A 144,179-nucleotide genomic window follows, 5' to 3' on the forward strand; every position below is an offset into this window, starting at 1 on the left:
TCTAATCACGCCGAAGTGAAAGACTTTACATTTACTGACATCTATTTGCGCACGTTCACAATTCCAGCCAGTTCAAATCATTCGACAAGTGCTGCTGATATGCAGAATACCCAACGTATTTGTATATCATCAACAAATGTTGCATATCAAATCTCTTCCAATGTCATTAATGTACAGATTGAATGACAATGGACTAAGGACTGATCCTTGAGTCACACTACCAGTTACCTTGAATCTTGCAGATTCACCGTCCCTTATACCACTTTTTGATATTTTTCAGTCAGTTATCCTCTTATCCATGCCAATAGTCCATAATCCAATCGCATATTATCTAATTTATTCAATAGTCTTCCATACTGTGTTCTGTCAAAAGCCTAGAAAAGTCTAAAAGTATTGGCGTATCCATTTTCTTTGTCTATCTTAATGGTATCATTATTATAGAATGTAAACAAGTTGATGAAACATAACCTTCCCCATGCTGTTCGTTACAGAGTAGCGACTCTCTGTCAACCCATTTCTGAATGCGAGCCATAATTAATTTTTCCAAAATTTTCACTATCATTCCTGAGATACTGTTTGGTCGATAGTTGGATAGTTAGGTAATCCTTGCGCCATCATTGTGCAATGGGATTAACATACATTCTTTTCTCTCCTGAGGAATCTTCTCTGTTCTGAGACTCAAATTATATGGCGTGGTCAAAGGAATAGCCTTTTGATTGGAACACTCTTTTAGCGTCCGATCTGATATCCCATCAGTTCCTATTGTAAAATTCTTATTCAGTTTATGCTACAGCTCTAGTACTTCCCCCTCATGCAGTGAAGAGGTAGCTGTGTGTTCAATGTTGCATATAACAGGTTGATAGCTTTTAGCAAAATGTCTACTCAGTTGAAAAATCACTTCTGCATCAGTCATCCGCATACCAACTGCGATAGAATTAACGATAGAATTCTTTTGGGTTCTCTTTAACTTGTAGAGACAGTTTCTTTTTTATACTCCGAATAAGTTCTCCGTAAAGCAGCAATGACTATTCTGGTCTGCTGCTTATAATTATCATAACTGACATCATTCTTATGCAGACGGTATTCCTTCTACATCATCTTTACTTATGAATCTCTTGCTTAATAGGATAACACATCTACTTCACTCCTACTAATTTTCGAACCCTAGGGACACATTCTGATATTGCATTATCTAAATATTTTTAAACACTTTCCAAGCACTGTCGATATCCTTCCCCATCCAATAACTGATTCCATAGCGCAAATATTATCTGGAAATTCGGAAAAATTGCCATCACAACGGTTTGGAAGTGTCCATTCCAAAGCTGATCGGGTTGAGACAATGTAGAGCTATCCAAATGTACGGAGATAATATTTGAGATGTGGATCCATCAGCGACATTAACTCAGTTAAGGGTATCAGCAGTTGATACAACTGCTGTAGCCAGTTGTATAAATCATCACACAATGCGCTATGCCGCGTAATAAAAAAAAAGCAATCGTACACAGAATTAACGCGTGCTAGTCAGTATTGCTGCTGATGAAAGGCTAGATGTTGCGGTCCATCCTCTAGACACGACCAGCAAAAAATTAAGAAGACCCAACAACTAGACTAAAAATATAATAAAAAACAGAAGAAAATAAGACAAAAGCCAAATTGGCAAGTAATGAAACAATTAATTTCTAATTACACCGTAGTCCACTTACTTTACTCAAAGAATCCAGCAACAGCAATCGGAGGAGAAGTATTATTTTTGAGTCGGTTCAACAAAAAGTTACAGCCGGATCAACCTGACTACACGAAGGTGATAAACAGAAAAATCAGGCTTGGTGAACCAAATTTAATTTTTTTTTTCTGAAATATTATTCTAACAGTCAGAAGAATGATTGTTCTTAAACTTCTTATCCCTTAGTTACTAACAAGTAAAAAATATTTATGCTTATCGTTCTAGAAGTAAATTATCAACTTTGGAGAATTGGACAAAGCGAAATACACATAAGATCCGAAAAAAATCTTAATCACGATACTTGGATCTTCTTCCAACTCTTATTTATATTTTTATGTTAGAAAAATCCATATTAGGAGTACACGAATTCTGGAAACACTGCTCTTGTTGGCCAATAATACTTTTTTATACAAATAGATAAATTATAGGCAAATCGTTTACCGAGGGTTATATTCTTATATATGCTGAAGTAAAAATACAAAGTCTTTAAGTTTCGTTTTATTTGGCTATAAATGATGGATCTTGAATATCATCATTACGTATAAACTGAAACGTTTCACAGCTGATGGCCATTGTCATGTGTTGATTACAATGGCCCTCACCACATCACCTTCTGCTTTGTGGTAATGATTGGAAAAGAGGAGTACTATTTAGACAATCCTGAGCTGTTGTTGCTATCAACAAGTTTAGTTTTTTCAGTAAATATTTTGATGCAGAACCACTGCAAGATATTCCATATCTCAGTGTAGACTCACCTAGGGATTGGTAGATGACTTTTCTAGTCTTTAGAGGTAATATATCTTGTAAATAGTGTACTTTATATAACAATATGCGCAATTTTGTATATTCAGTTAATGTATGTGTGTTCCATCGCATATTGTAATCCAAGTGCAGAAAATTAGAAACAAGAAAAATAATTTGATATTTGTAACTTCCTGAATTGTAGGGCAAAGATAGTTTTTTTTTTTTATTTGGACAGTGTGGGATATGTGGTGTATGACATTTCAATAATATATGTGTGGTAGATTTATAGCCATCCTAGGGTTTTTAAATATGATCGGTTGTGATTTATTGCTGCTTATTATAATATAATTACGCATCGGACCCTCAGTAATTATGTTGAGGCCTGTTGTTGCAAATAAAAGTATGTTATCTCTGACAAGAACGTTAATATGATCAATACAGGATTGTGCTATTTTCATTTCCCACTTCCTGTCTATTATGAGATAGCCATAATAGAGAGGAAGAGGAAGTGTACTCTCTAGTATGGTTAGCCAAAGTTGGATAATATATCTAAATAAGCTATAATAATGCTTCATTCGACGTTTATGGTATTAAATATTTCCTGCTATAATTATAGGCTGATTAAGGTTGTTGTTTAGTTTTGTTAGTCAGGATTCTAGCTACTCTAGGAATAGATTAGGTTTTTTAAATGCCACCATTTATAGGCCATCAGATTTTCATCTGCTGGTCTACAAATGGAGTTCAGTATTAAACTGTATCCGTTGATACATTTCTCTAGCTTTAAGGAAATGTTTTAGGCTGTCTGAAATTTAATTTTCATTTTTAATAATAATAATAAAAGCACACCAAAAGTTTATATTATTTTTCTAAATAATCGTTATAAATAATGCGAAATAGAAAGATCATGTTCTGGAATATCGTGTTTTAATCAATTATCCCACAGGAACATTGTTTTGAAGTGGAACATCAATTTAGTTTTCTTTATCCTCCATGAAACCAACTACTCCACTCAAGTTATGCGTCTTGTTAAAAATTATCAACTTCAGCGAACAGTTTCCTCATGTTTTGCATAAAAAAGTGAAATATGCTAATGAAGTAAATCATTATAACTTTCTTTCTTTCTTTCTTTCTGCTTTAGTATTCAGAAAACTTCCGCTGATCTCACTTAATTTGCATAAATGACACTCAAAACTATAATGGTATCTTTGTGGAATGAAAGAAACTAAAGAATGAAAGAAAAACGGTTCTAATGCACCCCATTTGTCGATCAGAAAGACGCTTTCTTTATTTTCTTCACATTTTCCCATAAGATTAATTACCATAAACACCAAGTCTGAATCAATTACATAACACATGGAATGAGACACAAGATATAGATATTACATTATTAACACGTAGGAAGACATTCTAATACAATGACAATGTTCATTTCTAGAAAGATTATATTACACGTGTAACAGATACATAAAATATTTCTATACAGTGTTACACGTCTAAAGAGACATTCTAGTGCGTGAACAACATCATTTTTATAATTAAATTAAACACTTTAACAACACTTTTAGCAACTGCTAATTATTTCTTGAAAACTAATATTCAAACCAAACAATTGGTTGAATAATTTTTGGTGTAAATTTGATACAAGTAAAAAATTGCAGATTTTAGATAACTTCTGTAAAATTTAAATAAAGAATTGAATTTTTCGTCAAAATTTTCATATATGATTTAATTTTCTATTTAAAAAGTTCATTAAATCACTGTTTCATCATTAGTGCTTTTAACACTTTTAGTAGTACTACTAACACACACACACACACACACACACACACACACACACACACACACACACACACACACACACACACACACACAACGAATTATAGAAAAGCATAAATTACAGGCTGTCAAAAGAGCTTCCAAGATCTTTCTTTGTAAACAACAACTGGATGTTAAGCAATTCCTATTCTGATTATTGGGAAAACTCCAGTAACATTTTTTAGGCGTTGATAGTTATAATTCGTGATTCTAATTCATGGTGCCGTGAGATCTAATCACAGTTTTGAACTCCTCCAAGAGTTTCTGATAATAGCAGACCGTTCGAAAATCTAACGTTGGCTGAGTTCGTGTTGCGGTCTTCTATGAGCGCATATGAACTTAATCCTTGCAATGCGTACGCCATGCGATAGCCCAAGATAATATCCAACTTGTGCAGTTGCTTTGGGGGTTAACAGTGATTTCAGACTAAGGAGATCTGTACACTCTTTTTTTTTTAATCGAAAATACCACACTGTCCCTAAATCTGAAACAGTATTATTAATATTGAAAATAATCATGTGGATCAAACAGGACTATCAATCGACTGAATTATGCTCATGTATATAGAGGGTGTCCCATAAGTTCCTAGATATTTCAATAATTCATAAAAATTAGAAAAATTGATATATTAGAGTGCGGTTTGTAGGAAAGTGAATCACTAGGAAGGGAATTATTTTTTGGTGGGGAGATTTATTTATTTTATTTAGCGTATGGCATAATAAAGACACATGACATCAGAATATATAAATACATATTTGTGCAGACAATAAAAATGAAACAAGTAATGTGCACATATACAAATATCAGGTAAAAAAAGTCTAAAATAGTCACAGACAGCTTACACAAGTCTAGTTCAGATAGCCAATCAACAGCTGAGGGATCTGCCTCAAAAAAGACTCTCAGGTCACCAGGGTAGGCTCTTATGTTGCAGTCCTCCACAATATGCCGGATAGTTTGGTTTATGACCCCACAGTCGCATTGGGGTGTAGGTGATCTTCCCCACTTGTGTAAGCGTTTTTTTCTTTTTTTTTTTTGGTGGGGAGAAAAAATTTACTTCACATTTTCACCGAGATAGCGGGGCGCTGTACCGTATGCATCGTTTGTAAATACTTACAAATTAGAGTTCTATAAAACGCAGGGTGTACTGATGACAGCTCATAATAAATGCTTGCAAATTCCCAGTCATTGGCGGTGAACAGAATTGTGTTTATGAAAAGAAAAAATTATTGCTGTGAGGCTTGCTTCGGTGGTGTGATGATTACGCATCGTGAAAGATGCAGAATAGTGACATTTTCGCTATGCCTGTGATTCTTGCAGCTTCCCATACAAACCGCACTTTAATATACACATTTTTCTAATTTTTATTAATTATTGAAATATCTAGGAACTTATGGGACACCCTGTACTACTCTCTGGAATATATCGATCACCGCTCTTTGTTCCATACCAATAGCTTTATATCTATCCATATTCGTCCCACTTGCATACTAGAGTCCTGTATGTTATCCTGTCATATATCTTAGCAAAATGCAGCCATCCCCTTTATCAAAATCTTCGTCAACCTAGTATAAACAAGTGGCAAAGTAGTAAGTCCTACCCTGCACAAACCATGCTGTCCTCATCATAGAGTATCATATTCTTATTCACCCATTTACCACTACCATCGAGATACTCATTGATCTCGGAGCTTACTTATGTAACGGGACTAGCGTGGTTTCCTTCCACTCCCTGGACTTTATCAAAGCTGCGAGTTGCGTTAAACGGCCTAGCTAGTTAGAAATGCTATTTCCTGTATCTTAGTACGCGAACTAATATCCCGTCTAATCCACGACAATGTGTCCACCTTAGTTATGGACAGATCTTCTGAACTTATGACAAGAACCAACACTCTCAAATCACGAGTCCCTCTCACCTGATGTTTCAAGTAATAATCTCTTAGAAGGTGAAAAATTCTATTTCCTTCTCACCATGTGATCTTTTCTCCTTTCAGTCCATTCAACTGCCTCAACCCGTAATATATACTAGGCCTGCACTCATTGTGCTAATATGCTAATTTTTGTTTTCCAAATAATTACTTCTATGGTAGATTGATGCAAATGAACTTCCATTCATACGCTTGCCTTCCTGATTTCTTTTATCCTTTTTTGGCTTCAACTCATCTGCTATCATTAGCAGTACCACCACTTTATTTCATTTTATCTATCCTCCCTGGAAATGCTATATCCATACATGCACTTTTTTTCATCATCTGCAGTCAGCCAAGTTTCACCAGTACCTATATCAAACGTTATAAGCGAGGTTGCGCTAACCATTGTATAACTGACATTATTTTATAACTAATACTTGTAGTATTACCATGCAAAAAACTGTGGCATCACTTTTACGCCAAAACTATCTTTACAACTTGTACTGAATACTAGGTTCGAATTTGTCACTTCAAAAAACTATCCCCACCGAACTGTTAAAGATCCCCAAAAATATTCTGGGCATCTACACTTGCTTTTAAAACATTCCTAATTTAGACAAATATGGTTAAGATGAATGAGGTAAAGAAAATTAACTTCTAAAGATTTGGGAGACGCCATCTATCTCTATTCTTAATCTACTAACTAGTCTTTTATTACTAGCAATTTTATTATAATTAATTTTATTAGTAATTTAACTGAGACATTAAAAATATATTTTTCAAATACAAATTTTAAAAATGTCTTTTATATTAATAAAATAAAATAATAATAAAATTCTACCATCCTCTTGGAGGGCACTATGTTTTCCAACCATCAACACAGAGAAGCAGACAACTTCTGCTATAAAAAATCTTAGACATCACGCTGTCATGCTAAAACAGTACTCAGTTATTTACTTTTCCGGAGAAGATAAACTATATCATAATTTATGTTGTTAATATTAGTCAAAACAGTGCGAAAGTGAACATTCTGTTAGGTACAATAGTTGAAAATTTATATTTATAATGTTACTTTATTTTATAGAGTAACCTTTGAGTATACCTGTGAGTAACCTGTGCTTCACAAATAGAACATTGCAACAAGGAATACAGGATATATATTCTATATCAACCACTTACAAATGAAAGATTTAGTACTATTTAAGCATGCTTTACTTAAAAAAAAAATAAATGAATACTCACCTAAGTATGTTTACTTTCTTTTGCAAGCTTAGCTACAGAGAGAATAAGAAACACGAGATTTGTTCAGAGATGAAGAAAACAGCTAAAATGGCTGTCGAGTTTTTATTCTAAAGGTTTCGCTTGCTTCCGGCTGCTTTCCACTCATTGTAAGAAGATCTTCAGAGGAAAATAGAAAAATCAACAGCTTAAGAAAACTTGTAGAAGCATAAGAAAGGAGTACGATGGAAGATTTGGTCTTTCACCTATAAACAGCTATCGAGAAATTTATCTCTCTTTTCTTTTTATTTTATTTTGTTTTAAATTATGGATTTTTGAAAGAAATGAAGAAATCATGAAAGAATTAAACCAAGAACCAGTAATTGAAAAAATTAAAAAATATAAACATAAATGGATGGAACACGTTCAAAGAATGAAAACAGAAAGATTACCAAAACAAGCCTTAAAGTACAAGCTATTAGGAAAAAGAAAACCAGGACGTCCTCTTAAACGATTCAACGATGACTTCTAAGACCGGAACAGGTCATGCTAGGCCTAAATCCTTGATATGCATGATGATGATGATGATGAGGAGGAGGAGGAATTTTTAGCTTTAACGGAAATAATATAATAATCCGAGATCCCGTAAGGTCTACAATATGAACGGATTGCCTTTTGCAACCATAATTTTAAAATAAGGCAGCTAGTTTTGTGCATAAATATATAGCCTTCGTTTTTAGCTCTCACGCTATGGAAATCTTTCTTCTTAACGATTTTGCGACTATTAGATCAATAATAAAAAACTGAGTTTTAATATTTACATAACCGGATCAACATCGAGTAAATTCACAAACTTAGCGTGGGGGGTGAGGTCCCAGTTACTTCTTGAGAGTCGAAATGTGAACACGGATTACAAATGAAAGCATATCTCAGATAAATCTATAGAACGGTGACAACCACGAAGAGGAAGTCGCCATCTGTTTTCTAGAATTAGTTTGAGATGATTGTTGGAAAAGTTAAAACCAATTATCTTACATGATCTTATTAATAACTTCAAAGCATCATATATGATGAGTCCCTAGTTTCTATTGAAAGAACTGCGTGAATAAATGGGCGCAGTGGGTTCCTGAATACGCTGTGTAAGGAAGAGTTTTTAGATAAAGTATAATAGCTGCATCATGAGACTTCTAGTAGACATATAAGAGTCCAGATTTTATTCTTTTGTTTTGTATACCAAATCGCTGAGAAATTCTTTTTTTCTTACTTCAAGTCACTCCCACTTATCTGACTACAGACTACGTGAAGAATTCGGTAAATATCCGTATATTTATGTAAAGACTTTCTGTGTTTGTTTTTTGAGATCTAAGTTGGCTTCAAGTAGTTTGGACAGGGTTGTATGCAACTCTTATGAAGAAGAGAGGTGATCTTGATAGCAAGATTGCGATAGATTGTAGTTGCATAACAGCATGACTTAGTTTCATAGCAGCAAGCTAATCACCGCTGATTTTTTATTCTTTGTACTTTCTAGTACATACAAAGAATCTTATATTTTGCTGCATAATATTGTTACATTTTGCATCCACCGATGTTTTCAGACTAAACTAAACATGACAATCAAGCATTGACATCGACAAACCACAAAATAGCAAGTACAGAGCGATGCTGCTTGCAGTGTGAGACTGTTCCTAAACATTTCTGTTATGTCGTTTAGGGTGAATATTTGTCGTGCAACTGCATTATCCCAGGCTCGCATTCCTGTTGTTGCATTTCAGCAGATTTATGGGGCAATATATATGTCTCCTATACCAGAAATATTAGTTTCCTCAGGAAATAAAAACTCCGAAGTGCCTATAAATGACTGAGACTCCAGGCGAACATTCTTTCTTCTCGATTTCTTTTTCCTAGACGAACGCCTTCCCCACCTACCACCCATACCATTGCATAACCCCCCCCCACCCACACACACACACTTAAATATTACCTAAGCAAAAAAACTGCTCATTCATCACAAAATGTCAGAATCACAGACACATCTCATAATTCAAGTATCCGCATTGTAAACTAGAAAGAATTCTTGCAGAAAACGAAAAGCAGGAAATGGAGCACACACACACACAGCCTCGCACGCATTTGTATTCGATTTACGTTACAACAACAACAACAATAAAAAACCATATACCTCTCTAAGAGACACAACAACGATCATTTCGGTTCTCCGCTTACACACGTAAAGTTTCTGATACTGTCAAAATTTGTACCGTGTCACTACCCCGTATAATCGTACTGTTTCCGACTTGTATTTATTATGGAAAGTTAGGAATCTATTTTGATTTCCTTTCATATTTCATATTGTGTTTCTTATAGTTCTTATAAGAACTGGGCGATGGACTGAGTCCTTGACTCTTTATCCCGTCATCTGAATGAAGAAAATCTCTGTGGATGGCGATGGACTGAGTCCTTGACTCTTTATCCCGTCATCTGAATGAAGAAAATCTGTGTGGATGGAGTGTTATCGAGCTAAAAAGCTCCAGTCATGGCTGGGTAACGGCAATAGCCGAGCCTCAGTTAAAACTTCATTGGCTACAGCATTGCCATTTGTTACCCTGGAACTGTATAGGTAAAGGGTAAAATCTCAAAAAATCAGACGATCTCTAGGCCACTCATTCGTGGGCGAAAGACCGTCTAAATCTCCGCGTTGGTTCTACTCAGTGAAACTCGACCACCGAACAGAACCGCTCATTCCGAAGAAAATAATTCACCAGTCAGAACCCTTCAGTGGGCCGTGCCGGAGAACACTTTCCGCGGTAACTCAAATTGCTCCCTTAGGGCAAAAACCCTAAGAGAGCGAACTCATTACCCAGGATAACAGCAACAGTCGAACCTCAGTTAAACTTCATTGGTTCAGCATTGCCATTTGTTACCCTGGAAGGTCCTAAAAAGGACTCCACCGTGTACCATATTGTGTTTCCTTATCCTTATAAGGACTGGCTTAAAGGGGCGAAGCAAGAATGCTTTTCATCTTCCCCATTATCTGTAGAGGACAGTGTAGGGATAAGGTGTTATTGAGCAATTAAAGCTCTGATCATGGCAGGAGGGTAAAAGCAATATATAGCCGAGCCTCAGTTAAAGCTTCACTGGCTTCAGCATTGCTATCCATTACCATCCAAGGGTATTGGATTGAATGAATCAGTCACCGCATCTCACGGTCGATTGATTTATTCCTCCAGCGAACTCATGATAGCCCCCCACAGCCTTATCAACATTACCTATGCAAGTTGCTACAAGGTGTTTTTATTTTGAATAAAAATCTCTGGCGGAGATATAGATGCAAAAAGTTTTTTTTATCTTGGGTAATATATATTAGGGTTACCAAGTAATTTTATAAATTTGTTTATTTTAATCCTAATCCAAGTAAGCAAACAATTACATTACCCAAAGTAAAAAATCGTTTTTACATCTATATCTCATCCAGAGATTTTTATTTAAAATAAAAACACCTTCTAGCAACTTGTATAGGTAAAGTTGATAAGGCTCTGTATTACTAAAATTTTGGTATATTTAGGATCTAACTGCCCACTGAGGAGACCTAAAAAATGTTGAAACCGGTCTGGGTAGTTACCCCACCCATAACGTATTGCAGTATACATCTCTTAGTGAGATGTGCTTTACATTATGGAAAATACTAAGAATAGTAATCAGATCTTTACCCACCTTTACTATGAGTTGCCCTGGTGTTGCACCACCTTTAGACTTGAACTACGTTCAGGCGCAAACTTAAAATTGTTTGCTTACTTGGGATTAGGAGTAAAATAAGCAAGTTTATAAAATTACTTGGTAACCCTAATATACATTACCCAAGGTAAAAAACGTTTTTACATATATATATATATATATATATATATAGACAAAGCGTCCCATGGTCGAGGTGTAAGGTTACATATCTCAATCACTTTTACGATTATAATCTGTGGAATTTTTTACTTGATCTCGGGGGCGGGAGTGCCCGTTTGCCCCCTATGTGGTCGCCCATGATCGACTGTATTATTCTACTAGAAATTATAGGCATTATATATAATAGTAATTATAATAATCTAGATATTTGTCGTATTTGAAGTGACTGCAATCATTCATAAAGTTATATATTTAGAAACATGTAAACAAAGACATATAAACAAATCAACATAATCTATTGTGCATATGTTTCTGTGTCTGCTCTAAGCAACTTCATTACAACTAATAATAACACTTCTGCTAATAAATGGGTACGATTGCCGATATCTCTTTCGGCTAACCATGTTAGTCCCTTTGAATGCCAACTCATCAAACATTATACGTTCCGGTTAATCCATCCCCAAGTGAATGAATAGGATGTTCTAGTGCTATTCATTCCCTGTTTGTAATTTTAACACTTTATCATTGTTTGTGGTGCTCATAACTTGAAGAATGATTAAACTTCTAATGTAGCCATCAGAAATGAATTCTAACAACTGCAATGAGATTTAAGATTTTGTTCAAACTGAATCTGAATCTACAAAGATTTCCTTCTATATATAACTTGATATAACATCGCGATGTTCTTTCGGTGCAATAATTATCTGCTACTTTCTTTTAATTTATTGTAATAGTCTATACTAATGTGTGTATGTGTGTGTGTGACGTCAGAGATCTCAGAACAGATGCCAACAGATGACAAAACGCAGTATGCATTTTCTAGCGCATCTGCTGTTCTAATTTTATGCTCATCGTTTGTCCGTAGATTTTTTGTGTCATATGCAGATTGACCTGGTAGTGTAGACAGATTTAAAATATATCGCACATTATGCACTAATAATAGTAATCGTCCAATTAAGTTTGCTAAAGTTAATAATGAAAGCTGCGGTTATCTAATGAAAAGTGTTGAATCCTCAACCAATCTTGTTTGAAAATGACTTATTTTATCACTATTTAATATCAGAGAGAGAGAGAGAGAGAGAGAGAGATTTACGTTAGTTTTAAAAGTTTGAAAAGTTAAATTTTTGATAGTAAATAAAAATTGCATTTTGATGAAACAAAACAGCGTCTTCTGTTAATTCTCGTCAAATTATCATCATTGGGGTGATATCGTGACGAAGGTTTTGCTTATAGGTTTTCATGTAATTTATGTATTTTCATCGATACATTCTTACTCGCTTCACTAAACTATTTACAGCAAAGTAAATTACTGACGGTACTATGAGGAAAAATTCCTTCCTGCTTATTTGTATATTTGTATAATGTTTTGTATAGTTATTTTCTAACTGGCTTGCAGTATTTTGTTTGTGCGCATAAATCTAAATTAAGCTGAGTGTGCCCATATCCGTCGTAAATTAAATAGAAATATGTAGAAAACAGAATATATAATATATATTAAAGATACCAAGCAATTTTATAAGCTAGGTTTTAATCCTTTTTCCAAAGTAAGCAAACAGACAAGTATGTCAAGTTTGCGCCTGCACGTGGTGCAAGACTGAGGCAACTCTTGCAAGTAGTGTCACATCGAGGCAACTCTTACAAGTAGTGCCACATCGAGGCAACTCTTACAAGTAGTGCCATACTGAGGCAACTCGTGGTAAAGGTAGAGTAAGACCCAATCACTTTCCTTAGTATTTTTCTCCTAATGCAAAGCATATCCCCTTGCTGAGATGTATCATGCTATGCATTAAAGGCAGGGGACATTACCCAGACCGTTTTCCCTTTGTTTAAGTGCGGGGATACAAGGTGCTTCCAAAAACTCATAAAATCCCCTGGATCACCGAATAATGAGCAACCCGCAAGATCAGAAACTCAGTTGGCTCTACACCGTGGCAAACTTCCCCACCACCGAGCAGAGCCGCTCATTTGCTCATCTGGAAGGGTAACAGCAACAGCCGTGCCTCAGTTAACTTCACGGGCTACGCATTGCCATTCATTACCCCACCACGCAGGCCCTGGATGACAGCAACAGCCGTGCCTCAGTTAAAACTTCACATGCTACAGCATTGCCATTCATCACCCAAGCTTCCAACCGGTTTCCCTTTGTTTAAGTGCGGGGATACCTTTCCAAAAACTCGTAAAATCCCCTGGATCACCCAATAATGAGCGACCTGCAGGATCAGAAAATCAGAAACTCAGTTGGTTCTACACTGTGGCAGGCTTCCCCACCACCGAGCAGAGCCGTTCATTTGCAAGGGTAACAAGGCTGCCATGCCTCAGTTAAAACTTCACGGGCTACAGTATTGCCATTTATTACCCAAGCTTCCAACCGGTTTCGACCTTTATTGAGGTCTTCTCATCAGTAGGGGCTACACCTAAAAATGCTAAGGTTGAAGTAATGCAAAGCATATATGAATTTTACCTAAACAAGTTGCCACAAGGTGCTTTGACCTCATTAAATAAAAATATCAGGATGAGAGATAGATGTAGAAAGTTTTTTACCTTGGGTATATAGTATATTAAAGATACCAAGCAATTTTATAAGCTAAGTTTTAATCCTTTTTACCAAGTAAGCAAACAGGCAAGTATGTCAAGTTTGCGTCTGCACGTAGTGCAAAACTGAGGCAACTCTTGCAAGTAGTTCTACATCGAGGCAACTCGTTGCCTCAGTCTTTTACTACGTGCAGGCGCAAACTTGACACACTTGTCTGTTTGCTTACTTGGTAAAAAGGATTAAAACCTACCTTATAAAATTGCTTGGTGTCTTTAATATACTATATACCCAAGGTAAAAAACTTTCTATATATATATATAAGTATAAAAACTTTCTATATATATATATATACTATATATATATATATATATATATATATATATATATAGTCTTGAAAATGTTTTGAAGACTTTTTTTCGACTGATTCCTGAAATCGGGGTTTTAATCCCGCATTTCAAGAAAATCGCCGTAGAACTCACACTATTTCAGACAATAACATATGACGTTATGGACTACAAGATGAGAGCAGTTGCTTGGAGTTGGAGTACACTCTGCCACCAAAACTTCACCCTACCGGCCAAGAGGTCTATAGACGTCAAGTTTATCATGGATGCGAAGTGTATATTAAAAATTTAATACCATTGATATTATATTGAAATATGTGATGGATACGAAGCATATGCCTATTCGTATTTGATCCATAATGGCCGGTGAGGTGGTTAAATTCATTGATAGTATGGAGATATATAGCTATTTGAGATTGGTTAAAGTTGGAGTGCCTGCCTCCGCTACAAGTTTTCAAAAGTTATTATTATATTTCTAATGCTAAACAGCTTTGCCTCATCCTTTTTGGTAGTAAAAGCATTAGCAGATAATTAAATAATGAACATACAGGGTGGCCATTAAATAACTTTTCCTCTTTGGAAGCATCGGTAGCTAAAACCAATAAACTGAATAAAACCAAATTTTATGATGAGACTTTTCAAGGTATGGGAAGATGATTTCCGCGTAAAAAAGATTTAGTACCAAAAGTCGCCGACAGGTGAAATGTTTGCGCTGGCGGAGCCAAAAACAAGCGGATAATTACATTAAAGGCAGTTAAATGGAATAATAATATTTTGACGGTGTAAGCGACAGCCGCGTCACTCATTCCAGCTTGATATGTGGCGCGTTACAATGATGATCATCATAATAATAATTAAACTAAAACAACAACTTGCGAGAGACACAGAAATTAATGTATTGATTGAACTCACAGGAAATAATGTTTTATTCATCAGAATCAGTGTCCCCTGGACCAGAACACGCTTTTCAATGTGCTGACCTTTCTTGTGTACAACAAATTGCATCAGGTGTGCGACATGCTCTACAGCAGAGCATATAAGCAGTCGGATTGGATGTTCATAACAGCCCGTTGTATGTTCTCTTTCAAGACATGCAAGTTGGGAACGCCACCAACATACACAACGGATTTCACATACCTCTCACAACCAAAAGTCACAACGGAGTGTTGTCCGGGGATCAAGGCGGCCATGCTGTCGGAAAGAACTGACTGATAATCCTCTCATTACTGTGATAGGCATAATAGGCGCTGTACTGAATTCAATGTGTGGTCGTGCTCCATCCTACATAAAAATTATAGAGTCCAAACATTGTCTTTGCTGTAATGCAGGAATGAAAAAATTTTCCAGCAATCATCGATAAATCTCTCCAGTAATGGAGCAGGTTACACGACATGTAGCGGTAATACGCTCAAAAAAGTATGATCCTATTATGAAATAGGCTGTGAAGCCACACTACAGGGTTACTTTTGCAGAATGCAGTGGTACTTGCTGGATCGCTTGGGGATGTTCTGATGCCAAAATTATGCAGTTGTGAGTTGACCGACCCATTCAGAGAAAAATCGGTCTCATCATCATCACACAATATTCTCCAAGGCCAGTCATTGTCGACCTCCATTCGGGCAAGAAACGTTAGCGCGAAGGTCATGCGCTTGTCATAATCTGTGATAGTTAGTGCTTGAACACGACTGAACTTATGGGGATAGAAGTGAAGCATTTTCCGTAAGATTTTCTAGACTGTACCATAAGCCATATCAAGTTTGCGAACTATGGCAGGAGCGCTTGGACTAGTACGACGATCCTGTGTTGTCGAAGACCGCAGTAGCAACGTCTGTTACTGTCTCTTCTTGCACTGCTTTTCGTCCTCTGCCAGGTCTAACTCCTAGTGATCCAGTTCCTTCAAACTAATCATAGCTCTCAGTGCTATAGCTGACATAGGGCCTGTACGCAGGTTATGAAACCTTCTAAATTCTCAAAGGGCCGCTACGGCATTGCACTGTTTAAGGTAAAAGAACTTAACAAGTAAAGCACGCGGAGGCAAGGTAGGACGCATATTGAGCACAATTCGTCAGTCATTCGAATAACTGCCTGAACGTTCCCAATCTCTTTTTAAGTGGAATTGGTGGTGCTTCTGTCACGTACGCACAGTAAAATTTGCATAATCCTTTTTACCTGCGTCTACTGCAAATATTTGACAGCTTTCGGCTCCCCCAGCGCCAAAATTTCCCCTATCGGCGACGTTTGGTACTAAATATTTTTTTCGCGGAATTCATCTTCCCATGCCTTCGAAAGTCTGAATATAAAATGTGGTCGCATACCGTGTATTAGTTTTAGCTACAGATACCTCCAAAGAGGGAAAGTTAATTCATGGCCACCTTTTATATTACCGAACAAAATCATACAGCAATCCGATTCCTATTCTTAAGGTGCCTAAAGTTTGCTACTATTTCAAAGAAGGTAATCATTTTTGAGTCAGTTAAACAGTTTTTTTTTATGTTATGGTTTTCATCTTATTCGCCTTTGGTCTCCTATTGCAAACATAGTAAATATTTTTTTTTGTTGGAAGTATATATAGCAAATACTTGCATAACACATAAAAAAAGAGAGAAAAGAAAAAAAAAGAGAAAAGGAAAAAAAATGTATTCGAATATTTAGAAGCTTCTAAGCACATGTATGTGGGAAGTGCTCAGCGCACACAATGTACTTGCAAATTAAGCCTTTTCAGACCGATTTTACAAGAAAGGTGATTTGATTAATCTGGATACGAATAAATGATCCTTAGTTATTATTATTATTATTATTATTATTATTATTATTATTATTATTATTATTATTATTATTATTATTATTATTATTATAATTATTATTATTATTATTTTTTTTTATATTTTCTTCATTTATGTGAATTCGACCCAAAGAAGGTTATTATCGGAAACTGCACAATTAATACATGGGAATGGGTGTGAGTAAGGGTTCACCTGCTGTAGTGAACAAAGAGAAGTTTTTCAAGTTACAGTGATAGCAGTCTCAATTGTACTCTTGTGTGACATGCCTCTGAAGTTTTTGTCATTCTGGCTGATTTGTGGAATAAAATTGAAGGCAAACACGACGTTGAATTTCATCACTGTACTGTACTGTACTGTACCTGTAACCAGTCCGAATGTCTTAGTTCCGTTATTTTTAAAACAATCATTTGAATACATTTAAAGTGCTTGCACTATACAGCTATGACATGGCATTACTACTTGGATAGCTTTTTTTCCCTACCTGGTATATTTTATGTTCGACCGTCTGTGTTTGAAAGCGGATATTTATATATCCATTACTCTGATCTGCAATTTGATATGCAGGTTCATTTAATTTAATTATTCTCTGAATGCCATTCGACTTGTATACTGTCCGCGTTGTCAGCATTATCAGTACGGTGATCTTTGTTGTCAGTAATGTTTGCAATATATTGACGTATACATTTGCATTAATGACATCTCAACATGCCACTTTAATTGCCTATTTAGAATCGCAAATTTACATTCACCAAACACTCCAATGTCGTTCTTTATGAGTTTGAATTTATCACCCCTAGATGGCGCATAGTACCATTTCCGTTAATCTTTGACTTGAAAGAGAAAAGAAAACCAAAATGTGTTAACACGTGAATTCAATATTCGATTGAATATTTAGGTTAGAATGTATGTAAAAAAGTATTTTACTTTATTAGTTGGTAAATGTCAATAACAGTACATTTCTGGTGATTACTGGAATTTAAAAAATAAAAAATAAATCCATTGACCTCACTTCGGCAGTGCATACTAATGGCCATTGAAAAACACTTAACACCGGTGCTTATTTAAGTAAATACATTAAGACTTTTTAATGTTTAATATTAACAATTAGTTGCACAAAAATGTCAGAACATTCTTCATCTATTTTACGATTTTTAAAGTCAATAAATAAAAGAAAGTAGAAAGAAATATAAACAAATGGAGAAGTAAAGAAGAAAGTACATTAAGTAGAATTGGAGAACTTCTATCTAAGGAGTTACATAGTCACCATTTCATAGCTACAATACTGACCTGCTTTTTTTCTGTATTTGAATTGGAAATTTCAGTCGAAGTGCTGCGACACGACTGGACTCTGATTGCATTCACTGATCAATGGGAAGTTTCATCACTCTCGTTGTTAGTTTGGTAAACTCACGAAACTTTAGTCCTCAGTAGTAAAAACTACTAACATTATCTAACCATCGATATCTTTCATTCTTTTTATATATAGGTTAAGAGAGGTCACTGATAAGACAAAAACTGTATGGTAAGGGATACAGAGGTTACTTGAAAAATTGGAAATCGAAGAAACAATAGCAGTCTTTTGCTAAATCGTTATTTTATGTCCAGCTGAAAGCATTATCATGTTCAAATATTGCCAGCTGCATTGACAAGTTTAGATATATTTTCTATATTTTCTTAGATATATTTTATATATATCTATAACATGCTTAGATATATTTTTTATATTTTCTGTTCTATGATATCGAAAAAATCCTCGGGAGAGCCGAGAATTCTTTTCTTTTTTCTTTTCTTTTTCTTTTTCATCTTTTTTTATAATCTGGAAACTCTCTCTTCTAGAGACACTAAGCTTGTTTCAAGCCATTTCAGGTTATAATAAGGGTTGAAGTGTTGGTCTCAAACAGCGCGCTGAAATTCTAAAGAAATTCAGAAACATATCCACTTGATATTTGATTATCAGCCTGTTAGTTGGAGAGGATATATATATATATATATATATATATATATATATGTTAAAGATACCAAATATGTTAAAGATACATATATATATATGTTAAAGATACCGAGCTATTCTACTTCTACATTCTATATATATATATATATATATGTAGAATGTAGAAGTAGAATAGCTTGGTATCTTTAACATATATATATATATATATATATATATTTGAAAAAAATAGATTTAATGACTCCAAGACCGAGATAACATATAAAGATTTTAATGATAAATACTACGAGTTTCGGCATATAGCAGCCTTCTTCAGGTATTTATAAAGGAAAGGAATACTAATAAACATTGAATTATTTAAATAAACTGGAAATTACAGGTACATATTGCCTCACATAATCGATACATAAAAACGTTGTATTTTTCAAGTTGTTCCAACTGGCGTGCCATTGTTTGTTGCAATTGTGCGTGCAAGTTCACGTGAACGCCAATATTGAATAACTGCAGCATAATATCAGGACCTTCTTCACCACACTTCCAAAAATCCGCTCTCTAATCAGCCATCCAAAACCTACTCATCACAACCTTAAGTACCCTGGAGTATATAAATTGTGGTGTGATTGCAATATCCCATACTTTGGTCAAACTAACAAATCTATTGAACAACGCATAGAAGAGCATAAGAGAGACATCTCATACAAAAGATCTCATGCAACTGCGTTATCCAGTCATGTTCTTTTTTCAAATAATCCTAATGATGACCAACAAAGCCACTCTGTATGCTGGAATAGATCAGAAAATATTTTTCGCTGTGAAGATGAGTTTGAAAGGAAAATCGTAGAATCAAGGGAAATCCTACTCAACCCGGTCCACTTAAATAATAATTTAAGTTATAACATCCCAGATAGCCATGCTGCAGTTATTCAATATTGGCGTTCACGTGAACTTGCACGCCCAATTGCAACAAACAATGGCACGCCAGTTGGAACAACTTGAAAAATACAACGTTTTTATGTATCGATTATGTGAGGCAATATGTACCTGTAATTTCCAGTTTGTTTAAATAATTCAATGTTTATTAGTATTCCTTTCCTTTATAAATACCTGAAGAAGGCTGCTATATGCCGAAACTAGTAGTATTTATCATTAAAATCTTTATATGTTATCTCGGTCTTGGAGTCATTAAATCTATTTTTTTCAAATGTATAACAACCGAGTAAAAGCTGATCGCCACACACACACACACACACACACACACATATATATATATATATATGTGTGTGTGTGTGTGTGTGTGTGTGTGTAGAATGTAGAAGTAGAATAGCTTGGTATCTTTAACATATATATACAACACACACATGCATTAATAAAGTAATTTATATCTGTTGGCCAGGTTGATCAATTGGTTAGACAGCACACTAATTACATCATTGATTTTGCGGGCGGGCGCGCGCGCGTGTATATAGAAAAACCTTAAATGACTGAAAGCCGAGTTGTGGCAATAAACGTATTTATTATTTGAACGCACAATAACTAGTTTCGTCTTCTAAGAAAACTATTGGAATGCTGACATGTGAAGGCGTTCAGAACCCTCGAGCACGTTCATACAGGCGTGACCTCGCGTGCGCCAATGTTGGATAGGTTAGGAGTAACGATTAGAGAGGATGCAGCTTAGGTTGGCTTTTAAGATGGACCTGACTGAGGACAGTTTTTGTTGATTCAATAATTCTTCTTTCAAACTCATCATAGTATCTAAAATGTTTTCTAATTTGTTCTAGATCACTGGATGAGTGACAGAAACTTCTTCGTTAAGTGTGGGCAGAATTAAAAAAACGGGATTAGATAGTACGCTGGCTGGAGTTCTGCCATAAGTGATGTCTTTTACATATGCGTGGTTCAATGGATTTTTCCAATTGACCGAAATAGGGTACATTGTAGTTTCACCAAACTCCGTAAATCCCTGGATATTTTAAAGCTCATGTTTGCGTTTAGCTATACCAAGTATGGAACGGAGTTTGGTTAGAGAAGTAAAAGCAGTGCTGATTTTAAATTTCTTGAGAAGATGGCTAACTTTGGTGAAACGGAGCTGATTACGAAAGCGATATAAAGCCTTTTACATCACTACTATCTTCATTACAGTGAGCAGCTGGATTAAATTGCAGTTATTTGATATTCTATTTATGATAACCATTCTTCTGAAAGGTTGTAAGAAGAAACTTCAGTTATTTGATGATCGTTTCTTCTTCATTAAAAAACGGCCGAGCACCTTAATCTAATGTGGAAATGATGCCAAGCTTTTGAAGCGGATAGCTTGATAACCAAAAAGCCTTCAAATACCAACAATCCGTTTGCAACTCTATTGATAGTTGTTCTCTTGTAATGTGTGTGTGTGTGTGTGTGTGTGTGTGTGTGTGTGTGTGTGTGTGTGTGTGTGTGTGTGTGTGTGTGTGTGTGTGTGTGTGTGTGTGTGTGTGTGTGTGTGTGTGTGTGTGTGTGTGTGTGTGTGTGTGTAATCACATATGATATCTTCTTGAATGTACTTACAAAACTGTAACGTATTATCACGTGCTGTCAATATGTTGCTACCTATTTAGTCTTTGAGAGATTAAAACCCTGCGTCTCTTGCATCGAAAAAAATGATTATCTCCTTGTGTAAAAGACGGACAAATTAACGAACTCAGTGGAGGGAAAAAAGCAAGAAGAAATAAATAAGATGTCTGCAGAACACGTAAATCATTCTTTCTTTCTCTGTCTATGGAAACAAGAACTGTTTCACTGTAATAGCCAAGAGGTTGTGCAGGACAACCCTAGGATTCTAATACCTGCAAATATAGGCTGCCATTACAGAATTGTGAACACAAAAATATCTTGTTTACATTTTAATCCTTTTACTGAATCGCTCTGCTGAACACAAAATGTAATAATAATGTTTAATTGTATATTTCTAAATACAACCCTGGTCATTGATAATGAAATTTGTCAATTTCGTATCATCGTCATCATCAATATTATTATCAGCAGCTAAAACAAATGTGCTGTATAGTTTTTCTTTGAACACTGGAATTTATTTACTTGGTCACTGCACTATCCCTACCATTGGTTTATGTTCATTACTGAAAATAACATTTTATGTAATGTTTAATCACTTGAAAATAAAAAGTATATTTAAACAACTTTAAAATATGCTTCTTTTGTACTATCTTTATTCTTCGTTCTATAGAAAATTATTAAATAAAAATAAATTAGTAAACATGCATTATAGAAACACAGTTCTTTGTAGTTTGCAGCCGAATCAACTGAAAGGCGTTTTTGGAGTTATGTTCACTGTAACAGCATTGCCCTTTGCAAGTGGCCCTTGTTATTTGTTTCGCTGTTTCTTAGTTATACAGCAGTCTTCTACAGTGAAGGTGCCGTTCAACCTTACTTAAGTGGTTGATTTGAACAACATTTCGAATTTCTCTTAGGAACATTCACTTACCTTTACTATCTTTGCGAGTGTAGTACAATTTCTACACCACGATATGGCGCGGGAGGAATGAACAATCATAAGGGAACATAAAAAAAAGGGGGGGGGGACACAGACATCCTAATGAATTCGCGCATAGCACGCTGACTGCTAGAAGAAGAAGAAGAGGGGTCTCCCAAGACGTTTATGGAGAGTCTGGCAATGAAATCGTCTTTACCCCTACCATTTCCAGCAGGTTCAAGCACTTTAAGTAGAGCATAATCCACGTCGATTGGTATTTTGCCAGGATCTACAATAGTATTGTAAAACTCGATGTAGCTTAGAAAAACCAAAGCGCTTAACATCGATTTTTACATAGGTCAAGTCCCATGAGAACTATAAATAATCTTCTTTGTTTCTGTTTTTTATGCTAGATAATTTTGTAAGTAACCCTATGGCAATTAATTGTATTTACTCCTTTAACTGAAGTTTCTAGAATGTTAAAAACAAAGGCAATGAATTGCCATCGGAATCTTGTGTAACGGCTATGTATAAAGGGCACAAGAAACTTGTTTTTTATTAAGTGTGTGTAAAAGTTGTTTACTTTGTATATAGCTTTGTATATAAAGAGCGCAAGAAAGATTGTTTTCGATAAAGTATGTGTAAGAGGTGGTTGCAGGCTCTGAGCATAAACATCTTCGGAGTTTGTATCAAAGAGATCCGCTAATTTCAGAAAAGTTTCCGCTGCCGATAAAACAAGGAAAAAGAGTGCAAGGACGAGAAGAGAAAGAACGGGCCGGCCCTATCAAAAGGTTTAAGGAGAAGTGCCGATTTTCTTCGAGGTTTACAGCCCTTAGTTGCAAACTAAGAGTTGTAAACCCTTAGTTGCACTAAGGGTTGTGATAAAATGGCGTAATAAAAAGGGACTGAGTCGAGCATATGGGGATTCCAGTTGTCGACAGAGAGAGGGAACCCGATTGGCAGTCAACAGAGAGGCAGCCGCCGGCAGAGAGTTATCAGAAGTTGGAAAAAGAGGAGAGGCGAGCTGCAGACCATACGCGGAGTCCGAATCAGAGCCAGTCGACAAAGAACCAGAAGTTACGGCGGAACACGAGCCAAGAGTGTCGAATGTCCTTTTTGCCGTGGGAAGTCAATCGGAATCAAAAGCCGCAGAACGATTTTCAAGCCTGTATGCTGAAACGTCCTGCTTGAGCTTTTTGAATACCGAAAAGGTCGCAGTCAAAGGCCAGCCAGAAATCCGACGAATCACCCCCTTGAAGCAAGACTATCCAGATGAAAGCCAAGGCCTGAGGAAAGAAAATGGCATAGAAACTTTAATGCAGAACCTTTCGAAGAATGTGTGACAAAGACCCTCTGTAAGTTCCATCTTTATTTGTAAATTATTTTTGAAATCTAGGTGATATGTTAGATGGACTGATAAGAATGTAATAAGGAATATCTAAGAATGTCCTCTGATCTGTTATTGATTGAAATATAACCTGTGAGATAACTTGGCATAGTCAGCCAATATCTTTGAGGGTAAATTAGTGTCAGTATTTGAATTAAATATGCAGAGGAGTAATTGAGTATTATTGTATAGTTATCTAGTTTTGATAAAAGGAAAGTTTGATTCTTTACGCTAAAGGTCTAAAGGACAGGTTGAGAGAGTAACCTTCCTGTCACTTAATTAATGTACTTTATATTTATTGTAAATAAATGTGTTTTATTTAGATGCCAATAGAGTGTTGCTTGATCTTTATTTTACAACTCTACTGTTCCTAAATAAATCGAACTTGTGAGCGGGAAACAACTAAGGTAATAAAAGCGCAGTTTAAGTACTTAGAGAACCACAACTGTACATATAAACTTTGTTGAAGGAATTCATGCTAGTAAGAGAGAGGGAAATCTACCGGACGTATTACTCAGTCTTCTGCCGATATGAATAATACTGGTGGCGCAGTGTAACTAATAAATTTCCAGTGTTCTTAGGCATACGACTAGTAAATACGGAAGGTGGATACACGTAGTACGCCGTAGAATAAGTGAGAAAGGTTATTAAAGAAAAAGCACGCACAGATTATTAAAATAAAGGTATAATAAAATAGAGATAGGTAGAGTACTCCAGATATATCGAATAAGGATAGAATAAAGAATAACGCTAAAGAGATATAAAGAAATAGAAAAAAGATAAAAAAGAATTAGGAATAGAGATATTACAGTAATACAAGACAATATAGGAAAATAACATCTTATTTTTACAGTATGCATTGAACCAACGATTTTTCTCTTGTGCGCTTTTTCAAGATGAGCTAATGTTCCCTCGAGATGATCTTTTCAATTACTACAATAGTCACACATAAGCAGCAATTTTCCATTAGTAGATGGGCAGGTGTCTAATAGGGTGGCTGTTGTTTTGCAAAACAGGATCTCTGTACCCTGACTTATTACTGAGCCTTGTAGTAAACACCTTCTGTGATGTATTCGATGACGTTGTCTTCGTGAAGAAGAGAATAGTATAGTCAGCGAATACGGTTTTTACCCCCCTCCTCCTTTGTTATCATACGCGGAATTATTAAGCCGTTATTTAAACTATGAGAATTTATCTGCCGCATTATTCTAAATATTCTCCACTTCCAGTGTATTCTTCAAGAACCTAGAAGCATATTCAGGAAGAATATGCTTTGGAATATGAAAGAGTTTGCTTCTGTGTTATTGCTTAGTCGTCTGCATTACTGAATACAGGCAGACATCAGTGCTTTAGAAGGCACTGATGTATGCCTGTAGGCATGGATGTTTCTCATTGTCTTTAGGTGGAAGATAAATTTCATCGTCCGGTGTGAGACCACTATTCCGCTTATTGGGTGAAAAACGTTTTGGTCTCTAGAGCTAGGTTTCTGGACCATGTAAAAAATATAAAAAATCACAAAAAAAAAATATGAAATTGAGAACAAATGGGGAGAAAATCATTTGTCCACCCATGGTACAAATGTACTATAGGTTTTGGTAACCACATAATAAAATTACAAAATCAATCCTTTCTCTATCCGCCTCTCTCTCTCTCTCTCTCTCTCTCTCTGTCGTCTCATTTCATGAAGGTATTTACCCACTTTATCCCTGTGTACTGCACACATTTCACAAAGGACAACAACGCAAATAGAAAAACTTTCTTTTAAATTATTTCTTTTAACTTGAAGTAATTTAAAGATGCGGAATGGAAACGAAAGCACTGCAATTAAAATCCAAAGAAATAAGACTCTTCAAAACAACATGGTATTCAGAACTATCCCTGTTTGCTTTGCAACAACTGAAATAAGCTTTTCTTGTTCCTTTTTCGTTTATTTGATGAGATAACACAGCATTTCAAATGGTCATCCCGAAAGCCAGGCAATTTCATATTTCCATGTTCATCCCAGCTAACTCTACCGCCTTTTCAGAGAGCTGATGGTAGGGGAGATTTATTATTAGAATAAATACAAATGCGCCCTCCTGCTAATTTATCATCGTCATATCATAAAAGATGATACCCTCATGTAGGGAGTTATTAGTTGGAAACTTGCGAGCCAATCTTGTATTCAGGAAGTCAGACACTGGAAAACAGTTATTTAATTGGTTTTCTGAATGTCTCTTCGACCGGAAATGTTGGGTAGTACGGATAGTCACGAGACAACGAACGATCGGTTCTCGTTTCTTAAAATAAAAAGAGATTTTTGGATAATGTTGACTCGAATTTCTGTGATATTGTGTGCAAAGGGAGACGTGGCTCCATTGCTTCAATGAGATTAAGGAGAGAAAGTTTGTAATGAGAAGTATAGAAAAGGATAGAATATGGCGTCATGTTTCTATAATGTTCCTTATTGAAACAGATAACTAGAAAAGACGCCCTCTGATGGAAAATTTTGTTAATCAAATTTCGTTTGAATATATTTGTTCTCAGTTTAAATATATTTATTCAAAATTTAAATTTATTTGTGATGAGTTTCGGAATATATTTATTTTGGTTTTCAATATATTTGTTCTTGTAATTCAATGTAAGGCTTGTCCTTACAAAATGTTCTTAACACGATTCTAAACTTGTCTAGTAAATTATATTTTTTGCAGTTTACAACAAAGATATTTAAGAGATATTTAATTCATGTAATTATTATCAACAAATAAATAAATAAATAAAAATCAGAATAAAAGAATAAATGAATAGATAAATAATAATAGTAATGAATAGATAAATAATGCAAAATAAAATAATCAAATAATAATAATTTATATAATAGAATGATCAACCGTTGTGTTTACTATTATAAAATACTATAATGTTATAATTTTAAATGTAAATATAAAGTGATATAATTATATTTGTAATTATATTCAAACACATAACTGTAATTACCTACAATACGTAACTGTATAAAAATAATAATTAACTATATAACATATTATTATATTTTATCTAAATTAACGTATAAAATTTAAAATTCTCTGTATATAATGAGCGATCAGGATTGTGACATAGATTTTGGTTATGAAAATCCGAATGCTCGTTTAGAATTTCCTGATTACAGAAAATTCAGATTACACAAAATCAAACTTCAGAGATTAATAATCACGTTCACATTGGTTATCAGAATTTACAGATCAATAAAAATAGAGAATAAATATGGAATAAGACATCAAAAGTTTGAATAAGTCATTGGTAATAAAGAGCAAATTCAAGATTTGGAATTATCTAGCATTCAGAAATAAATCTGACGAACGCATAAGTAGCATCTTTTCTGATGGAAGGAATCACATGGTGTCGTTTGGATAGGTAAGGTGGAGTGGAGTGGAGTGGAGTGGAGTGAAGCGACTATCATTTGCGATTCCGTTAAAATGAGGTCAGTTAAGATATCTGAAGCACTTTCATCAATATTCGGTAGTGAAACCGGTCTGATTTTGTATGGTTGAAACTCTCTCTCTCTCTCTCTCTCTCTCTCTCTCTTTTAAATATGACTTGTTCCCTCGAAAGGTTATTAAACCTATAGTACATTGGTACCGGTACTAGGGATGGTAATATCAAAACCACCATCCCTCTTTTTGGTTCTGGTTTTTTATGTGTTGACTTTATATTTTTACTAATTTCATACTTTCTATTTTATATTTTTTTCTAATTTTATTCTTTGTTGTAACCTTAAAAAAGTATAGGAGTACAACTGTTCTTCCAAATCAATGAAAATTGGCTAATGTTGCAACATATGATGTTATGCGGGATAGTATTACATGTCTTCCTTGCTTTCTCTTTCAAGAAATTTATTTGAATGAATTACAAACGGTATTTCTGTTCCAGATGAAGTTCACTATTTGTGAACGCTTTCACCACTGATAACAGATTAATGGAATTCTTACAATTCTTACCGCAACATCGTTTCTTCTATATTCGATGTAGTTCATGCGTAGTAATCAAGTATTTTAATGTACTGTACTCAAGTACTGCAAGTAAGTACCAGACAATAATGAAGCTAGCTGAAATTACAAGATGCAAGAAAGGGAATTAATATACCGCAGTCCACCCTTATCTGCTGTCAAACCCGGTCCAAAACTATTAAATGAAAAATTCCAGATATAAGCAATTTATAATTACATAGGCAAAGTGGATATTAGATCTAACATTAGTTCGAAGTGGAATGATTGTAGAAACTATGAAAGTTTCGTAAGTTGACCCGAGAGCTTACCAAAATACAATATTCGGGATCCCCGAGTTGCCTTAGCTACTTAAGTCAAGTATGTAGTTTATCTACTTTGTCTATGTAATTTTACATCGCCGAAATGAAGCCGTATGGCTTTTTGTTTTATTTTAGTAATAGACAATTCGGCTGATCCCTGAGGTAGTCCACCACCAGGGCAACTCGTTGCAAAGGTGGAGAAAGATACACACACGCACCTGCAGCCCTTCGAAAATCAGGAATATCGCGAATTGCGTGCCGTTCTGAGTAGTTCTCGGTTATCAGATCGACTATCGCAGCGCTTGTTTTCAAGGGATCCTTCTTTTACTTAATAATAGCTCCAAAGCGCAAGAGTAGTGATACTGGCAATTCGAATATGGCAAAGAGAAGCCGAAGTGCTTCCTTTTAGGTGAAAAAAGTGAAAGTACTGGACGTCATAAAATAATAAATAAAAAAAAAGACGTGTGTGTGCTGAGATTGCTAAGATTCCATTCACATTCAGATAACTTTTATTACAGTAAGTTTTTATAATTGTTCTATTTGATTATTAGTGTGCCTAATTTATAAATTAAATTTTATCATAGGTATAGGAAAAAACATAGTATATATATATAGGGTTCGGTACTATTCGCGGGGTGTCTTGGAACGTATCCTCCGCGAATAAGAGGACTACTGTACTATTAGAACAGTGTGAGAGTCAAACGTTTAACTAAATACCTTCAAGAAAAACCTTAATGATATGCATCATGTTCAAGAAACTCACAATAGCAGAAAATGAGTAAAAATTATTGAAATATGGTATTGTACTGTTGTGCTACGTTGAAGTGTGATAATATTGAAAATTAATATCATTGTAAGTTATTTGAAGTAGGCAAGATTCCTTTGGCTGTAATATGTTTGTAATCTGTAAGTAGCCAGCCCGCTCTCTGTTGCTAAGGTTGAGTTACCAGAATATTCTGATAACATGCGATGTTCCTAATTCTAATTTTTGCATGTATTTTTCTATTCTTTGATCCGTTTTGCTGAGTTTCTTCCAGGAGGGAGCATAAAATCAAGTGAAAGAAATCCTACATGCTGTACTTAAAGATCGGCTAATGTTGACATCTGCTACCAAAACTGGCCTAGAAAGTTCCTCTAGATTGTGACTAGAATTGAAGATCTTTCTCCTGTAGTTAAAAAACAGAACTTGGATAATTTTATTTCGAGCGAATTCCAAAGGCAACTTGAAACTTAGATTGACTGTATGGGAAATTAGAAATAAGGCAGTTAGGACATTCAAAAAGTAGTGCTACTGTTTGTCAACTCAGTAGTACAGGCGAGTTTATTCATGTTGCTGAAGAAAAACTCCTCCTTCTATGTTGATTCGATAACTCACCTTTGATCGGAAAGCCGCAAAAAAATGATTTATTTATTTATTTTTAAGGAAACAAAAGGGCTGGTTACGGCTGGACGCTGTTGTATGCTGATTTTCAAATAACGTAGCTGATATTGAAATCTTATCTTTTTAAAACCAGTCTAATTCAATTTAGAAAAGAATACAAATTCAGTTTAAAGCTGTACTCATTACTAGTAATATAATAAGTAAACTAGTACTATTCGTAAGCGATATTAGTTAAGATATCTTTCTACTTAGTACTTTAATGAAGCTATTTTCTTTTTGAACTCCAAAGTTATCCATGACTATATTTTTTCTTTTTCTTTTTTTTTTTAAAGAAAAATATTTCTTCTTTTTTTTAAAAAAAAAAAAGAAAAAAAAAGAATTTTTGGATGAAACAAAAAACGCTATTGCCATATGCGACCGGCTAACATCTATTCAGTTGACACTCCCTAAAATTTTCCAAAGTTGGTTACATAGTACCACTACTTAAATTACTGGAGTACTTAATTTACTTTAATTTTCTGTAAATTTTACAAAGACTGCTGTAATTCAAGTAAATCACTTAATTTAAAAGATAATTTCAAATGTTGAAAGTTTTTGCACTTGGTTATAGTATAAATTAAAGATGCCAAGAAATTACAATCTTGGTTTAATCCAAGTGGGATAATAATGAACATTAATATCAATGTCCGTTATTTGAAGTAGACAATATTCTTTAAGCTATAATATGAAAGTGAAAGCAAACAGATTTTGTACGTGAAGCAACGTCACGACTGAGCTACTTATATACAGAGGCTAATGACTTCACATCACTTGCCTTAGTATCCCATAATGCAAAGCACATAACCTTACAGACATGTATAATGCTTTGAATTATGGGAAGGGTTACTACCGAGACCCGTTTAACTATATAATTGAAGAGAAGTATCTAAAAACTGAGGCGATCCCCCCAGGTCATTCTAAACTCAATAAGTGCTAGCAACCAGAGGATCATTTTACTCAGCCGTCCCACTGAGCGACAGGTTGATTCTGCCATGGAGAGGAACCCTCAGTGGTAGTTCTTCCAAATGGCAGAGCTACTGCTATTCACTCCACCACCGAACAGAGCCATAAACTCAGCGGTGGACCCAATCAGAGACAAGCAAAAACCGTTTCGTATCTCATCTCAGGAAATGGGGCTCTTCAACGCTAAAGTGCATTAAGTGGAACCAGATCAGAAGTGACACTGTTTGAAGCAATGCATGTTATATTTCCATATACAATGAAAAAACGAATTTGTAATTTCAAAATTATTTTCATTTTACAACATAATCTCCCTTAAGATTGGAGCCTGTGTAGCTCAGTGGATGTGGCGTTTGCATACCACGGCGCTTGGCCGCACGAAGGAAGACTTGGTTTCGAGTCTAGTCCGCGACTAGAGGTAATTTATCTAACCCTTTTTTCGACCGGTTCCCGAGTTAGTCGATCTCCGGCACGGGGAAGCGGGTTTTTCCTTCCGGAAACTCAAGAAAATCGACCGTAGAACCCACATTATTTCAGACATTAAATATATTGTGTTAGGGTTAGGGACCACGAGATGGCGGACACTTGTTGGGGCCGTCTCTCTTCATTGCGTGCCGCATAATTAGTGATAGCCTTGCGCCAGCTATCTCTGATTGGTACCAGTGGAGATTGAACTGCCCACTCAGTCTCCAAAAGTTAGATGGGGCTAAATGGCCTCGCCTACTCCCGTATACGGGAGTAGGCGAGGCCATTTAGCATGCTCAAAAATCAGCTAACGAGGCCATTAGCATGCTCAAAAATCAGCTAACGCCTTTCTATTCCCGTATACGGGAATAGAAAAGCGTTAGCTGATTTTTGAGCTCCCTTAAGACTAATACATTTATTCAAGCGATGCTGCAGTGCCATTATCCCCTCCCCGTAGTGGTTCTCAGTAAGATTTGTAAAATACCCCTCTACAGTTGCAATTTCTTCGAATCACCTGTTGATTCGAAGAAAAACGCTGACCAGCGAGGAAGAGTCTTAGTTTTGGGAAGAGGTAAATGTCAGAGGGAGACAAACCTGGAGAATAGGGTGGATGTTATAACAATTCATAGTGCAGATGCCTTAAATGTTTCCCATTGCCAAAACACCTTTGTAGACAGGTGCATTGTCCTCATGAAAGATGATTTTTTTCTTCTGCAAACCGGGTCTTTTCTTACAAATTTTTTTTCGTCTAGTGTGGCTAAAAGATCGGAATAATATTCCCCGGTTGTTGTTTTACCTTTTCAAGATAATTAATAAGCAAAATGCCTTTATCATCCCAAAACACCGATGCCATGACAAAGAAAATAAACTGCTGACGAGTTTATTTTCTTTGGCGCTGAACAACCGGTTTTTGTCCACTGTTTTGACTGCTGTTCGGGTTCTGGTGTGTAATGGTAAATCCAAGTCTCATTCAAAGTAAAAAACCGACGCACAAAATCAGTTTTAATCTTGTTAAAACGCTCCAAGCATTGTTCCGAGATTTTCATGTGAGGGCGTTTTTAATCTGCTGTGAGCAAGCGGAGCATCCTTCTTGCGGAAAGCTTTTTCATTTGCAGATTTTCATGCAAAATATATTCTACACGTTTTTTTTTTTAAATACCTATAGTCTCAGCAATTTCACGCATTTAGACTCGTTGGTCGTCATATACCATATCGTGCACTTCATCAATGATTTCTGGTGTTATTACACTTTTTGAACGTCCTTCACGTAGATCAACTTCAAGGCTGGTACGGCCACTTTTTACTCGGCAGCCCATTTCTTAATTGTCGACAACGAAAGAGAAGAGTACCCATACAATTTTATGAACTTCGAATGAATTTCTTTTGGCGTTAAATCTTCTTTTATAAAGAATTTTATAACCGTACGATACTAAATATTATACATTTTAAGGGATACAGACAAAGTTTTGCTTCAGACAGCTGTATAAAACAAACTACTTATTGATAGAATTACTTGAACTTTCACATGGATGCTTATGATAGATGTACCAACTTAGAAAAAATATCTTGTCGATAGTGGGCGCAGGACGCAGGACATATATGGCGCAGAGTGCGAAGCTTGACGCTTTTTATATTCCCTATTGTCTGTTTCGGGAGCAGTGATGGGAGAGATTTGTGAGCTATTTTAGCTCGCCCTGAGTGGGCAGAAGTGGTTATTCGTCGTTGAGTGTTAGGATGGCTTTCGGTCTTTTGTGTTTCCAGTGGTCATTACCGTCATAGTTATTAGTTGATTTGGATGCGTAGATGTCTTCATAAAGATTTTTTCTGCTAGGGAGCGTAGTAGTGCAGAGATGTAGCGGATATTTATGTCCCGGTGGATCTGGGCGTTCCTGATGAACCATAGTGTCGAGCCAAAACATTTCAGACCACCCTCTTACAAATAATTAAAATGTGTCCTACCTTATTACTAAAATATTCTGGTTTATAGTTAGATATTGAAGATTTCTGCACTGAACTATACTACAAATTAAATATATCAAGAAATTATATTATTGGTTTAATACTTTATTCAACTGTAACCAAACATAGTTTGCGCGTGAAGTAACGTCACCACTTGGCTACTTCTGTATAGAAGCTAATGACTTCACATCACATCCGTTAGGATATGCGCTTTGCATTATGGGATACTAAGGCAAGTGCGAAGACATTAGCTTCTATATACAAGTAGCCCAGTCGTGACGTTACTTCACCGCCACTTTTCGTAAATTCACTTACAAAAAATACATTTCTTATACATTTTGATTTCTATAGTTCTTGTTCTATAAAGGTTTCTGCCTGGTCTCTGAAGAGAACCGACCAGCTGTCAGGCGAGTGAAACTTTTTATCAAATGCACTAATAAAAGGCGAAATAGACGCTTTAGCAGCGTTCATGTCTTTTAAGTAGTGGGGATATCGAGGATTGTATTTTCGTAAGCTCTTTGGCCAACTTATGAAACTTGCATAGTTTCATCGAATATTCAGCTTTGAAGTAATGTTGGATGTAATATCCACTTTGACTATGTAAAATAAAGTTGATTAACATATTTTAACAATAGAAAGGAATCAATAATTATAATTTAAATTAAATTGTGTGCGTGCGTGCGTGCGTGCGTGCGTGCGTGTGTGTGTGTGTGTGTGTGTGTGTGTGTGTGTGTGTGTGTGTGTGGAGAGAGGGTTGTTTTAGAATGACGAGATATTGGTGCATTTTGAACTGGATGGTGGATTGACGTTGATCTGCTGCTATTCCTGTGTTTTGGATTAGAAGGAATTTGTAAGCACGATATTAACCAGTTTGGCGGACCAGCATACATAAAAAGTCCTGGAGTGGGGAAAGTCTAGGAGTCGAAAACTTGGAGTAGATCTGTGAAGGAAGATTCTCTAATGGACCGAATCGTTATTATCGAGATGCTGGATATTTAGTTTTTAACCATTTGCGATATAAAAAACATTTTTTCCTGAAATGCTTTGGTACATGTTAGAAAGCTAAGCAGTGACCAGGAATCTTTACTTTTAGATGAAATGGATGCTGAAAGGTCTTCATTTCAGTAAAAATTAATTCAGTTGTTGGGTAGAGGGAGGTGTTTAGATTCAAGAACAAAAAAGCTTTCGATCTCAGGAAAGACGCAGTACAAGTCACGGAAGTCATCTCATTTGCCAGTATTATGGTACAAATGGATAAGAGGTTGAGAATGACTATGGTAAGGGAGTTATACCGGAAAGAAGAAGCAGAAGATACAGTCGTGATAGGGCTAAGAAAGGAAAAAAGGTTATGATGAGTTTAAGATATGGTTATAGTGGAATTATCAAGAAGAGCTGACATCTACAATGCATTCATTAGGAGAACTAGTTAAGAAGAAATGAAAACTGTTGTGGGATTTGAGGAGCTTATCGAGTATTTTATTTAGCAGTTGGATAATTTGTTAAAGATAACAAATATCTCAGCGTCTCTGCAGCTTGATCAGTAGAATCCGTTTCTTGAATGAATTTATTCGAAGAATTTTGAACCCGTTTATTAGTTGATTAGATTGAGACCATGTACACACACGCCATGTACTTCGTTGGATTGAATTAAGAGATTTTAGTAATTTCGAGTATGAACTGGACTTTAGATGTCACATTGTAAGGGGAATGATTGATTTCTCAACTTCCCAGTAGTTACTGCCTATCAAAGGACACTGTGGTAGTAAATAAAAGGCAAAGCCCAAATAACGGAGACAGAGAAAACAAAGAGTGGTTCCTGTTGGGTGGAAATTACTACACGATTAAGACTATGATGATGATAGCATTATGTTATGTCTGTTATGTTTATTTTACTATGCGGGACTTATTTTTTATCATTAATATATTAATAGCAATATTATACTATGTTGTCTTTGATAAACAATTTTCAGACAAGAATACATAGCGTCTCAGATTTTTAGCTGCTTGTTCTTTGATTAACTAGTAGAGTGTATCAAAAACTGGTGGACGCTTTGTCAAATTGGAAAAGGTCAATGATAGGCTTACGCATTATTTTCTAAATAAACTGTGTATTCTGTTAACAAATAAAATTCGTCTCTATTGATGTGTTTTGAACTCGTCTAACATTGAAACAAAATAATATTCGCCCACTACAACTGTCAATCCTTTTAAGTAGAATATATTTTTGTAACATGCAGCCAGCAGTGATCAAGAGATTTGCTCGCTTTTAATCTGGCGACTTTTAAATGCTCTAAATATTTTTATGAAGCCCATTTTCATCAATTCTCAACCGATCTGTTCGTCTGATATCTTCTGCTGCTATTAAGATCGCTCCTGGTGGCACTTTCCAAAACGTTGCATTAAGAGCAGCAATTTTCTTTCTCTCTGGTGATATATTAGTCTGTTTAATTCGAGCAAACACACTTTGATGGATTGCGTGAGCGTGGCACAGAAAGTAGGCTAAAGAGAAATATTTGATGGGAACTTTAAGAAAGGTTTGTAATCGTGCTACTTTGTTAAAGACACTTCAGATTAACGATAAAAGAAGACAACTTCAGTTCCTGTTCGAAACTAAATGATTTAACGTTTACCAGTCTTTTAATGGGAATTCTATCAGCAACGGGTGATTTTATTGCTTTTTCTTGTCTTTAAACGTGTCTATTATTTTTACAGCTGTGCTTTCGTTTTGCCAGTTTAAAACCGATTTGGTCGGTTCACAGATGTTCCTGCAATTTTTTTTTTACACTTCGTACTCTATCGCTGCATTTTTATTTGAAATATATACCTACTAATGCCATTTTGATCGACTTGTTCTGAGTGTGAACTAGTTTCGAATTTCGAAATTTTCACCGTTCGATCGAAAAAGATAAGTTCGTAAGTTCGATTGTCGTCATGACGACAGGATTCTTTATGAGCTTTTTTCAGTGGAAAGTGAGTTACCCCAAACTCTTATGGAGGTAGCAGTCCCTCAAGAAAGCTTATTCATTTTCAATACATCAAATGGTCAGGGAATATATCTACTTTACCGAAAAAAAATAAAATAAAAATAAAGAAAAAAAAATCTTGAATGGTAATACTGTTGTCGTATAGATGGCTCTGTTGTATGCAGTGCCTTACTGTAATCAATCCTTACACGTGGCATGCAAATCTAAAAATATTATAATATAATATTTAATAAACTGAATATTAGATCCTTAATTATTGATATAAATGGAAAATATTTATAAATTGATGAAATCTTAGTTAATGTAATAATTCAGTAAATTAGATATTGAAGAATTCGCTAAGAAATCGAAACAAATCAATACACAATTTTATATATAGAATCTTCTTAATTTCAATATACTGTATTTGAGTAATAAAAAAGGGATTATATAATACCCTTTCTTTACATAGATTGTATATGGCCCACTTAAGTTCGTTATTTTGCTACTGTTTATAAATGCATATTTCCTATTTATTTGTATAGTGGATAACGGAATTCAAGTTAATATAACATGTTACATGAAACATGTATTATTATATCCTCCAAACCAGGGGTTCTCAACCCTATGCCCGCGGGCATCATGGCGCTGGTCGACCAATTTGTGTGTGTCCGCCCGTGTTCAACCTTGTGCTGTATAGTTTGAAATAATCACGCAACAATTCATGGCCTGCTATATGACGCATGCGTTAATGACACATGACAAGTATTAAACGCATACAATGTAAAGTAGACGCGCATTCGAAGTTGTTCATTCCAGTTTAAGAACTGGATTATCATCATATTCTCCTAATTATGAAGCATTGGCTAATGAAATGGAATTCCAATGATCACACTAACTTACATATATATATTTAACTTTTAATATAATGTAAACTTTTAAGAAATAAAACATTTGATTATAATGTAAACTTTGTTTGTATTCATTTAACAAACGAATTCAAAAATTTGCTTGAAAAAATAGATGGTGCCCGCCGCCCTATCGGTATTTTAGAATGTGCTCTAGGAAACAAAAAGGTTGGGAACTCCTGCTCTAAACTATTGTGTTCAGATAATATCACGTGGTTGTATGGAGATGAAAAAACAGCTGAAATGATTCAATAATAACTAACCCCAAAATTATCTTGTTTGCAGAATTTTGCATATGAAGAAAGACTGAATACGTATGACTTAATGCGAGAAATAAAAGCACGGTAAGTAACCGTCTGGTTATGGAGAACGTGAGTTCCATGTTCTTCTCATGAAAAGTAGGGAGTGAATGGCATAAAATTCTAGTAGACAGTGTGAATGCGTCATCGTTGAATTTTTCAATTACACCTCCCTGCATACTCTTCCTCGATAAGTTCCAACCTGTCTGGAGGTTCGGATAAACGTCTAAAATATTAATAATAATGACAATGATTATGTTAAATACATTAACCATTCGATATATTATTATATTTAATACTGAAATTTAAGTTAATATACAGTATAATTTCTTTAATTTTGAATTTAATGCTTTAAAAAAAAATAATAACATGCAACTGTCAAGAGTTTCGACTTAATTTATAGCATAACATTTTTTATGAAATAGCAAAATTGATAAAATTAAAAAACCTCAAAAATCTGTATTGAAATGCACATTAGTATATCATTATTTGATTTTCTAAAATTATATTACATTCTTTTGCAAGAATTCAACATTTTATGAGTGTTTCATAAAAAATCCATAATGAAAGGTTATGTCTTGAAGCTGACAAAGCAATTAAGAAATGGCATATAGAATATTAAATCATGTTTAACAAGCTTTTAAACTTCTAAACATTCTGTCGATCCAAGGATTTTTGGTCAACATAAACGTTTCTTGTTTAATATTAGCTTAGTTATTTCGAACAAACCAAAAAAATAAAATAAAATAAAAATAAATGTTTTATGTCTTAAATTATGTCACTGAGATGAAAATAACATTATATGTAGTTTTCAAAATGACAGAATTTAAATTTTAAAACAGCACCTCAGTTCAGAAGCCTGACAGAAACAAAGACACGAAAATTGTAATTGACAATGACTACAAAAAGACTCGTTTTTTTATTTTTTTTTTATTTTTACTTGCTTTTCAGGATATTTCATGCTCAATCTAATTACTAGTGATGGGCATTTTTCAATAAACAGCAGTCTTGATCAGAATTAGATGACAATTTCTCCATCATAGTTAAAATTGATTTTATTTGGTCATCTCACCACGTAAAGATGTTCGAGTTCTAAATTTTATTCCGGAAAAGAAATAAATACCGCAATGTTTTTTGTACATCAACGAGAAAATATTTCAGTAAAAGTGGAATGTTGAATAATTCAAGAATTGAAGGGATCGTCATAAAAAGTGAGATTAAACTACGGAAGGAATAATCGAATTATATATTCCCTTTCTTTTTTTATGATCTCTGGAATATTCTTCTGAAACAACTCTCGCATTAATTTACTGTTCTTCAATAGTATTTTATTTTTACAAAAAAAGGTTCCTTTTTCTTATCACACATAAAGAGAATTTTTACTTATTTTCTTCCTTTTTTTGGAAATAAATTCTTTTCTTACTCCTCTACTTTCTTTCTTACCTTCGCCGCTACTCCAACGTTCAACCATTTCAAACAAACACAAGTGTGTGTGTTTTTTCTTGCAAGTTCTCCGACCGCTATTCGAGTCTATCAAATATTCATATCCACATTAGTGTAACAGCAGAAGAAGCAGCATGTTTTTCTCGATGGCGAGCATTTATTTTGTGGTGTTAGGCGATAATTAGTATAAACTGGTCACACAACTATCAGAATGTTTTATTAGCTTAGTAATAAGCAGAATAAGTAGTGCAATGACATGAATATCTAACATTATCTTTGCTATGTTTTCTTCTGAGATAACGCCAAAGATCTGGTCATTTAGAAGCGAATTTATTCTTCATATATAATTAATATAAGATTGTTTTTATTTTTAGTTAATAATAGCTATGAGACATGCGCATAAAGTGGACAGAAATACAAAATAATATAAAAACAGTAAATGGTTTTGATGTTAACATATCACCTCCTCTAAGAAAGACGGAAACTTACCGTTTTTAAAAGAAATTTTATAAATTTTAAAAACAAACGTATGGAGGAAATCCTAATCATCTTTGGAACTGCTCATGAGAAATCTTAAAATGTTTAATGTTAAAACATTGCAAATACAACTCAAAAGATAATTGAAAGGAACGTTTACATGTAAAGATAAGGATGTCGTTTTGCCTCTTTACAAAGCCCCTTATAAGACCTCACTTGGACTATCGTGCACAGATCTGTTCACCTCGCTTCCGTCGTGATTCTAATATACTGGAGAGAGTGTAAAGGAGAGTGTTAAAATGATATCAAGATTGTGGAATACTGATTATGAAGACAGATTGAGAATTTGTAGACTGCAGACGCTAGAAAACAGGAGAAAGAGCGGTGATATGATTCAGACGTAAAATCCTCTGAAAGGTTCATACAGGATTTCAGTTGATGGAATTTTTCAATTTATGAAGGGTGGGGAAATGGAAAAAGGGCATTCTTGGAAGCTGAGAATGAAGGCCGCTAAGAAGGGGATGACGGCTAGATTTTTCTCTCAGAGGGTTGTGTGTGATTGGAATGGATTGCCATTGGATGTTGTGAGTGCAAGCAGTGTGAATGGATTCAAGAATAAGTATGATAGCTAGTGTGTTTAGTATGTGGCCTCCCTCGATGAGTCTCTGACTCCCTGGAGGTCTGTCTTAATAATCATAATAATAATAATAATTTCATGTTTAATGACATGAACATAAAATTCTTAATAATAACAATGAATTATCTTCATTATTTGCAGCCTAAACAACAAAGGTAAGACACTTCTGTATGTCTGCAATACGAAATACGTCCTCGTCTTCCCTCTTCGCCTTTTCTAAAGGAAGCAAATGTGCATACAGGGAGGTCAACGCATCGTTTATCGTCGAGTTAGTTGCGAGTTGACATTAACTGCTTTCCCGAAGCACCAGGAGATTGTAAGCAGCCAAACGCTACAACTGAATGAACCGTAATGCTCACATTAAATCTCAAATGACGTCTACCAGGTGACGGCCGAGTCTCCTAGTAAAGAAGAGAAAACACATTCGAATTCAATGACCACCTGATGGCTATGAAGTAATAAATGTCATGGTGTAACAAAACTTTGGGAGTTTGCTACTTTCTGATGACACCAGAGCTGTTCTTGCCCCTTAAGAAAATGCCGTTTTCTTAAGGGGCACAATATTTTTTTTTACCTATTAAAATATTGACAACCATGGCAATTGGCTTTAAAACATTGGATTATTATTATTTTTATCCTAATAAAGAGAATTTCTCCTAAGAGAATTTCTCTGTTAGTCAGTCCAGCCATCTGAGGACAACATTATAAAAACGCCACATATAATCCCAAAATATAGATCCTAGAAGGCTTCAGTCTGGAAAGATTAGTCAAATGTAATGAAGATATTTAATTAACATGTCCGTCATCATTTAAACCAAATAGAAAAATGTTTTCAGTTTTATCAGAGAGTTCATTAGAACAAATTTGACATCGCAGTTAGTTTGTATGATTTAAAAAGACATAAACTTCTTCGAGAAGCACTTACATCCTCCTTTTATTTATATTTGTTTCTCATCATAGACTATGCGAAACATCCTCTGTTCACAGCTAATTTCATGTCAGAATGTCATATTCTTTAAAGTGAATGCACTAATGCACGTGGAATTTATGTGCTCCTGAGCAGATCCTGAGTCTCTGAAGTAGTGCAACTCATATGCCAAAAGTTTATTTTCATAAACTCTTTGGTGAAATTGGAAACGTTTATGTTTTATTTGTTTGACTATGTAATGGTGAGAGATAATTAATATCCTCATCATATTATAACACACAGAAATTTCAGAGTATTAAATTCATACATTGTATGTAACAGACTTTATCTTAGGTCTCCATACTTTTTTTTATAGTTTTCAATTAATTTCAAATAGAGTTCAACTGTTTATTATTTATAAACTGGAACTGCATTAGATGCACATTTGCACTAGATTAATGAGATAAAATCTCTGGAAAACTGTATTGTTGAATATTATGACTGCATCTTCAGCATTGATTAAATTTCCTTATCAGACACACTAATGTAATCAATAACGAATATCAGCGTAAAACTATCGTAAGAAGAAATGTGTGTATTCACAAGAAGACTATCAATTACCTTCAGGCTTATAAATCTTATGGTGACATAACGAAAGATGCAAAGTGTAACCTTCGTCACTGCCGTTTCTTTGTAAAATGATTAAAATATCATGACACTGAATTAATCTTCCCAGGTGTTGAAACAACCTAAAGTGATGTCGGAAACAGAGCTTTGAAAGACGAAAACAATAAAACAAACACGCGTTTAAGACGAACATCAATGTTCTCTAACAACAACCTTTGCGTATACAGTTACTGATCTCATCCCTCATATGGAATATGGATATAGTTCTGTAAAGAACAGACGATACGTGTTTTCATTCTAAACTTGTTAAAGCCGGAAATTTCGATGACGTCATTTATATTATCACTTCCTCTGATAGATGCAATCATGAACAATGAAAGGATCAATTTAATAATGAACGAGAGCTTTATAGTGGGAAAGTAAAAACGATCTTTTTAATATTATTCATACTCAGATGGAGAGAGAGAGAGAGAGAGAGAGAGAGAGAGAGAGAGAGAGAGAGAGAGAGAGAATAAAGGTAAAAATCGGACGGTGCTGTTCTTCAATGGTAGTTTAATATTGAACATATTTTCTATAAAACAGGGTTATAAACATACATTTTAGGAGTAGGAATGTTCGCAGAATACAGCGGCTGTTGCTGGTGGGGGTGGGGGGGGGACTAGAGAAAATAAATGAAGCCATTGGGGTTTGATAGTAGGCTCCAATCTTGTTTCTTTGGATGTTCAGAATATGTTTTATGATTTGGTCCATGACATCATTATGGAATACTTCCAGATCCATAACATCATTACGGATAGCTCTGGAGTATATCTTACAAAGTTTTTATAAAATTACTTTTACACCTGCAGAATGCATCTTAAACGTGGAAGTTTTATTTGGACAGGTCAATTCTGTCTTTGAGGTTCTGTAACATAGTGTTTCGACACCAACAATAATTTGCTATGACATGACTTGGTGTTCTTACTTGAAAATTCGTTTGCATTTTGCTTACCCTCCTTTTATTTTTCTGCTGGGTAGGGTCAAAAAGTTATTTGGCTGGCTTAAATGAGTGTTCTTCTGAGAACAAAAAGTATAAGCATTTAAAGGCAAAAATGTCATGGAGGAGTTTAACAAAGATAAATCCCATCTGAACAGAGCAAATACCTTAAGGTTATTGAGAGTGTTAGACGTAAACAGAATCAAGTTTTTCCGCAACGTTATCTCATACATCTGTAGCCGATATTCACACCAAATATTCCTCTTTTGGTTCGTCACGAATGAATTTTTAGTTCTCTGATATTTTTACCAAAGTACTTCAAAGAAGATCGATAAAAAACGATATATTCGCAACAGATTTATAAAAGATTTTCTTCCCTTCATTCTTGCTTAACAGTTGATTGTGCAACACTGCCTGAAGAACAACATTTCTTAAACAAGAGTTTGAATTCTGGTGAACGATGCGAGAAATGTTGCATAGGCCAAGAATGCCACTTACGACTAGTTACAGGATCTTTCTAAAAAACAGTTATTTTTTTTCTCTTTTAGCGTTTTTTAATGTCTTTTTTTTCTGCTTCATGCTGTTTTATATAAGCTCAGTTGAATTTTGACTGATTTCTGTTTTGTTCCATATACGTTTATTCCACTCGCTTCCCATGGTTCAGTCTCCTACGGGAAATGGGGTTTTCCATTCCCGAATACAGGCAAATCGGATAGAATAAGACACAATTAACAGAAATAATACGCTAACTTTATAGATATAGTGTCTCTAATTTTTTCGCCACTATATCTATAACAACGACGACTGTTCTCCATGATCTTCTCTTACAGATCTTCTCATCTATATTCATAGTTAACCATCAATGTGCAAAACTCGTCATAACACTTTAAGACACAGTCACATTATTCCACATTTCTGTGAAATAATACCTACATAGAGAAATAAAAGAAATCGAATAAATTTAATTGGTCTTGAATTAATTTGTTATATCTTAGGCAGTGTTAATGAGGTTTATTGTAAACAGTTTTTCAAATTGGACTTAATATTTCTGTATGTATTAATGTAATTTTCGGATATTTTTCTTCTGAATACTTTTCTCTCTGTTGATGTGTTAATACTTCATGAGCTACTAAACTAAGTTTGGACGGAACTGTAATGGGTGATAGCATTATTATATATATTTTTTTAAAAATAAATAAAGCTAAAACTGCTTCTTGTATTATCGTCTCAATAATACCTTCACATTTAATTTTTTAATATAGTTTGTGATAGTTTGTTTCACGCACTAGTGCTTATTGTTTCGAAGAAATATCAAAAAATAACTTATGATGTGGAAATAGTGGATATTAAAGATCCAACATTATATATGCGCCTTTTATTAGTGCATTTTAATAAAAGTTTCACTGGCCTGACAGCTGTTTTGAACTTGTTGGTTCTCTTCAGAGAGCAAGAATTCCTATTCAGTACTAAAGCAATTCGATGTGAGAGAGTTGTAATTTTCATAAGTCAACTCTCGGTCGGTGCGTAATAGGCGAATATGCGAAATTACAACGTAAACATATAATTTACGTTGCAGAAATGAAGTCGTTTCTCTCTTTCTTTGATAATAATTTATTATAACTAATAAAACGTTACTCCGTATAGGAAAACGACTGTTGATAAGCAATCAAATTTGTATATACTTTTAAAACAGATGAAGAGATGAGAAGAGAAGCAATAATATATAAGTTCTTAATAGAACTGGGAGATGGACTGAGTCTTTGACTCTTTATCCCGTCATCTGAATGAAGAAAATCTGTGTGGATGGAGTGTTATTAAGCTAAAAGCTCTAGTCATGGCCGAGTAACGTATATAATACGTTAGGATCAAAAGTCCTTACGTATAACGTAAGGACTTTTGATCCTCCCTTCTATGATGAGTCAAATAATATATAAGTATTATATATATTATAAGTATTATATATTAATGCTTCTAATGAGCGAAATATATTTATAAATTAACGGTGTATTTTATTATTATTTATTTTTTCTCTCTCATCAAACTAGATGTTAAACTTCTGCTAAATTCCTATTAGTAGTATTTGTTTTTTGAATCTGGAATGCATTTAAATCATACCAGTGAAATGATAATTTGCCTCATATGTTTGGATTTAAAACAACAAAAAAGAACTCGTTTATAGTTTAACTTTCTGTCAACTGAGGTCGCTAAATGTCATTTTGTTTTTAGTTAGACCACCATTTTATTCTATTTTCTAACTCAAGCAATGGCACGAAGTGTCACGAAATAAAAAGTTTTTTAAATCCTCGCGTTTACCAAATAGGATCTGACATACTTGAAATTCATACGGTTTAAAGGAATTAGTAGTGAGAGAGAGAGAGGCAAAAGAAGTCGCTCGCGCACGCTTTCGCCTGAATGGTGGTGCGCGTTAATTTGTTCTGTGTTACGTAAAACGACATGGATTCCAGAGTTCCTTACATTCCTTCTTCCCCATCTCCTCCCGGTAGTTCCCACCCTGGTTACTTAAGGGATTTAAAACAAGTTAACTAATGATTTCCGGAAAACAGGTACGTTTTGTCAGGCTCCGTAACAGAATAGACCGTTCACGTTTCATTGGCTGGAAGTAATTGGAAGGAAACAGGCACGTGGCGTAGGGCAGACCATGTGGCCGTCGCAGCAAGTTCCTCTTTCGATCATCTTCTCCCTTTTAAAGCTTCTGTACATTCTGGTCAGAATTTTGTACAGGTGTGTTCGTGAATATTTACTCCACTCTCCGCATTCTATATAGCGATACCAGTGTCCGTGTGTATGTGTATATGGAGAAATCTCTAGTGTTGAACATACAAGTGACCACCGAACACCAACATTTGCCTTTATCGACGACAACGCCGTACTAGTATTGCAGACGACGGCAAGGAGGTTACTCCCCCCCACACACACACACGGGGAGTGGTAGCGGGAGAGACGGCAATGCTGCCAGTTCGAATTTAGTGAAATCGTTACCAAGGATGCGAAATTATTTGTGACACAGCTTCCGTCAGTTCAAGTTAAGCGGAGGACTTGGCGATACTCACGGCAATACAATATCACGGAAGTTCCCTACGTGAAGTTCTTCCGTAGCCTCTGCCTACAGAGGAAACAAATAATTTGATTTCGTTAACGTCATATTCGAGGATATCAGTAAGTAGATGATCTGATTGAATTGTAGAATATAAAAGGTATAACCGACCAAATCCACTTTGCTAACTTAACTTCCATTCATCGAGTCGCATCAAGTTAACGAGGTTTTACCAATTAAAACCCTGCACAACTGATATAGACTAAAACTTTTTTTTACCTGTGGAGATAGAGAATGTAATTTCTTTTTTTCCCCTTAGTATTTATTACTAATTTCAACGAGAAATATAGATGGTACTAACGAACTATCTATATTTCTAACTAATACTGACAATAATTACGATATTGTGGATCTCAGCCTCATATCCTATGACACTACAATGGTACCAACTGAGATGAACTCCCTAATTTTTGTGATACTTAACCATGATTAGATTATTGTTTTACTGTTATGATCCAAGAGGCTGCACTGAACGATTGAGGGAAATAATCGTTACTGGGATGAGGGTGTTCACTTCCCACTTCACTGCAAATCTAAGCAGCGAGTTGCTAAAATGTACCTCTGGAGTCTATGATAAAAATGCAACATGTGTTCAATGACTACAAACAAAAACTCCAACTTCTCATACAGTTTACAATACAGAGACTGAAACAAGCGTAAAAATCTTATCAAGAACTCCAGATTGGACTTCATAAGAATGAAATGCAATAACCTGTCCTCTTACTCAATTAGCAGTAAAGCCTTGTGGTCTCTTGCTAAAGCTAGCGGATGTAACTTCTGCACTTCCTTGTTTCCACCTCTTACATCATCTTAGTGGTACCATAGTAACCTTATCTAATGCCAAAAGAATAGACCATATGTGTATAGACGACCAGGGAAGATCACCTCCTGCTCTACTATAAACTGTCCAATGCATACCTCATCTGATCTTTCGACAGAAGAATATCAGAAAAATTCTAATCAATCTTAATAGTGATAAGACTCCTCGTCTAGATGGCATTCTTACAGTTGTCTTCAAATTGTATTCTCCAGAATTAACACTAATCCTCTATCGCCTATATAAGCTATCATATTCAAGTGACGTCAACCCAAAAACATGCAAGAAGCAAGCCTTCATCCAGCCTATATATAAAAATGGAGGGAGATGAAAGTCAGCCATCAAACCATCGTCCTATTCCTCCCATTTTAGTGCTTTCAGAAGTGATGTCATCAAATTTTAGAGATAAAGTAATTATTTTAGCGAAAAATGGAAAAATTGTTATTTCAGGTACACTTAGCCCTCCAGGCATAATTTCAACTGGGGGATACGCCACTCCTTCTACTAAACCCAAAAATTCCAAAATGGAAAACAAGTGTAAATTGTGTCTGCTGCATCCAACAAGAAACCTAAGAATATCTCTTTTATGAATGCACAGTGGCAACACACATATCGGCTGATATCAGCCACAATTTCAACATCTTCACACTAAGGAAAGAAGGAACGAGCACTATATTTACAACGCATACCTGGAAAAGGAATCATGAAAATTCAAATCCTTTACTTACTAATTGAATTAAAATACCATGTATTGAAAATTAGAAATATCGCAGCCTTTCAGAAGTCAACGGAAACAACAGAAGACATTAAAAGAAGCTCAATGGTCTCGATTAAAATTTTTTTAAAAATTACAGCTTGAAGAACTAGGATCAAATGCTTTCAGGAAATGATGGAGTTCCCTACTTGTATTACGTTACAGATGCGAACGTAATGTTATCCTAAAGCTTCCTGACAGAACCAAAGAAAAATGAAGAAATGTTTCCAATTACTTCGAAACCCTTCAACATCTGGACCATTCTTCTAAATCCCTTCCGCTTTTATCGTTCTTACCTCTTTGCATGTTATTTATTATTTTTATTACATTTTATTTTATTATGTTTTTTTTACCAAATAAATGTTTATTATCACTTTTATTTTTACTATTTAAAAGGCACAGTACCTTTCCTTATCTTTTTCATGTTTACTGTAATTCAAGCTTATTTTACTTTTACCTTAAATTATACTTCCATAGTGCCTTTCGTTATCAGTGCACAATGTAACAATCTAACAACAGCAAAACTCTAATGTGTGCCAACCTTCGTACTTTGCCAAGATGTTTTCGACACATTGAGAAAGAAATGGATGCTTATTATCATGAAATGGGAATTATTTTAGAATTCTGACCTCATATTTACCTAAAAGAATTCACATAAAAGTAGCGAACTAACGAAGAGACACAAAACAGAACTTCGTTCAATAGCAGGTATACATGAGCTTGTATGCGGCTGAAATGAGTCTTTATGCTGATAAACTATGCGATGCTGTAAATGTATCAACAGAAGCATCCATCGAAATAGAGGAAGGCAATTAGGGAATCCAATACCAAAAATCCAATACCTGTCATAAACGATGACAGAGCACTATCGATATTTGTCGAAGCGCCAAATTAACTAAACGGCAATAGAGTATTATCAGAAGAGATGCAAACGGGAGTGAAGAAAAAGTATTTCCCACTTATTCAATCTACTCAAGAGAGAGAGAGAGAGAGAGAGAGAGAGAGAAAATGCTGTCTCAGTCAGGCACAGAAACAAGTGTCCAGGTTGAACTACAAACTTTAATGAGTCATCCTGCTGAACGAATTCTTTAGCTACAACCTGAAGTTGTGCAGATTCTTGAAAATGATGATTTTTATTTAAATTTCAGAATGGTAAATTGATGGTAGTCTGAGTACAAAATTTCAGAAAGAAAGTGTTCCGATGCTAACGTTTTCGTTTTTCATCATTTGTACTAATACAAATATTATGTAACCAAATACCAGAGAGGAAGATTATTTGATAAAGTCGTTCTCTATCATGTCTAAGATAACTTGGACCTAATTGGTTGCAGTTTCTCCACGAAGAGATTCAATATATTCAGAAAAAAGATGCATCGATAATCACAATAAAAAACTAACTACCAACAAAATTAGTTAATGGCAAAAGACTTAATATAAATCACAAATGTTATTTACCATGACAGATGGAAAAGCTTCCAATGCTATTACTACTAAAACTTCCCAAATGACTTGTGCGGCTAACATCTAAACATTTTAATAATGTAGACGAGATGACATGAAAAAACATTTAAAATTACATTCTTAGAAAAAAGGTTTTTCTGAATGTCTAATTTATTTATTTTTTTATAAATTGGACACCAATAAATAGTAATTTGAAACAGTAGCGAGAAGAGGCCGAAATAAAATAAGAATTAAAAGATAAAATGGCTTTTCACTGATGGTTCAAAGCTTCTCTCTGGACTACTAATTGATGGCAATACTGCAATTAAATACAAAAATTACTGGGATTGACCTAAATATAATTAAACGTTTTCATGTTTTACTCTAAGTACACTCCTGTGAATATGATATTGATACAAAAATAAATAAATAAATAATAAGTACAAAATTATTATGTAAAAAAGGCTTGTATCTAAATGGCGTGTTTTCCAGAAGATGCTTATTTATGGTAGAGCTGAAATCGAGAATGTATACTACCAATAGGTATGTTGTCAGAAGAGGTATTTGAAGGAAGAAATAAAAACACAAAGAAATACAGAGAAGGATTTGCTAGCAAGTGTTTAAGACCCGAAAATGCACTGAATTGATTGATGTGTCCTAGTGGCGAAGACTTCTGTCTATTCAGGCTGTTACAAGAAGGGAAAGAAAAATAATATGATAATGATGATGATGAAGGCGGAGATATACTATAATGAATATTAAGCCAGAAAAACAGAAAAAGAAATGGAAATTATACACAACTGAATATAAATAATTGTTAAAGAAGAGCCATATGCTTCATATCGGCGACGTAAATTATGTAGAATTAGTGGACATTAAAGATCCAACATGGTTTCAAAGCTGAATATCTGTAGAAACTTCAGCAATTTCGAAATTTTGAAGAGACCTTATGAGATTTCAATCCTCGGCGTCTACGTTGCCTTAGTGTGGACTATTTAAAAGACACAAGCGATGTCCAGGCCTTTTATTAGTACTGACATATTATTGATTTGGATTGCTCTGATAGAGGATTGCTTTGGTAATGAATTTAGAGTTCTTATTCTCTAAAGGTTTCTGCTGCTCTCTGAAGAGAACTGACCAGTTCAAAACAGCTGTCAGGCTAGTGAATATGCACTAATAAAAATGCGAATATATGGACGCCTTAGCAGAACAGTGCTTTTCAGTAGTGCAAGCTAAGGCATCCGATGACTGAATTCTCGTAAGCTCTCTGGTAAAAATTTCTAAACTTTGGAAGTGTCTACATATAATTAACTTTTAAATAATGTAGTATCTTTAATATTAACTCTTTTTACGGAATGTAAATAACATAAAATTGTAAATATATGGAAATATATTGTAATATTCAAATAAACTTCTTTTTTAATTTAATAGTGTTTCATAACTTTAATAGTGTTACCAGTTTAATATGCTATTTTGATATTCAAAAACAGCAATCTGCATTTTGATAAATTTTGTACAAGAAATTCTCCAATTTTCATTTTTGTGCCAGACAAGCTAAATGACGCTTTCCTTATAAATGACGCTTTCCTTATATTAATAGAATGAACCGGATGCAAAAATACAATTTAAAGTAAGAATGACAGTTGCGATAGATATACATTTTTTGTCTATGTCTATGTCTATTTAAATAAAGAACACTTTCTTGATATGTGTTGGCCACAATTAAGCACATTTCTTGAACTTGAATACTTCGACTGTTGTCTCGGATACCAATACGAAGCAATACCGAAGTTTCGGCGATACTCTCCAACGCAAACTGAAGAAGTTACAAGCCATTTTTAACAACTTCAACTTCTTATAAAATGACTCATTCGCATTTTTTTTTATCTTTTCTTTCTTTGTAGAGACGAAAACAAGTGAAGTTAATTATAACAATGAATTAAATTTCAAGACGGAATATTAAAAGAAAACTTAATACCGTTAATGCACCTGGGGGATTTATGTTTAATTATATCAATCTCTTTCAATTTGTTTTAATTATGAAATTGCTTTCGCATTAATCAGCTAATTTGCTTAACAGTGTAACTGAATGAATGTCATCCGATGCACCACATCCAAGGGGGAAAATGTCCCTGTTTCCTACTTTATATATGTATGGGATTTTTTTAGAACAATACAAGAATTACATGGCTTACAATGAATAGCTCCATCCTTATAAGGACTGGCTTAAAGGGGGGGAAGCAAGAATGCTTTTCATCTTCCCCGTTATCTGTAGAGGACTGTGTAGGGATAAGGTGTTATTAAGCTATATAAAGCTGTGATCATCGCAGGAGGGTAACAGCAATAGCCGGGCCTCAGTTGGAACTTCATTGGCTACAGTATTGCCATCCATTACCCTCCAAGGGTACCCATTTTAGTCGCCTCATACGACATGCATGAGCTACATTGGTGCTATTGTTATCCCGGCCACTACACGGGAGTATCTAGATTTTATTGAGTAGATTACTTCTCTAATATGTAAGTTTAATAAAATTAATTATGATATCCTAAGTTTAAAATAAGTTTTGTTTTAAAAACTAGCTTTAAAATAGCCTATATTATATATGAAATAATAAAATATGTAAACATTAATGTTTTCAAAAACAAAAAAATAAAATGTTTTGAATAAAACCAGAATGGAATGTAACGAATATTGGTTAGTGAGTATTATTATTATTATTATTATTATTATTATTATTACGTGACACCTCCAGGGAGTCCAGGGACTCATCGTGGGGAGGTCACACACTACTCTACTTCGTTAAATACATCTCATCCTCTCCACTTCTGCTTAATTCTCCAACTAGGACACTACTACCATCAACGCCATCTACCGTCTCTTATCACCAACAACAGTATTTTTGTCAGTAATTTGCGTGTGTCCTGAAGGCCGATTTGTCTGTACGAGGGATGAAAAACCCCAGTTTCCGGGAGAAAAAAAAACCCTGCAACCCCCGTATGAGATCGGATAACTCACCTTCAAATGAAACAGCCCATATAAGGATGCTGAACGATTTTCAGGGCAATTCGTATATAGAAGCTTATGACTTCACATCGCTTGCCTTAGAATCCCATAATGTAAAACACATATCCTTATGGGTATGTATGATGCTATGCATTTTGGGAAGGGTCACTAAATAGACCAGTTTCGCCCTTTATTGAAGTATCATCATTGGGAGCAAGACCCAGAGGTCTGGGTCTGGTATTGCAATCTAAAAACCGTCAAATAATCGAAGGGCCAGAGACTGTCAGTAGCTTGGAATTTAAATTATTATCTATACACAGCACGTTGCATTATTCACCATACACTGGGTAATGTATTATCCAGTGTATGTTGGATAATACAATAAGGAGCACACTATCTTGTAAAGACACCGTATTCCTTAATTAATGTTATAAGATCAGTGTTCTTGATTCATGAAAGTGCATCAAATTGTAGCAGCTGCTTTACAACAAAAGGCGCGGCATGTTAATAAAATAAAATCTTGTCACAACATAAACTTACGAAAAAATGGAACATAAAAATTCACATACACTGGTTTGCATAAATTAAATTGCAAAGAGAAAATTCACGATAACTCAAAAACGGTCTGACGAATTTTTATGCAATTTAGTGAAAAGCAGTATGATTATTTTAAATTGGTTTTAGGTTGTAAATAAATAGTTTCGTTCGGTAACAAATGGGTGCATGAAGACAATAGACAAATTCAAGAGATCAAAATGAGCTTGTCAATGTGTCCCAATAAGAAATGTGATCACCCCTCACAGCAATACCTCGCTCACAACGATGTTTCATATTGTTTATAATGGTGTCCCGGAGGTCAGTTAGAAATAACAACCATTGCTCTTGCAAAGCTTTCATAAGTATATCAAGGGTTTTTGTGGAGGGGTAGGGAGAATTGAGACAGCAACACATTTACCTCGAGCATCTTAGATATGATCATATAATTAAGGTCAGAAGACGTGGCTGAATAGTCCATACATATGTTATTCTCTCCTAGGTACGGATGTCTACCCTATCACAGCCGCACAGGGAAGAATATAATATAGGGATCAAGGACCTCTTCTTTATAAGTTGCAGCATTCATAGTTTTGCTAGGAGCATATGCAGATCGGTGCGTCCACACAACGAGATGCCTCCCCCAACTATTACACCATAGTGTCCATTTTAACTAATATTAGAGGGACGATAATGTGTCCCTGATTCTGTTTACAAAGAGAATCAGGGACACGTTATTTTGATTGTTATTATTCGTGATGACTAATTTGTAAGAATACCCTTTGCAATATATTTTAAGCTTCAAATTTATTTACGAACACTATTTTTGATATTCAACATTCGGTTTGATGTGTAATGCAAATAATCAAATGGCTGTGATTTTGAGTACTGTTTAGGTCATGGAAAAGGCAGAGGCTCGGTTGGATTCGAAGGCACCTTTTCGTTTTAAAGACCTTGGTTCGATTCCCGTCTAAGATGCGAAGAACCTTTATCAGGGCTTTCCATTTCAAGGTGAGTTTATCGCTTTCACACCGGGGGTGGAAGAGTTTTCTTTCCGGAATCTCGTAATTTTCGTCCCTCGAAACAGGCAAAACGGCCTGAAAAACACACAATTATAGACATAGGATACTGCAGGTGAACCACCCTATTCCGTTGATGTTGTTTCGAAATCCTACACATGATGTACTCATAGGCGTAAATCAGAAAGGATATTATTTTATAATTTTGCATTCGATTTTTACAGAAAACCAACCAAATAACTTATTGAATACAGTCTATAGAGATAATATTATATTTCTTTTAGCTTTTCTTTATCACAGAAGGTAGATAATGGTGAAACGCCTTATGTATATTTCTATCGTACTTGTCTGTGTGGTTTCCAAATGTTCTCATTCAAAATGAAAAAAGAAAAATTCAATACCATTGTCTGAGGACGGTTCGTATACGTAATTTTCACTACTGATTACAAATGTTTGTACTCACTGGTTTCGATTCTCGTCGCCGACGTGAGGAGCTTAAGGATCTTTCTCAGCCATAGTCAAGTTTAGCAGCAGGTTTTTTTTTATCACCAGTTTATCTGGGGTTTTTTCTCCTACACACCTCCCCCCCCCTCAACGCACATGGACTACAGTCATGAACAGGTCCCAGCCATATGCCAGTCCCGAACCCGGATAAAGTTGAGGGGGTTGGGGAAAGCAATGGTGAACAACCCTGTAAAAAAAAAAATCTCACCAGTAATACTTTATGGCAATGTCTACAAAGTCACCTACGGTCGGAAACGAATGAAAGGGAAAAATCAGTCAATGAGAACATATCGTATTCTTTCCTGGAATGTTAATGGAAACTTTCACATCGGCTTCCTCCAATTCCACGAGTCGACATTTGGTAGTACCCCTTACGTTTTTAAAAGAACTGGGAGATGGACTGAGTCCTTCACTATCCCGTCATATGATAACGAAAATCTGTGTGGATGGGGTGTTATTGAACTAAAAAGCTCTAGTCATGGCTGGGTAACGGGCAATAGCCGAACCTCAGTTAAAACTTCATTGGCTACAGCATTGCAATTCCTTGCCCTGGAACTCCTAAAAAGGATTCTTCTTCTCTCCTGGTCGACCCGGTAGTATTCCTCTTTATATATACAATTTTTAAAGCTCTGCACATGGCAGGAGGGTAACAGCAATAGCCGAGCCTCAGTTAGAACTTTATTGGCTACAGCATTGCCATCCATTACCCGCCAAGGGTATTGGATGGCAATGTCCTAAAAACTAAGCGTTTTCACATTTATTTTAACGGAATATTACTAAGTGTTTATAATTAATATTCATAAATTTGAATCATTTTAATTTTGCTTTTGCAATTATAATGCATTTCTCTGGTGAAGATAACTGATCAGTCAGAAAACATAATTAAAAAACTTCTCTATATGATCATTAATCTCATATGGCAGAAGAGGTATTTTGTAAAAGTCAGAAGTGAAATAAGGCCAGTGAATAAAACTGAATAAGGCATTTTTAATGTTAATTCTCCAAACCGAAGTAGTAAACAGATAATTCGGTAACCCTGCCCTTTGTGACTTTTCTTTTGTGATTCTTTCACATTCTTTGTGGTATTTTTATCTTTTTTTTAATAAAAAAGATAAAAAATCATTTGCTATGGAGAAATAGTACATCTAATCACCAACAACGCCGCGTCAACTATATACACGAACCTAGATTATGACTGCGTATTGTAGCACAAGTCATCCTACCGTAGAATGCCGTTCTCCTGCGTTCGACATTCACTGGCCATTGGGATTAATTAAGGCATCGCGAATCGCCAGCGAATGTGCCAAAATTTGATATTGATGAAGATAATAAATCTCATAATAAATGCCTCACGATTTTGCAGACCTGAAGGTTTATTAAAAAAGCTTATTAAAAGAGGTTATACAAAGGTAGTGATTTTCCAAGGTGCAAAACAGACGTATATATCTCACAATGTTTGCTAAAATAAAAAGATATTTTCTCACTTCCCTGTATGGATCATGATTCCGTTTGCAGTAAAGGGATGGGTTTCTCTTTTTTCTGTCTCTTGATTATTTGTAGTCTAGATGAACAAAATTTATCTTTTCTAACCTGTGACAAAAATTCGCAATATTATTTTGTCATTTTTTATTGATATAAAATGAAACAAGAGCAAAGAATTTATTTCTTAATGGTTAGCCTTCAAAACTTTCCACTTCTTTAAAAAATTACTGATTGAATTAAGGACCTCAACAGCTCACGTAATCTGCTAACATTATGTATCATGGTAAAGTGTACCCGACTGAATATTTAAAGGATAAATGCAAATCTACAATCTCATATTCAGCAAGTATATGAGACTACATGATGAAGAGGAAAGAGAGAGAGAGAGAGGCATGTTTTGCTGCACGAGTCTGTATTTTCTCTTTCTTAAGGAGACGTTGCATCACTGACCGGCATTCACTAGAAAATAGCAAAACAAAACACATGAAGTACATTGGAAACTGAGTAATAGATGATTTAGGCATATAAATGGAAAAGTGCTTAATAATTGTCTATTATTATTATTATTATTATTATTATTATTATTATTATTATTATTATTATTCGTGACACCTCCAAGGAGTCCGGAGACTCCTCACGGGAAGACACCTACTGTGCAACTCTCCGTCTCCACCACTACACCGAACCTCTACTGCCCATCACCACCACCACCATAACTAGTATTTTTTGTCTGTAAATTGCGTTCTGAATGGCCGATTTGTCTGTATGCGGGATGAAAAACACGAGTTTCTGGGAGAAAAAAACCCTGCTACCTTCGTATGAGATCGGCTTACTCACCTTCGATTGAAAACGTCCATATAAAGATTCCTCCCATCACGACGAAAATCGAATTTAAGCCTTTTCCAATCGAAGGGCGCAATGTACCGTCGTTCTTCCAATTCTGCTACGGAGGCAATCAAGGAGGCTATCGTAAGTACTTTGCTGATATGACGCAAAGACCCAAGTATCGTCTATACAGTCAGTCATCAAGTAAACGAATATGAAAATAAAGCCTGAATTTCGTGGAGATAGTGGTCCATGTTCATTGCTCTTTATCGAACGTTACTTTAACTTAATCGTAAAGTCTCAGGAAAATTTAAGTGTAGATATGCTTTGTTACTTTGATTCAAAGTTAGAGGTATAGTTATTTAGGGTTGGAACATTTGTGCAATTCTACTTTAATCTGTGGCCGAATACTGCCATTTGGTGTAAGATGCAAGTTCGCATTGTACGATGGATAATTCCTAATGAAACAATCCTATGAAGGTAAGGCAATAACAGGCTCATAAAATAGCACAGAATGCAATGTTGGTAAATATCAATCTTCCATATATGTGCCTAAATGACAAATTCGAAAATGAACCAATGAAAATTGACGCTTCCAAACCATTGATGTGTAGGGATTTCAAAGACTTCATCATCAAGACTTACTTTTATTGCTAATTAAAATCGAGGAAACCCTCCCACTTTGTGGGAAGGTTTCCACAAAACGAACATTATTTGCGCATAATATGAAAATGTGTTTACAAGTATATGATATTTCTATTTTCGAAATATAAATAAAACTCTCTATGAATTAGCCAATAAGATAAATGCCATCTTCTTCTTCAACCATATGTATGAATCGGAAAGATTTCTTCTACATACAGTGTAAGTTACCGGGAAATTCCAATTTTTTCGCTTTACCTCCGTCATACATAACATGCATAAATATATATTTCGAATCGGAGCTAACATACAACTTGTACAATGTGTACTGTACCTAACATCAAACTAAGGGAACATAAAATCATTTTTAATGTTCACTTTTAAGCAATCAGTTATCCAAATAGAAATGTGATTGCCCTACTAAGTTGCTTGCATTCCTAAAGTCTATGAAGCAAATGAATACTTCCTTGTTTTGGTCACTACATTTTTGGAATAAGAGTTGAGGACAGAAAAGAGCCTCTCTCGTTCCCAACACGCCTCTAAAGCCGAACTGGGTATCGCATAGTGTATTCACATTTTCTGTATATTCGTTTTGGAACTATTTTCAGAAACATTTCGAGAATATGGCTCATTAGACTGATCATTCTATAGTCATTACAAGTTTTCGTATTTGCTTTTTAGGTGGCATGATGAAGGTCGATTGTAACCAGTCATGAGGGATTATGCCTGCATCGTAGATTTTATTAAATAGCTTTGCTAATAGCGTAATGTTATCACCTTCCACAAATTTGACTATTTCTTATGGTATTCTATCAGGGACTAATGCTTATCTGTTCATAAGTATTTTCTGGGGTTTTTTTCTGTTATCAGAAAAAAGCTCTTCTACATAGTTCACCCATTATTGCATTATATCATCCTTTTCGGATATTATTTTTCTCTTTTTGCTTCGAAGGATACATAGTTGTTTTTTCTTAAATATACCTGAGGTCTCTTTCAGCTTTTGTCCTGTGCATTACAACTTTCATGAGTTTCCTGTAGAAATTATATTTCTTTACATTTTTTATTCATCTAGATTTCTTTCGCTTCTTTGATCTTGTCTTACTAATTTTCTGAAACTCTGTATATTTTGTTGGACTATGATTTTTATATACTATGCGTTGATTCATGAGGTAAGGAATTTCGTCAGTTATCCAATCTTTCTTTTTTACTGCTCTATCACAACCCTCACGACGTCATCATTATTGTTAAGTACTATCTCTTGATTCAGACATTGATCAGTTTTTTTCTTTTCTCTTGGTTTTTAGCTTTCTTAGATCAAACCTTTTTTGATGATGTTTCTGAAGTATAGCTTTCAGTCTAAGTTTTAACTCTAATCATCAGTAGATTATGATCGGAAGCAATATATGTACTAGGTTAGGTTTTTTACTCTTTATGGAACTTCGAACTCGTTGATTAATTAGAAAGTAATCAATTTGGTGTCTGACTATATTGTATTATTATCCTGTGGTGATCGCCCAGTAATAGCCTTAGGGAGTGGTAGCTTAAACCACCCGTTTTTGATTACTACTTTCTCTTCTTGGCAGAATTGAATAAGACGGTCTTCTCTTATTTCTTGTTCCCAGTCCATGTAAACAAACTATATCTCCAGATCTACCTTTCCCAACTTTAGCATTGAAATCACCACGACGATGTTAATATCATGTTTCTTTGTGTTTTACATTAGTTATTTTAATTGATCATAAAATTCTTCGATATCGGTATCATTCTTGTCAACAGTAGGGGCAGAGACCTGTATAAGATTGATATCTAGAGGTTTGCCTTTCCGTTTTAATAATATCATCCTATCTGAGTAGGGGATGAAGGTCAACAGCGACTTATTGGCATATTTTTTTATTATTATTCCAACTCTGTTTTGATGATTGTTTTCAGTGCTTCCATAGTGGTACAGTATCATGTCATTAACTTGAGTTTTTCCTGATCCTGGCCACCTAACTTTCCTCATTCCTAAAATCCCAATTCCAAGTCTTTTCATTTCTTTGATTGCGTTTCTTAGTTTACGTGCTTCATAGACGGTTCTGACATTCCAGCTTCCTAGTTTTACTGGACATACCGTTTTGAGTCCAGAGATTCTTCGCACCCCCTATCCGATTTAGGGGACGTCAGGAACTTGGGACCATTTGTGTAGATTTGCTCGCCATGTTGGTTAGTCTGAAGATAATAAAGCAGTAGTTTCTCCATTTGCTTTCTGCTCCGCAATATTAGACGTACACAATTAACTGTATTGCCATCTACAATTTTATAATCACAAGCTTTACCATCATCATGAGACTTCAACCTCGCGTCAGTAGACACAACGCTGCTTCCCTTTGTCAGAAGATTGATTAATTTACTTTTTCTTGTACCCTAGATAGGGGCCCTAACCAGGTACTGGCTATCGGAGCCAACTGAGCCCAGGTTGTTTATAAAGGTCTGCTTCTCTGAAGATTCTTCCGCACATTTCACCTTTGGGATATGAATGGTCTTCCGCAGATTTGTCCATGGTTCTTCATAGAGGTCCATTAGCATCTTTGTGGGAGTAACATTTTATAACTTCAGTCTTTATTTTTTAAAAAAATAAGATTGCTATTTTTCTATTTAGTTTGTATAATATTTAGTAAATTTGATTCCTTTTATTATGAGTTTTGGTAAATCTGTTTTATATAAAGGGAAAATAATTCACAGTACAATAGAAAGAATATTAATAATGCAAACTGAAAGATATTTTTATCCTTATTTTCAGTAGAGAAATATTGCTACAAACAAAATGTACTTTGGAAATATTTTAAGGCTTTTTTTAAATGAAATTATAAAACCTTTATTGATAATAAGGATTTTGATAGGTCAACATCTTTTGCTCTTCTTAAATATTATCCCATTACTGTTACAGTAATGGGATAATTGGGTGCGACATAACACGACAAAAAATGAACAAAGAGATCGTACTCCTGAAAAGCTGAGAAAAAAATTATCTTTCTAGAGAGAATATTTTTACCTTCACACAATCTTTGTTAGTACATCCGTTTTGTTCAGTAGCGCAATCAGGGTTTAATCTTGGGGGAGGGGGCGAGTTGAGTAGACGATTTGAGAATACACACTACGCATCGCATACTACCTATGACTGAGCATCTGCGATGATCGCTAATTCATAAGTAGTATAGAAATAGAAGATACGACATAAATTAGAAAAAAAAGAATTTTATTAATTAGTAAAAGATTTTTGGAACATTTTCTAGTGTTTTTTCCCCTTTTTCTTTGGTGGGGCCACGGCCAATTGCTCCCCCCCTCTGGGTGGGCCACTGGTTGTGTTTATACCTTCAAGGGAAAACATGGATTTTTTTTTTCACTTTCTTTTCATTCAGAAACACATCAGGCGGAATCCCATCTTGATAACTTTAAGTGTTCGTTTGTCGAAAACAGGAAGAAAGAAATTGTACAAACTCCACTCACTTTTCCATTCTTTGCGAACTTTGGCACAAAAGGTTGATTTTTAAGCCGGATAGAAAAGTTTTTGTACCTTTTGAAAGTCTCATTTCTTATCTTCCCTAAAGGCTGCACCTCCTTTTCTGTTCAATAATCAAGTTTTCTCACAACGAGCACGTGTTTCTTTCTTTATTTGATCAAGTGCGGTGTCGCCTAAGAAGTCACGAGTGTTTATGTGTTTCTGAGAGAGTTCCGCTGCGTCGACGAAAGTAACAGGGAGGAGATAAAGAGCGTTTTTCTCCACAACAGTTGAAAGCTTGTCTTTTTCTACTCTTATTATCGAGGAAAACCACCGATAATTCTCTTTAGCACTTGTTAGTTGTTGATCGATTTTAAACGGCGGAGTAGAAAAACAAAAAAAAACAAACAACGATATCTGTTATGTGTGGTAGCTATATTTCCTGAAAGGTGGCGCTCTTTTTGCGATCAAAATTAACAGTTTAATGTGTTGCATATAGATGGGAATATATTCACAGAAATTACAATTTTATTAATATTAAATTTCATCTCTCTTCTAAAATTATAATAATAATTATTATTTGTAAAATTTCTATAATATCAATGTCGCATTTATTTATTTTAAAGCAACTTTCGATACTTGATTATTTTTCATTTTATAGAGTACCTAATTTTAGATAACATTTTCCTTATAAAAAGAGACTAACTTCAGAAAGACTTTAATATATAAAAAAAGAAAAACAAATAGAAAATACTTCAAAATCCAAGTTTTCAACAAAATGTTTATCATTTAAAAACTCCACATTCACTTCAAAATGAATAAATAAAGTTTAGAAATCTATCTGCATTAAAACGTTCACCATAATCTATACACACTTACAGTATTGTGTATTATAAATATATTATATCAAGAAAACTTTACAGTAGTATATCCAATAAATAGTATACAACTATAAAGTAGTTTGAGTATTTGCAAAATAATAGAACAGATCATTAGCAGAATATGCAAATAAATAGAACTGTCTATAGCTGCAATTATTGTGTTTTGAATTCTGTATCCAGGGCAGGAGAGCGTTGTAATAATCAAATATCCAACTCAAGAAGTGATCCGAAATTGTGATGAAAGATTTATTCATAATTAGGGTAATTATGAATCTTACGAATACTACAATAACGATTTTTGACATAATATGATCTTTTAATAAGGGTTTTGGGATTGAAAACAGACTGGGTTTTGGAAAGATTAAAATAAACTAGACTGTATTTCCTTCACTGGAAGATGGTAGGAAGATCATCGTTTTGGGAATTTGACTTCCACAAAGTCAACAGGATTGAAAATGATCATGATATTTCACGCTTTTCTTGGGTGAGTACACCCACAATGAACGAAATGAACAACTCTAAACTGGGAACTGATTTCAACAAACTGTTAATTCTTTTTTTATGAAACATACATCCACAAACTCTTGGAAAGCTACCAAGAATTTGTGGTACCATGATGCATTCAGTACCGTGGTACCACATGTTACTTTTGGGTAAGATAATCAAAAAACTTTTTTTAGAGATCCAATAGAGTAATTAACTACACTCCTGAATCTGAAAATAAAATTATCGTGAGAGATTTTTTATTATCTTAAAAAAAAAAAAAACTTCAATTAAGGTGATTCTGTTGAACGAGCCAATTCTAATTATCGAGTATCTATGAAGGTTTCGTTTTCAAAGAGAATACTCACAGTTAGCTCCAAGACCCTTTCCAGAAGTAGATCACACTACAAAAAGCGTGGTCGACTATGAAATTTTAAGGTTTAAAAATTAGAGAAATATTAAGAAATTAAGGTACGGATCATTATTTGAGTTTTTAAATAATGTGCAAAAACAAAAATTCATTGTTTGTTTGTAAACTGTAATATAATTATCAATTTCTATAAAAAAATTGAATTCTTTTTCAATCTAAAAGTCATTTAAGTTAAGATATTCTGTTTTTATACAAAAATAACCGAACATTAATAAATTTCATTTCACCTATGTAGAAGGCTCGGAGGTTTAGTTTTCCCTTTTCCTCCAGAATTTTTTTTCGAATTGAACGCTAATACTTCCTCTTTACTAGCATATTTTCCCTTTTTTTACCTGCATCTTGGATGCAGGTACAATAGTACATGAGCGGAATTTTAGGTAGGGACTCTTTAGTCCATGTATTTCGATAGCAGTATAAACATAAACATCATTAGAATGATTGCTATATTTAACGAGAGTTTAGTTAAGGCATGGAAACATTGTAATGAGATTGAGTTGATTGTTAATCTATAAATAATTATTCAATCTCGTTTAGGATGCACTCCCTTTGACGAATGATTTCGACATTATTCAAAAAGACGGTCAGCACGCATGCACACATACAGTGCTATAGTTGAGGGATATTATGAAAGCTACTGTGAGATAAGCTTTATGGCTTAGAGCTCCTAAAATCGTAACAACCTAAATGTCAGTTAACTGGGATGGCAAACCTACGATAGTTCAGTCGAGGATTTGTGTCCGACAACGTTACGACTCATTACTACAATATGAGGTGGTAGAGAATGGACCGATAACGACACAGGAATCTTCTGGGTTCAGGGTTGTAATCCTAACATTGTACACAGGAAATTAAACTCCCTCTTCACCGACGTCTTTGCAGTGCCGAATAGCCAAAGATAAGATCGGAACTGTCGTATCACCTTCGGACTGAAATAGTGTTAAGTGTCGAACTACAAACCGGAGAGACGCTGTTACTGAGGGATTCTGATTTATAACAGCACGTTATTTCTTTTCGTGCATCCGGGTACTCTTAAACTAGATTAAAACTGAATACAGGTGAATACTTCCATTGTAGAAATGTTTAACAACGTTATAAGAGGCTAATTTAAATCTAGAAATAGTAATTTAACTTAGTCCTTATAAGGACTGGCTTAAAGGGGCGAAGCAAGAATGCTTTTCATCTTCCCCGTTATCTGTAGAGGACAGTGTATGGATAAGGTGTTATTGAGCAATTAAAGCTCTGATCATGGCAGGAGGGTAACAGCAATAGCTGAGCCTCAGTTAGAACTTCATTGGCTACAGCATTGCCATCCATTACCCTCCAAGGATATTGGATTGAATGAATCAATCACCGCATCTCACCAATAATTTAACTATGTTTAAGGATTTTTAAATATTTGTCTTATATTGCTGCATTTCAGAGGCGTAGGGTAAGATCTCGAGAAAGAGAGAGAGCTAATTGTTGAATATGTTACAAAAAGTATACATTTGTGAAGATATAATTTTGGATCGTATGTATTATAAAAGACTTCACATATACAGAATGATCCAAGTCGCGCACATCATAAAATAAATTTGAATTTTTCAATATTACTGACAAACTTTATAGAACCAATTTACAAGGGCGAAAAGAAATAACATTATTAAAAGCAAATGTTCAAAATGGCGGCCACTTTCGTGAACTTAGGCACGTTTTCTTTTTTTACAAAATTGGAGGCAACCCTTCGAAGCATGCAATTACAGACTGCTCTGATTTCTTCAAAGATGTTCGTTCTTCAAGTGGGTGAGGAGCATTTTAATACATCTTATATTTCAAGTAACCGCATAAGAAGATATCTGGGGACCTTGGCGGCCAACGTCCTTTAGAAATCAATCAGTCACCAAATACCTCTTCCAAAAATTGCAACGTTTCATTTGATATATTGAAAATAGCACTGTCCTGCTGAAAACAGCAATCACGTTCTTCAGTCTGAAGGAAAGCCATGATCTGGGTGATAATATCTTAATACAGTGCACTGTTCAATGTCGTCTCAAAGAAAATGAATCCAACAGTATGACGGCGTAATAGGGCTAACCACACTCCGATTTTCAACGAACGCAAGGGCGTTTTATGGAAAACTTGAGGATTTTCCGATGACTAAATTCTTTGTTTTGCCTGTTTTGTCTGTTGACGTATCCACTTAGGTGTAACCACGCTTCGTCACTGAAGAAAACATTGTCCAGCTCGTGAACCCTATTTTCTTCAAAAAATGACCGAAACCACCTACAGTACATTTTAAATACATTTTCGAAACTTTTATTGTTTGGTTGCTCTCCAGGTACTGCTATTGACATATCTGTCTACGCAGAGAATTTTCTAAGATTCTTTGAAGATGAACTTTCCAACATGTGTACCAAAATCACTTTTAGCCTCAAAATGGAAGGTCTTCCATGCAGCTGTTTGTATGCAACTGATTCAGTTTCTTGATAGCGTTTGATTAATCTCTTAAATGTCGAATTTTAAGGAACAACAGAGTCGGGAGACTTGACAAAACTTGTCCACATCATTTGCCTAAGAACGAAAGGAAAATAACATTCCAAAATAACTCGTTCCTAGGAAAGTACCATTTGGCTTCCTCGTAAACAAAACTGCACAATGAACGCCCAGTACCCGTCTCGTGGCGGATAGATTACTCGATAGTGGCCGATATTCCTAGGGTGCTACATTTAGACGAAACAAATAATTAGAATTGAAACACTTCTGCGCGTTTCAGATTCGGTGCAGCTCTGATGTGCGCGACGTTTGGATCACCCCTGTATAAACATATATTATTTGTGGCTTTAAATTAGTTAATGATATAAACATATAGCTTCCAGGACTATATGTATTTATGTATGTATGTATGTATGTGAAGTGGCTCCGATATACTACGCATCGTAATCAGAGGTTTTTTCCAACGTACAACAACATAAAAACGAAATCATTAACCATGATGTTCATCCTTTTCAGAATAAGGAAGAAATCTATTGGGCTTCAATTTCTTCAAACACATTACTGCACGTGTTTCTCTTCCAAGAAGACGAATTGGAGAGATCGTTATTGGTAAAGTATTTACGTACAATTTATTTTGCAAGTTGCATAGGGATGTCCAATTTTTTGTTCATCTCAATCTTAATGAATGCTATTAATGTACGGTTATGTATTCTTGAAAGATTTTTTTCATCACAAGATTTTTAATTTTTTTTCTTCTTTAGCACATAAGATGTCAGATTTATCCATGACGATATATCTTATTTCGGAACTCTCTACAAATAATCTCCAGAATTTTCGTAAATATATCAAACACTTATTTTACAATGAGCGAATGATAATCTTCTTGATCTTTGCCCTTTGAAAAGTCAATCGAAATTCTCTATCGGAAAAAAAAACTTCATCTGATCTTACTGTCGATATTATTTGAATTTCAGTCTTATACTTGCTTAGAATAGCGATACTATGGTTTTAGTTTTCTTTAAAGTCGATTTAAGGTTCTTCATTAGCCATGTCAAGAGTTAATTCTCATTGAAATTAACGTAGTGTTTTATGAAATAAGTTTAAACAAATAGATTATCAATTAAAATGTAAAAATAAAGAATTATAAAAAAAATTAAAAAAGGCATTATTTCCTAGAATGGGTTATTTTATCAACTTCTTCATACATTTTCTTATAAAAATACATTTTCTGAAAGTCAGAAGACACAATTTGAAGAATTTTCAAAACTTCTTAGTTGATTGATTGCATTATTTTTTTCAGTGTATGTGATAGATGATCGCTGTCATATTTTCCAGCAATATCCTCAATTATACACGGAGTTCTGAGCACCAGGAGGCTAAAGCTTATTCGAAGATAGAAACGATGATTAATTTGAGACATGGTTTTTAATTGTTCAGAACGAAAAAAAAAGATTAACACGTGCAAACTTAATAGCATAACCTGATCATCGCCACTAATCAAACCACACATTCGACTATTGTAGCCATGTTCATTCAGCTCTATTTACGGTGGAAGACTGTTTATAGAAATCATGATGTGTTTTTTTTTCTTATTCCCCCCCCCCATAAAATTAGGATTGGTAATATGTGAATCATGTCCTGATACATGCTGATCAGGTTTAGTACAATCTAGATAAATTTACTTTATAATCTCCAGAATTTTCGTGTATGGGCTCAACATAAAAACAAATGAAGCTGAATAGGACGAGGAGATCAAGAGAACCTTTTAGGCCAGTCAAAGGTCTTTACGTGGTAGTATCATGAATAATGCCATCAAAGCACTGATCTTTTCATCACTTAAAGTATGAAAATAGTGCACAGAACGGATTAAACATTCGACTAAACAAAAAATAATCAAGATCATTTTTGAGTATTGATTGGGAATCCACATACAATAGCACAAAAAAGTCAAAGTAAATGTCTGTTTTATAAAGGGATGTCTCCTTAAAGAGGACCTTGCTGTTTATACCTAAATCCAAATTGGTACTGTATACTTTTATAGCGAAGCAGACAGAGTTTATTTCCTCAATAAACATACAAAATAAAAAACAAATAAATAAAATGAAAAACAAAATGAAACAGCAGAAGGGCAGAGCCATGGAAGATACCTTCGGAAGGCTAAAAATACCTTCTGGTAATTAAAAAAATACATTCTGCAATAGTAGTGGGTACTGCTCATGCAACAACAGAATTCAGCAATTCAAACCAACACCTTACAATGTCATTTGTGAACGTCTTTCATGAGAAGTTGGTTCCAAAAGATCTGCACCAATGTGAAAGCCACCACAATTGTCCTTTGGCACAGTGTTCACGTTAAATGCACTGAGCTGTGAATTATCATAAAAACTTACTGTCCTTCATTCTCTCTGAGACAATAGGCTTTTATAAATATAAAGAGATCAATCCAAGAATATGATGTAAGAGAAATCCTTTATCTTCCCTTCCTCTCTCCCTCGTGTATGATTTCGGTTACTTGGTGATAATTACTGGCGAAATAGCTTCACGTGTCTTTTGTTTTCCAGGATGAAAAATCCGAGTTCATTATTGTCCTCCTCTCTGAGCTTCTAAAAGTAAAGCTGCTTCTAAGAATACTGGTGGATGGAAAAAGAGTTGGTACGGTAAGTTTGGAGTTTGACGGGAAATAGTTAATAAGCAGGGTTCGTTCTCTTACAATATTAGAAGATAGTGGAGGGCCGATGATGGCCAATTTAACAGAATATTTTCCATGAACATACCTACTAAAGAGACCTAAGATAGAAAGAGAATTCTTACAGAACACCCATCATTGAATGAAATCCATAAGAGCGGGGACAGTCATTAATTAATTGATTTGTTCGCTTCTAGATAGCACAAGAATTTTGGCGTGCTTTTGTTATTATAAGAACAGCATTTCGAAGATGGGAATAGCTGAGATTTATATGATGTCAGACGTTTTACTGATCAGACGTAATGGAATTTGCAGAGTGTTGCCTTTTTCTGTGGGACTGAGAAGATAGGGTAGATTTGTGGTGTTCTATGAAGGACTAGACAAAAAAAAAAAAAAAAAACAGCCCAAGAGGAGAAATCTGATCCTGTTTGGAGATATGAATTTTAATAAAAGTAAGTGGAAATGAGGTGAGACTTTGTTTCTAGAAATAATTTAAGAATACGTTTTGGTAGTATTCAAGTTGACAAGATTTTACTTACCTCAGTGAAGAATAACACTAGAAGATTAAAGCATTGGCGATGTGGTCCAACTACATCAGCTGTAAATTTAATATTTGCATTAATTGGTGTTTATGTAGCATTTTAAATTCGTCTTAAAATTTGCATATTTTAAATGCGTATTCAAATTTTAAATTACTTAAAATTTTGAAAAACATTTAAATTGAGATACTATTTTATATCAGTCATTTTATTTATTTTTAAAATAATACACTAAGACTTATTCATTCATTCATTCATTCATTCATTTCGTATGGTGATTCAACGGCCGCGACCCCTTTTTACTGGGAGGTACGGCACCGCCTCAATCCCCCCTATTTTTATCCGGGCTCGGTCCCGAGCCCGGATAAAAATAGGTGACAATTAGGTAAAAATAGCTAAATAGGTAACAAATAGCTGACAATTCAGACCTACGGTTGGAGGGTGTGTCTTACGTATTCCTGAGTGTTCCTCTAGTGATAATCCTTTAGGAACTAAGAATCCATCAATATCATAAGTCAATAATCTCACTGATAAAAAGTTGGCCGGAAACACAATTGTTAGAAACTTAAATTATCAGAAAAAGGTGATTAATCGCCCATAGTACAAAGAACTATTAAATGAAAATTGACTTAATAGAAAGCCTGACTTAGAACAGTGTTTATTCTAAGTGTCGTAAGCATACCACTGGGGGTACGCGGTTTTTAGGAGGTACAAGGCAATTTCTATAAATTTTTTTTTTTACTTTTACAGTTTGCAGATATATTATCGCAGGTAAATGCCAGTCTATTCCACGATTCATTTTTCATTAACTAAAAACATTAAATGAAATTTTGTACAAAACGTGTCTCTTGACATGTATCGATTGACCTCCGTTAGAGCCGCGTTTGGCTTGTGACAGGATGGCGTTCCACTCTACAGGTTCAAACTGTTTGCATTAAAATTTTTTATTCAACATTTAATTCACCAATTAATTACATACCTTTATAATTAATCATGTATTTAAAAAAATATTATAATAATTGATCCTAAACTGTCTTTACCTGCTGAGATTTGGGAGGAGGGGGCGCGATCGTTACAAAATTTTAAAACAGGGACGCGGATAATGAAAGCTTAGGAAACATTGACTTAACAGGATAATATCCTTAATAGGATAATAAATAACAGGATAATATCGAAATTGTTTCCCATTGCTTTAGGAAAAAATGCTTGGATATTATAAGAAAAAGTAAAGGACTCTGTGAACGATTTGGACGTTTTTTCACAGGAGAATATAAATAAAGTCTTTCGTTTTTTTATCCTCATATTAAAAGAACTTGAAACAATCAGAAGCTTCCTCATGCAAACTATAACTCGTTTACAAGTACTTCGCATATTTTAAAGTTTAGATTAAAAAAGTTACGTTATATTATATTTTATATGAATTGAAAGCAAAATCTCTCTCTGTCTCTCTCTCAGATATATAAACTGTAACAAGAAGTAATTTAAAGAAATACAACGGGGTTCCATTAAACTAACTTCCCAACATGAAAAGTTATGATAACGTATAAAGGCAACTTGAACAATAGCTTGATTATTTACAATACTTATCTTTCCCCTTTATGACTCAGAGATTAGAGTCATAGCGATTATTAACCATCCCTTTCTGATTTGCAGAAACCTGCATTTTGTTCCAGTGTCGTCCTCAAGACATCCTTAGTAAGATCTACAGAATCTATTTGAAGGGAGAGAAATAGAGACAGAGAGAGAGAGAGAGAGAGAGAGAGAGAAACGTCCCTATTCATTGTCTTAGATAACGTCTCTCTTAATAATTGACTCTTTGAGAGAGAAATTACCGATATGCTTATAAGGGTGATCAGCAAATCCTCTGCACAAATCCACATTACTTTTGTATCGTCAGATTACTCATCTAATATTATTAGCGATGTCTTCCTTAGCGCAGTACAAAACTCATTCAAGTCAAGTCACAGGGAAGCAATACTTAACCCGTAGGGAAAAACCTTGATCTGATCTGATTTTCCCTTTCAGTCATTTCCGATGTGTGTTCACTGGGCCGATTTACTGGGGATGAAAAATCCGAGTTTTCGGGTGAAAAAAACCCTACATCTGTATGAGACCAGCTAACTCACCTTTCGTCGAAAGAGGCCAGATAAAGGTTCCTCACGTCACGGACGGAAATCGAACCCAGGTCTCCCGACTAAAGAGCTTCGTCTATACTGACTGCACTACGGAGGCTGAGAAAACCTTAAGATATTTAATGATGGATATTCGATCATTAAATTAAAATAACCTTCTCTTTAAAGATACTTTTCAGTAATTATCTGACAAACAGGGAGGAGATGTGTGTGTTTATATTCATTTTGATATATCTTGTATAATTCACTCATCATCTTCATCATCATCAACAACATGGGTCCAATGCCCGTAGGTGTTGTATATATATATATATATATAGGTGTTGTACATAATTCTATTTTGTGCAAGATGACTCAGTTTGTGTACAGAGTTTCCGCACCATATGACAATGTCATCGCCCCATTCTCTGCTCTTCTTTTTTGTTCTTTCCTTCAATCATCCCAAACAGCAACATTTTTATTTTCCTCTCATAGTTCATTCTCTATATATGGCCAAAGAAACGTAGTTTCCTTTTGATTATTTTCTGGATCAGGTTTTCGTTTGGTTGTATTCGTCTGTAGATTTCCTAATTGTTCACATTTTCGATCCAGCTTATTCTCAAAATCTTTCTATAGTACTTCCTCTCAAATGCTAATATCCTCCTTTCAGATTCTCTCAGGAGAACTCAAACTAAACTGCGCATTGTAGTTTAGTTTGAGTTCTAACAATGCGCAGTTTAGTTTGCATCTTTATAGCTCTGCTCTTTCAAATTTTGTTCATGGCTTTTAAAATAGTTGTAGCTCTGGCTATTCTAATTTTTATCTATTTTTTGGGGTCCAAGTCATGCGTCAAGTGACATCCAAGATATGCGAAGTGTTCCACATTTTCCAGTTGAAATCTGTCTATGGTAACTTTGTTCAGTAACTCCTGTTGTCCAAATATCATTGTTTTAGTTTTTTCAAAGTTGACATTTAGTCCATATCTTTTACCTTCTGTGTATAATGTTTGCAGCGTATTGTCCTTTCCAGCCTTGCTGCATCTTCTTCAATCAGGACGATGTCATCTGCAAAGCAGGGGTAGTTTATTCTCATGCCATTTCTTGAAATGGCTCCACCCTCTTCTTTAATCTTATCTAGTGTTCTTCACGGATGTGTGATGAAGATGATTAGTGATATTGGATCCCTTTTTCTTGTGCCTTGACTAGTGGCAAACCAATCTCCAGTCGCACCTGCTATCCTGATTTTTGCTTGTGCTTGGCTGTTTATATAATTCAGTAGGCAGTCAATTTATTGTCCACACCATAGGATTCCAAGACAGCCCATGTTATATTTTGGTGAATATTATCAAATGCTTTTTGGAAGTCCATGAAACAACAGTATATTTTTTTGTTCTTTCTTCGATCTTTGTCTGCTATTAGTCTTAGTGCGAGTATTTGTTGCACTGTACTTCGATCTTTTAGAAATCCGGCTTACTCATCAGGAAGATGTGCCTCCATATGACCCTTCAGGCGGTCTGTTAGTATTTTCATTACTTTGCCAAAATGACTCATCAATGCAATAGTTCTGTAATTGGCGCATTCTAAAGCGCTGCCTTTCTTATGAAGAACAACCAAGACCGATTTTTTCCACTCTTCGCGGGCATACGCTGATCTCCATATTTCATTACATAGCTTATGCATTTCTTTTACAACTGATTCTCCCCCATATCTTAGCATCTCGCCTATTATGTTGTCATCTCCAGGACTGTTTTTGTTCTTGCTATGTTTTATAGCCTTATTCACCTCCTCTTCCAAAATGTCAGTTTCAAAGATGGTGGAGAGAATGCTTTTAATTCTATGATTACTTCTGTTGCAGTATTAGTTAGTTGATTTTTATATAGTTCGCTGCAATATCTTGTACATCTGTGTATGATTTCTGTCTTGTACATCAATACTTTACCATTTTCATTTTTGACTGCTACTGATCTTCTTTGCCACTTCCTATTGACATTTCTTATAAGTTTGTAGACCTCTCTAGTTTTGTGTTCTCCATAGTACTGTTCAATGTCTTTTCTCTGGTCCACCAACCATCTGGCTTTATCAAATCTTGCTGCTTTCCGTACTTCATTGGATTTTTGATGGTATAACTCGTCTTCTGCCTCTGAATTATATCTTTTAAGTTTCAGTTCTCTTTTCTCTTGTACCAGTTTTAGGGTTTCATGAGTTATCCATTTCTTGTTGATCTTTTCTCTTTCAAGAATTACTTCCTCTACTGCTTTTTTTTAGCACTGTAGTCAGTCGTTCTGCTTTTATATTTATATTTTGTTTTTCACTTGGGGGTCTTAAGCTTAGTTTCCAATATGTTCTGATATCCTGTTCTTAGCCTGTCTTCATTTAGGTTTGAGATGTCTCTAGCTTTTTGGAATTTTCCTTTGTACTTCTGTTTCAGTTTTAGTCTTATATTCGCAATCACTAAGCTGTGGTCCGAATCAATATCGGCTCCTTGGAATGATCTGCACTGTTGAACTGAGGTTCTCCATTTCTGGTCTATTAATATCAGGTCGATCATATTCCTGTGTTTGCCATCGAAGGAGCGCCATGTCCAATTATGACAATCTTTTTGTTGGAATTCGGTATTGCAAATCATCAGGTTGTTATCAGTGGCAAATTCGAAAAGCATCTCGCCACATTCATTTCTTTCTCCATATCTAAATTTACCCATAACTGTTTCCCATCCTGTGTTATTTTTGCCAATCTTTGCATTCCTGAGTATATCCTGCTTCAGCACATCATCAATTTCTAGTGTAGATCCCTGTAAAATCTCTAAATGTTTCATCTTCACTCTCTGCAGTTGGCGCATATACTTGAATGGTCGTGATAATAAATAGTTGGGCAGTGAATCTTGCAACCATTATTATTTCACTAACTGGTTTGTATCCTATCATTGCCTGACAGCCCTTGTTACTTAGCAGGAAACCTACGCCTGCTTCAAGCTTACTTTCATTTCCTGACCAGAGAACTCTTCCACCATTTGATTCTCCTGACAATGTCCATCCCATTTCTTGAAGCAATTGCAATTTTCCAGTTGCCCAGAGTGTACGGACATTCCATGTACCAATTGATATTCCATCCTTTACAAGCCTGAGTTTGATTTTTTTTTTGTATTTGTTTTCAGTAACTGATTTTTCGATCCAATCCTGATTACTCGATTGGGTCAGACCTTGTTTCACCGGCGACGTTCGAGCCGGCATGAGTCTTTTCTCTTGTTCTTTAGCATCAGATTTCAATCGTATTTTCTTTTTACTCTCAGTACATAGACACTTATCGGACAAATCCTTAGTTTTCCTTGTATAATTCACTGCGTAATTAAAATTCATTAAATAAATGCGTTCTGAAAAGAGAAAAAATATTTAAAGTTTTTAAAATTAAATAACAAATAATAATTACTTATAAAATTTTATTTAAAAATTATAAAACATTGCAAAATTGTAGTCAGAGTTATTGTATTTTAAGCTTTTCCTATTTAAACTAATAATAAGCTAAAGCACCTATTATAAACGACAATATTGTTTATCTAGAACCGATCAAAATCTTAAGTAAGTAATAACTGCTTCCTTGTTTCTCAGTAACTTTTATGAGGTACACTTATTTAGATGTGTTATTGGTAAATTACCCGAAAACCAACTGGTTGGGAACAGTTTTCTGCGGCATATTTCTTCCGCATATCCTTCACAATGCGTTCTTCCATTTTGGTTCAATTATTAAAAATTGTCAGAGGAGCTTTATTATGTAATAACCATCTATATTCCAGATTGCCCCCAAACAGTTCAATGATGAACGAAGACGCGCTGAGATACACATATCCTTGCAGTTCATCCCCCTTTTTCTTTAGTCCCATTAGACTGAATTTCTCAATTTCTCAGAAGATAACATAAGAAGCCAAATGTGGTCAAAGTAATTCAACAATGTTGCCTATACAAAAGAGCTTCTCAGAGAAATTTCAACAACGCAAGAAACAATTATATTCTAAATTTCTTCGAAACTGAATGAACGATGCTCCCTATATATCAGCATAGAAAAAAGAGAACAAAGACGAGGGGGAAAAATCCAAATAATCTTTCGGGAGTTCTTGAGTATTTTCAAATAGTTTATTTTGAAAATTTTGACTTGGAAAGAAATCAATTTACACCATAATGTTAGGACACAAACAGCCATTGCTGCCATCTGCAAAAAGAGGTCACTAAACTACAGCAATCCCACCTCACATACTTCCCACAAGTGTACGAGAGCGATCAATGGGAATTTTCGACCATTCTTCCTGCATGCATGCAATGGTATCCTGGATTGTTGTTGTTGGGCGGACGTCCCTTGACCTCACACAACTCTCCAGTTCATCCCACAGATATTCAGTAAGGTTGAGATCAGGGACTCTGTAGAGGACAGTCAAGAGTGGTAACGTTCGTGACCACTAACCACGGAGCTACAGCAAGAGTAGCCTTATAATTCGGTGCATTGCTTGCTGAAAGAGATAGTTCCGTAGAAATGCCACAGAGTATTAAAAATTGAGTTATCCAGAATGATCAGATACCTCTCAGAGTTCAAAGTTCCTGGCTTCACATATGTCCGAGGCCAAACCAAGAAAAACAGGATCAACCTTCACACTGCCACTTCCGAATTTCTTAGTTGAGTTACGCACCGCACCAGAGTGCGTAACTCAACTATCGGACATCTGCCATACACATCCATCTGCTCAATAGAGGGTGTAGCGTGATTCATCGCTCCATAACACAGCATCCCACTGTACACGCTCTTTGCACCATTGAAGACGACGTTGGTTCGGATAATGAGGGGCTTGCATATTGCGGTCCTACCATAGAAATCCATTGTGAACCGTGGTTCAGAATGTTTTTGTGCAGATTCCCGTTCTAGTCTATGCCCGGAACTTCGCATTCAATGCGTCCTAGAAATAGCGGTTTTTACATATTATCCTTTGCAGCAACCTACGGTAACGTTCGTAAGTGTGGTGGGTTGTCGACTACTGATAGCACTTGCAGTGGACTCCCAGCGCTTCCATCTCAATTTGGTATCACTGATTGTTGCCCTGTAACGGACCTGGAATTCGTCAACTATTTGCCAAACAAATACAGATCTGCATCATGGCATCCTATCACAATTCCTCTTTGAAACTCCATCAAAGGGGAGTTGTAGGTTGTGATAATTTTATACCTGATACAAATACGTGACTCGTTGCATGGCACGAAGCATTTTGCCCATGGGGATATATGCTGATTTCTTTCCAGGTAGTGTATATTTAAAGAAGGAAAGGAGATATGATAAAGAGCCGGTGATAAGCACATGGTGATATTACGACTTTAAATAAAAATGATCTGTCACTAATGGGTCCAGGTGGTAAAAGTTTTGTATGGAATTAGAAAAGTATATTTTTAAGGAGCAGTTCTAGTCGATGTTTATCTGCAAAGTACTCAATTATATATGTAAATATTCACTTTTACGAAGGTATCTACAAATAAATTTAAAACCTTTTCTTCCAAAAGAAATTATTGCCAGTCGGATAACACTGAAGTAAAGAGCTACGGTATAGTTAACACACTTCGAAACCGAGAATCTGATTCCTGAATCGAACAATAATCCTGACATTAGCGTTAAAAGACGAAGAGTTTTAAAGGACTAGACACCAGACAACCAGACAATATCGTAGAGGATGTAGCGTGATTCGTCGCTCCATAACATAGCTTTCCAAGCTTCCACATCGCACTGCACATGCTCTTTGCACCATTATTAAACAATTCCATAGACAACGGAATTGTGTAATAAAGTTGGCTTTAATATTTTATTATACTCTACAGGAAAAACTCCTTCAACCCTCCGGTTATGAATTTCGCATCTTTTATTGCTGTGTGAGCAGGAGATTCTGACAACATTTCATTATTGATGATCTTATTAAGGAATTCTTTAGTCCCGGAGTTTTATTATTTGCTTTCGGCTGCAGTAAAAATGGTCGTATTACGCTCTTTCAGTGATTTTTTTCTTTTGTTTGCAGGGATAATTTAATTCTAGCTTCGAGCTCAGATGATCTTGCCATGAAGTATAGGAAGTTCCCCTTCTCCTTTGTCGGGGTAGAGACTAGTACATTTTTTCCTCTTTTCTTCTGCAAGCAAATAATAGCGGATTTTCATTAATGAGCAATTTTCTCACTTCATTCGAGAATAACAAGATTTGTCCACTGCTAAAAATTTATTAAATTCTCATCCCGTTCTCATCTCTATTATGGATACCGACCCTTAATATTAAAGTTATATAGACTGAACGTTATTTAAATTCTTTCAACTGATTTTATTGTTAAATGAAAATTCGAAGTTTATTCCGAGAAAACAAATGGACGTGACATAATATTTTTCTATGACAACAATATGATGCAATACAATACAGTGGTACCTTGAGATACGAGTGCCCCAACATATGAGTTTTTTGAGATACGAGCCGTCACTAGGTCGATTTTTTGCCTTGAGTGACGAGCCAGAATTTGAGATACGAGCCTCCTTCGATGACGTCACAACCACCACTCTGCTCAGATTCCCGAGTCTTGCGCGTCGTTCAGTTTACATGTTTACCTCACCGCAGAAGCATTTCTGTCGTGTTGAATTTTTTTTTTTTTGTATGTATAGTTATTTAGCTAATTTTTTTAGCTGAATAAAATTTAAAGCGTGAGATAATAGACAAACATGAGCAAGGCGTAAGAGGAATAGACTTGGCAACGCAGTATGATCGCACTACTTCTACGATATGTACTATTCTGAAGCAGAAGGACTCGATAAAGGCTATAACTCCAGCTAAGGGCGTTAAAATTACTTCAAAGCTACACAACTCTGTCCATGAAAAGATGGAAAACCTGCTGATTTTTTGGTTGACAGGGAAGTGGCTCGCAGGAGATACTGTGACAGAGACTATAATTTGCGAGAGGGCACGAGCCATTTAAGTAGATTTGCTGCAGCAGACCCCAGATACTTCAGCACAGGAGGCTTCACAAGAGCAGTTCAAAGCCAGTCGTGGGTGGTTCGAAAATTTCCGAAAAAGGACCGGCATTCACTCCGTTGTCAGACATGGTGAGGCAGCGAGCTCAGATTCTAAGGCAGCTGAGGAATTTGTAAAAGCCTTTGCTGAATTGATCGAAGCCAAAGGATACATCCTTTGGCTTCGATCTGAAATGTAATGGATACAACAAAACGACCACTCAAAAATTATTGATAATCATTATCTTTCTATCAGATTACAATCCGATGTCAAGAAAATCTCAATAGCCTACCTTAAATGAACCTACGAACAAACAACAAGGGATCTTCGTAAATTCGGTCTATATGCTTTCTTCAAATCTATTCGGAAACTGTCTTCCTTCCTATCATCTACAAAAGATACATTATACCACTTCTTCCTTACTGGGTGTCTATCACGTACCCTGCTCATGTCAGTTCACTTATTTTGGAAAAACTGACCATTCTGCCTTGATTAGGATTGGAGAACATCACGACTATTATATTAAATTTTTGGAATCTGAAAACACAGGCTTTGCTTCTCACGTTAGTTACTGACACGAGGCACAGCGTTCTTTGATACCAGACAAAACTTCTTCACTCCAAATCGGACGTTTTGGTGGAACATGTGAAATGCTAAGAAATCGTACTGAACTAATCAGACTGTATGCTAATATCCAAGTTTTGGGAAGTGATCACTATTAATTGTTGATAATTTTAATGACTAATTATTGATATTTTTATTTACGTTATTATAAAAAGTCAAGGAACTTGACTATAAAAATGTAGGAACAAACTGACATGGCGTCCACCTAAACAAGCTGTCTCTTGACCTCATTCGACGCTCCAGTTCACCCCACTGATGTTCAATAGAGTTCAGATCAGGGCTGTGTGGAGACCAGTCAAATGCGGTGACGCATTTGTAAAAATAACTCAGGGTTCTAGAGGTAGTGTCATGGTGTGTAGCGTGTTCTGTTGGTACAGGTTCTTCTGCTATTGCTAGAAATTTTGGTCTCCTACAAGAATATTGGAACATTGTTGCCGATCAAGTCCATCCTGGAATGTTGACTTTTTATCCAGCAGGCGACGATTTTTTCATGGACGACAATGCTACTGTCCATCGAGCAAGAATTGTTCAGTTGTGGTTCGGAGAGCATGACTTCTTCCAACATCTGCCCAGAGATACAAATCCCAAATCTGATCCGCATTGAGAATATATGGGGGCATGATTGCAAAGAAAGATCCGGGTGCTTCTACCGTCAAATCTGAGCCAGTTGGGGGATTGGTTGGTGAACACCTGATATGTTGTAGATGCAATCCAATACCTTGTGGAATCTATGCCAAATTGCATATGTGCTGTAATTCGGGCTGAAGAAGGACCAACGTGATATTAAATAATCGTTTCTAATTCAGTGGCCGGTATGTGTAGTTTTATATATACTGGTGTTATTTAGCTCTACATAATTTACTATGTACAGCTTTGTAAATTTTCATTAGTTGTATATGATTAGCATGTATACAATACAGTATCGATTGACTATATTATTTTATGAGGTATTTATTATTAATTTCGATGTTGAACCTAAAATAGCGACATCAAATACTAGAGAGTGTGTGTAGTCCTAAAGAAATGGCATTTGTTTCTATGGCACTATGCCAGAGAAATAATGTTATAGCTTCTTTTATGCGGATTTTAGAAACTCTTCTAGACATGTTTTGACTGGATATCAAGTTCTCTGATATTTATCAGGATCTAGATGAATTTCATCTGAAACACCCCTTTTATAAATTTTGTACCTCCAAATTTAACAGTACGAACTATAGTCTTAAACCGTAACAAGATTGACAAACAGAATAATGCAGCAATGGAATATCGTAATCGGACTCCTAAAAGTCGTGAATCATGAATAGTCTTAAGCTCAGTTGTCAGTGAAGGCTAGGTGAAAAGCTACCCATTAATTAAAAAAAGTTAATTAAGGTTTAAAGGAGACACATGTTGCCACTATAAAGTAGAGGTAACATGTATACAAAATGTAGAATAGTTTATTTATAAAGTCCATACAATTACATCCCTTCAGTGTAATCTCCTGCCATGTTCTGCACCTGTTTTCAAATTTATAGGAGCTGCTGAATATCAACAGAGTGTTGCCTGTTGATATAAGTGATAGTGCAACCTACTGCTTGAAGAATCCCTTATACATCAGAAAACAGCATGTCTCTTAGGGGTACTTTCATTTTAGGTAACAAGTTGAAGTCCTAAGGACTCATATCCAGTGAATATGGAGGATGCTCCAATATTTCCCATGACCACCTCTCCAACACCTCGGTCACCAGCTGCGATATATGTGCATTGTCGTGCAACAAACACAGCGGGGAACACGCGACAGAAATGGGTTGCTTTCTCCTTAGAGCCAGGCGCAAACGGTGCTCCAGAAATCATCGATAGTACTGTGCTTTAACAGTTTACTGTTGGGTCACAGAATGATGAAGAAATGATACCTCGAATATCGTAAGTGACTATCAGAATGAGTTCAACTTTGCTGTATTCCTTGCAATTTTCTTCGGATGGGGTGGTCTTGAATGGTGCCATTCGTTGGATCCTCTATTCAGTTCAGCCTCATAAATTCTTGCTCAAGTTTCATCAATGTCTGAGATAAAATTCAGGGAATGCATTCCCTATTTTGGCATTGTTCCAAATGGAGGCCAGCAACCCCGTACTTATGCCATTTTTGCATCTCAGTGTATGTGTTTTTTGCATGTACCAAAACACTTAGGTAGTTTATCCTAGTTCCTAGGCCAATTGCCGTACAGTCTATCACGAGGATTCCCCGAACAAGATCAACATGTTCATTTGAAATGGAAGTCGTCCTGCAAGGCGATTATCGTTACCGCACGAACTGCACTGACGCATCTTGCGACAGTCGAGTACGGTAGGACACTCTTGCCACAGGCTTCCTTCCATATACGATCGATAATAGGTCACGATAATAGTCTCTGGCAGTTTCACCTCGTGCAACCTGGACCTTGATCCTAGATCGTTATTCTAATCTTATGAACATACCTTAGAGAGTTGTACACCGAGACATTGACTTGAACCACTTCTCCACACAAGGATACTTGTTAGAATGGGCTTCGTCTCCTTGTGCGCATACAAGTAGCGTCTCTATCTGTCAAGAGTAAAATTTCAGTTCCAACTACATCTGCTGGCAGTGTTGCCACTACTTTATTTACAACACTCTTATTTATTTTTACTAATACATGATATTCGCGAAACTTTTGCATGCGTGAAACATTATATTTATGTATATCTCATTTGTTTTATTAAAGTGATGCCTTAGTTGAAGTCAGTACTCCAAATATGGCTCAAAATAGAAACGTTTTATCCTCCAATACTTTTCATTTGTTCAAATACTTGGATCATTCTCTCGTTAAATTTTGTGTGCTCACAGTTGCTGTAAGTTTGAACACACAGCAACAGTAAGCACGTTTTGTTTTCTCTACCCGCAGTCTAATCTAACCATATCGAGAGTGGAATAAATGTATACAGTATTCAGTATGAGGGAAAATACGAAACATACCTGTCATATTTAAATGACTGTGTTATCTATCTTCCATGCGATGATAAATTACCAGCAGCCCTCCTTTCGCAAAGATTTCAACTGCATGTTTCCTATCAATGGGTGGGTGTAGACCGGATGATTTCATTAAAGAAACGAATGATTAATTGAATCGAGTAGTTACGTCAGCTTCCTGTTTCTGCCTAAGAGAACTAGTCGTAAATAACTTTTCCGAATAAACTTTTTCATACACGAGCTTCTCGGAATAGCTTAATAAATGACCCCCAAAATAATCTGCCAGTAGAAACAGATAATGAGTCAGTAATAGCTAATTAACGAAAGAAAAAAGAGCAATTACTTTAATTTTGCAATGTTGTGGAGTGTCGTTGACGATTTAATTATGAAGTAATATGTGTTTAGCAGTAATAGATATTGAGGGATTATTTATTATCAAACAGATTAAAATCATCTGATTAAAGGATAACCAAGTTATATGATAATTAGAGATGGCATGAAGATATACGTAACGAATTAATTATCTAACGATCAACACGTGTAATAATTGCTTTTTGTTATCTCGTTGTATGTTCTGCAGGAAACAGATTGCAGATCGGTTTTTCTCTTATTGATAAGAGTCGTACTACAGAAGTGATTCCAGATGTACAGTTCCCAGGAGAATTGAAAACTGAATATGCAGTAACAGGAAGTCTGGCGGTGTCATTAACAGGACGGTTATAAATGATCACAAGCCTAACTTAGCGTTTCGACGTGATAAGTGTTCTTCCTGTCCTATCCGTTACAGAATAGCGAAACAGTACGAGTAATTTGTTTACTGAGTAACTTCAGTTTGAGCACTGCGTATTGGATAGGACATGTTTAGATTTATTTGTTAGTAGAAAATGGTTTTCTTATTCTTCTTTTTCTTCCATGTGATACATTGATTATTCTGATTAATGTCGCATAGGAAGTTCAGCTTGTGAAGTTCACTGAACTTCAGCACACATCCGAATTGTACCGTCTGACTTGGCCGAAAGGAAATCGTATTCACTCTCCAGCTATTGGTGTATAGGTTCAAATTCCACGGTAAATATGGATGCTTATGAATGTCTTTCTGAATGAAACAACCACTCCACTTATCTCGGCCCGAAATGGCTTAAAAAGACCTGTGTTTTCGCTCTTAAGCTGGATTTCCGAATTATTTATTATCTAGTACAGCCAGTTTTGCTAATGTATTATAAGTTGATAACCTCGGGTGGGTAGCAGTCGCATAAAAAGATTCGATGCATCTGAAGATACTTAATTTTGTAACTTTTCTAAAAATGCTAATTTTTAAACTATCTCTAAGTGGGCTCCATTAGATCTTAAATTCAAAAAAAAAATTTTCCCCATTATGATCAACACTGTTAATGATTACTGACTATAGAATTTTTAATATTTGTCGAGAGCAGATGTACGTAAAGTGACCTTTACGTACGTCTGCATAAGCCTTTGTAATTGGCTGGTATGATAAATTTTCACTCAATTATTTGCAGAATTTCTTACTTCATTGGCTTTAACACTAATACTGATACCACTATTAAATGTTAATAAGTTTGTTTATCATATTAAATATAATGTGCAAAATATACTTTAAATATTACTAAATTATTTTAACACACCGTTTAGAGTGCTATTAGCTGATACAAATGAAACATCGTTATGTACGGTGACAATCTTTCAGGTAATTTTAATACTTACAACACTACACTTTCCAAATTCTAAAATATATTAATTCTTCGCCCACATGGCATCTTTGATAAGATTCAGATTACAGAAACCCAAATTGTACACAGCTGTATATTAGATACTCTCTTGAGTAAGAAAGCGAGTAAAATTATGAAGGAAGATAGCGACCGGAGGTCATAGGGTAGCAAGTTGCTGATATCAAAACATAAATCCGTTATTACTATACATTCATGTTTGTCCAACATTCTCATTACGAACCCAACAAAGAATTGTATTTCTGCGTTAACATTTTTCTGTTATTTTTAATAATTTTATCACGTAAATAAGGGAAACTTAAGATAGAATGAAGTAATATTTACTGTAATAAATAAAGGAAAGAAGCAGACTATGCATTTTTGCAAGTGGATTGAAAATCAAAGCTTTGTAACAAATTAAGTTCCAGAGAAACCAAATAAGACATAATCTCAGTCATTTTTGTATTACTTTCAGTAAATACAAGTTTACCAACTTCGAAAGAAAGCAGGTATACAAGAATAAAGAGAGAATTAATTCAGGCACGCAGTAATTTCCACAACTATGCCGTCTGAAAAATACAGAGCTTTTCAATTAAACTAGGATGATGTATTAGAAAAAAAAACGCAGTTAAATAGACTTAATCTTGACATAGAAACGTTTTTCCATCTCTTTTAATTCACTCAATGGGAACCCTTAAATCAGCAAAATTTCCCACATGATTTTTGTCATATTTTTTCATGCTTTTAATATAAAAAATTAATCTCTACACAAATTCAGGTGATTAGAATTTGCATAAACTCTGTTATTTTCAATGCAGATATCTGCATATAAAACGTGGAAATATCTCTAAACCTACTCCTCTGTGAAAAATAGAATTTTCCCCTTATTGCTTCAGCAGAAATTCCTTCATAGATTCATGGCGTTCAGTTCTCTTCTTCGAATTTCGAAAAATATTGCTAAATCGACCAATTGCAAACCTCCTTCTTTTATGTCACAAAAATCCTTTTTTTCTTTTGACAACATTTAAATCTTTATAAAATATGAGCTTTCTGTTCTTGAAATAACTTGATCCATCAGTCTTACTATGGATAATCCCACGAAGCTTCCAAAAATTATATTTGCTCTTTTTTTCAAATCGCAACCTCTTTCTCAATGAATACTTTTGAATGCTGTTCTCGTATTTGGTATGTTATCCCTAAGGAAAGTTGCTCGAAAGACACCAGACTGTTCCTTCTCCTGCTGTCTTTCGAATAGTCTTCGTCATACATATTTAATGAAGAGTGTATGATCTGCAGGTCTTGAAATATGACGATCTTGTTAATATGAGTATCAACTATAGGCCAAACGACCTTTCTTTGTGCATGTATGTGTGGTAGGGGATTATCACAGCAAACGGACAAAGGCTTGTGAATCACAGAATTAAACCAAGAACCGACTTGATTTCTAGCACAGGCAGTCAACGACATCGGTTGATTGCCTTTGCTAGAAATCAACGTATTAAGGTTGTGGTTTTTTTTTCTAGTTTGATTTATTTTTTGATATTTACATTAAATCTGTAAAATTATTTCGAAGAATAAATCTACTTCCTATAGAAAACGAGATTGCAGTGATATATTTGCGATGCTTCTTTAAACATTAATGTTCTATTTTTACTCGACAGAGACCAGTGAAGAGTAAGTAAATCGTCCAGTTTAAAATTGCTATTAAAATTGTTGGATTGGTTTCCATTGAAATTTAAATAAATTTCGTTCGCTCACGTCAAAGCGATTCTTCGTACCTAATGAGAATGCCTAAAAAGTCATCATGCGATTTAATCAGCGCAGTAAGATGAAATCACGAAGCAAGTGTATTTTACTTTAGAAACCGTGAGGTTCTGGAGATGTGAGTTTGTAGTGTCTATTTTTATTCCACAGTTAGCTAACACAGGTATGATTCTCCAATAGAGCTCTGTCAGCAAAATGTTTTCTTCTATGCTTCATTGGTTGATGGTTGCCCTTTAATTACAGAAAATTTAAATGGTCTAACAAATTAAAATACTTGTCTTGATTAGAGTTAAGGAAATAGGACACATTCAATGTTTAGAAAATATTTTAATGAACAACAAACTAATGTATCTCCCAGATAAAAGATTTTGCCATTAAAATATCTGGTTTGATTTCCTTCGAAATTTATATCCATTTCGTTCACTCACGTCAAAGCAGTTCCTCGGATGTAATGAGAATACTGAAAGAGTCATCATTGACGTGCTACACTTTCGTCAACTCCAAGATCGTTTTTGCATTATGGAAACACTTCCATAACATGCATGATTAAAAATTTGAAAAATTAAAAAAAAAAAAACTCGAAAAAAACAAAATTTATTTTGTCACATTTCAATTCGCTCTAATATTGGAACTTGAATGGGCAGAGAAAAGTATCACGTTGCACTCCTCATACCACCAGCAGATTTTGCTCGACGCATAGGTTGACTTGCTTTCCGAATATCATTTGTCCAATTCTGGAATGAAGACAAAATATGAAATATGAAGATATTCTTTTGGTTGTTAATATATTCTAGCGACGTTATTAATACAAAAGAGTGTAAGAACGACTCACTGATAGTTGCATCATCTCTCAATTTTCTCGGAAAATAAAATTAATTCACATTTAACTTTTAGCTCCCATTTTGAAAACTAAAAATATATTTAGAAATATATGAATAACAGCTAATCTGTGCATTTATTATTTCGGACTGAAAGTTGAGTATATGTTCGTTGATCTTGCTAAATGTTGAGCGTATATCGATTGGCTGCTGGATGGAACTTTAATCTCAGTTTTCTTAATTTTGTGTACGGCTATTTCAGTAATTTCAGTATTAAGTAGCATCTAAGACACATTTATTAATATAGTAAATGGATGTTCCGTCTTTCGATCAATGTTATGGAATTTTGGGTGGAACCATTTATGAATGTAACAATTTAAAGTAGTAATTATGAACACAATAATTGTTGTTATACTCGCTCGTAGGTTGACAAAGTAGTAAATTGGTGTCCAAAACCTAAGGACAAACAATATATCTGAAGATTAGAACACCAACAATTCAACGAATCAAATTCGAAATTTGCATAACTGTCGATTTCGAGTAAAACTCGGGTACCCATTCAAAATTTCGAATCGCGCGCAAAGGGGTTCCGTGGTAGCACTCAACAGGATAAAAGGCAAAAGGCTGCACTAAGCAAAATGTGTTTGAAGGAAACTCTTTTCGTGAAGGAATTCATAAATTACGCTCACTCGTAGACCTACACTTTTTTTACCGTGTAAGCATCCGGAACCGAAATCGTACGGAATAGGTTGGTTACTCCTTATTCCTGGAGGTGTCCTATGACTGTAGCCTGTGTATTCACGGGGTCAGTTTGCCTGCTGGATGTAAAACTCCAGATAAACTGCGGGAAAAACCCTGCTGTCCACGCCCAAGACCGGCTAACTTGGCTGAGGAAGATCCTTCAGCTCCTCACGTCGTCGACGGGAATCTAACCCATGACACTCCTTTCCCAGGCATGTGGTTGCGAAGCGCTGAGCCACTCGGCTAACCGCGCGGAACGTGAAGGAATAAAGTTGCAAAATTGAATGTCACGGAATATCTCAAAGACATCATCTAGATTATTTTACGCAGGGAAAAATTTTGGAAAGCTTGACGAAGGCCTCAGTATTACTGATCTTGCCAGCGAGTTTGGAATCTCACATAGCGTTGTATCCAGGCGCTACGCAGTGATTCAAACCAGTGCAATGTGTTCCAGACGTTTATTAGGAAGCCGTGCTCGCTATGCTACGGAACACGAAGACCGATTTTCTGCTTATAACAGCATAAAGTAATCGACGCACCTCGTCAGGTCAGCTTGCATGTCGGCTCCATTCAAGCACAGTTACGCGGATATCTCGACAAAGTGCGGCAGGACGTTTGCAACAAGTAGGCCTATACGCCCAAAGGCCTCTAGTCTGCGTTCTTTTATCCACAGCTCATCGTAGAAGAAGTTTTCAATGATGTCGTATCCATATAAATGGACAGGACATCAATGGACTAATGTACACTTTAAAGATGAGAGTTGTTTTAGTATTTCCTGAAATACTGGAATTACTGTGGTATTGAATAGGGAGTTTTAAGTACAAGTTTTGCCCTCATAAAATTTTTATGTAGTTTGTTGAGAACAGTAGGCCGGTACACACTAGTAAACTTTGTCTGCTGCTAGGATGAGTGGAGGCTAGTGTGGGCCGACTCCCTCTCTCTCTTTCTCTCTCTCTCTCTCTCTCTCTCTCTATATATATATATATATATATATATATATATATATATTATATATATATATATATATATATATATATATATATATATATATATATATATATATATATATATATATATATATAATATATATATATATATATATATATATATATATATATATATATATATATATATATATATATATATATATATATATAGAGAGAGAGAGAGAGAGAGAGAGAGAGAGTTGGAAAAGGGCATGAAGACAGTCCTCTCCGCCATTAACGATGGATGAGCATTAGTACTAATGATTGTGAAGGCATCGTGTGTAAAATTACAGCAGATAAAATAGCCAACTTATTATTGTTTGGAGGAGTCCAAATCTATGTTCTCTTTTAGTAAATTGTGGGATTAATATCCCTAGTATTATAAGACAAAACAACCACTAATTTCTATGGCAAAGGTTCACTAATTCGAAAATCTCATGAAAAAAAAAACCTTGAATTATTTATTGTAGGTAATAATAAAACTAGCAGTTCTGTAATTCCTAAATAAATTATCTTATTATTTTATTAAATTATTCAATAATTATTTTTTATTTTCGTTATCACAAAATAGTAACTTAAAATGAATATATTGCAAAGCATAATAATTCTTTTAATGACTATAATCTTTTTCTAATATTTTTTTCAATTTCTATCACATAAATTTACTAATGATAGATAATTCATTGACTTATACAAATTCAATCCATTTCATATTACAAACTCTCTATCAACTTTTTTATAGAAAAAAAAAATAGGATGTGTGGTCATGTGACAGGCAATTTTTATCAATTCATTTACCAATGGACTACAGAAGCTACGTTAATTATACTACATAATAATTAACGTATTAAATTATTATTATTATTATTAAAGTATGAGTCTCCGTAACTCAGTCGGTATAGACGAAGTCCTTTCATCGGAAAGACCTGGGTTCGATTCCGAGAGGAGGATGAGGATTATTATTACAGTATTAATAATTATGGAGTATTTTAACTGATAAAAACGCACAAGGTTTTGATTCCTGGTTCAGTTACTTTTATAGAAGCTGAGAACACCATCCTAAATATCTAAAACCTTTAATAGCTAAATTTTGGTGATTACAGTGGTCGTTCAAATGGACTTAATTAGCAAAGAGATTATCCCTTACTGAGTCTATTAGTCTTCAGTCGTATGGTGTTTGCTGAAAGAGCAGCTGTGTGTAGCACATTATCTCTGCATGCTACATTACATTTCGTCACTTCTCTGTTACGACTTGGAGCAAAACAAAAGATTGCTAACGTAAAAACTGAAAGAAATCGCTTTCACTGCGTTGCAGACTTATTAGAGGCTGGAAGAATAAGGATGAAAGAGATTAACTCGCAAACAGAATTGGATACCGACCGCAATAAATACAAGAACACAAAACTGGTGCAGGCAGGTGAAAAGTGCCTTGAAATACTCTTTCTGCAAAGAGTATGTTTTAAGTGTTTGTATGCGCAAAACGTTTTCAAATGTAGATAAGTTAGCTGGTCTCATCCGATGGTGACAGGAAATTTTATTTTCTCCAGTAAACCCTGGTTTTATGCCTGAAAATGAGCCAGACTAACTGAAAGACAAACAGTGGTTAGTGTATCCGCTCTCCAGCCAAAAGGCTGTGGGTTCGAATCCCGCCGTTGGCATGAATGTTTATTATTATTTGTGAAAATCTAGTTGTGGTTGTGGGCGGTAGATGGCGCTGGTGTAGATGATGATGGTAGTTGTGGTTGGTAGAGACAGAGAGTCGTAGAGTAGGCGTCCTCCCTCGATGAGTCCATGAACTCCCTGGAGGTGTCATGTAATAATAATAATAATAATAATAATAATAATAATAATAATAATAATAATAATAATAATTCAGAGGCATCACAGCCTCAGATGCATCGACCGTAGTTCCATTATACACAACAACAATGAAACGGAATAGTTCCAAAGGTTATGATGGGGAGGGGAGAAGTTCCAATTCCATCCTAGAATAGTTTATTGAGAAAAAGTGTATAAAAAAAAAGAAACAAAAAAGACAGTTGCATCCTTGATTAGTCTCATAAAACCTTTCATGTCTTTTTCGTTCGTTACATTACTTCTCCAGAGGGAGTGAGAGAGTGAGAGAATGTTTTTGTTTCAAAAATTATCACGATATATAAACTCTTTTTGGGGGGCTAATAAACATCTTAATGTGTTGCTTGTTATTTTCTCTTAATGTTTAAATTTAAAAGAAATTATGCAAAATTTTCTTTCTTTAGAATTGAAATAAATGTTGTATTTGCATATTGTTTCCAATAAATTTTAATCTTATCTTCTCTCCTCTCGTTCTTTTTCCCAAAATATATTAAGGATTTAAGTGGAAACGTCTCTTTAATTCCTTTTTTTAAATGCCAGTTTGCTCGCTTTTTATTTTCATCTTTTCGTTGTTTTATCGGAAGTTATTTGCATCGCTCTCAGCTTTACGTTTCGAAATGCCAATGAATGGAAGCAATTCCAGAGAAAACAGATTCTATTCAGAAATCGAATCTAGGCACAGAACCTAGCCATTGTAACATTCTAAGAAACAGTTCCTTAGATAATGCGTTAATTCCAAGAAACTCGTTGTGGAAATGAACGTAAGACTTGAGATGAGGATCTCGAGAAGAATGCACGTTCCCCATTACCAGAAATAAGCTTTGCAGTGCAACAAATAGTGTAGCTACTAACGTAGAATTAAAATGGAATTCCGCTACAGTGTGTTTGTTAATTCCAAGAAAAAGCTTTGTGGAGTTATTCAGGTTAAGGGATATTACATCCCATATTGTTTCTTAGACGAATAAGAAACTCAAAGAGTTTCATGCTGAATCTTGGTATTAACTAGGTCTACCTACTCACTGATGAGACCTCAATAAAGGTTGAAACCGGTCTGGATAGTGACCTTCTCTCATAATGTAGAACAGTAATACAGCTCCTAGGAGCTAAGTTCACATTATGGGTAAATACCAAGAATAGTGATCGGAGCTTGCTCCACCCTTACTGTGAGTTGCCTCAGTTTGCACTAACAAATGGGTCAGGTGCTGCACTATCCAGGTATTTGCTTACGCTTGGAATCGCCGAACTTTAAATAGTTTCTATATTCGGCATGAAACTCTTTGAGTTTCTTATTCGGCTAAGAAACAATATGGGATGTAATATCCCTTAACTTAAATAAGTTAATATCGCCGAATTAAAGCCTTTGGCTCTTCATATAATTAGTAACTTCGTGGAGTTTTCTATTTCCCATTTTAGTTTGTGGCTCAGGAACTAGTGAGAGATCGCAGTTCGATTTCTGTCAACGAAATCATTTCGAAAATAAGTCCCAAAGGCTTTCTCTTATAATAATACACCAAGGTCTAGTTTCTGAATAATAAATGTATGTGAGATATAGGATTAAAATAACAGTATCTCATATCCAGTGTGGTGATTAATTATGTTGATGTAATATATTACGCCGAGATCACCTTTGGTTGACGTGTGGATTGTGGTTATGGTCGTTAATGGTGGAAATCTCATACAAACCTGCAATTGCATTAGAAATTCTGATGACGAACCTAAATTACGAAGTGTAGAAAAGTTTAAAGTTACGAAATTATTCGAAGATGTAAGCAGAGAACACCTGTGTCGCACTGAAAGTGGAATCAGTAGTGAAAAATAGCTTTGCAACTAACTGTGTACTAATTTTTGGTCATTACAATCAGCATAATTTATAATACATTTCGCCAAATTTCACGCATGCGCAACATAATATTGTTAACCATACAATTCTTAATATTTTTGATGTACACCTACATTTGGCAGTTTGCCAACACTAATCGAAATCCAAAGATTTTTCTAAACGCAGTTTCACTTTTAGACTTCCAATAATATTTATTTTAGTAACTTAAAAACTCAAGACGATATAATTTTTCCTTTTTCATTTGAATAGTGGTTTCGTTTCACCTGATGCTTTATAAAGTTAATGATTAATGAAATATTTAAAGCTCGTCATTGCTATCCAAAAGTTTTAAAGTTACCATAACATAAATGAAGTGCAATTACACGTCCCGTTTAATTATATTTTGCTATCCGTTAATCTTTAACAGAGTACCAAAGTTTGGTTAAATCACGCATGAAAATTTCAAAGCTTCTTTTTTTAAGCATACATAATGTGTAAGAAGTGTTCCGAAAACTGATAAGAGATCAAAGCCATCTTAGTTAGATGCAATTTACTAAGAAATGAAAAAAATACATTTTATATGATCTGGAAGAGCGAGTTAAAACTTTAATTAATTATGTGTCAGAAATTCCTTTTTTTTTTCCAACATGGCGCTCTCTTCTAGGACAGTGTAGGACGTCATGTTGCCTTAATTAAATTAACAGGGAAAGGGATTTTCAGAGATTAGTTAACAGAAACGTCGACATCAGAAATGTTAAGAAACAATGCCCAAAGCCAACTCGCTCTCATTCCAGTTTTGAAAACACTTCATGAGGAGTAGCATTAGATATAACGATAGCGTAAGAATTCAGTTAAGAAGAAAAAATCATTGAGGTCATTAAGAAATAACGAAAGTATCAAAGAAAATATGATTTTCATACAGGTTTCCAAAATACACAACCCTCCCGTTACAAAAATAAAAATAAATAGTTGCTTATAATTACTAACGTAATAGTAGACATAATCGTTTGTATACATTCAACTTCAAATATAAATGCCTATACATCAAAATTTCATTAAACTTTTACGATTATATCATTTCTTGTGTGTGTGTGTGTGTGTGTGTGTGTGTGTGTGTGTGTGTGTGTGTGTGTGTGTGTGTGTGTGTGTGTGTGTTGTAACATAAAATCAAATTCTGTATACATAATGAATCAAAATGTATTAAATAAATAATAATAAATAAAATAAATAAAACTAGTAAATAACATAAAAAAATAAACATTATTTTCCTAACTTTTTTGTATATAATATAATAAAATAAATCTGTTGATTACGCGCGTTGATTGTTATATAATATAACATAAATATCATAATAAAATAATAAAATAAAAATATTTAATATTGAAATGGAGGATATTATGAATCCATCTATATTTTATAGCCAAATAGAGAAAGGAACTTAAAAGTTTTGAAACTTTTAAGTTACTAACTAGAGAGTTGATGAGAATATAATCCTCGGCATCGGATTTGCCTTGGTTTGCAATATGATAAATTTAATGTTTTGATATGGACTTGCTATGCTATTGATCGAACAATGTATTGGCCTATTGAGTTTTCTGCGTGCGTCTGATAAAAGTCGGCAGTTAGAAATAACGATCATGCCGGTGAAAATTTATTTTAACACTTGTAAAAGGCGAACATGTGGACTTCTGGCAGAGTTTGCGTCTTGCAAAGCAAACTTAGACAACTCCGATGACGAGATTATATTCTTATACACTCTCTAATAATTTTCGAAAGTTCTGAGGTTTATTCCATATTTGGCTATAAAATGTAGGTAGATCTATAATATCATAACTATTTTTAATGCTAAATTAAATGATTTTGCACTATTCTTCAATATCTTAATATTTTTACTATTAACTTCTAATTTAATTGTATATATAACAATTAAATTCTTTTGGTAATTTGATACCATGGCAAAGGTTTCATGAGAATGAGATCAAGAAAATGACCGTGAGATGCGGTGATTAATACCCTTGGAGGGTAATGGATGGCAATGTAGCCAATGAAGTTCTAACTGAGGTTCGGCTATTGCTGTTACCCTCCTGCCATGATCAGAGCTTTAATAGCTCAATAACCCCTTATCCTTACACTGTCCTCTACAGAAATAGCGGGGAAGAGGAAAAGCATTCTTGCTTCGCCCCTTTAAGCCAGTCCTTATAAGGATAAGGATACCATGGCAAAGGGGAGGGTAATGGACGGCAATGCTGTAGCCAATGAATTCCTAACTGAGGCTCGGCTATTACTGTTACCCTCCTGCCATGATCAGAGCTTTAATAATAGCATGGCAAAAAATATCAGGATCTTTGTTTCTTGTTTCAGTTGTCAAGGGACCTTTTCCATTCATATATATAAGATATGAATTCCGAAAAAAAAAATCACTCTAATTCACTTTCTCTGCCATCTTGAATGAACCCTGATCGCTGTCTAAAGAAATTAAAAAAAAAAAATACTCAGAGCTGCCTACTATCAAGAAGCCTTTCAGCTATTACTTCTTATTTGTATACGATTCCCATTCACTTTTCAATAAGGGATTTTCAAAAATCTCTTGCAGTAAAAAAGATGGATGAGAAGTCATTGAACTGATAAAGAGGATGCTAGCGGTCTATCGATGAATGTGACAGTTTCATGGGTATAAAATGTCCGCAGAGATGAAAAGCATATCTGATAACAGATAATACCAAACTGTGTAACCTAAATCACAGGTTTCGTGGGCTATCATCAAATACTTTCTGTCCATATTTCCGGCCGATGCATCAGCGATTTAGTAACGATAACACATTGATAATGATTTTGCTCGCATTTGATGTAATCGATAGTAAAGATATCAATGTTCCTTACAGTCAATACTAACGTGGTTTAATTTGTGAAGTCATGACGGTTGCCATGGAAACGTTGCTCTACCTCAACATTGAAATCAAGCAATGTTCAGGTAAATTTCTTCCTTCTAGTGGCGAATGGATTCAATAAGTCACCGCATAAAGTGGGAAGCAGACATAAAATTCCATGAAGTAAGGCAGTGTTTCCCAAACTTTCAGTACTCCCTTGCATCTTTTCAAATTTTAATAACACTGGCGATCCCTTCTCGGGAACAGAAAGTTTAGGATGACTTACAATATTTAATCGTAACACAAATAATTATAATGATATTTAATTGTTTAGCATTTGTGTTGTAATAAATTAATCGCTCACACGCTTTATTTTCATCGAAATTATTATTATCCCGGTGTGTCAAACGTGTTCTTTCTCACAGTTACCATAATCGTTTTCGTTTTATTCATTATATTCTATTGTACACATCAAATAACCTGTTTTTAACCAGTAATGTCATTTATTATTAGACAGCAATTCAAGAATCGCTAATAACCATCAACACTAGTGCCAAAAACACTACGAATATTATCTACGCGAATATAATGTGTATATCCTATGTTATTTTGACACAAGCACTATTAAACATTTATGGATGCAAGCGCGGGTGGAGGGGGGGGGGGGGCTTTGCTGAGGACCGTTGCAATTTAAGATCTGAATGATTCTACACTTTCGCGGAGAGTTGACACCGCGTGGTTCGACTATTTAAATTTAAACTTCTAATACAAACAGTTCGAATCAGTCGACAGGAACACGATCATGCCGATAACTAGTCGGGCACCTCACAGAGGTCTGTCGATACATGCAAAGAGATACATTTGTTTAAAACTTCTTTCAGTTTAGTTATTGGAAAATTAATTATGGAATAGACCGACATATCTGATACAATAAGGTGACAAAAATATAAATGTAAAAAAAAGTAATCAAAATTATTATTTTTATTATATTTAGTGCTTCGTATTCCCCCCCCCCAAGACCTTTCGCTTATTCTACCTGTGCACGTACTACACTTTCAGAAATAATAAATTATGGTAAGGAAAGCTCCTGGATTTGTGTTGATCAAATATAAGGTTAAGAATAGAAAACTGGTTTAATGGATTGTAGCAATGACAGTGCGTCATGAGGCGATTAGACGAGAGATAACGGTTCTCAAAATAACAAAAGTGTCCAACTTAACAAACAAATCTGAATGAAAAGTGTGAGGAGACTCAGGACTGTAATATAAGAGAGTCTAGAAAATTGTGCTAAGCCTCTCTCTGCAAATTATGGTAGCATCCCATTAATCATGAACCTTTTATCTACCTTGTAATTATGTTTGTAATGTGTGTCAAATATTATGCAAGACCAACGCTAAATAAATACTTGGCATTAGCTGTCCTGTTCTTAAAATTTGTTGTTGTTGCGAGATTATAATGATCTTATTTTGCAGTTCAGGTGATGCATATGACCTGAACTGCAAAATATACTGCTAACAGACAGTCTAGGTTTGATTGAAACTAAAAACTGGAAGTGTTATAAAATGTTGTTCATTTTGTTTTAACGGCTTTAATCTTGACATTTTTTGAGTACACATCACATAACTCCCATCCCCTCCAAGAGTGAGAGCTTTCCAGTTTCCATGCCAACCTGGCGAAGCCGTTAACGAATGAGATAAACGGAGTAATAATGTATGTCTCTTACTACAAGTTTTAACTCGATAAAGAGAATACCTGGTGTCTACCACCCCGAAGAAGACGGCTCACCTTCTTAAGTCGGAGTCTGATGAAGATTACCTGATACAAAGATGCTTAATGATGTACAAAATCTTTCACTTTTTAGCGTCAACTGGAATATCCCTTCTCACTATCTTTAATGCGCATTAGAAGCACGTAATTAAGTTTAGCGACTGAAATTAATTCCCCACCACACACACACACACACACACCTTCAAGTACTTGCTGGTGGGGATTTCGTTGAAGCACACATGCAATCGGTACTTGCCCATGGTGTGGAATAACGAATGTGAAATACTCACACAGCGAACCGGTTTCGCTGAAAGAAAACAAAAATTAATTAGCTTTCTGCTTATAATTGCCTTACTTGGGAAGATTTTAAGGCAATTTAAATTGATGGAAAATTCCAAAGGGTGTAGGAATTATCCCTAAAACTGTTTTGTAGAGAAATCAAAATCTTTTACTAAAGGACATAAATAACAATACAAGATTATTTTAATTTTAAATCAAATAAAGTTGTATCGCTATTTCTATACACACACGTGTGTGTGTGTGTGTGTGGGTGGATGTAGCCTACAATAGAATGTTCATTGCAAAGGAATGCCAGTTTGTTGGTAGATTTCCTGACGTTTTAAAAATAAGTTGTTCTCTGTTCTGGTAGGCAAACAAGAGTATTGAGTTTCTATTAGTTGCATTTTTGTATTCTTTCGTTTTGGAGAGAGAGAGAGAGAGAGAGCTTCTATCATGTCTTCGTAGTATCTCAAGGGAAACACTTGTAGACAATGCAACAGAAGATAAACTCAGTAGTGACAGCACCCATTACGCATTACGAAATCCAGTTACTGCACATGGCTTGCATGTCACGTTCTCAAAGTAGGTTTGATAGTCAGTAGGAACCCGTCACTATGCGATGGTTGTCTTATCTTATTTCTTTTTACTGATCACATCATTTAAGGAATGGAAAAAAGAAATAATTTATAAATGTATAATACTGTCCACTTTAAAATGTCTTTCATAATGTTACTTTTTATTGCAAAGAATGCAAAAAGAAAAAAAAGATAAAGTAGTTTTAAAGTTTAAAACAGTGCGTGGTTTAAAGTAGTTTTCAGGATATGCACGTATGAAAGTTAATTTAATTTGTTTCCAGCTCTGAGTTTAGCATGCATTACTAAATAATTAATAAGCAAATACTGGATTAACTTTGTTCATCAATCCGTACACACTGCAGCATACACATTCACTCTGATGCTGACGTGTGTGTCAATTTTGCTGGAATTTGGTGTTTATGGTTCTTACTAAAACGTGTGGATTATCTTAGTTTTGATATAAAACAGCTTTTTATTAATAAATGATGCAACATCTCTATGAAATTCTAGTTTAAAATAAAACAACACTATGAAATTCTTATGACTTTAATGGGTAATGGAATTATCGAAAACACGAAACTGTTGAATTAATTCATGAATGTCTTTAGTCATCTTTTCCCTTTTTCTGTTCAAGTCTGTGACTGTAGACTCTAGGTAACTGAATTCCCAGGTCATGACGTATTTACAAGAGAAATAACCAAACCTCCATAGCATCATTTAATATCATGTGTACCCATTAACAATGCTTTTATTATTAAAATATTACAGGATTTGGGATGTTGAAACAATTGAATATGGTAATTTAATTAAAATGAAATAATATTGTTTTACAGTATTTATTGATTTTAAACAATAATTAAGGGGACACAAATCCCTTGTTGTTCAACTGCCAGTAAGCAAAACTCTAAGATCGAGAACTAAGAATCTACGTAGCCAATTAAGTTCAGTTAGAACTTCATTGTCTACGGCATTGCCATCCATTACCCTCCCAGGATACCCAGTTTAGTCGCCTCATACGACATGCTTGAGCTACATTAGGCTATTCTTATCCCGGCCACCACAATCGTCCTTATCATGACTGGCTTAAAGGGGCGAAGCAAGAATGCTTTTCATCTTCCCCGTTATCTGTAGAGGACAGTGTAGGGATAAGGTGTTATTGAGCAATTAAAGCTCTGATCATGGGAGGAGGGTAACAGCAATAGCTGAACCTCAGTTAGAACTTCATTGGCTACAGCACTGCTATCCATTACCCTCCAAGGGTATTGGATTGAATGAATCAATCACCGCATTTCACGGTAGACTGATTCATCGAACCTCACCACAATTGTCCTTATAAGGACTGGCTTAAAGGGGCGAAGCAAGAATGCTTTTCATCATCCCCGTTATCTGTAGAGGACAGTGTTGGGATAAGGTGTTATTGAGCTTTTAAAGCTTTGATCATGGCAGGAAAGTAACAGCAATAGCCGAGCATCAGTTAGAACTTCATTGGCTACAGGATTGCCATCCATTACTCACCAAGGGTTTTAATCACCGCATCTGACGGTCGATGTCTGAATCGGGCCACCACAATCGTCTCCCCTTCTAATGTTTTTTAAAACGTTTTATTAAATATAAGAAATGGGATATTTCGGTAGGCATAGTTAAATTTTATAATTTTGCAAATTACTGTAATTAATGTAATTACTTAAACGCCAAAAAGGACCGCCCTGTGCGGTTCTTTTTTGGCGTTTAAGAAATCTTGCCATACTGTCTCTGGCAATAAAACTATATTGTTGTTCACTTCACCCCCTCGTTTATTATTAGTCATTCACAAATTTAGCGACAGAATGGCGAATAATAAAAGAGGATGAAGTGAACAACAATATAGATTTATTGCTTCCACCTTTGAGCATTCTGACGCTATTTGATGTATTTTTTTAAAGTCTCCATTTGATTTCAATAATTTTTACTTACTTATTCAATTTTAATTTGTTTTGTTTGGATAATTAAAAAATATATATTTATTCAATTAATTTAAGTCTGCCTGCGGATTACCTGTCTCATCGTTGCGGACTACAGGTTGAGAAACACTGCTGTAAATGATTGATTGATCCAACTGCTACTGAGAAAAACGCAACTACCTAACTTACATGAAATATACAAGACAATTTAACTTTCGACTCTTGAAACACACGAGGTTTTGTGTAATATTACGGTTTGCATTAATTATTATGGCCAACAGACCTTATTTAAATTATTGAATGCAAGTGACGATATTTGCATCCAAAAAAATTCGATAATGAATTATTAATTAATAAGCACTGTAATAATGTAATTAGTAAAATTCGCATAATTAAATGCTGAATGAAGCTGTAAATTCATTACAAACATCTGTGTTCTGAATTATACCGTCTGACCTGTAAGATTAATGTTATTCAAAGAGCAAATTTCTTGCCTTTTTCTTAATGAACATTCTTAATGTCTTGTTTTTAGTGTAATGGTATAAGTTTTAGGTTTATTTGATTTGAATGGAAACAAAAACTTTTACCTGGCTAAATTAGGTGAAATTAATTTAATTATTTTCAAAACCAAGATGTTTTTGTAGCGGCAAGAAGTGGTGAGCAACGAACAGAAGAGAACACATTTAAAAAAATTAACATCCTGTCTTTAATACGGTGACCGCAAAATTAATGAGAGGAGCTCGACACCTTGATGGGGAATGGGGAATCAAAATTAATAACGAATGAGAAGACAAAATTTAAAGTAAGAGGAATAATTAATATCATAATTAAAGGAATTATTTTAGAAATATCGCCTTTCCTATTACTGCAGAAATCTCTTCTTCTCTCGCAATTAATCGTATATTAGTGTCAGTACTTGTCAGCAGGGATTTTTCAGCCAGTTTATCTGGTGTTTTTCATTCTGCGAGCAGGCAAACTGGTCCGAGGACACACACGGATTACAGTCAGGAATACTGACCCAGTCATAGGTCTGATTCGTCAGCCTATGCCGGTTCTGGAGCCCGGATAAAATTTTTTTTTTTGGGGGGGGGGACTAGTAGATGGTACTGTGAACTCCAGTATAAAGGGGGAACGCTGTATCATCGCACGGAATTTATTTAATTTATTTAATTTATTTAGTACTTGTCGACGAAAGCAAGCATTTTTACTACGTGTATGGTTTCAATCATATCAAAGTCAGTTTTTCGAAGTATTAATTATAAAACTGCCAAAGAACTGAATAGACAAACGTTGAAATAATGGTTGTGTAAAATAGTGTTTTAAATGTGCCTTTCGTTTACTACATGTTGGAACCTGAAAAATACTATGATGATTTTCAACGTATGCATTTTTGTTTTTCTTTTATTTGTCATCATTTTGGTAAGTAAAATTCTAAAGTAAGAAAATGAATGCACGTATCATAAATTGGAAATTTTAATAATCGCATTCTTTATAGAGGACACCCACTCATTATAGAAAAACTAAGTGAACACAGAAAGGTTTTTGGCTTATATATCACTTAGCATAATTCTATATTGTGCCGATTTTTACATCAAATGATGAAAGTAAAACGGAGAAAATAATAGTGATCTTAAACAGGATTTTTATTTTTATTTTATTTATTTATTTACTCTAATATAGATCCGTTTTAGCTTCTGTTCTCGAAATATAAATTTGTTTTACCTAATTATAAATAGTCCGATTAAAACTAAAACGATTTAGCAAATCTTCACAGAGATCCCAAGCTACATTTCATTCAGTTTTGTCCAGCCAGAGAAAATTGTTGATGTCAATAATAATTCAGATAACTTTGCCATTAAAAATAATCTTATTGTAAAAGAGGAAAAATAAACTTCATGAACAACATATTTCTTACATACTAAATTGTTTAATTAAATTAATGCCAGTAAGAGCAAATTTATTTTAATATACAGGATGAGCAAATTTTAAGTATCCCTATTTAAGGCCTTGTGGAGCGCCATCTAGTGACCCAAATGCTGCAAACCTTTTCAGGAATATATCGTGTGTCATGTGGAAGCGATATCTCAGAAAACAAAAGTATTTCCAAAATTCACCACAAGGGGAGTTGTATACACTAAATGCATGGAATTTGCATATCAAACAACAGCCAGGAGAGTTTAAAAAGAACACGGGATTTTTCCCTTTATTCTGGTTGTTAATACTGTCTACAGTGATGGTACTAACCTGACCTCAGCGTACTTTGATCGTGAAGCTGTACTACCTAAACAATTGCATTGTTGTTGCTGCGCTCCAGGAATTTCTTCGATTGAACAAATATCGACGAGGTCCACTATCTGCATATGCTTTCCGACGAATGATTAGTCACTTTGAAGAAAGAGGATCGTTGGGAGTTTGAGCTGGTAGAGGTTTCAAAGTAATCAGCCGACAACAATCGAATAAAGTTCCTACTGTCGTCGTCGTAGAGCAGGTCATGAATAACAGCATTGATTCCTGCAGTGTACGTGTTATATCAAGACACACGGATGTATCTGAGACAACTGTCCGAAAATTCTACGGAAGATTTTGCATTTATACCCATTCAAGATATCCCTGACACACAAATTTTCATTCTACTGACATTTGCTGTAACATTCTTTACTCGAGTGGAGTTGGACGCTGCTGTACTGGATGATTTGGGGGAGATGAGACTCGTTTTCACCTAAACGAAGCAGTGAATTCCTACAATTGCCGGCTATTGACTACGAAACCCTGCATGCAATCCAACAGACTTACGTCTTTGTATTCACCCAAAGTTACAGTCTGGTGAGGTTTACAACTTCGTTTATCATTGAATCATTCTTCTTTGAGAACTCGCCAGTCAGGACATGTGAGCTGCTCAGTTACTGCCGAGAGGTATCGGGATATGATATACAACTTTCTTGTACCACAATTACATCAGCGCCTGTCCTGGATTCAATCATTTTCATGCAGGATGTGGCCTCTCCACACATAGTTCAATCCATACAGGAGGTTCTTAGAGAAAACATGATGGAAGCTAGAATGATTAGCCGTGTGTTTCCCACCGCATGACCACCTCTTCGCCTAATCCGATCCGATCCGATCCCCAGTGACATTTGGCTCTGAGGATTTCTCAAAGACAGGGGATAAACAAAAGATAATAAACAAAGGTTGCAGTTTGTGGGATACCAGGATGATCAGCACATTGAAGAGTACAGCCCCTGAATGCATAATGGAAGTGAATAAACGTCTGTTATTTATACTTGTGTCGCTGTTCTCCTTCTTACACACACACACAGGAAATTTACTACATCTACATTCGGTAACTCATACATCGCACCTGGTGGTGAATTTTGGAACCACTCTTTTTTTCCCTCAGATATCGCTTACGCATAATGCACAATGTATCAGTGAGTGATGACGCTCGACAAGATCTTAAAGAAGGATATTTAATTTTGATCACTCTATATAATATGACAAATCTTGTCCATTTATGACACTATTATGGCGTGATTCAAACAAAAATCGAAATGTAAAGAAAATTTTCAAAGGATTCCAGTTTTATAAAATCATTAACATTATGCTTAATGCATTTTACAAAATACACCAAACTAAAACTATTACTTACCAGTGCATGACATGCTACTCTCAATTGTTTCGACTGGCTTCAAAGAATGCATATATATGACAGTATTTGGGGCAGTTAAGTATGCTATTGTTTCTTCATGAGTTAACGTTGTCGTGGTCACCATTACATCTACCAATATTTTCATGGACACGTAGTTTAAACATATTCTTGTGTTATTTGTTAAATTTTCGAAATCTGTGAGGAGAACGAATGCAAGACTTTCCAACAAGTTTCCGGAGGGGTTTGAAATATTAGAGAAAGAGCTGTTTCCAGGAATCTACGATTGCTCAGTGGAATATAAAGAGTGCAACACCTTTCTGTGAAACAGTTATGCATCAGTCATTTGTTCACTCCAAGGTTAAATTAGCGAACAATAGTATTATTCAGACTGCCTTAGACGTTAAAGAAAATGTTCGAAAATTTTTGTGTAGGCCAAAAAAGTGGCCTACACAAAACTGTTTGTTCATCACGACAGTCCAACGTATTGTTGCGTGCATGTTTACAACAGTCTTTTTTTGCCAAGCAGTTGGTAACCGGTTTTGGATCTTCGGAAGGATCTTGAAGTTTATTATTTGTCTTTGAAAAAACATGTATTGAAGAATACAAAGATCATACCTGGAATGAATACTTGAAATATTTATCTGATCATCCGTTAAATAATAATAATAATAGTAATAATAAAAAATCAGCTCACGCCTTTTTGTTCCCGTATAAGGAGTAAGCGAGGCCGTTTTTTAGCCCTATCTAACTTTTGGAGACTGAGTGGGCAGTTCAATCTCCACTGGTAGCCAATCAGAGACAGATGGCCCGAGGCTATCACTGATTAATCGGCACGCAGTGAAGAAGGCGGCTAGTAAGTGCCGCCATCTGGTGGTCCCTGACACTAACACAATATATTTAATGTCTGAAAATAGTGTGGGTTCGACGGCCGATTTTCTTGAGTTTACGGGACGAAAAATCCGCTATCCCGTGCCCGAGATCGACCAACTCTGGAACCGGTCGAGAAAAGGCTGAGAAAAAGTTCCTCTAGTCGGATACTAGATTCGAACCTTTCGTGGTGCGGTGCAGAGTGCAAACGCCACTTCTACTGAGCTACACAGGCTCTATAATAATAATAATATAAACGATTAAATACTACTACTACTACTACTACTACTACTAATAATAATAATAATACCACGAGATAGGGCCCGAAGGGCTTCAATTTGGCATATTAATGAATACAAATGAGAATATTAAAGATCTATCATCTTTTATAGTTAAATAAACTGAATTTTTTTTAAAAAAGATTCGAATATTACCAGATAGTTTAATGAACGTCTGTAGCTCTGTCGGTACAAACGAAGCCCTTTGGTCGGAAAGTGATTCGATTCCTGTCCATGACACAAAGAATCTTTGTCTGGTCTCTTTCAACTAAAGGTGAGTTAACCGGTCTCACATGGAGTGGAGGTTTTGTCTCCCGCGAAGTCCGGTTTTTCGCCCCTCAGAACAGGCAAACCGGCCCGGTGAACACACAGGTCTACCGTCATAAAATTCTTACTGCAAAGGAAGGCAACGGGAACCCATCTTGTTGTATGGAAGTAGCATACTGCTACCCTACCAACAAATAGGTTGAAAAGGTTATTTTTAAGAAAGTAAGACATTTTTATGTGATTTCAGAGCGAATTATGGCAATGTATGAGTAGAAACTTCTAAATTAACCATTTCATTTTAATAATTTTTTATGAAATATTTTAATAATTTGTGAGAGAAATCTGGAATCAATTACCGTGTCTACAGCACTTTATGAAGTAAGCTGAGGAAGAAGGAGAATTTAAACTTGAAAAATCAAACTTACTGAATTTATCGATGAGTTCGCGCAGTAAATCCGCGTTTATCAAATGAAATCGGTCTTTAGTTCGATGCGGAAATGAATGCCTGAAATAAAGGCATTCGTTTCCTAAGGATAAAATAAATTTTCGAAATATATTTCACACATAATGCATCTTCATGATCACACGTTTGAGTTCTCTTGCAAAGAAAATATGGCAAGGGTCCCTTACAAGGGGATAAAAACATCTCTGTATATTTCTGAATTTATTTATAAATATGTCTTTCATTTCTTCACTGTGTTGACATATTCCTCAGCATTTGTTCATTTCAACAGAACGATTCTCAGATAAAATGACAAGTTCTCTATCTGCATCTATTCTTTACCTACAGATCTGGTCACTCTCTTTATCTCTACCATTCTATTTTAAGGAGAAATCTTTGACAGAGATCGATTCAGTAGATATTTAAATAAGATTTCTGTTGATCAGGGCAACGAATTGCATCGGTCGGACGTCATTGTGGATAAATATTTGATGATATGCATGATGATAGCGTGCTCGCTTCAGACCCTGCTTATCTCATCTTTCTTTCTTCCTTCCCAACGCATGAAGGGCGAATATCACTCGGAAGTGCGTTCAGTGAAAACATAGTTTTGAACTAAATGATATACAGGTTCGTTGTACAAAAAAAGATGCATAAAATTCTCTTGATGGTGTGCGTGTATATATGGCGTAAATATGGTGAAAATCTATTTTTAATAGTTTTTCTCGTGCCATTACCCTCCCCGTCCATCCCCAAATCGTGTTTCATTATAATTAATGAGATTTTATTACTGTATTAAATCTTCAGCTCTTTTCATATCTGAATAATAAACTGAAAAGCTAATGCGTTTGGAATTATTTGAATAAGCAATAAGAAATGTTTATTGTTAATTTTATATTTAAATAAAAATGTAATGTTTAGAATATTTAATTCCATGAAAATTTCCTTATCATATTTTATTTAAACTCATCAACAAAACTTGTAAAAAATAAAATGAATACAAATTTTAAAAAATACTTTTTCGTGAGTACTGCAATTTTGCAATTTTACTATTTTGTTAAGTTTTTACTGAGAAATTGCTCAGTTTTAAATTAAAAATTGTTTATTTTCATTCAAAACTGCTACGCTGATTTATTTAAATAAAGAAAAAAATTAATTTCACACTTTTACACTAATAACTATTCATACAGCTTCTTTAGCACTCATCTATTAGAGAGCAACAAGTCTTATTTGTGAATTCAGTCAACATTCAGTAAAATATCCATCGGTGCTCATTAACAGCAAATATCCTTTATCTCTTCCTCAACATATCAAAACTTCTAACATACTTGTTCTGTTCGTGTTATTCCGTCAAATGCCCAATCATTTCGAGTGAACTCGAAGTAATCGGACATTTGTCAGAACAAGAGTACATATATTGTTATTATTGCTATTATTACTTGATATTTATTTGATATTATTAATTGATATTATCGTAGGCTATGAACATACGCTAGAGGTATACTATGTTCTACTGTTAATTAATTTTGTTTTTCTTCCTGAGTGTGGGTTCTTTGACTGTCTTATTACTTCTGGACCATCCTGTTATATGCGTAAGGAGGATATCCTACTCAGGACTTATGCATAAGCCGCATGTCTGATTAAATCGTATATGCTGACGAAATAGTTTCTTTCAATCCACTATTCAGTAATGAATTTTCCTCGCGATTGTCTTGAATTGTCCGTGAACTGTCAAGCCACATCAGACGAAGAAATTCATCTCTCACTCATATAACATGTATATATATATATATATATATATATATATATATATATATATATATATATATGTTGTGTATATATATATATATATATATATTATATCTATCTATTAATTATTAATTATATATTTATTATATATATCTATTAATTAGAGAATTCTTGATTTGCTTGATTTCTGTTATAATATTTTCATAAATTAAGTTTCTATGTAACTTAAAACGGTGAAAAATGTATAAACTTACATAAACATTTATAAATTATTTATTAGTACATACAAATACAAAATTAAGAAAGAAACATTTAAGAAAAAATAGATAAACGCATATCAGAAATGTTACACTTACTTTACTTTGAAATGCCTTTAAATATTAGTTAACATAAACAAAAAAAAACTTATTAATGGTGTCTTTAATTAAACAGGTGAGTAACTGTCACTTATTTGGATAGTATGGTTATCTCTCGGGAGTAGAAATAAGAAAATTGGTTAATGTTGTCTGTTGATTTTTTTTTCTTTCTTTCTTCATATATTTCAGGATAGCTTCTCGAATTTGCTTTTCGACTTTGGCGAAACGATCAGTGTCTTAATCCATATTTTCGAGTAGCTGAAGTCCTTGCTTTAGTTTAGAAAATACTTCAGCTAATCCTTTTACAGTAAAATTTTTAACGATTTCTCTTCTTCATCTTCCTCGTTATTCCTTCCTTCTCCTACAACTCTTTCGTTTTGGAAAATCAAGTCTCGATCAGTCAGTTCACCTTCTTCGTGATCTGCTAATTCTTCTGTATCGGTAATATTGATTTCTAAATCCAGGTTTCTTGCAATTTCAACAATTTCTTCACCAATTTGTTCTAACATACTATGCTCATTGTACTCTTCGAGTGTTTTCTGCGGTAGTAACTTCTTCCAAATTCCTCGCATGCATTGTTCCGATACTTCCTTCCATGAAGTTCCAATGTTCTGGATACATTGGTTAATATCGTAATTTTTCCAAAAATCTCGTAATGTTGTAGCATCGTTGTGTTATTGCTTGAGAAAATGTGGTTTTCAGGTAATATGTCTTGAATGTAGCAATCGAACCTTGATCCATAGGCTGAATCACAGCTGTTGTATTGGGCGGTAGATACATCACATTTATATTTTCATTCAAATCGCCGAAGTGAAGAGGATGTCCCGGAGCATTGTCAAGCAGCCATAGAATTTTAAAAGGAATGTTTTTTTCCAAGACAGTAGGCACGTACTTCAGGAATAAAACAATTTAAGAACCAGTCTTCGAATAAAATAATTGTCATCCAAGCCTTAGGATTACTCTTGTAGTACACCGGCAATTAATTATTTTCAATGTTTTTCAAAGCTCTGGGGTTTTGTGGCCGGTAAACAAGAAATGGTTTTAATTTAAAACCAGCAGCATTTCCTCCAATGAGAAGAGTAATCCTATCTTTAAGTGCCTTAAAACCAGGCGCCGATGTAGCTTCTCTGTGAATGTAAGTTCGTTCTGGCATTCTTTTCCAGAAGAGTCCGGTTTCATCTACGTTAAATATCTGCTCTAGCAAATATACTTCATCTTTTATCATCTCTTTCAGATTTTTCTTGAAAATTTCGGCACTTTCAAAATCGGAATGAGCAGTGTCTCCCGTTATTCGTATGTTATGTAAGTTAAATCGGCTTCTGAATCGATAAAACCAACCTTTACTTGCGTTAAATGTATGCTCGCCGTACTTATCTTCGTGTTGTTTCCTTAAATTGTCAAATAGGCTGCGTGCTTTTGTTTGAATCGTAAACAAACTGAGAGGAACATTCTTGTTGATTTGATCACCTATCCGTATCCATTAAACGCTTCTCCATTTAAGGAATTGGCCCTTCTCTTTTTTTCGTTAAAATTGCACGTTTCATATTAACTGCCTCTTTAGCTGCCTCCATTATTCTCGATTTATCTTTTATGATTGTTGAAACAGTTGAATGGGATAGTTTTTCTTCTCGTGCTATTTCACCGACCTTCTTTCCTTTGTCATATGCTTTAATCACTTTCATTTTAACATCTAAACTTAAAGCTTTCCTTTAAGTTTAGATGTTAAACCTTCTTTTTTATTTTGGAATTTTCATCAGTAATTTTACTTCTCTTACTGGACATGATAGGGTTACGACGAGATACAAAAATTGCAACAAGAGAAAAACGAACACTTCGACTGCTGATTAGCAACTAACGTGCCAAAGGCTGTGATAAGTTAGAAGTGGATAAATCATAGCAGCGGCTATTGCTTATTGGTGATAGGCTTTGCTTGTCGACTAACGGCGACGCTGCAATGCGTATACAAAAGCAATGTGATGTACTGTATGTATATGCTGGCGGCAAAGTTAAAGTAGAGAATTTTTAATAATAATAATTAATGGCTGCAAAGTTAAATTAGAGAATATTTAATAATAATAATTTCTGGCGACAAAGATTAATTAGAGAATTTTTAATAATAATAATTTTGTCCATCGTAAGTGCGAATCGTCGTAAGTCGAGTCTACCTGTATATATACAGAGTTGTTCAAAATTCCACGTACAAACTTTGAGTGGAGGTAGAGAACATCAAAAGCATAACGGGAAACGCCACCGGAAAGTACTAACAGGGACACAAAGATACAGAAATAACACAAGTCAGTAAGTAGTGTAAAAAACTTTATTAATCGTAACTGAACAGTTCAATAGTAGTTGGATACTTAATATGGTTTCACATCAGGTGCTCAAAGTTACGACCATTAGCAGTGATACATGCCTGACACCGACGACTCATTGATTGCCGTACATTTTCGAAAATACCTGGAGTTTCTCGAATATTAGCAGCGGCGATGGCAATTCTTGCCACGAGGTCCATGTCTATGTCGATATCTTTCTGTGGGGGACCCTTAAAACCACCACGTTTCGTACACAATGGTGGTTTTAAGGGTCCCCCACAGAAAGATATCAATGCTCGATAAATCAGGTGAGCGTGGGGGGGGGGGCATGCGACGGGTCCACCAAGCCCCATCCATCGAGCCCCAAAGGACCTGTCCAAATACTGACGCACAAAAATGCTAAAATGGGATAGATCCCCGTCGTGTTGGAACCACATCTGCCGACGCACAGTCATTAGAACATTGTTCAGTAAATCCGGCAGAATGTCTTCTAGAACGCTCCCACGCTTCTGGAAGTCCAGTCGGGGTGGTAACAGATATAGGCCGACTAAACAGTCAGCGAATACCTGCCCATACATTAATGGCGAAGCGTTGTTGTGCAGCCTGTGATAGCACAGCGTGTGGGTTCTCATGGGCCCACACATGAGCACTCTTATGATTGAAAACCCCTTCGCGGGTAAATGAAGCTTCATTCGTGAATAAAACACAAGTTGTAAAATCCGGGTCTACGGCACGTTTCTGCAGAAACCACTGCGCGAATTCCACACGTCGAGGAGAATCTTCGGCCATCAGTAACTGGACCAGTTGCAGGTGAAATGGATGTAAGGACTCAGAGTGCAAAACGCGCAATAAACTGGATCGAGATACTCCTATAGCAGAGGCAACGGCACGTGTGCTTGTCTCTGAATTATTGTCAATCGCATGCAACATCTTCTCTTCCATGGCGGGATTTCGCGTCGATCGTGGCCGCCCACTATCATGCCTGCGATCCCTGAATGATCCAGTCACACAAATTCTGATGCAAATGCGCAAATATTTGGTTATGCGGTACACGTCTGTTTAGGTACCTTTCGCGATACATTCGTACAACGGCTCGCCCATTACCATCAGCTAACCCGTAAACGAGGTGCATGTCTGTCATCTCAGCGTTCGTAAAACGACGCATATTCTTCGTACGACGTCGAAAGCTTGAATGAGGAAGCCCAATTGCTCACCTGGAGCGCTGGAGAACAGCGCCACCTATCACTTTCGGGTGATGTTTCCGGTCAAATTTTAAATTTCTTTCTTTCATGAAATTCTAGTATGGGAGGAAACGGTAAAGAATTGTATTGCGACAGCAGATGCAATTTAGCTTATTATGATTTACATAATGATGCGATTTATGTAATTTTATTATATATTTTCTTCATCATCATCAAATTCCTGACATGTACCCTCAAGGGATGTACAGGATATGATAGTACTGCATGAAAAATTTACATAATTACTAACTTCCTATCTACAATTTTCCTCCAAATTAGTCTATTACTTGTCAAGACTCCAATATTATCATTATCAGATCTTATATTTCTATCGTCTAAGGCACATTGTACCGTATCAATCCATCTATATCTTGGTCTTCCTCTGGGTCATTTTCCTGCCAACCTGGCAGAGAACACTTAATTTGCTAATCTTTCCTCGCCCATTCTGTTTAAGTGACCATACCACCTGAGATTAGCTCTGCTAACGCATTCCTGGATGCTGACAATGTCAAGTTCTTTCCTAATATCCTCGTTTTTAATATGATACTGCCATTGATGCCATCTGTTCACGCCTCTAATCTTTCTCAGGACTCTCATATCTGCGGTCTCTAGTCTTTGGTCAAGTGTTTTACTTCTAACCCAGATCTCAGAACCATAAGTTAAAACTGGTTTGAACACTGTCTTGTATACAGCTAATTTAGTGTTCAGACTAATTTCTCTCTTATTCCATATGAATTTATTTATTTGACTTCCTACCATACCAGCTTTGTTGATTGTGTTGCCCATTTCCATATTTAATTTACCATCTTAACTAAAAATCATGCCTAAGTAGCTGAAATGTTTTACTTGTTTCACAGGTTCCCCGTTCACAACACAGTTGACATTTTCAACAAGTCTACCTATTTTCATTGTGTTTGTCTTTTTAATGCTGACCTTCATACCATATTTATTAAAACAGTTATTCAATTTAGTCAGGGAACTTTCAAACATGTAGCAGATTTATTTAGAAGTATAACATCATCCGCATAAAGCAAAGAGCTGACATTAACATCTCCAATTTTGATATCATGTTTAATACCACTTTCCTTCATAATGTGATCCATATAGATAATGAATAATAGAGGAGATAATGTACATCCTTGTCTTACACCAGATTTAACATTAAACCATCTTCCTGTACTTCCTTCAATTCTAACTGCTGACTTACAACTCAAATAAAGACTAAGTATTGCTTGATATAATGCCCCATTGACACCATATAACTGCAGCGTATTGAATAGCTTCTAGCTTGGCACCTTGTCATATGCCTTTTCCAAATCGACAAAGCTTAAATACAGATCTTTGTTATATTCCCATGCTTTCTCGACTATTTGTCGTAAAGTGAAGATCTGATCCTAACAGCCTCTATTTGGCTTGAATCGAGCTTGTTCTTCACCAAGCTTTTCTTCCACAATTCATCTCAACCGTTTCTCAAGTATACTGGCATAAATCTTGCCAGGAACACTCAGTAGGGAAATATCTATAATTCTCACATTCAGTTTTATTTCCCTTTTTATATATGGGTACTATGAGAGCTCCACTCCAATCATGGGAATTCGTCCCTCTGTCCAGGCCTTTTGAACTATGCAGTGCAGCCACTGTAAGACTTTTATACCACCATACCTCAGCATTTCTGGTCGAATATCATCTAATCCTGCGCCTTTCCACATTTCAAGCCTTTGATGGCTTTTTCTTCAAGTATGGATATGTATTCCTAACTGTATGCCTGTTGAGTGTTTTTTAGCCCCGTGCTATCAGTGCTTGTTTCATTTAGCAATTTGTCGAAGTAATTTCTCCATACTTCATGGATATCTTTATTTACTGTTTTGTCACCTTTATCATCTCTAACTCCTTTTAGAAGACTCTTTCCTCCATTTCTAAGCTTCTTCAACAACCTCCAGAATATCTTACCACCTTCTTGATATTTATTTTCTATGTTGTTGCCAAAGTCCTCCCATGACTTTTGTTTAGCTAGTTTTACACAGTGTTTCGCTTTCTTACATTTGTCTCTGTATTCTCTTAAAGTAAAAGCTGACTTATTTGCCAGGAACGTTTGATATGATTATTGTGTCAGTAGCGTTCTCTAAAGCATCAAAAAATTCCTCCACTTCTACCTTAGTAGAACCTTCTGTGGGACCATAGGCACAAATAAGTCTCATTGTCCAATTCACCATTCTCATATTTGCCCACATTACTCTACTTGAGACTGACTGCCATTCAAGAATATTCGCCTCGTATTTTGTGTTGAGTACTATGGCTACTCCTTTTCCTTGATTGTCATTGCCTGAATATAACATTTTGTATTTATTGCTCCGAAAGATCTCACCAGTTTTTGTCTTTTTTGTTTCAGTCACCCCTATTATGTCGATCTCGTACTTATCTAATTCTTCAGCTAGCTCCATTTCTTTGCCATTCAGGCTTCTTATATTGATAATATCGATCTTTAACTCTGGTGATGTTGAGTTGGGGTGTATTTTCAGATTCGTTCCAGTAGCTGAATTTTCGCTGTTCGCCCTGGTTCCCTGGCGAAAACAATGGGGGGCCTTGCTTAACCGGGCGACGCCCCAGTCAGCGTGAAATTTTGTCATGTTGTACCATCATTTTTTATTTTGGTTTAACCAATAAGAATACAATTTGGTCGGCTAAATCCCAAATTTCCAGCCCATCCTCGTTCGTTCAGTATCCAGGTAGCTACCCAACAGGGCGCTCCACGAGAAGGTGAGGATTGGAGACATTAGGTCAGAAGCTGTGGTCGGCTCTCCGCTTTCCTTTAAAGGCTATGTAGAGGTCTCCTCTCAGTTATACAGCTTTGACCTTTAAGCACCCCATATATACTAAAGTGCTCCCCATATATTTAATTTAATATAATTAATCAAAAGTACACCTATGAAACTGAAAGAGCCAGTTTATGTTCATACTCAGACTTTGCTTTACACACAGAAGTTATGATATTCTAGCCTGCTGCTTACAACGTTCATAACGGACATATCCTTATGCACACGGTGTTCCTTCCGCAAAGTGCAGTGACGAATCTCTTGCTTAATAAGATTGCATATCCATTTAACTCCTACCCTATTTATTCTTCGAGCTCTCGGGACACATTCTGATATCGCATCATTTATGTATTGTTTAAATGAATCCCATGCACTGTTGATATTCTTTCTATCCATCAACCAATCCCATTCCACTGAACTCAGTCAGTATACTCCTCAGTTGGTTATAATTTCCTCCTTTGTAGTTCAGCATGTAACCTTTTCTGAATGGAACATTCATAAACTTAAATGGCAGAATAGTTATATCTTTAACTGAAACGCCCTCTGACACTATAATCATATCTAACACTCTTTGAACTCGAGTTTCTTCTGTCACATGCTGCTTGAGAAAGTTGTCCGGCATCAGCTCAATAAATGCATTTTCATTCTTCTCATGAGATTTTACTGCTACTCAATCAATATTTCGATAATTAAAGTCTCCAGTTATGATTAATCTTTTCGCGCACATCTTTTCTGTTTGGTAATGAATTTCTTTATCACTAACAACTGATCCACTCGTATCATATATGAGCTTAATAAATTTAGCTCATGTATGATTGTATATTCTTACATTATATTTTTTAAATATAAATTAAATACAATGTAATTTAACTATAAATTACATTGTATTTTTTAATATATATCATATATAGAGATTTCTTATATATTCTCTCTCTCTCTCTCTCTCTCTCTCTCTCTCTCTCTCTCTCTCTCTCTGTGGTGGTGTTAGCATTTTGAGATTCGTTTCTCAGAATTCTAACATTTATTTAGACACGTAGTTGTTTTATCCTTCTATTTGAGAAATATTCCGCAAAATATTCGAAAAATAACCTCTCTGCTCGAGAAATGAATGAAATTCATGTTCATCAATATGGGATTTAGGACGTTCAATTGAAAAAAACTGGAAAATAGTTTCAACCAATATCATTTACTGTGCATTAGTTGATGTGAATTTAATAAAATTTGACGTGTAGAGTCTCTACAAAAACCTGTCAATTGATCTCAGTAAGTTCAAATTTTGCTATAATAGACGATCGTCTTGCACGAAATTTGGCAAAACGAAATGTGTGGACATACACAATGATCCGGTTAAGTAATGAGACGACACTTCTTATATCAAAACAAAGAACTATATTTGGAATGGTGAATGACGCAGATTCAGAATAATTGCCATCCAACTACAGACAACGTTTACAGTTGGTGAATTTGTTCAAAGGCACGGTGGAAGTTCTGAACGGCAAACTCATTCGGTCTCTGGATCACACCGCATTGTATGTCTCCAATGTAAATTACTAAGCTCTCCCCTTTCAATTCAGACTTCATCTGTGCGAAGAGAAAAAGTCCGCGGATATCCAAATCTGGCGAACAGGGAGAAGAGGATGCCTATTACGCAAATCGACTTCGAAGTCAGAAAATGTTTCATAGGTAGCGCATAGTGCATGGACACGTTGTCCGAATAACTGTTCCACAGTTATGGAACAGTTCTTTCCTTATCGACACCAAACTGTACAGCGAGAAGCCTAGTGGTAATTCGCCTGTTATTGGTTTAAATCTTAACGTAGTATTGTTTATTCTTGGTAGCTTGTTGTGTCTGTTTGATTTTGGTGTGAATTCTGTTTTATTTAACTTAGTATTTTAAAGATACGTTTCATAGAATATCAAATGGCGCCAACGACGAAAAACAATGGCGTCCAAAATACGACGCCTTTGTTCAAAAACTTTAATATGAGTGAGTTTGTCCAGTGTGGGATGTATGCTTTCCCGAAAGAGGCTGGAGTTTGGATGGAACATGATAGTGGTGGGAGACAATGCAGAAAGTGTAAGGAAAGTGAGGAATTGAAGTATGTGTCAGGTCGTGAGATTGTTGTGGTTGAAGAAAGCCAGAAGGTTGATAGGGAATTGCGATGTTGTACAAGATGGCAATGAGAGAGGTAATCGAAGAGAGAGTGAAAGCAATTATACATAGAGAGAGAGAGAGAGAAAGAAATGGTTTAAATGATGAAAAAAATGTGGAATTATTTGTAAGGAGTGAGATCGCAACGTTACACGGAGTAATACATAGTGCACAGCGGCAGTTGGAGCACCTGCAAAACTCTTTCCAGAATGCCTCGGCTAACGGAAATAAACAAGTGTTTGAAAGGAAAAATAAGAGTAAGAGTGGGAGAGTTTCTGAAATGAAAGAAAGAGTGTTGTATGGTGACTCGTTATTAAGAGAAGTGATAGTTGGGAGTTTAACTAAATCGTACTTACCGGGTGCGAAATTTAAGGATCTACGTGAAAGTATTAGAGCGCCAAAACAAAGAGTGAAAGAATTGATAATTGTGGCGGATACGAATGAATTCAAAGGAGATGAATTTTTTATGACAGAGGACTTGAAAGTATTGTTAAAAGTAGCGAAAGAACACAGTGACAGAGTTAGGATGGTGAGTCTGTTGCCTCGGTACGACAGAGAGGAGTTTAGAAGGAGGCCATAATCGCAAATGACTTTATGCGCAGGTTATGCTGACGGTGGTGTGGAATTCATGGACGTTTCGAATGAGTTTGATGGGCGAAAGAATTTATACAAGATGGATGACCTGCATTTGAATGGATTTGGTGTGTGGAGATTGGAAAACGTGTTGCTGAATGAAGTGAAAATGAATGTGCAGAATCAGGGAAACTAGAACTACCAAGGAGGGGGAGGGGAGTGGATATGCGGACATCATTGAGACAGTTGAGTGTATGAATGTATATAATGTATCCGAGCCAGTACTAAGGACGAGTAATCTGAATGGGATAGTTAGAATAACACATAAAGATAGGGATAGTATAAAGGGACCTCTGCATTTCATGTATACTAATGTAAGGAGTATTAGGAACAAGAAGAAAGTATTTTTGGCCTTGATTGGCTCTTCCTGGCCACAGGTTATTGGTATTAGTGAAACATGGCTGACAGAAGATGATATAGTTAGTGGGATAAAATGTTTAGGTTATAGTGTGTTTAGGAGGGACAGAGAGAATAAAATGGGGGGAGAAGTGTTATTGATGATGGCTGATGAACTGCAGCCAATAAGAATTGAAGTTGTATTGCAGGACAGTGAAAAGAGCTCATTTGAAGCTATTTGATGTGTGAGATTGGGACTGGCAGAACAAAATATACAGTTGGGTGCTGCTGTAGAACAGGTGATGGAATAGATGGTGGAGATAGTATGCATAAACAAATTGATGAATTAAGGGGAGGGAAGGCAATTATTATGCAGGATTTCAACTAGGGTAACATTAATTGGAAGGAGGAGAGGACATATGTGAGGAAGGAAATGGATTTTATTCAGTTATTAACGGATAACTATCTGAGACAGCATGTAATTGAAAATACTAGGGGTTTGAGAGTGCTTGACCTGGTAATAGCATCTGAGAATTTGATTGTAATGAATATGACCATGTTGCCACCTATTGGTGAGAGTGATCATAATGTCTTGACCTGGCTAAAGGTGTGGAATTTTCGATTAAGACAGGGTATATGTGGAATTACCGTGCTGGCAAGTATGACAAGCTTAGCAGATTGCTTAGTGTGTAATCTTTTGCGATTATGAGGGCCATAATCGCAAATGACTTTATGCAAATGACATAGTGTGTTTCATTAAAGACTTAGTATTTTATCTTTAACTAAATAAGTTTCTGATAAATCTTTTCCTTCATTCAATAAATAAATAAGATCTGTCTATGCTTTCATAGAGTGTTGGGAAAAGGTTTTATACTAATAAATGTGAAGAAATAGAGTTGAAAATGTGGAGGAACAATTATAAAAGGATTTCGTTTATATCGCAATGAAAAGCACAGATTTAAGACCATATCGAATGCCATCAAAGACAGAAATGGAGCAGTACTAAGAGCACCAGGAAAATGTCAATTTGGAACCTCCTCCACTTAGACAGGAGGTTGAAAGAGCAGTAAAATAGCTTAACCCCTTAACATTTAAAGACGTCTGTGATACGTCTTTTGTTTATTGCACCAAAATTGATTTTGAATTTTGGTGTCACATATAAATACAACCGAATATAGATAGACGCTAGACAATCTTGTGCCTATTTCCTTTCAGCCGAGAAACGTTGCCAACGGCGTGTATCGGCTATTTCGTTTGCGTTTGCACAAATTCATCATTATTTTTCAAATAATGATGAATTTGATCCAGAAAATCACCCTCGCTCAAAATTCGCCCAAAAAATTGGCAGAAAAACGACCGCTTTCTGATTTTTAATTGGTACGCTAAGGGGTTAATAGTAATAAGGCCCCGGATGCAGATGGAATCTTAGCAGAGGTAAATAAGGATTATGTCCTTCTAATCTCTTCTTAACGTTATCCTAGGCTGGAAATCTTTCATTGTATATACTTCGTTGTTTTTCCGTAGAGACACAGACGCTCACATTCTTCATCAAACTAGTGTGTATTAAACTCTATATAGCTTTTTCTCGTATCGCATCTGCTGTTGTCGCTATGACATCCATAAGAGTTTGCAGGTATCACACTATCACTATTAGTTAGCGTAGACAGGCTTTCATTAAATTTTCACATTAACTGGCTTTCACTTCTGATTCTTTCATCTTGTATTATTAAACTCTCACACAGGATCCAAAATCCTTCTTTAGATTTACGATTTCGGTTCTAATCTGCGATACAATCAGATAGTAGTGAAATTCAATATTTACCCCTAAGAAAAGTAAAACACGAATGAATTCAAATATAACAAACGATCTAAATTTAATTGAAATAGCAAAAAGTTGTATTAATTATTAAACGGAATGACATAAACGAGTTGTACAAAGAACAACTCACTGAGCATTCGCACTGTGGCTTGAAAGAATAAAATTATAAACGACGGTTAAAATACTTGACAGAATTTTAGAATAGGGAAGTGTAGGGAAATAAGGTTTTGGATTTTTACTATAATTAAAAAGTTTACTACTAAACTGTCGTTATTTTAATTCTTATCGGACTTTCCTGAACAATCCACATTAGCTTTAAAATTTACCTCGACGATATTTTTCCTCAGTTTGTTTTCTCACTCCATTTTGATCCTCCTCCAAAGTACCGGTGGACTAACATCTTCGCATCGCAAAAGACAGAGATGACCCTGTGGTCATCTCTGACTTTTGCAATGCGAAATGTGGTCAAAAATCGTTGATGGAGAGAATACAAGAAAAAAAACAACAATAACAAAAAATAAAAACGAATGATTAGAATTCAATTGTTTACGTAATAACTAAATAAATAAACACGAAATATTTCTCAAAAGTTTCCGGCTTTATTTTAACAGTTATCGAAGAAAAAGTATGCTCTTTGAATCCAATTGTGACGTCTTGATGGTTTACGTCATATAAATAAGGTAATAAGGTATAAATACTCTCCCGCTACAAGAAAAAACCGAAGTTCATCTCACTAATTGCAGACTGAACTGTAATTTGGGATGGAATTCCAGGTGAGGAGAGGTGAGGGGATGTTCGGTGATTATTAACTAGCGTTGTTTTTCTTGTCGATGGTGCCTAAAAAGGACCCATTGGTATTAAACAAAGTATGCTGCCTGAGATGTTCAGTAAGTGTTACTAACTCCCACCAGAGCTCGAGTGATTAATCTCGGAACTTTTCTGAACCTTAGGTTTTCCAGGTCTCTGTGGTTGCTTGATGAGTTAGGATATTTTTTACAAAATTACCATCGCGTAAGGAAGTAAAACAAATTGCTTTAATGATAACTTTAGAATTTACGAATGAAGCTTAGGGGTAGGCCCGTTTATTCTAATATAATAATAACTGAATTTCAAGTTCATAAAAATATATAGAGAAGCGAAGCGCCGATAAAGTCAAAGGAACCTCTGGTTGCTTCTGTTTCAGGATCGCTATCTTAGGTTACATCATATATTGCTGGAGGAATTAGGGAAGGCTTATTGAATGTTCAGAGTCCCATAGCAGGTACGGAGTGAAAACGACGATCGCAATTTGGAGTTAACCCACTTTGTGCAAAAATAGTTATTGTTAGCGGACGAAGAAGGAGAGGAGATGGTGAGGGGACAGGAGTTACGGAAACGTGACAAACTGAAGTATAGTGGTGGGTGGTGGGATTTGTACGTTGGACAAAGTACAACGGACAAAATAAAACCCCGCTGATGACAAAATAGTTATTTTGTCTTCGTCATCAGCGGAACATGATAAACTGTAGTATCAGAGGTGGGTGGCGGGATTCCTACATTAAACTAAGTTTAATGAATTAATTAAAAACTGAAAATTGTGAAGTGAAGAGGCCGTAAGAAAGCAAGGTTTACACAAAAACATAATTTACTGTAGTATCAATGGCGGATGGTAGGATTTGTCATTTGAAGTAAGTTCAATGGATAAAATAAAGTTGTATTAACATTATTTGTTAACTTTATATTTTTCCCAGTTTTATATTTGAAATGTATTTTTTTCTCTTTGTTACCAAAACTTTTATGTTCTTTTATTTTTTTTCCACATTTTTTCTTAAAAATGAACAAGATTATACTTTATATTAAATTTATATGTCTTAAAAATTGAATTTTCTTTAGAAAGAAACATTTATTCACAAACTCTCATATTAATAAAACCAATAATAAATGTAAATGATGTGGGCTGATTACTGAATATTCCATCTACAAAGTCTGCAGTATTTAAGAAAGAATATTCATAAGTTTATACCGAATAAAAATTTCAGAGCGCTGAATATAATCGAAATAATAAATAACACCCAATTTTTGTTTTCATATATGAGAATAAAATGACAATTTTCACTAAATAATTTTTCATTCGATAATTTTCTCCGCGATGAATTGAGCGGACAAGATTTTTATCTTCTTGCTTCACTGGATCGTTAGCCTATACTCTCTTGGAAAAAAAACAGCGGTTTCGAAACCCGCATACGGCTTGGATATTTGTAATCGTCTTTCTTCATACACATTTGCACTCTCTCTCTCTCTCTCTCTCTCTCACACACACACACAATGCAACGGCTAAGGCCTTCATCCAGCAACGAGGAAGATACAGGTTGAATATCATATATAATATATATATATATATATATAGTGCGAGTTTTAATAAATTGTATTATTGTATATTCTTACATTATATTTAATAAATATAAATGAAATATAATGTAATTTAATTATAAATTAAATTGAATATAATGTAATAAAGCGAAGAAACACATTGTATTTACTATTATATATTATATATATGCTTTTCTTATTATCTCTCTCTCTCTTTCTGTGGGTGTTTCAGAATTTTGAGATGCATTTCTCAAATTTCTAACACGTGTTTAGTTTTTTGTTCTTCTATTTGCGAAATATTCCGAAAAACATTCGAAAAATAACTCTCTACTGGACATAGGAATGATATTTATTAAAATACGGGATTTAGATGTTTAATTGGAAATTTTCAAAATAGTTCGAACAATATTATATAATGTGCATTGGTATGACTTAATGAAATGTTGCATTTACGATCAGTACTAAAATCTGTCTGTTCATCTCAGTTCGTTCAAATGTTGCTACAATAGACGATCTTCTTGTACGAAATTTGGCAAAATATAATCATGTTTGTACTAACAAACCGAAATGTGTTGACATACACGGTGTTTCCAGTAAGTAATTAGACAACACTTATTATATGCAAACAAAGAACTATTAATTACTAATATTAATTACTAATGTTCAAAATAATTCCCTCCAGCTACAGACAACTTTACATCTGCTGTGCAGTTGTTCGAATTCACAGGTGGGGGTCCTGAACTGGAACCTTATTCAGTCTCTGGATCAGACAGCATTGAATGTCTTCAATACCGCTAAAGTGCTCCCTTTTCAATGGAGACTTCATGTTTGAGAAGAGAAAAAGTCCGCGGGATCCAAATCGGGCGAACATGGGGGATGCTCGATCATATAGTTTCACGTCGAAATCAGAAACTGTTTCACAGAAAGCATACAGTGCGTGGGCATGTTGTCGTGTAAAAGTTCTTTCCTACCGTCAGTAAGCTGTATACAGCGAGCAGCCTAGCGATTACCCGTCTGTCTCGGGTAAAAATTTCACTAGCTTTTGCCACATTTTCATTTGTCCGTGCAGAAACCGTCCGTCCATAGTGTGGTTTATCCTGGAGGTACTCCCTCCCATCTTTAAATGTTGAAAAGAGTGGAACACCTGTGCAGCTCAGACAGTCATCACCGTAAACTTTTTTTAGTTCTTGTTATACTTCTGTAGCAATTGTTACTAATTTACAGTAAAATGCGATCACTGCAGAATGATTCAATTTCTGATACGCTCCACTCACACACGCTTACTTTAAAGGTTGCCACACGAAAACGGCTGCGTCGCTCGACTGAAGAGTTTCAACTGCGATTATAACACGCTTTATATGTGAAAACTAGAAACTCGTCTGTAACTTTTATTTAAAGGAATGTCCTGTAAATAATCAGAAGTATTCCATCTCATTACTTAACGGGACACTGTGTCCTTAAAGCTACGTATGATTCCAAACTTATAGTAAACAATTTCAATTTGAGAAGGATCACCATCTCAAGTTTTGTTTTCTTGATACATGCATATATTTTGTTTTTTCGTAGTTAATCTGCAGATGTATCTTCTCTTCTACCTTTTCTAAACTGACAAAAGTTTTTCTATTGCTTTTTCTTGTGTCGTTCTTATAACATCGATACATCAACTGCATATGCCAGAACTTGTATTGATTTGCAGAAGATAGTTCTTCTTGTACTATTTCCACATCTTTCAAAACTTTTTCAATCCGTGCCCTATGCTAACTATATTCAACAATATGCAAGATCAGTCATATCCCCTTATCGCATACCACTTTCACACTTTCTGGATCAGACCACATATTTTGGATTTTAATCCGACATTCAGTATGTTATTGAAGCTTTAACTTATTAGCTTTAACTAAACACATTTCTGAGGAATCTGCAGTTCCTTAAATAAATAATGAACAAGATCTGTCTTCCATAAACTGGTGTGAAAGGAAAACTTTTATAACAGTAATTGTGAAGAGGCAGAATTCCAGATGTGGAGGAACAATTTTAAAAGAATGGTTCGTTTATATCGTGAAGAAAAGAAAAAAAAATCCCAAATTGAATGTCATCAAAGACAGGGATGAAACAGTATTAACAGAAGAACTGGAAAGCAAAAACAGATGGACATAATACTGTGAGGATCTGTACAACATAGAGGATATTGAAAATTTGAAGGATCCCTTTCACCAGTAAAAGTTCAATTTGGAACCTCTCCACTTAGGCATGGGGTTGAAATTGCAGATATTTTATTAGAGTTCATTCTAAATAGAATTGAGGCCAAAGTTCGGTGAGATGGCCAAACAATCAGGCTGAGGAACAAGCAGGATTTAGGAAAGTAATGGGTACTAGAGATTATATCATTTGCCTTAGATAAATTATAAGAAAAATATAACGAATTTAGACTTCCTTTGGTAATGTGTTTCATAGACTACGCAAAAAGATTTTGAGTAGTCTCAAAACCTTTTTAGAGTAAGGAAAATAATGTTTTCCTTAGCGTACATTAAGATTGATAACGAACTTGTACTGTGAGCAATAAGCAATAAGAATAGGTGAGGGATGAACAGATTGGCGTCAGGTTGGAAAGGGAATTAGGAATGAATGTGTACTTTCTCCTCACTTGTTCAGTATATGTGCTGAGCACGCCATGCGTGTGTTTCAATAAGCTGAAGACAGGAATTAGGATAGGCGATAGATTGATCAGTAATATCAGATATGCTGCTAATAAAATACTCCTCTGTAACGATAATGAAGAATTAGGACAAATTCTTCACAAAATTAACGAGTTAAGTAAGAAACGATGACTTCAGTTCAATCTTAGCAAGACAAATATTATGGTTCTCAAAGGAAATACAGACAACGAAACCCTGAAGAAATAAGTGTACTTAAATTTAGAAAAACTCGAGAAAGTCGGCAAATTCGAGAACGGGGAATCATCATTAATGTGAAAAATTGCTGGTCAGAAGAACAATAGCAATTACTAAAACAAGTTAGAGTCTTGTCTAAAATTGGGAAGGATGAATCTGCCTCCACGGAAATGAATGTATGGATTTTGGATGCAAGTGTTTTTCCATCCGCAAATTAATGATATGAGACTTGGACCCTGAAGATGTTTGATAGCAAATTGTGAGATGCTTTTGAGATAGGGGGTTCCATAAGAGAATTGAGGATATATCTTATATACTGAAAGGGCTACAAACGAATAGGTGCTAGAAAGCATCAATAGAACTTTAAGGCTCATTAAGGATAATGACAGAAGAAAGTTGAAACACTTTGGACACATTAAAAAGAGGACTTCTCAGAAAAGCAATAAAGGTTGTTCTTGCTAAAATAGGAATGGGTAGACCGTCAATGAGATGAATGGGTGGTGTCTGGGGTTACTGATCCTCAGAAAGTTGAAGACCCAAGAAAAATATACAACAAGACCACATGGTGAGGACTGGTGTTACTCAACACCGAGCGTCTCGGTGACCATGTTGCATATCTTGATGTTGAAAGAACAGATGCGATATGGTGACTGAGATAATAGATGATGTGCTTGTGGATGTTTCATATGCATCGCTAGAATCGATAAACAGTTGGTGTTTCAATGCGTTTCATTTTTGAAGTGTTTGGCTTATAATGAAAATCTGGTCATTTGTATGTCTTCTTTGACCGAATGCACATTGATAATCACCAATAACATTCTCTACATTGAGGTAAATTCACTTGAATAGAAGGGTGGAAAATGGGTATAGGTAGTACATAATAAATTGATTCCTCCATGATCAGAATGGATTATTATATCAACATTCTTATGGATACGGAATATTATGCTCAGATTCCACTCTTTTGGGAATGTTTGCTTAATCCAGATTTTGGTAATAACCTGATACATCGGATAATATATTCATTATTGCACTTTTAATTAATTCTTCTTATGTGATATCTCTTCCAGGGGTATTTTTGTTGTTAAACTTTGTAATAGCTGCTTCCACTTCAGCAACTGTTGGTACTGGTTCAACTGCTCAAAATCTTCTGTTTGTGTTTCTGTTTCACCAAGATTATCCAACTGATCAGATGCATTAGTATTAAACAATTCATCAAATTGCTCTATCTATCTTTGTATTATCACTTCGTTTCACTCAGATTAGATTATGCTTTCCCAATCTCGTCATCATTCTTCTGGACTGGAAGTCTTTCCGTCTTCTATTTAACTTCTGATAGCAGGTCCTATTTTCATTTATACTTCGCATATGTTCCTGAAGATCATCCTGATCGTATTCATTCTTTCTATTCTAATGAACTATATTTTTTCTTAATTTCTGGTCACAGAATATTAATCTACGGCTTTACGAGTGTGGTTACTTTGCTGCATTCGTCTATTTGCTTCATTGTTTTTCCGTAAAGACACAAACGTTCAGTCTACATCGAACTAGTGGTTATAGAGTTTACTCTTAGAGTTTTACTCGTACCGTATCTGCTGTTGTGGCTATGACATCCATAAGAGTTTCCCAGGCATCAGTCAAACTAGCACCATCAGTTAGCATAGATAGGCTTTAATTAAATTTTCACTATAACTGGAATTGATTTCTGATTCCTTGATCTTGAATTATTAAACTCTCGCACAGGATCCAAACATCCTTAGATTTGCTATTTCGGTTCTAATTTGTGGTATAATAAGATAATAGTCCCATTCAATATTTACTCCTCAATGCATTCATGAAAGAAAGGTAACATACAACTCATTTCACATATAACAAAGGGTCTTAACCTAATTGAAATAACAAAAATATTTATTAATTATTACGCGGAATGATATAACCGACACAAAGAACTACTGACTGAGAATTCATACTGTGGCTAGAAAACAGTAAAATACACTACGGTTCTTTACAGGATTTCAGGGTAGAGACGTGTAGAGAAAGAAGAATTTGGATTTATACTCTAATATATTTTACTCCTGAACTGTTGTTGTTTTTATTTTTATAGATTTTTTATGAACAATGAACAGTACTTTTAAAATTTACCTCTATGCTGTTTTTCCTCAGTTTGTTTTCTCTCTCCTTTTAGATCCTCTTTCAAAGTAACGCAGACTGCCATCTTCGCATCACAAAAGTAAGATATGAAACTGTGGTCAAACATCGCTGATTGACAGTATACAAAGAAAGCGAATGCCATTAGAATTCAATTTAAATTAAGACAGGGACTCTCTCAAAGCATCATTTTGTGCCCATTTCTTTTTTCCATCTACTTAAACGATTTAGATAAACATATAAATAAAGAAACAAAGATAGCTATGTTTGCTGATGATTTGGTCCTATTCTCAGCTCACAACAACTTAGAAACAGCAGAAGATCATTTAATCAAAGCCATTGAAAGTTTATTTACATACTGTGTAAACCGAAAAATCACAATTATCCCTACTAAATCAGACATTTGCGTATTTACCATTACTAACCACCGCAGAAACTGGAGATCGAAGATAAGGTAACAGTCACCTAATTATATTTACAAAAGAACAGATATCTTAGAGTTACTCTTGATCCATCACTAAGCTTCAATAAACATATCAACAATGTTGCAATCAGGGCAAAAAGAAGACTAAATATCATGATAATTATTTTAGGTAAAAAGTGGGGAGCTGATGCTAAAACCTCAAAGGTCACATACACCTATATTATCCGACCCATAATGGAATATGCTTCGCTTATCTGGATTCAAACATCATAAACCAGTTTAGACAAGCTTATAAAAATTCAGAAACATGCAGCTAGGATCATATGTGGAATAAGGAATACAACTCCTGGAAAAATAGCAGAATTCGAATCCAACCTTGTTCCTTTAAAAATTAGGTGGCAAGAAAATCTTACTAAATTAGTAGAATAAAGAGCCAAAGTTGCACTTCCTAGAACAAATGAACTTTGTAAAAAGTGGCAACCAACAAACAGAATAAAGGAAAAAAAAGGAACAATGCATGAAATCATGGAAAATAAAATTCCCTTGGATTGTCTAAATATAATCTAGCCATCAATAAATATTTAGTGACATAGTAAAAAACATAAAAAAACTATATAAGGATTCCGAAATAAGGTTCCAGTCGATCCCATCCCATGTGGGATTAAAGGAAAATGAAACTGTTAATAACCCAGAAAAGGTGCTGTAGAATACATAAATTTGATCTGTATGATCTGGTGTAATAATACCATGGGATAATAATAATAATAATAATCATAAATGAATTCAATTGTAACGTCATTGTTTACGTAAATTGCTTTAATGATAACTTTAGAATTTACGAATGAAGCTTAGGGATAGGCCCGTTTATTCTAATATAATAATAACTGAATTTCAAGTTCATAAAAATATATAGAGAAGCGAAGCGCCGATAAAGTCAAAGGAACCTCTGGTTGCTTCTGTTTCAGGATCGCCATCTCAGGTTACATCATATATTACTGGAGGAATTAGGGAAGGCTTACTGAATGTTCAGAGTCCCATAGCAGGTACGGAATGAAAACAACGATCGCAATTCGGAGTTAACCCACTTTGTGAAAAAATAGTTATTGTTAGCGGACGAAGAAGGAGAGGAGATGGTGAGGGAGCAGGAGTTACGGAAACGTGACAAACTGTAGTATAGTGGTGGGTGGTGGGATTTGTACGTTGGACAAAGTACAACGGACAAAATAAAACCCCGATTATTCCAAAATAGTTATTTTTAGTAGGAACTTGACAATCTGTAGTATCAGCGGTGGGTGGTGGGATTCGTACATTGAACTAAATTTAAGGAAAGAGGGAGAAGAGATGGTTAGGTAGCAAGATTTACGGAGACATGATCAACTGTAGTATGAGTGGTGGATGGTGAGATGTGTCAATTGAAGTAAGTTCAATGGAAAAAATAAAGCAGTATTAATTTATTTGTGGGCTTTATTTCTATTACCCCTGTTTTACATTTCAAATGTATTTTTTCTGCTCTTTGTAACCAAATCTTTGTTATGTGAAAAAAAAAAGTTTTTATTTCTTTTTCACATTTTAACTGAAAAATGAACAATATTATACTGTATTGTTAATTTTTGAACAATAAGGTATAATATTTCAACACATATGTGTTAAAAATTGTTTTATTAAAACAATTAATACAACCCTTTCGTATTAATATAGCCAATACTAAATCTTGATTTGGGCTTATTAATAAATTGAAATACTAATTGTTTCAGTACTGTAGGCAATTCCAAATTTCTTAGGCTGAATTTATGTAAATTTTCGCACTACATATTCTTCTTAAATATACCAGTAAATATAGTCAGATTATCTGATGCAATTTCACATTTTGTAAATAGAAAAATATGAAAAATAGAGAAAAATGTTATTAACATTATTACTTATTCGTGTGCTGAGAGTTGAAATGACCAGCTGCTATTTGTGGTTTGCTGGGAATTGTAATCGCCATTTCATTCCAATCAGGTTTATCGATTGCTCATCTTTGTAACTGACTGAACCCAGTAGACCAAAAATGTGTTCCAGCTGCAGTTATATTAGCATATTTTAATGAGGCAAAACGACTTCGATATCCTTATATCGCAATGTTTGTTTCAACATTGAAATTATCTTCACCGATTCATTGGACCTTACCAAATGCCGAGAGGTCACTCTGTAGATCGGTGATGTGCAACACAGCCATTGTATTTCAAATTTCTATCCATGATAATTTCGAGAAGTTTATTCTCGTCAGTTACACTAATCTTATCTCACCAATATAATACGCCGTTGGATATTTAATGACAGCAATTATCATTTGTTCACACTTCCAATCTATTTGAAATCACCCTCTAAATGCTGAAATCTGTTGCATCTCTGATTGTCCTGCCTGTTTTCGCAACACCAGCAAACAATTGGACTTCTCATGTCATGCCCAATATCATTAATACATAGATTAACAACAATAGTCCAAGGAGTGATCACTGGGGCACACCACTAGTCATAACTTTCAAATTCTTAATCATATCATCATTGGTTATGACATGAATGAGAATCAGGGAATTATCAGTTTGGGTTTCTGATTGTGTTACTTGGATATTGTGCTCTGTTATTATAACGTTTTAAAAGTGATTTCACTTAACTTTCTGTCTCAAAAGAATGTACAGCGATTGTTATCGACGGACTGAAGGTCTCTAATGCCACTATAAGTACTCTGAGCATTCCCATAAAAAAAAATTATTGGCCATAGCAAGCGTTAGCAGCCAAGTCTGTTGCACGAAGCAAAAATAACGGCAACAAAACAGAGCGACGAAAAAGCGCTTCCAGTCTAGCTATCGACCTCTTGAAGTTTCAAATTGTCGTAGCTGCAAACTTGGTATTACGGAAAAGAAAAAGAATTTACTTTTTTTTTTTACCCGTGTTCTCACTTCAATTGTGCCAAAATTAATCGTGCGCAAACGCTTACGTAACTTCCGCAAGCCATTGTTCTGTCCCTTGTACCTCCCCAGAACAGTTCGGCAAGTGTGTAGACAGCCTGGAACAGAGACTTATCACGAGCAACGAAACCTTCTCTCGAAAAATCGACACAATCCAAAAAATCCTCGAAGCAATCCACGATCAGTGTCTCAAAGCTAACATGCCTTCAGCACACAACCCCAGCAGTCTTTGCGATCTCATTGCTTCATCAATCCAAGACACGATCGCAGCATAAAATATAAAGTACAAAGCAATCGCTCTAAATTTCCATGAGGAAAGGGGCGCGCCGTGAATGACAACATTTGCTGACTCATTGAAGAATGTAACTTTGACCCCAAGAAAATTGTGTAGTGTCAACGCTTAGCGCCCACGATTACACGGAGACGAAATGAACTTCCTGGGTTTAATAAAATTGACCTGTGATACTCCGAGAAGAAGACCTGCGTTAACATTGACCTTGAACAAGTCAGAAGGAACTAGCCTGCAAAACGTGTTCAAGCCGTCATATTTGACCTATGTACAGACGAAAAAACCGTCAATTACGAAAATAACATCTTAACAATAATATGCCTTACCCAACTTAATCTACTCAATCTTTAAACAATCTGTGCAATTCATAATTGTATATTTTTCTCAATATCCCATTCTCTTGTAGCGCTCCAAAAATAAGTCTCAGATTCCTTCTTCAAAGTCCACAGGGACTTCTATTAGCAGAAAGAATGCTTTTCTGAATCTCAATACTGACATCATTCTTACAAATAATTTCTGATGCCAAGCACTCAGTGGGCCGTTAATTTGGAATTTTCGATTATTCAGATTCAAAATAATCTCCATCTAATTCCACACAATGTTTACATCTGTTGTACAGGTGTTCGAAGGCACGGTGGAAGTCTTGAACACGAACCTTCTCCAGTGTCTAGATAATGCAGGATTGGATGTCCTTAATTACATGATTTGTCGCTAAAGTGCTCTCCTTTCAAGACACACTTCATCCTTGGGAAGAGGAAAAGGTCTGCAGAAACCAAATGGAGCGAAAAGAGGAATGTTCAATTACAGATCGACTTAGGAAGCCAGAAACTGCTTCCAGCGTGGGCACGTTGCTGTGCAACAAAAACCAATTGTTTCTGTTGGACAGTTCTTTCCTCACTATAATGCCAACCGTTAAGTGTGATGTCCCCAAGAACAAATTCACGATGGACAATTCCAGAAGCACCGAAAAAAACAATGCCGATTGTCTTGACATGTGATTTTTGCAACCTGACTTTCGTCTGCCGAGGATAAGACGTTCCACGACATTTCATTCTCCGGTGCTTCGTATTTCCGTATTAAAATGAGAACGCCAACTTTCATCAACAGTAAAATTTCTTTGCAACATATCACGATCTTGATCAACCACATGGATGAAATCTTGACAACATGCAAGCCGCTGGTCTCTCTGTTCGTGGGTCAACGTGTACGGCAGAAACCTCGACATATCTTCCTCTTGTGCAAATCTCTTTCTAAGATTAATCTGGCCGTTTCCTTACCGACACCAAGCTGTACAGCAAGTGGTCTAGTGGTTATTCGCCTGTTAGGCAACAGTTTTTCTTAGTTTTCACAACATTTTCATTTGACCAGAAACTGGCCGTTCACAGCGTGTTTCATTCTCCATGGACTCCCTTCCCTCTTTAAATGTTCAAAACCCAGCGGAACACATGTGCACTGCTCAAAAAGTCATCACCTTAAACTTTTTATGTCTTCGTACACTTCTGTACCAATTTTTGTTTTTCTAATTTACAGTAAAATTCTATCAGAACTCTTTGCTCCATGATACAACGCCTGACACGCTCCACTCATGCGCTCTAACTTGAACAGTTGCTGCACGAAAACAGTTGCTGCCCGACTGGAAAGTTGAAATTACAACATATTCTAGCGGTTAAAACTGTAAACACATTTGTTACTTTTATTCAAAGGGGTGTCAGACATGGCGCCAATTAAGTAAAAATCTCAATATATAATGGGCGCCATGTGTATTATAAATGAGGTAAAATTTTAATACAGGTAGTAATTGCAGAATGGTAAGATTTTAAAGAATAATTAATATAAAAATGGGAAGGAAGTAAACTAATCAAACAGAAGTTCAATGTAGTAAATCTTTAAAATTGAAAAATTGAAAAAAAAAATGAAACTGTTTTAGAAGAGAACTTCAGAATTAAGCAATACTATGAATAATATCTCGCATGACATAGGTGGCATTATTTCTATACAAAATTGACAAACTTCGACGGAAACTCTAGATTTGTTAAGAAAACGAAGAGAATTAAAAAGAAATGCTAACACAAGAAATTCAATAGGATGTTCAGAATAATGCAAAATGATCAGAAACATAATGACACATGGAATCCATGCCAGAAAAACAGTTGAAATAATTGAAAATAATAATACAAATTAAAGTTTCGAGAAGCGCTTTTGCATTAAGGAAACCAATCTGTCTAATGCGAAAGTGTCGTGACGACTCCTTTCTGTGTCGTGTTCTAAATCTATCTAGTTTCAAGTCACCTTTATGAATAATACAACTAATTACGAAATGATCACCGATCCAAAAGTAGGGAAATTTATATTTATACTGCGCCACCCTATTCTTAGATTAGTCTATATAAATAGTAGGATCAGTTCTAAATTAAGTTAACAGTCATCTCATTAGGCCGAATCATCTATTATCATTTTTACTTGGGGTTCCCGCAAGATTCGAATATTTATGAACGGTGCAATAATAAGGAATTCAGGCAAACACAACATTTAGATCAACAAAATAAAACATTTAATATATGATATGGTTAACAAATACAAGAACTCTATTTTAAAATAGAACTATACAATTAACTTAACACACCTTCTTAGGTCACAGATGCTAATTCAATGTTTTAACTTTCATATACTATTCACAGTCTGAAAAACACAAATCTTCTTATCTCAAGTTAATATAACAATTTCACATCTTATTCAGTCTTCACAAATCCATCAGCTCAATGTTTATATTCACAGCAGGCAATAAACTACGTAAGCTATATTCCAAGCAAACATATTCCCGGACCTTGAGCATCGGAGGTATATTACAGTTAATGCTAGAATAGAGAAACTTATACAACTACTCTTACCAGACAAATTCTTCAATACATCAAATTATTGAGAGAGCACTTATGAATTAACTTAATTAACATTAGCGGAACACACATAACAAATATTCTCCATAGTTTAAACTGTATTACTGTAAGTCGCACTTCACTATTCCAAACAACAGTAATTAGGTGCTAATATCTTTTCCTGTTCACTTTTCTCCAAGTAATCAATATAACGTTTTCCTAGGGCAACATAGAATTTAATCGTAATCCAGATTAACTGGAACTAATCAGAATTTTCGCATTGACTGTCCAGTTTCCTTTTATCTGATTACGGCATCAACCTTTCTTCATAACAACAGCAGATTTCGCTTATAACATTAAACTTTATGTTTCACTACTTATAGGTTCACTTCCGAACACTATACTCATAAATTTCTGCCCTGAGGATTATATAATCTTGGTTCCGCAAAACTCTCTCCTCACTCCTTAATAATAATTCTTCTCTCCCTCTCTCTGTCTTAACTCTCTATCTATCACCTTCCTTCTCCTTTCTCTTTTTCTATCTATCCCTGACCTTCACTCCCACCTTACGTTCGAACGCCACGCTCTCTTCCTTCGTGGTTGTTTACGCGTGCGTCTCCATGACAACAGACTAAGCGTAAACATTTCGCTAATGTAATGTATGGTCTATTATTATTCATGAGTGATTACATAACATTAAATATTTCACAAAATAAAACAACAGAATATTTAAGCTACTTCTTTAACTTTTTGATTACTTATACAGTTAAATATAAATTAACACTTTACGTTACACCACATATATTTAATTATACAAAATTCTAAACATATTATTATTCTATAAGTTAATAGCAAGTCAGATTTTGAGTAAATATTTAATTAGTAATTCTTAATTAAGGAATAATAAACAATTTTATATAAACCATGATTAATATTTAATAAGCCATGTTAAATGTGAATGAAAAATAATAAATTACATAACATAGCTTCATTCACAATTTAACAAAAGGATGTCAAAATAATCAGAGATAGAAATTGAATAAGTAAAATAATATTATGAAAAACTGAGATTTTCCAGATTATTCAGATTATTCAGAGATAAAGAAAGAACCCTAGAAACCATCAGCTTCACGAAAAGTTGTCAACTGAACGTGCAAAACAGTTATGAGAGAAGAGGTTCAGGCAGCTTTAGAAAGAATCATTCAGGGAAGAGTTCCAGGAAAAGATGCTATTCGAGTGGAACTGTAGCAATTTGAAAGGATAGGCAGCGTCTGACTAGTTGGCAAGGCTAAGTCCACACTTTGTTTAAAACAGAAAAAAATCCCTGAAGCATGGAACAGTGAATTAACAATTATTATTTATAAAAATTAAGAAATGGAGAATATTAAAAATTGTAGACTTTACTTTATTAAGGACGTATACAAAACAATTAAAAAAGCGATAAATAACAGGATAATTGACATATCCATAATCATAGCAAAAGTATAGAACAGATAAAAACGAATAAAATAAACCTTTCTGTTCTTTGTGGATTTGAAAAAAGCATTTTGACTGTGTCAAAACGTCAGTCATCCTAGAATCACTGTTAACACAGGAAATACAAAAACATACCTTCGTACCACTGGTGTTATTAAACTTCATAACAAAAGTGAAAATTTTCCATTAAATAGAGTAATACCACAGGAAGATAAAACATCTCCCAAACACTTTATATCTGTCTTAGAAGAAATTTTTCATGAATTGAACTGGAAGAATGAATAAAGGAATTAAAAGTAACGGAAAGATTCTGACTCATCTCTGTTTCGATGATGATATAGTTCTATAGGCAGAAGAGACTTTGTGCCTCCTCTGAGATTACCTAGAATACCTTTCTCTCAGTCTGATCTCAGAGAAAGAGATCTTTCTCTTAGATCAGACTTATAATCTAATCTTCATGATAAGAAATGACTCAGAGCAGGATATGACCTTGATCAAACCAAAATACGAAATTTTAATGTAAGAAATAAATGAATATTAAAATAAATAAACTTATGTAGTAAAATCCACTAAAGGATTACATGTAGTGGTGAGCTATGGAAATTTTAACAAAGGGCTCACATCGTCGAGAGAGAGAGAGAGAGAGAGAGAGAGAGAGAGAGAGAGAGAGAGAGAGAGAGAGAGAGAGAGAGAAAAGCCTAACTTAGCCCTTATAATACTTATATTGCGACTTCGTAGAGCTTCTGACAGATATGATAATTCCTTCAGGATATCAATTATTAATGCTAGATCTTTTAAAAATTCCAATTTGAGAAGTCGGTTTTAAAAGCCCTTATATTTATCGTTCAATGCAAAATGCTTACATAAATCTGGGTAATTTCTCCACAAAGCAAGAGTCGTTCGTAAACTGCAAGCTGCCCATCGTGGTCCAAACACACACAGCCGATCTTTAAAATTTCGATACCAAGGTCATTTGTAATCGTATTTAATTCTCGTTGATTTTTTGGTGATTGATGATAAAAAGCATATAATTTATCCATAAATATTTCAAAATTATTTATTTCTTTAATATTTTTTATCGAATCATCTAATGCTAAGTGTAAACGATGAGCGCAATGCCAAATCACAACGTTGGGAAATTTTTGTATGAGTTTGATTGCAACACCTGATTTGTTTCCTAACATTACACTAGCTCCATCAGAACAAAATGCAATGAAATGATTTTTTATATAGTTATCAGAAAATCCATATCAATTTAAAGTAGTAATTATAGTAGCATGTATACATTCCACGGTGGTATTTTCTAGTTCTACAAAATTATTAAACAAGAACAAGGGACTCACAAATTTGAGAAAAATTAAACAAAGGGCTCGCACGAGCCCCTTATAGCTCACCACTGATTACATGATTTGTTGAAATGTGTTTTTCCTTTGAGATTTTCTGCGTAAAAAGTGCATTTAAAAAGCTTATTGAAGAAAAGAGCTCTTGTGATTGAGGGATAGCAATGATTTCCTATACAGAGTATGAGTGTTGGTTGCTACCTTGGTAAAAGTTTTTCTTACAGAAGACCAAGTCGTGTTACCAAAATTGAAGATTGCACGTTTCCCATATTCTGGTTTGACGCATTTAATATGAGTATAGCTTCCTCCTCTTAAAGTTATCCCACAGCGATACTGGACATCCATGTCGAAGCGGCGTGGCCTTCTTGAAGACGTCCATTGTAGACTTCCCAGGATAAACTATCTAAATAAAATTTGGATTCCATCTTACATTTTGCAATAATTCTTCCACTCTTGACTTTTGGGAATCCCAATGAAGCTTGGCCTACAGGTTTCCAAACTTATGCTATTCGGCTTGTACAATTTCATCTATTGCTCCATAGCGCAACTTGCTGCTGGTTAGAAATATAATCCCTAGACTTATTGGAGTAGACAAAAGAGTAACATTTTCAAAAATATTGAACAGAATGAGAAAAAAGGAATTCGGTAGATTTCCATTTGAATTGTGAAACGATTTTGAGCGGCCACTGTTTGTGTTTTAACCGATTAAGTAGGAAATGTCGGAATAATGGATGCCAAATGTAACAATAAAAGATTATGTAACAATAATTACTTTTCAGATACTCTTAGTCTGTAAATAGACTTACTTATCCATATGGAATATCATTTTGACTCCGTATGGTCACTCCCGTACCTCATTGGATTTTGGGAGTGAAGCCTTCTGCTAGAGGAAGCGGTAGGGTCGCAGTTGCACAAAGTAGGAAAATCGCAAACATATCCATGCCCCTGGCGGGTTTCGAAATCGCAGGGTTCGAATAACTTAATTTAAAAAATGAGTCAGTTTGGTTGTTTATTTTATTATTTATTTAGAACTAAGAGTCTGTTGTTTGACTGAGAATTCGTCTTCCTATTATAAAAGACACTTCAAGTAAAACCCAAATCCTGACTTCAGCATAGCCAGATTCCAAAGTTTGTCAACAAGCACAAATAAAAAATACGAGTTCATATACAGTACAGCAAAAAAGAAACAAAATAAGATGAAATTTTTAAAAAATATATTCGTTAATAAAACATAACCAAAATAAAACATTTCATATCAAATATGAAAATTAAATAAAGAACATGGACAATTAAGTAAAGTCTCCGTTTTCCTAAAATTGGATTCTTCATTAACGTCGGAACTCTTGCATCTTAATGACGAAGAGAGATCAACTAGCTAATCTCCTCCAAAATTAATTCATGACGATCAAGAGACCGTCATGAATTAATACGGTTGAACAATAAAAACCAATTGTGGCTGCAAAAAAAGCATTCCATCGCTTAAAACTGAGGCGGGATTTTTTCGCAATTGGACTTACAATTAGATATCTTCGAAAATAATCTCTTACTGTACGTCTGGTTAACTGATTGGTTAAGAAAGCAAACAATAATTCCACCATCACGAACGTAGCATGATTATTGAATTGTGAAATTGTAAATAGTTATATGTATTTCTAGAAAACTGACCTGCAATCTTTGGAAAACAAATTCTACATTTCTATCGTAAAACATAGTCCAAGAGCGACATCTAGTGGAAGGAATGATATAATGGTCTGTTTTTAGAAAGTACTCACAGACTCTCAAAGTACAACAAGTTTTCCTTGTATCACACACACACACACACACACACACACACACACACACACACACACACACACACACACACACACACACACACACACACACACACACACACACACACACACACACACACACACACACACACACACACACACACACACACACACACACACACACACCTGAGCGGGAAACGTCGCTATTCATCACGTCACGTCAGAATCTCAGAGACATCTCATGCTTCACAAACCCCGCTTTCAGCTCAAAAAGTACCCTTGAGGAAAATGAAACTGAAACGATGCATTCTGTCGTATTTCGCCCTTCCAGTTATTATACAACACTTATAGATATTTTCTATGTTGCTTTGAGGAGCATCTCTAAGTTTACAATACCTACAAAATGTCATTTGAAATATTTTCTCCCAAAAGTGCGCTCTATTTATTAAATCTTCGTACGTTGGATAAAACGTAACTGTTATTTCATTTCGTTTACGGATTTTCCTCCACTGTTGGGCTTTATAAAGGAGTATTTACTATTTTACAGTAGTTTTTGTGGATGAATCATGATTTCTAGTCACGCCACTTACACTTGGGTCTTTGCGATCTTTTGTGCAATGTTCAAAATTGTAAAGAGAGAGCTTTTCTGTTCTGATAACAGAGGTAAAATTGGTTTTGCGGATGTCAAGAGACGAAACCAGGTCATTTTAAATAAATTCAGAATAGTGCGATTCTTTTCCAAATGCCGTTGTGAAAAGAAACTGCACGGCTGCGAAATACTCAGATATTCCAATCGAGTAAACGAAACTTATTCGTCTATTTTAATAAATTAAGCTTGCTCTACCAGAAAATACCAGATTTTCTGTGACGTATTCCCTGTGAAATTACTGTACAGCCAATCCGGAATGCCTCTAAGTTTCATACAAGCTTTTCAATAGATTTTAGTTTAACATATTCATAAAATAATATTAAGAGCTATTCAGTGAAGTAACAGAAAATAAATTTTATCCTAATTAATAAGATAAAATCTACTGAATAACAATATTTGGTGTCATTTGTACTAGAACGCAGAATGACTGGATTTAGTTTCAAATCTTTCCGTTGATGCATAGCCCAGATAGCACAAATATTATAGCAATATAAATATCCCATACTTCATATTCGTTTTAGTGAAAAACAAACGAAACAGTTTTATTATATACAGGGTGTTCGGGATAAATTTGACAGTTTCGTAAGGAAAAAGAAAATCTTCTTTGTATCTATTAAATTTAATGAATTGACAAAAAAACATTACAGGCAGAGTTACTTACAATACTATCAACAAGATTTACTCAAAATAACCACCATTAGCATCGATCACAGCTTCAATTCTGCTTCGGAACCTCGAACAAGCTGATGCTACAGTCTCCCTGGGAAGGGCCGCAAAAACTGTTTTAATTTTATCCATTAACTGGGCTTTTGTATTACTGGAAGTGCGATTGGTGTCTTTTTCAACTGCGCCCCATACAAAATAATCCATGGGGTTAAGGTCTGGGGAGTTTGGAGGCCAAACATTTGGACTGGTGAAGTCGTAGAAATTTTCAGACAACCATTTTTGACTTTTCCCAGAGGTGTGGCAAGGGGCCGAATCCTGCTGCCATACATACGGCCTACCATTGGCTACCCTTGTTATCCAGGGCTTGACTACAGTTAGCAACTCCACGAACAAAGCCCGAATTCCAATGTCAGGGTTCTTCAACACCTGTTCCTGCAGATTTGCGAGGAATTCTGCTGTACGAACGCAATCAGATCGTCTGCTAGGGATCTTTCTTCTTGCTACATCCTCGTAGTCACCATTGCAAGTCTCTAGTTCATGCCTGATTGTTTTTACTGTATTCAGGGAGCATTGGGCAGCAGTCGTAATATCCTTATTTTGATGGCGAGCACGAATCATCATGATACAAGTTATTCTCTTCCATGATTCAGGTGGGTTCCAGCTATCCATCCTTTCTGACATCTTGTATATGAATGAAGAAGGGTCCAAACTTTTAAATGAAGAGAAGTGTGTGTTAATACATGTAACTTACGGAAAAATATAATTAATTATAAATATGTCAAATTTATCCCGAACACCCTGTAGATATTATAAGAGTCACAAAGGAGAAGATCTGATACTAAATCTGTGCTGGCGTGATATTTAATCTGATAACTTTCTTAAATCACGGAGAATTTGTCTTGCATAATTCACAAAGGTTAGCATGACTTTTAATGAAATTAAAGAGGGTCAATACTTTTAGATAAAATTAGCTCACATCTGTGCCATTTAAATTAATTATTTGCGAATAACTATAATCTAATACCAGATGGCACTGGAGTGATAAACAGAAACACACCACTACGGAATATGCATCGTTTGAGGTGCTTGGTTGCTTACCGTGCGCGTGTGTATTATTTGAGGTTTATGTTTTAGCAAATGCTCTGACATAAACCAAGAAAGCAATGTAGTTTGGCCTCACACTTTGGCAATTACCTAATGGACATCCTTTCTACGAGTTACAGTGTGCATTGTTGCAATCCTGTTTCAAGTTAATTCTACCAATGCACCGCTGGGAAAAATTAAATCTCAGGAAATCTCATTCAATTTCGCCCATAACGTCAAGCTTCTGTATCAGTCTAAGTAACACCCACCGATTTCTTTTTCCATGGTAAGGATATTTAAACATTATATGTGCCTTTCTTATGAATAATTTTTAATTCGTTATGATATCTGTATATTTAATTATCATTAAATTCAATTTTCATAATTCGATAAACGTTATTCACAAGTTGCAGAAACTTTTGTATGAACTGAGTTTTTAAGAAAACAAAACTCATTCTGGAAGTATTCGTAGCATACTCGTTCCTAAAAAGTACGGGCTAGATGGGCGAATCAAAAATACTTTTCATATTCCCCATTATCTGGGAAGTAAGGGTAGGGTGTTATTGAGCTATATGAAGCTCTGATTATGGCAGGAGGGTAACAGCAATAGCCGAGCCTCAGTTAGAATTTCATTCTAACTGAGGCTACAGCATTGTCATCCATTACCCTCCCAGGGTACCCATTTCAGTCACCTCGTACGACATGTATGTGCTACATTGGGGCTATCCTTATCCCAGCACACACGATGCATTTTTTTAACAGTTTCTTATATATAATTTTTGAAAACCATTTAATGGTGTATTAAATGAAATACATTTCAGGTAACAAAAATCCAATAAAACTCTAAATTATTAAAAAAGGTAAGGTAACAAGATTTGCACTTGCGAATATATATAGAGAGACAATGGAGAAAGAATCCACGTCCAACAGGACCCACGAAAACTGCAATGGGGGCCTTTTTTGATGGAGTATATCAAGTACTTAAGCTGTTTTAAAAACAAACATGTTATCCATTGAGATAGGATAGATACAAATAATAATAATAATAATAATAATAATAATAATAATAATAATAATAATAATAATAATAATAATAATAATAATAATAATAATAATAATAATAATAATAATAATAATAATAATAATAATAAAGGGGATGTTGGATGGTTATATATTTGTTATCAACTGGTCGAGTCAGTGGATTTCGGAATATCATTAATTTTGTCTTTTTAGGTGTATGGAGTTTTTCGTGAGCCAGTCTATGATCAGATTTATATCATGTTACATATTTGTTTGGGCTATGCTTGCGTTATTATGGATGGATATTATTGCTGTATGGCCTGCGTATTGGAATATTTTACCTTTGAGTGGTAACTGATTATTATCGTGCGTGTAAATGTTGAATAGAGTTGGGGAGAGTACAGCTCCCTGTGGCACTCCACACGTTACTGGTAGCTCTCTGCTTCGGTTTGATCCGATACTTGTGATATGCTTTCTAATTTGGAGGTAGTTTGTAAACCACCTGTGAAGAGGCCCTTCTATTCCAACATGCCTCAGCTTTTCTAACAAGATTTGATGTGTAAGTGTATCGAATGCTTTAGTTAGATCTATAAAGACTACCATGGCTATTTTGTTTTTGTCTAAGGCGGTATTAATTACGTCTGTAAAGTCTTCCAAGAGAGATGTTGTTCCCTTATTTTTCTGAAAACCATAATGTGTTTTGGGGATAATATGAAAGATATTAGTGTATGCTGTGAGTTTCTTCAGTATGATCCGCTCCATAATTTGATTGATAATTGGTAATGTTGCTATGGGTCTGTAATTGCTGATTAAATTTCTTTTTCCTTGTTTGTATATGGGTGTGATTATGGCGGTCTTTAGCATACTTCGTATCTGTCCTGTTTTAAATATTTTTTTATTAGTTTTAGTAGGATAGGACTTAAACTAGTTGCATGTTGCTTTATATCTTTAGGTCTGATACCATCTATTCCTGGGCCTTTGTTTGGTTTGATTTGATGTATTGCTGAGAGAAGTTCTGCCTCTTTTATGGTTGGGGACCACAATGTCTGTTTTGATTGCGGTCCAAGTGGATGGTCTCGTTTTGTGATTGGGGGGGATATTTTTGTGCAATTCTTGGATAGAGTCTGCAAAGTATTGGTTAAAGTCATTTGCTAGTTGTTGGATAGGTTTTACGTCTTTCATGAAGCTGTGTGTGTTATGGTATATGTTAAAGATATATATATGTTAAAGATATCAAACAATTTTATAAAATAGTCAATAGCCAATCAATAGATTTTTCTGATCACCCTAAACTCTACTCCTCTTCTTCAGTTGGCAGATCTTATAGTGGTCCCATTTTTAGATCCTTCATTATCAAGTGGACAATGAAGACGACAATGATATTGACACATGACCTGCCTCATTTCTTGCAAGAAACACTCCGTTTACCTCACTTGATTTCAGTTGTAGCCATATTTTCAAACAAAATCTATTTAAACAATTTCTAATTCTATTTAAATCCCATATCCTCTAAGCTTTAGAATACTGTTCTCACGTTTATGTTAATTTAAAAAAATCCTTTAGAATATCTGATGCTATTCAAAAAAGTGCCATCAGTTTCATGAGAAATCTAAACTAGTCCCATATTCTCTCCCTTTTGCTTATATAATCCCTGTTCCTTGTATAATTCAAACCTACCGATCCAATAATTGATCCTTTCACTTTCTTCCACTTATCTCTATTTTTAGAACAACCTACTTCACAATCCTTTTTTCAAAAATTAGTACTCTCTAGCAGGTCAAGAAACACATCACTAAGATCCTGCTTTCTCCTTTAGCACTTTTCGTATTTTTCGCCTTATATGACGTATTTTTATACCTAAAATATACCTGCAAATTAGGATGCGTCCTAAAAGTCGAATGCGTGTTATAAATTGGTGCATCTTACGATCCGTAATCGCCTTTCGGTAATGTAGGATTAGTTTGAATAGTTGCACGGTCGTTAATGGTCACGCATTTAAACTAGTAATCAAGATATTATTCTATTTATTTTTTTTATAACTCATGGATTCTACGAAGCACAAACATAGTCCTACGATTGCATTTATGCCTAGTGTGATTGAGTAGGTAAAAGAATTCATGGAGGAAAATAGAGCAGCAATTAATAGAAGTAAATTAAAAAAAAACACAATCGCAGCAGAAATCAGACAAAATGGATCGAAATTGGAAATAAATTGAAAACGTATTTCCAATTTCGATAGTATTTGGATAGTAGATCAAAGAAGATCGTGTTGCTGCGTGTCTACAAAAATGATTATTCATTAAGAAAAATTATTGGCAACAGAAAGAAATATCATCAATTTTACAGTCACTATCATCGTGCTTTAGATTTAAGAAAATAAGTGATTTATTCATACGTGCATAAACGAAAATATCACAAAAGATTCCAGACGAATTCGAAAATAAAGTTATTGGATTTCACAGATTTATCAAAAATGCTTTAAAACAAGACAATTGGTAACTTTTACAGATAGCTAATATGATGAATTTCCTCTGACGTTTGACGAGCATTCTAACCAGACTATTGACACCAAAGGTAAAAAAAATATATATATTATCCTTAAAACTTCTGGTCACGAAAAAAACCCAACAATACTATTTTTTGTCATGCTGTGCGGATGGACCAAAATTGCCACCGTTTTTAATTTTTAAAAGAAGAACTATGCCCAAAGAAAAACTTCCCAAAAGAGTTTACATTCATATTCATCGTAAGAGGATGGATAGATGAGAAAGGGATGAAGTTATGGATAAAGAAGGTGTAGTGCGGATGTCCTGGCAATTTACGTCAGAAACCTGCTTTGTTAGTATGGGATCAATTTAGAAGTCATAAAACCGAAACTGTTAAGAATGCACTTCACAAAAGGAACACAAAAAAAGCTGTAATCGGAGGAGAACTCATCTCCGCGCTTCACCCTTTAGTTGATCAATAAACGAACCGTTCAAAAAATGGGTGTCAGTTGGTTGCAATCTCCAAAGTTTGATGCATAATTCATGAGCCTTATAATTAATGTGAAAACTGCGATATTCACACTTGTAGATGTGCCTGTTGGCTTTGTAACCTTTCGTTTTTTGTCTACTGGAAACACGGAAACGGTAAATAACGTAAAAACTTAAACGTATTGAACAATAACATGTATTTCCTAAACATATCATTATCAAATTGATCATTTTTAATTAAAATATATTCTCTTATAATTTTGTCATCTATCTTTTTTATAATACTTTAAATTATTTCAAATTAACAACAGGAATCACTAGTTTTACTGATTATTGTTGTTGTTGTTATATGGGCACTTTCATGGAATCCGTAGACGCGAGTGGTCCGCTAACATCATCACTAACCTTAAATACCTACGCAGTATGTCATATTTCGCTCTAAACTCATTCACCTACAATGCTTTCTTACAATTCAACTCAATTGAGTACTCTCGAAGCAGATAATCTACTCACTACGCATTTGCTCACTTAACTCTTACTTAATTTTCAGGGATAACTCTGGTTTTATCTCAAACAGGTTATGAACCGAAAAATTGTAGCCATACTAATCCCATAAACTCACTCCCGAAACAACTTATATGTTTCTCTATCATTTATGTCTCCACATTATTTTAAAATAAATTATGAAATATAAATTGAATAAATAAATAAATTACGGTGCTTTTGGTAATCAACATAGATATAACACTTTTTGACTTAAAACGTATCCCAAGAAAAAAAAATGAAATACAGAGTAGAATGATTTAATTTATTTCAAACTAAATAGCTTCTGTAAATTCATGTAGAAAAACGTAGTCATCATATAAAAATCAGCATACTAAACATCCAAATTTGTACGCTATTTTTAATGTCTTATAACTACAATAAATTCGACACATTGTAATGAGCTCTGAATACCAGAATTTCATCGTTTTATGCAATTATTTTGCATTGCAAGTGACATTTAAAAACAAGCTTCGCGACGTTTTGTATATTTTGTTGCAAAATACTTGTGGGGGAAGAACATCACCCCCCCCCAAAAAAAAATAAAAGGAGTATAATTAATAGTGTTGAGTTTTTATCAACATCATATTCTTAAGTGCATGTTATCAGTTAAATCAAACCCTTTCTTCTTTTTATTTCTTCATATCAGGTTCTCCAATGCTTGACTAACTTTTACAGATTCATGGCCCACAGAAATTTAAAAGAAATATACAGAGCGCTAATACTGCCCCTGGATCACTGTTCATGAAAACAAAGGAGTATATCTTCAAATAAATACTTATATAAAACGGCAATCGTATTTCGTTATATTACTCAACTTCAGCCCACATTACTTTCTCTTCACAAACCAAGAACAGCCAAGAGTCAGGAAAGCACAGGCTGAACTTATGTAATTAAAAGAAATACTAAATCCCAGGAAAACTTATTGAAACTTACGTAATCGTGACTGAACAACAACATTCTACAGTATATACATAAATTTTGCTTGGATTAAGTACCTAAGCATATAATGAGTATGAAAAACCTCTAAGATTTATCAGGTTTAAGGAAATACTTTTAATTTTGCACTAAACCCTACGTCGAAATCTCGATATAGGGTTTAGTGCAATGTCATGCTCCAAAGTATGTCTAGAAAAAGCCGAGTGCCAAATTTCTTAGACTGTTAGAGATCACTGAGCCTAATAACGTAAAGAAGATGGAATAGGAATGTTATATTCACTCCATTTTGTTGTAATGAAAAATGTAATGAAATATATATACTACAATTAAGACAGCTTATTATAATTTGTCATTCGAATAATTTGTAAAAATGTGTAGCTTGTATTGTTTGTAAAAAAAAAATTGTAATTTGTAGAAAAATTTGTAAAACATCTAAATGCTATCTAATCTAAAATTAAAATATTGATCTCTAAAATAATATAAAATATTTAATTGCTCTGAAATTGATATTTTATTTTTATCTTAATGATAACTATTAGTATTGCACCCTGTTTTCTTTCTACTATCTTCTTATCAAATTACTTACTTGAAAACAAGAGAATGATGTTCTGAGAGCTATTTTCTTTGGAAACAAAAAAATCTAAAGCAGATGGTAGACACACATGCACCGATGCTGCATCAGCAGAAACTTGGAAACTTGCTAGAGCATATTTTATTTCTAAAAGTTCTGTTCTGCTGGAGTTTATTGGTTCGTCTTTGATTTCTTCTTTCTCTTTTTTATACGAAGTCAAATCGTCTCGTATTCCACCCTTTCTTCATTCTCTTGTCGCTCGATGATGAACAGATGTGTAGCGCCACACTGCTACACGCAAGATAAGTAAATTTTTTCGCTTTATCTTCTAAGGCGTTTTATTCAAATGGGAGAAATGAGACGACCACAGTGTCACTTAACTTGTCATTGCTCTTTCTTTGTTCGTCGCTAAAGATGTCATCAAGGGGAAACAATTGAAATATGTTATGAATAGCGTAACTTTTACTGTGTAGTAAAAAAAAAAAAAAACTGCTGAGTATTTTTGAATTCACGAGTTGCATGATGTAATAATGTCGTGACGTTCTATTTTCATGTTATGTTCTAAATCCGTCATCTTGGTTCAAGTCACTCTTATCAATATAACAACTAATTGCAAATTGATCACCGAACCAAAAGTAGAGAAATTTATAATTATACTGCGCCACCCTATTTTTAGATTAGTCTATATAAAATAGTAGGATCAATTCTTAATTAGGTTAGCAGTCTTCTCATTTATTTAGGCCGATTTATTTACTATTCCACTTGGGGTTCCTGCAAGATTCGAATATTTATGAACGGTGCAATAAAAGGGAATTCAGGCAAACACAATATTTAGATTAACAAAATAAAACATTTAATATATGATATATATAACAAATACAAGAATTCTGCTTTAAAATGAAACAATACAATCAACTTAATACATCTTGCTAAGTCACTCATGCCAATTCAATGTTCTAAACTTTCACATACAATTCACAGCTTCAAAATCACAAGCTTTCTTAACTCAAGTTAATAAAACGAAATTTCTTATTTAATCAGTCTCCACATATCTATCAGCTGTAATTAATGTTTAAATTCACAGGAAGCACTAATCAAGGTAGACAATATTCCAAGCAATCTTATTTCGGACTTTGAACCTCGAAGATAGGTTTATGTTAGAATAAACAAACAAGTATGACTACTCTTACCAGATACAATCTTCAATACATCTATTAATTGTGAGCACACTTATGAATTAACTTATTTACGTTAGCGGAACACATTAATAAAA

Source organism: Typopeltis vanoorti, chromosome 11 (genome assembly GCF_054136105.1).
Source record: "Typopeltis vanoorti isolate ZY-2024b chromosome 11, IOZ_Tvanoo_1.0, whole genome shotgun sequence".
NCBI lineage: Eukaryota > Metazoa > Arthropoda > Arachnida > Uropygi > Thelyphonidae > Typopeltis > Typopeltis vanoorti.